General features: G+C 42.4%; 2 protein-coding genes across 2 annotated transcripts; both read right to left on the bottom strand.

The window, feature by feature from the left end:
* Positions 1 to 53,857: 53,857 nt before the first annotated feature.
* On the bottom strand, positions 53,858 to 118,707 carry LOC132898657 (choline O-acetyltransferase-like). Its single transcript, XM_060940373.1, has 15 exons — positions 118,642 to 118,707; positions 109,799 to 109,876; positions 96,806 to 96,997; positions 85,911 to 86,029; positions 82,545 to 82,598; positions 82,164 to 82,353; positions 73,287 to 73,464; positions 70,478 to 70,647; positions 69,922 to 70,022; positions 61,503 to 61,631; positions 61,240 to 61,362; positions 60,902 to 61,043; positions 58,700 to 58,762; positions 58,400 to 58,537; positions 53,858 to 54,230 (listed from the first exon to the last, which is right to left on the bottom strand). Exons 1-15 carry the CDS (start codon positions 118,705 to 118,707, stop codon positions 53,979 to 53,981), a joined length of 1,995 nt encoding a protein of 664 aa, XP_060796356.1. The 3' UTR covers positions 53,858 to 53,978.
* Positions 118,708 to 119,250: 543 nt separating this feature from the next.
* LOC132897444 (probable vesicular acetylcholine transporter-B) lies at positions 119,251 to 120,791 on the bottom strand. Its single transcript, XM_060938716.1, has one exon. It carries the CDS (start codon positions 120,789 to 120,791, stop codon positions 119,253 to 119,255), a length of 1,539 nt encoding a protein of 512 aa, XP_060794699.1. The 3' UTR covers positions 119,251 to 119,252.
* Positions 120,792 to 144,179: the final 23,388 nt, after the last annotated feature.

Here is a 144,179-nt window from a genome sequence, read left to right as displayed (position 1 = left end):
CATCAGATTTTCACACAAGTCCTAAAAGTAGATAAAGAGAACCCAGTTAAACAAATGAGAAGAAAATATTATACTTGGTCATTTATTTATTGAGGAAAATCATCCAATATTACATATCTGTGAGTGGCAAAAGTATGTGAACCTTTGCTTTCAGTATCTGGTGTGACCCCCTTGTGCAGCAATAACTGCAACTAAACGTTTGCAGTAACTGTTGATCAGTCCTGCACACCGGCTTGGAGGAATTTTAGCCCGTTCCTCCATACAGAACAGCTTCAACTCTGGGATGTTGGTGGGTTTCCTCACATGAACGGCTCGCTTCAGGTCCTTCCACAACATTTCCATTCTTTGTTGGTTGCCCACTCCTGGGGAGGGTAACAATGGTCTTGAATTTCCTCCATTTGTACACAATCTGTCTGACTGTGGATTGGTGGAGTCCAAACTCTTTAGAGATGGTTTTGTAACCTTTTCTAGCCTGATGAGCATCAACAACGCTTTTTCTGAGGTCCTTAGAAATCTCCTTTGTTCGTGCCATGATACACTTCCACAAACATGTGTTGTGAAGATCAGACTTTGATAGATCCCTGTTCTTTAAATAAAACAGGGTGCCCACTCACACCTGATTGTCATCCCACTGATTGAAAACACCTGACTCAAATTTCACCTTCAAATTAACTGCTAATCCTAGAGGTTCACATACTTTTGCCACTCACAGATATGTAATATTGGATCATTTTCCTCAATAAATAAATGACCAAGTATAATATTTTTGTCTCATTTGTTTAACTGGGTTCTCTTTATCTACTTTTAGGACTTGTGTGAAAATCTGATGATATTTTCGGTCATATTTATGCAGCAATATAGAAAATTCTAAAGGGTTCACAAACTTTCAAGCACCACTGTATTTCAAACTTTAAAATCTTCATGTAAATGCAATAACTTTGCAGCACAGACTTGTCACTTATCTACTCCGAGTCACATTAAATCCTTGGACGAGCGGGGTAGTCTGCCACGTCTACCCGTTTCAAGCCTAAACAAATTCCAATCTTATCTTCGGCTCTCTCAGCCAGCACTGCCTTGGTCAAGGTCATTGCTGGAGCAACAATCTTCCCCTGAAGATCACTGCAGTTAGACTCTTTCTCTGTATTCCCTATTATTCCCGACTATTACCATTCCTTTGTTTTGTTTGTTTTGTGTATACGCTTTTATGTGTGTTGTACTACCGTATGAAAGCTAAGTGGTATCGGAGTCAAATACCTGGCAATAAAAGTGTTCTGATTCTGATTGTTTTGAAATCGATAAAATAATAAATCTCAACTCCACCTTACCTTTGAATAATTTTAGACCAAACTTCGGAGCATCTTTAGTGCTTTTATTTAGGAACAGCGTTTTCTTTCATCATTTGTAATTCTTCCTCACTTACAGTGACGATGTGATTGGCCGCCATTTTGCCGAGTCACTTGAGGTGATTATCGAGAAATAGTCTGAATCTCTCAACCAATCAGTCTTTGTGATTTCCTATAATCACCTGCGTATTTATATTGATAATAACTCATACTTTTTGATGGTAATATAAACACTATCAATGGAAATGGCGCTCTAAAAACTCTTCTCATGCTTGGTGCTCCTCATGGCTGGTGGAAATGGAAATAATACCTCATTAGCATCACCTTTATTGGTTTCTGTGTTGCTTAGGATGGGCGGTTTTGTGGTTCTAGTGATGCTCATGCACTACACTGGGTGTGTGAGGATAAAAGTGTGTGAAGCACGCTGGGTTATGATCGAATGGGCACCTGGCGTTAGCTGCAGGATCTTAGCATGCTCTTTGTAGCTGGCAGGTTTCAAACGAGCTTCGGTTCATCGAGTTTGCCTCTGTTCCGTCGCCTCCCCAGAACGAGCATGACCTTTTAGGGACCATCTGCCTGGAAATGTCCATATTCAGCAACGCTGAATGCAAAAGAAAGAGCAGCAGTCAATTCAGAGTTCATGTGAAAGACACATTATACAGTCACCGTCTGAAAATATTGAAATGACATTTGCGTTGGAGATCTGAACATGAATATGAGACGATAGATCAGAATTTCTACTTTCATTTCCTGATATTTACATCTAGATTTGTAAAAGAACTTAAAACACGACCCCTTTCCTTTAAGTCCATCTGTTCCAATACTTTTGATCATCTAAAGATTGGGTGGTCAGCCATCCAAGGTGTCATGTTCTAAGTTGTTTTGCACATCTAGAATTAAATATCAGGAAATGAAACCCACCCAGTAATCAAAAGTATCGGCATGTATGACTACCAGGTATTTCTTGTTACCCAGATGTGTTCCTGTTTTATCTGTGAAGTGTGGTTTTATCTGTGGGTTTTATCTGTGAAGACTGCATTTGTATTTAAAAAGGATAAACCAACATGAAGACCAGAGAGCTGTCTATGAAAGAAAAGCGAGCTGTTTTGAAGCTGAGAAAAGGCGGAAAATCAATCAAAGCCATTGCACTTCAATCAAACCTTGGGCAAAGACAAGACAATTTGGACTCTCTTGAAAAAGAAAGAACCAGACATGGAATTAGATTGGCCAAGGAACACAGCAGCAGCTGATGACAAAAACATTACGAGAGCTGTGAAAAAAACAAAACCAAAGTCAGTGACATCACCAACAATCTCCACAGGGCAGGGCTGAAGGTGCCACAATCTAGGAGACTTTGAGAGCAGAAACATAGAGGCAGGGATGAGTCACAAAAGTTCTGGAATCAAGATGAAGCTCTACCAAAGGCCAAAGTGAGAAGAAAGTAAAGATCTGATCATGATCCAGAACATATGAACTCATGGATGAAGCGTGGTGGAGGGAGTGCCATGGCTTGGGCTTCATGGCTGCTTCTGGAACGCACTCACTAATCTTTATTGATGATGAACTCATGATGGTATCAGCAGAATGAATTCAGAAGTTGAGAGAAACATTCTCTCTGCTAATTTACTGAGAAATGCATCCAATCTAATGGGGAAGAACTTAATCATGCAGCAAGACCATGACCTGAACACACTGCAACACAACACAGGATTTCATCACAGGGAGACAGTGGAAGGCTTTAGATTGGATGAGTCGATCAGCAGACCTGAACCCAATTGAGCAGCATTTCACCTCCTGAAGAGGAGACTGAAGACAGAAAGCCCTCAAATGAACAACAACTGAAAGAAAAGGCATCACAAAAGAAGAATATAACAGTGTGGTGATGTCAGTGGGGTCACCAGCTTGATGCAGTAAATATTCAAACAAACATTAACTGTTATTTACTTCATTTTCCTTTAAGTCTGCCTGTTCCAATACTTTTGCTTACCTAAAGATTGAGTGGTCAGCCATCAAAAGTGTCATGTTCTAAGTTTTTTTTCACATATCTAGAATTACATATCTGGAAATTTAAGCTGAAGTTCTGATCTATTGTCTCATATTCAGCTTTTGATGTCAAACCCAAATATCTTCAGTATATAGAGAAAACGCTAGGAGTGGGCGGCACAGTGGTGCAGTGGTTAGCACTGTCGCCTCACAGCAAGAAGGTTCTGGGTTCTAACCTCACGAGTTTGCATGTTGTCTGTGTGGGTTTCCTCTGGGTTCTATGGTTTCCATGTGGTTAGGTTACCTAGATACTCTAAATTGCCCAGTGGTGTGGTTGGGTGGGAGCTGCTCTACGTCCTCAATGTCCACTCTGGGAAGCTCTCCTGAGCTAGCTAATAAATCTGCAGTCAGCAGTGAACTACGGCTGACATATGAGAAGAACAATAGAATTGGTGTTCCGATACTTTTGGAAGGGACTGTGACTCAGTGCAGGGAGACTTTTTTACAGTTAACTATGTCGGATTTACAGTTCATGCTTACGCTTGCTCCGGCAGCCAGCTATCACTAAACACTCTGGCACATTTATTTGTTACATGACAACGATCCTAACTTCAGAACGCACAGAATGTGATGGGAGTCATGTTTAGGATTTAGAACATAGCCCATATCAGCTCCAGCTAATTCCAGCTGTTTACACACATGCTACAATATCTGATTTGCGTTTGAAGTCAGCGAGAAAATTGGAATTTCTTGACCATTTTTCAAAATGTTTTGGACAGATGCTACAAGCAAAAGTACATCAGTGAGAGAACAGATACACATGTGCTGTTAGAAAAACAAGACAGGAACCTCTTCAACAAACTGAACCTGATGAACAATCACCCAGTGTACCCCCTGCTTCCACGAATTAAGAAGACGGCATACAGTGTAAGAAAGGACCACTCACAACGCCCTATGGTAAAGTTAATACAGATAGATTTAAGAAGTCGTTTTTAAAAAACAGAATCATATTTAAATATGAATTAGTGGTTTAATCGCCAGTGTATAGAATTTGCTAAGCATTTCTTTGATTCTTGGCGTCTATGAATCTTTAGTGTTTATTTATGGGATATTTTTTTGTCTTCCATTTTGCCATGTAAAAGAAGATATGTATATTTATCTTATTTATTTAAAGACCATTGATTGATTGGCAACCTAAAGCAGCCTTATATCCTGAGGTTTTCTTTCACCAAACACTTTTGACTTTTACTCACCATGTTTCAAAAGAAATATATATACAGTGTCTTGCAAAAGTATTCACCCCCCTTGGTGTTTGTCCTGTTTTGTTGCATTTCAAGCTGGAATTAAAATGGATTTTTTTGGGGGGGGGTTAGCACCATTTTATTTACACAACATGCAGAACCACTTTAAAGATCAAAATTGTTGACACAAACAGTAATTAAGATAAAAAAAGAAATCTGGAGTGTGCATAGGTATTCACCCCCCAAAGTCAATACTTTGTAGAGCCACCTTTTGCTGCAAGTCTCTTGAGGTTTGTCTCTATTAGCTTAGCACATCTAGCCACTGGGATTTTTGCCCATTCCTCAAGGTAAAACTGCTCCAACTCCTTCAAGTTAGATGGGCTGCGTTGGCGTACAGCAATCTTCAAGTTATGCCACAGATTCTCAATTGGATTGAGTTCTGGGCTTTGACGAGGCCATTCCAAGACATTTAAATGTTTCCCTTTAAACCACTCTAGTGTAGCTTTAGCAGTATGTTTAGGGTCATTGTCCTGCTGGAACGTGAACCTTCATCCCAGTTTCAAACCTCTGGCTGACTCAAACAGGTTTTCCTCCAGAATTGCCCTGTATTTAGTGCCATCCATCTTTCCTTCAGTCCTGACCAGCTTTCCTGTCCCTGCAGATGAAAAACATCCCCACAGCATGATGCTGCCACCACCATGCTTCACTGTAGGAATGGTGTTCTCAGGGTGTTGGGTTTGCACCATACATGGCATTTCCCATGATGGCCAAAAAGATCAATTTTAGTCTCATTTGACCAGAGAATCTTCTTCCATGTGTTTGGGGAGTCTGCCACATGCTGTTGGGCAAACTCCAAATGTGGTTTCTTAAGCAATTACTTTTTTCTGGCCAATCTTCCATAAAGCCCCGCCCACTCTGTGGAGTGTATGGCTTAAAGTGGTCCTGTGGACAGATACTCCCAGCTCCACCGTGGATCTTTGCAGCTCCTTCAGTGTTATCTTTGATGTCTTTGTTGCATCTCTGATTAATGCCCTCCTTGCCCGGTCTGTGAGTTTTGGTGGGCGGGGCCTTCTCTTGTCAGGTTTGTTGTGGTGTAATATTCTTTCCATTTTGCTATAATGGATTTAATGGAGCTCTGTGGGATATTCAAAGTTTGGGATATTTTTTATAACCCAACCCTGATCTATACTTCTCCACAACTTTGTTTCTGACCTGTTTGGAGGCTCCTTGGTTTTCATGTTGCTTGCTTAGTAGTGTAGCAGAGTCAGGGTCCTTCCAGAACAGGTTGATTTATACAGACATCATGTGACAGATCATGTGAGACTTTGATTGCACACAGGTGGATCTTAATCAACTGGTTCTGTGACTTATGAAGTGAATTGGTAGGACTAGCTCTTATTTAGGGGTTTCATATGAAAGGGGTGAATACTTATGCACACTCCAGATTTCTGGGGGGGGGGGTCATTTTAATTATTGTTTGTGTCACAATAAAACAACAATTTTCACCTTTAAAGTGGCCGGCATGTTGTGTAAATCAAATGGTGCTAACCCTCCAAAAATCCATTTTAATTCCAGCTTGTAATGCAGCAAAACAGGACAAATACTAAGGGGGATGAATACTTTTGCAAAACACTGTACGGTATATACACACACTTTGGTTAAATACTGTATCTATTTATGTGACTCAATAAGTCTTGTTTTGTTTTTACTCCAGTAATGTACCACCACGGTTTATAGCTTCGTTAATGAATCTTTTTCTCAGTTGAATTTGGTACAAAGTGAAAGTGTTTCAAAGCTTTGCTTCTGTTTAAGCACCTCATTAATGAATCATTGTGTCTCTGTCTCTCTGTCTAAAAGCATCAGGTGGTGTATCAGATGTCCCACGCTGAGATCGATGTTGGGTTGGTGTGTAAATTATTCAACAGCTTGGCCTCGACTTGCTAACAGACCCTCCAGAACCACACCCGAACATGTGCCACTTCATTTCGCTGTGTGTGTGTGTGTGTGTGAGAGAGAGAGAGATATGTGAATATGAAGGATACTGTAAGTATTCATAGTTAAAAATACACTACTAACGAGGTGAATATTTACTTGTAAGGTTACTAAGAAATATAACAATAATGAATCACATGAATTGGAAATAGGAAGTATCCACCAGTTTGAGCTGGTATCCCTGGACTGCTATGAGTCTTTCCTAATTTGTCATTCTGATAGAGATACAAGTGCTTTGTGCAGTCTGTAAGGTCACTTTTTCAGTTTAAATTCGTTTTGTTTTTTTTTCCATTTCATTTGGGCACCACCCAAACTCATCATCACATCATCAGCTTTTCTTTGGCTAATCAGACACAAGGTACGCCACCACGCTTGCTGGAGCAGTTGCGGGTTCAGTGCCTTGCTCAAGGGCACTTCAACCAGTCCTGCTGGTCCAGGGCATCAAACCAGCAACCTTTTGGTCCCAAAGCTGCTTCTCTAACCATTAGGCCATGGCTTTCAGTTTAAATATCTCAGTAAATAATCTGCTAACTTGGTGTAAAAACATGAACTTTTAGAACATCTTAGACGAAATGCAAATAAAATATGCTGGCTGAAAAAAAAGCTTGCATGGTAAAGGATGAATGATGAATGAATGAATGAATGGTAATCTGCTCACAAAAGGATAAAACCACAAGCTAGCCTTCCAGAAAACTAATTAATACACAGATGAATGTTACAGGTCACAGGCTATTATTACAGGAAATAGAATAAAACTGGGCTTTATGGAATAGTGTCGAGAAGAAGGAAATGAAAAAAAAAAAGCCACAAGGAATTAGTTTTTGTGGACTCTATAAACATGTAGGAAAAGAGTTCAGTGGTCTAATGGGACCAGTCTCAGCATTTAAGTCTCGGCTGAAAACATATCTGTTTAGTCAAGCCTTTTCTTAATGGTGTTTATGAGGTAAAGGTGTAGATCTAGAGGATCCTCAGACAGAGTGTTTTGGTAAACTGGGATGTATGGATGCTGTCAGTCCCCACTCGCTTGCTCACTCGAGTTTGTTGACGGTGTAGTGGCTGCTGCTTTATGTCCTGGGGCTCCCTCATGCCTGTGTTACCTTCTGGCTCTCCCCTTTTAGTTATGCTGTCATAGTTAGTTGCCGGAGTCCCTGCTTGTACTCGGTGCAATATGTATACTGTTCCTACTTATTCAGGTGACATTGGGCATACCTAACAACCTGTGTTTTCTTCCCCCCCCACCCCAAATGTGTCCCTCTGAGTTACATGGAGTCAACAGGAAATCTTTTGGTGGAGAGGGTGGAGACCTCGACTGGCTATCGTAGCCTGCAGGGAATCGGCCGTCAGACATTCTGTCGCATGTCCCAGACCCGGTGAAATGTAACTGAATTGTCTTGGCCAGCCCTAAGGGTCCCATCTGCATCTCATCATTGCTGAGGAATGTGCTCCTATCACCCAATCAAGCATCCAGCCAGAGCAGGTCATGATATATTTTTTACCATATTAACATGCCATTGTTGTGTGTTATGCCTGATGTAAAGACTTTCGTCTCTGCGAGCCTACCACACAGATTTAATACTTGTTATTTTTAGGGCATACCTAACAACATGTGTTTTCTTTCTCTCTCTCTTTCCCCCCCCCAATCTGTCCCTCTGAGTTACATGTTGGTCCTGGGATTGAGATGCTGGCCTCTTCTGCCTCTCGGACCTGCTTGATCCATCCTGGTGCCCTGTGTCTGGTCGGAGTTTTATCGCACCGCTCCTGTGAAGGACGGCCCCATGAGGACAGTTGAGGGTTATACCTGGAGGATGCTCTGGACTCTTACAGTAATGCTTTTATGGCTGAGGACTACAGTTGTCTTGCTAACTTTAGGACTGCAGTTATCATGAACAGTTTTGCACTCAAGTTTCCATCAATGAAGAGTTATAACATCAATGAAACTGACTTCATGTTAAAACTGTTAATATTATAGTCAGGCTGTCTGTTGTTGCCCAAATGAGGATGGGTTCCTTTTTGAGTCTGGTTCCTCTCGAGGTTTCTTCCTCATGTCGTCTGAGGGAGTTTTTCCTTGCCACCGTCGCCACAGGCTTGCTCATTGGGGATAGATTAGGGATAAAATTAGCTCATGTTTTAAGTCGTTCAAATTCTGTAAAGCTGCTTTGCGACAATGTTTATTGTTAAAAGCGCTATACAAATAAACTTGACTTGACTTGACCTTGATGAACTTTTTTGGCCTTGGTACAAGGTGCTATGTTTGGTGGAAACTCAACACTATGAGCATCATCCCTACTGTGAAGCATGGTGGTGGTAGCATCATGTTTTGGGACTGCTTTTCAGCAGCAGGGGCTGGGAACCTGATTAAGACAGGGTTCAAGGTGAGATGGATGGAAGCCAAATACAGGACAATCCGAGAAGAAACCCTGTTCCAGGCTGTGAGAGGGTTGAGTCTGGGGCATAAGTTCTGGATGGAGCACGACAAAATGTGCTCAAGAGGGCGAAGACTTCAGTACTCCAGCTATTAATCAATGTTACATCTGTTTGGTGTTTTATCAGTGATTTGTCAGTGATTCTGCTCACGCTGTGGCCATGTGCTTGGGTTATTTAATTTTTGTCGTTATTCACTCTAATTATCGGTGGTGTTGGTGTGTTGGACGGCCGGTGCTGTTCCCTCTCCGCTGTGTAATTCAACACACTCCAGTCTCACTCAGGCTTTCCCACCATCTGCCTCGAGTCTGCCACAACATGACGCCATATTCCTGAAAAAAGGAGAGAAACAGATTATTATTTTCTCTGGCGTTGAGTTCAAAGCGCTGTGGGCAGCTGTTCCCGATCCTGCAGTCTCTCAGAGCTCGAGTTCTGCAGGGCCTTGATCATGATCATGTTGGGTTTGATTACATCTGTACACATCTGCTGAGGAACAACGCTCATGACGCAATCGGTGGGGGAGGATTTGGGAAGAGAGAGAGAGAGAAAGGAAGGTTATGTATGTCCTAAGTGTTAATTGTCCTTTCATAGCATAGGCTCAATAATCTGTGGCTTCTGCATTGTTTAATTTGCATTTAAGTTGTTAGTTTTATACACACTCACTGGCCGCTTTATTAGGAACACCCCTACATCCACCTGCTGTTCTGTTTGCTGCAGGTCTCTAATCAGCCAATCGCTTGATGCATAAAATCATTCAGATACAAATCAAGAGCTTCAGTTAATGTTCACAATGTTCAAACATCAGAACGGGAAAAATTGTGATCTCAGTTTTTGTGTGACTTTCTTTCTTTCACTGTGGTATGGGTGTTGGTTTGAGCCAGAGGTTTGAATATTTCAGAACCTGCTGATCTCCTCCTGGAGTTTTCACACACAACGGTCTCTAGAGTTTACACAGAATGGTGTGGAAAACAAAAAACACAGAGTGAATGAGTGAGCAACAGTTCTGTGGGTGGAAAGAAAATAAATGCCTTGTTGATAAAATCGGGTCAGAGGAAAATGGGCAGATTGATTCAAGATTTTTATTTATTTATTTATTTTTGCCAGGAAGGATATAGTAACTTATATAATCACTCTTTACAACCGTGGTGAGCAGAAAAGCATCTCAGCATGCAACAGCAGAAGAACACATTGGGTTCCACTCCTGTGAAGAACAGGGATCTTAGAATCAAGAAGTTCCTATTAAAGTGGCCGGTGAGTGTATAGCTACTGATATTTCTTATCGGAACTAAATAAAACCCCCAAAGACAAACTCCAAGTGAATAAAGCAACTTGTGACATGTGAATTTAACTGTAGGGTAAAGAAGCAAACTGAGGTTTCATGCTTGGTTCGACTGGACGTCCAGGAGCTGATGAATTCAGGGATAAATCATGAGCTCCTGAAAGTCAGTGATGTTTACGCAGTTGAAAGAATGTCAGTATTGTGGTGTGTGTGATGGTGTGTGTTACACCCTAAAGCAGCAGCATGACCCTATTTAGCGCTTGTCGATTCAGGGCCAGATTTATCGACAGCTGTGTCGTGCCCTGTAGCACAGCGTGGCAGGAGAAGGGTGTGATGAAGCCATGGTGGCTTTTGGGGCTAAAGGCAATTCGAACGGGTTGTTAAAGAGGTGTCAGGTTTGTCAGGCGCTGGAGTGGTGCTGCAAGGCGTCAAGGCCACTAATTTTCCCAATGGTGAACCGTTTCAGACTTCCCTTCCACGCGATGCCTTTATTTATTTTATTTTATTGTTTTGCATAGTAGTGATGGGGCCAGTGGGCCTCACCACGCAGCTCTGTAACCAGGCCCTCTGTTTGTCATCCTCAGATTTATTTTCATTTGTTTTTCTTTTATTCATTCTCTGGGCTGTCATTGTCTCAGAGATGTCAGACTAAACCTGCGGGCTTCACAGCACAAATCAGCAAGCAAACCCTCTTGTGAGATTCCTTTTTTTTTGCTTTACAGCTATTTAGTTCTTTTTCCTCCTCTTGTGGGACTGTCATTGTAGGAAAGAAGACAGTAGAACAGGTCTGAGCCTCACTGCACAGCTGTCTGAGCGAGAAGATTGAGTTTATGACTTTTAAGCACGATGTAATCGTTTTTATGAAGATTCTTCTTCCTCTTGTTTTTCTTCTTCTTTTGAGCCCTATCAAACTGGTGGTGGCACTATAGAGGATTTCGGCTTACGTCATTGTTTCAATAGCACCAATATTTATGCCGCCATTTTAACGGTCACAAATATGGCGACTACCGGTAACGATACACTGTTGATCATGACGAAGTCTCATTGTCGAGTATTTTATCCGGCCTAGATGACGCGAGTAAGAAGCGATATCACCAGAAAATCAATGATGCTGGTGTACGTGATCCGTACACGTTACCAGGCTATCTTTTTCTGGCTTTGCAGCGCTGCAGCGCGGGTGATCTTCCTGACCTGCAGTCAGGCGTGTGGGAAATACCAGGGAAAAAACATTAAAGAAAAAGGAGCGAGATGCAGAAAACACCTTCACTATCCAGCGACGTAGGGCATTTACAGGGCGAGCAGAGGGAGAGGGATTTGCAAAAATTGAGGTTAGCAGGCTTAGAGAACGACGTTTACCTGCTTCCACCAGGATTGTTCACTGACGTACGGAAGTACACGAAGCCCTCATCTTTACCTGACTTCGGCCCACATGATCTGTATACCTATGTCGTTAAAAACCAGGCTGGGTAACATGCCTACATCAGCGGGTCGTCCCTGGAGCCGGTGGTCGCCATCTTATTACAGCTAAGGTTTGTTCACATTTTCATTTACTTTCGGTCCTCAGGATAAACAAAATGTTATTAAATGTCATTGAAATAACTTCTTAGTCTGTTGAGACATGGCCCGTTATAAATTTGCTGTTACCAGGCAATGACCAAGAACTGTATTATTAGGGTCGGTGTAGTTGTAGCAGTGCACTAGCAGCTAGCTGTTAGCACTAGCTAATGTCAACAGCAGTAGCTGGTATGTTACTGTAGCAATGTTTACGTTCAGTCATTTGGATGACTGTTAAAACCTTTCAGCCTCAAGTTTTTCCTTTACTGGATTTACTAGTTTACTGAGCTAGCGTGCTCGGGCAAACTGGGAGCTAGCGCGCGCTAGCCTGCCGGCGGCCGGCGCGCGCTAGCTCAGTAAACTAGTAAATCCAGTAAAGGAAAAACTTGAGGCTGAAAGGTTTTAACAGTCATCCAAATGACTGAACGTAAACATTGCTACAGTAACATACCAGCTACTGTTGTTGACATTAGCTAGCTTGACCTTCAAAATGGCGGACACCGGGGCGTCACGTGACCTGTGACATCACGTCGAAATCCTCTATAGAGCAGCATTATGCATTTGGGCCTATATCTCATGAATTCTAACACATTTATCTTCTTAGCAGTCCAAGAAGAAAGTCAACTATATTGTTATGACTTTTAGGGAGCCAAGCACTTTTGTTTTCATTTGAATTTTCTGTTTTTCTTCTTCGTCTGTTCTATTTCTCTTTCTTCTTTGGCTCAAATCAAACAAAAAGCCCTCAAGAACCACTAAGGGCCGATGTGGGCCATTATCAGAAAATGTGACATTCAGTTTTAAACATGAAGTTTGTTTGTTTTTTTTTCCTCTAAAACCATTAATACTGGCCCTCTATTATACATTTATTTTAAGAAAGAATTTAACAGAGCAGTAAAAAAAAATATTGAAACAACTTGTCTGCATTTGCAAAAATTTTATTTAGCCTAAATATACCAAAATGTCATTACCGCCATGTGTCTAAATGAGGATTAGTGAAATTTGAATGAAAATAATTCCTTTGTTTTTTAAATTTTATTTTCACTTTTCTTTCTGAAATATGACCTCTATACCTTCACTTTTTATTGTGGAAAATATCACGATCTTTGCTTCAACGGTTTTTGGTGTACAGCCGAAAATATATGTGCAAGAATGTGTACTTTCTTGATGTCTTTACCGTTACCCAAATGGTAAAATCATGCTGTAACTCAGGGCTTTGACAATAGAGGGCAGTGCAGCTACATGAGGAAGGACCAGGATGTTGAGCATCTATTTTGAAAAAAAAAAAAATCACTGGTGCATGAATGTTGGAATCCAGGATACTGATCAGGTAAATACGAAATTTCGAGATGTAGGGGGAATTAACTGTCTTTGCCGTCACCCCTGAATGATAAAGATAATGATGATGTGTGTTGAAAAATTTCGTTAGCCAAGTAGCAAGTGAGGATGGGATAATAAATGCATAATTTGTTTATCTTTTTTTCTGCACTCAGTGACTCAAAAATGCCATGAGATGTCTTTACTGTTACTTTATAGGGTAATGGTAAAGATGTTATAGGTGATGATGAAAATAAAGACAACAACTGGGCATTATTTTTTTCATAATAATGATATCTCTTGCTTTGTGAATTCATGAAATATGCTTTTCTGTCTATTAAATATATTTACATGGATTGTAACTAAAATTAGTGTATACAAAATGTTTTTAAAATGTCTTTACCGTTACTCGTCACATTTTCTGAGAATGGCCCATGTAGATATATTGGTGCTTAGACCCTGCAGCTATATTTTTATTGTTTGTTTCTACATCATTAATAAATTGTCCAGCACTCAGCCATGCTCCATTTTTCAACTCCTTATCCATTATTTCCATCAGTTCAATCTGTTACTGGGCCCCATGATGCAGCTGCGTGACAAGGCTCACTCAGTCTAACCTTTTAATCCTTTAAAGACCTCACGAACATTTTCTTTAATCTTATCATAGTCCAGATATGGGATCACTCCCTTATCTTTTCCACCCTAATGGACCCAGATGGATGGGCAAATGGGATTTAATTTTTCTACTTTTATTTCTTGAAGATGTTTTGATATGCGCTGGAGGAAAGCAGTGGAAAGGGACAACACAGATCTAAAAGCACCGAGACTCCATTAGCTTAATTGCATTTGTTTCACGTGCATATGTTTAACTTTCCTCTGAACCATTTCAGCGCTCTTGGGATTAATCCAGTTTAAGTTGGTAAGTTTTGGTACAGGCAATATGAACTCAGGATTTTACTGTAACAGCAACACAGATGATGTTTTGTTTCTTATTTAAAGAATCCAGAACACACTGAGTAAATTACACCTATGGCCTTAAACCTATTACATCACTGGTTCTCAGTTCCAGACCCACAGTGTGTTGGTACTGGAACTGAAGTGCATGTTAGTAAAGAATGATATTTGAGGAAGAATAATATTCGCTTTTTATAGCGGACTTTTCTGAGCCTACTTTACAATGACAACAAGGTGTCTTACTCTGTGAATAATGTATTTGATAACAGGATCAATGATCTTCTGCCAGATTTCAGCCTTTAATCACATTCTCCTTCTGAGAGGCCTCAGGACGTGTTCTTCTTTAATCAAAAACATGACTTGGAAGCTCCTGACGCTTGGACGAGACTGTTGGGAATCAGCGCCTCGGATAGCGCTGAATAACACATCGACAGAACTCCTAGAATTCCACTGCATTATTCTGTATTAAAGATCTGCCTGGATAATTCATCCTCATGGCTGTTTGAAGAGCAAAAATTTCAGCACGCAATCAGTCTTGAAATGAAGTGTACGTCAGGTCGAAGGTTATTGTTATTCTTGTGTAGTATATGAAAAGCTCGTGCTAGGATTTTTTTTTTGCGATACCAAATATATAGTTTTATAATATAAATAAAGTTGCAAGGTGTAAATAGTTACAAATATGGGCATGGTGTCAAATATCCTCCCATTTTACAGGATTCAATAAGCAATCTATTTCATTCTGTTTTATTCAGACAGGGTTAGTTGTTTGGATGTGTCTTACTAAGTGTCTGACTAAAAATCCCAAAGACCAGGATAATAATTCCATTTCCTACCTCCACTTGTAAAACTAATCTCATCTGGAGAGAGCTTTACTCTTTAAAATAGCATTAAAGCTCCTGAGTGGTGCAACACAAAAGCATTCAGTCTATCGTCCAGGGATCAGGAGTTCACGAGATCATGAATCACAATGATACCACAACCAGGAATCCAAATTGGCTGTGTTGGATCGGTGGGAGGGGCATTCTCTCACTGGCATGTCAGTCACAGTGACACTCGCCAATCGTAGGCATCTGTGAAGTCATGTATGTGGAAGAGGGTAGATAGCACTTGACTTCGAGTGTGCTAATCTACCCTGTGATACTGCGTGAGCAGCAGTCTTGAAGGAAACACACGTTACCATTTACTAGTGTTGTAGTTACTCGAGGATCACGAGCTGGCCTAGTGGTTAGTGTGTCCACCTCTCAGCAAGGAGATTGTGAGTTCTACTCGTGGTCAGGTCATACCAAAGGCCATCATAAAAAGGTACCTACTACCATCTGGCAAGGCACGCTGCAATACAGATGTGAGTAGGGAAGTCAAGCTCTCATGGTTACCAGAGGACCCACCCCCCACTGTAACCCTAGCTGTATAGGCGAGAGGCCGAGGGCTATGGAAATGGAGATCGGTGCTGCACCCATACGCCTCAAAGAGCTGGTTAGTACTGGGACAGGAGACTTCCTGGGAAGACCAGATCCTGGGGGGACTTTGACTTGACTTTGTAGTTACTTGAGAACAGTCTTCATCTCAAGAACACTTTTGAAGGTCTCGGTCTCGTCTTGGAATCGACTGCATTTTTACCCGGTCTTGTCTCGATCTCAGGCATGGAAGACTCGGGATTTTGTTTCAAGACCACAGCTGGTGAGATTTCACTAAATTACCTGTGTATTGTCTGATTTATTTCTTAAAATTGTTACTGTGATTGGATGTAAAATTTCCTGCTTTGAATGCAACCAATAATGTGACTCATTGCAAATTTGAAATCTTTCTTCCTGTTTACAGCTGTCACCCCTCCACACACACTGGTCTGGTCCTGGTCTTGACTCGGTCCGAGCTGGATATCAAAAGTCAAAGTCTTTTGACTTTGAATCTGGTCTTCCCAGGCAGTCTTCTGTCCAGTACTAACCAGCTCTTTGAGGAGTATGGGTGTGGCGCTGATCTCCATAGCCCTCGGCCTCTCGCCTATACAGGTAGGGTTACACTGGGGGGTGGGTAACTGCGACAGTTTGACTCCCTACTCACATCTGTATTGCAGCATGCCTTGCCAAATGGTAGTAGGTACCTTTTTTATGATGGTCTTTGGTTTGATCCGACTGCGAGTAGAACTCACAATCTCCTGGTTGAGAGGTGGATGTGCTAACCACTAGGCCAACTTGTGGTGCCCAAGCTGGATGTGGCAGACATGAAAATAATCAGATGGATTGGATATTGGGGCTGATGAGAAAGGACATGGTAAGAAATGAGGAAGTGTACAGAAGGCTGGGGACAGAGGAGCCATGTGGGAGATGGAGACAGGCAAGATTGAGATGGTATGGGCATGTGAAGAGGAGAGCCGAGAACAATACGTGTAGAGAAACAATGGAAATGGCAGTGCCTGGAAAGAGGAAGAGGGGAAGACTGAAGAGGAGATGGAAAGATTGTCTAAAGGAGGACATGAAGGCTGCAGGTGCGACCCAGGAGGACACCTTTAACAGGAGTGTATGGAAGAGCAAGGTCCACATGGCAGTGACCTCACACACATAAGTGGGACAAGCTGGAAGAAGAAGAATTTGATCGTAATCGGCACAAAAATTAACCGCATCTTCATGTAAAACGCTTCAACTTTCGACTGTCTGTCCTTGATGACGGTTGCCAAAGAAAGTGAAACCAGTCTGTAAAAAAAAAAAATCGCTGGTGAATTTTTTTTCTCTTTCTAAAAGTCTCTTTTATTTCTGCAACCATCTTTCATCAGAAGAAGGTTTTTTGTGTCTTCGTTTCCATCAGGATTGTTCATCTTGATGTTTTATAGATCATGTTTGAGATAAAGATGAGACACGCTGGACATTATAAAAAATTTTATTGCTATAAAACCTAAAATGACGCTGTGGCTCAATGGGATTGAACAGAACCGGGGAATAAAATGAGCTCAGGAATTTAGAAGAATTATAAGCAAGGAAATATCTTTACCTTACGGCTCATTTGCCCTTGAGGCTATAAAACCCCTGCTATTTTACCTCAGGGAGACGTGAGTGAGTCACGGCCAGCCGTTAGCTAGAGATTTACCATCCATCCCATCACCTTTATGGAGTTTTATAAACAGAAACTCCAGCGCTGTGCTTAGTCAGAGCTCACCTGCTGGCTTTAATGTCAACTGTAAAGTGGGGAGATTTTCTCTCCGTCTCTGAAGTGTGGATAAAAACAGCTCGCTCATAAACACCGCTGATCCCGCTGGAGCACTCAGCGAACACGCTCCATCGACTCGCTAAACACCGCCACTGTCTCGGCTAATGAGTCGCCGTGTCTTTACTCAGTGCTCACCTTAATGATGTCATGCATGAAGAAGTTCCTCATCGCTCTCTTCCTGAAACTCCACGCTGCTCGCTGATGTTACTCCTGAGACCCGCCGTGTCTCTCCACACAACCTCCAGCACTCAGTGTTTTTCTGACAAAAATAAGGAACAGTCTCAGGACTGTAAGACGAGGATCTGATCTCGACACAGAGCCGAAAAGATCTGATCAATTCACTGAAGTCTAGTTTCCATAACCGAGTATGACGATAATCAGTTCATCACAATTTCAGAGTTTTAAAACCAATCTGATTTCTGAGTAGAAACAATAGAAAGCTCTGGAAATGATGATGATGCGTGAAGTTTGGGGAATACAATTTTCACGATTGTTTTTTCTTTCTTTCTGTCTTTCTTTCCATCCTTGGATGAGGAGGATGAGTAGCACAGGAGACAGATGTTTTCCCAAATTTCTTGTCGAAATGATTTATAAAGAAATCCACTCACATCTAGTTTGATAAAGGAAGCCCACTGTTTCTTTAGCTTAAATATTTTCATTCTCTCATCCTTTCCTTTCAACCTTTATTTTTAATTTCCCTCCTTCTTTCTTTTCCTTTGTTCTTTCTTTTCTCTCCGCTTCTTACATTCCTTCCTTCTTTTCTTTTTTCTCTTTCGTGTTATTATTTAATTTATTTCCTCTTTCTTTCTTTCTTTCTTTCTTTCTTTCTTTCTTTCTTTCTTTCTTTCTTTCTTTCTTTCTTATTGTATTTTCTCTTGTTCTTTCTTCTCTCTCTTTTCCTTCATTTTGTATTTCTCCTGTTCTTTCCTCTCTCTCTCTCCCTCTCTCTCCCTCTTCCTTTTCCTTCATTTTGTATTCTTTCTCTCTTTCTTTTCCTTCATTTTGTATTTCTCCTGTTCTTTTCCCTCTCTCTCCCTCTCTCTCTCTCCCTCTCCCTTTTCCTTCATCTTGTATTCTCTCTCTCTTTTCCTTCATTTTGTATTCTCTCTCTCTTTTCCTTCATTTTGTATTTTCTCCTGTTCTCCCCCTTTTCCTTTTCCTTCATTTTGTATTCTTTCTTTCTTTCTTTCTTTCTTTCTTTCTTTCTTTCTTTCTTTCTTTCTTTCTTTCTTTTCCTTCATTTTGTATTTTCTCCTGTTCTTTCTTCTCTCTCTTTTTCTTTTCCTTTATTTTGCATTTTATCCTGTTCTTTCTTTCTTTCTTTCTTTCTTTCTTTCTTTCTTTGAAAATTATCCGTGCATCAGGCCATGCCCACGTGTCCTGGGTTTTCCACTCTGGGGCAGGAGTGTGGTTCTTCTCCTGTGGACGGGGCCGATGATGTAATCGGGGGGTTTAAGTGCTGCTCCTCCGGCGATTACACACTCCAGACTCGTCTAAAACTGATGAACAGAGCACTTAGACCTGCCATGGAGGGGAGGGGGGGGGGGGGGGGGGATGGTGAATTGTGCTGTGGGGGAAACTGTTCATTTCACATCATACTTTTCATCAGATCTAAAAAAAAAAAAAATAGAACGCAAAATGTCTGAACTCAAGCTCCTGATATTTCATTCCTTTATTCTTTCTTTCCTTTACATCCTTTGTTCCCTCTCTCATCCATTCCTTCCTACTTTTCTTTCTTCTATCTGTCCTTCCTTTAGCTTAAGCTCATTCGTTACTCCATGTTTTTTTTGGTTTGTGTTCTTTCTTTCTTTCTTTCTTTCTTTCTTTCTTTCTTTCTTTCTTTCTTTCTTTCTTTCTTTCTTTCTTTTATTTGACTGTTTTTACGTTCCTTCCTTCTTTTATTCCATCATTTCATCCTGCTTTTTGTTCTCTGTTGTTTCTCAGTGGTAAATACACACCGGTCAAATCACAGCAGATCCACGTTTCCTCACTCATGCCTTTAGCCTCCGTCTCTTGTTCCTCATCCATCCCTCCATCACTCTGATATACAGCTCTGCGTCCTCCGTGTAACCTCCATCCACAAAATTGCTTATTGATCTGACGATCACTAAACGTATCACACTCCTCCTCTTCCTCCTCTTCCTCCTCCACTGTGTAAAACACACACACACACACACACACTGCTCTTCTTACTCTCATGTAAATGTTTATTTCTGTGCTCAGCTCCTGAAACCAGCAAATACACATCCAGAGTGAAGATTCAGGGGGGTAAATACTTTTGCTAAACACTGGCGTACACTGTAGAGTAGATGCACAGTCCACGGGTCGAGAACTAACACCTCGTTTATTACTTTAGTAGTTATTAAATATTCACTGCTGTCAAATGATGGAATTTTTCAACAGAAATTCAGTAAGAAATAATAATAATAATAATAATAATAATAATAATAATAATAATAAATATTTCTTTCCTTCTGTCTTTCCCCCCACAGTTCTTTATTCTTAAATTTTTTATTTTGTTATATTCCTTTTACTTTTGTTCCTTTCATTCTTTCATTTTCACTTCTTTTTTTTCCTTTTTTTTCCTTTCATCTGTCTTTCTCTTTGTCTGATTTTCTTCTTTTTAATTTCTTTTCTTTGTCTTTTGTCCATTGCTTCATGCTTTTTATTCCTTTTTTTTCTTTTTCCTTCTCACCCTGACCTCAGCCCATAAACTAATCTAACCCCACCCCAACCTCTCTAAACCCACCTCTAACCACTCTAACCCCACCCTTAAGCATTCTAAACCCACCTCCCTGCCCTTAAGCAGTCTAACCCCACCCCAACCACTCTAAACCCACCTCTAACCACTCTAACCCCGCCCTCAAGCATTCTAACCCCACCTCCCTGCCCTTAAGCAGTCTAACCCCACCCCAACCACTCTAAACCCACCTCTAACCACTCTAACCCCGCCCTCAAGCATTCTAACCCCACCTCCCTGCCCTTAAGCAGTCTAACCCCACCCCAACCACTCTAAACCCACCTCTAACCACTCTAACCCCGCCCTCAAGCATTCTAACCCCACCTCCCTGCCCTTAAGCAGTCTAACCCCACCCCAACCACTCTAAACCCACCTCTAACCACTCTAACCCCGCCCTCAAGCATTCTAACCCCACCTCGCTGCCCTTAAGCAGTCTAACCCCACCCCAACCACTCTAAACCCACCTCTAACCACTCTAACCCTGCCCTTAAGCATTCTAACCCCACTCCTCACCACTTTTTCTTCTTTTTCTTCTTTTTTTCTTCTTCAGTCAATATTTGCATCATTGTAATATTATACAGTATATTTTATATGTAATGACTTGTCTGTAATAAAATGAATTTTTTTTTTATTTCAAATTGGGCCAGTTGAGCCTCGAGCATATCCAGTGTTACTATAGTTTGGGATTCACTTAAATTGAACCTAGTATTTATTTGTTTGTTTGTTTGTTTGTTTGTTTGTTTGTTTATAGAAATGACTCTGATTAAATTGGGAATTTTTATTATTATGTAGCTACATGTACGACTACAATGGTATTAAATTTGTGGGAAATTTGAGTTACCCAGGAGAGGATTTATTTATTTATATTTTGTAGAAGAAAGGCTGTGATGAAATGGTGAATCTTTATCATACAATTTTTAAAAATTATATAAACTCTACAGACATTTCCCTGACTGTATGTTCTCGTTTTAAGGTGTTTGTGGCGATGCTCATTTCACTCTTTCAGGTGTGTTACGATGAAAAGCTCCATGTCCGAGTCTTCTCGCAAGAGGAAAAACCATCACACAGCTCAATCATATTAAGCGTGATTAAAGAGCAGAGATGGCATCCGAGCGTCTGTTGGAAAACATGCTGACCTTTCGCTCCCCGACCTCGAGTGGAGACGAGCAGCGCATTGATCCGCAGGAGCAGATGTTTAGTGTGATAAATGTCATGCGTAATCGTATAAATCACTGATGCTCTTTCATCTCACAGTGTTTATTTGATCAAGTGGACCAGAGGGAAAGGTTTTCTAAATCTGACCACAGCATACATGACCATTAATCTCACACTGACTTCACTCGCTGATCCAGACAGATGTGCCGACAGAAACCAGTGCTAGTGTTTTACCACAGTGAGCCTGATTCCACGGTTTGATACTGGCCCATGTTAGTAGGACACATCCTTCTAATATATCCTTATTTTTTTATTTCTTCTGTTGAGACTCATTTATGTTAGCTAGCTACCTATTTGTGCTCGTTAGCAAACTGTTAGCCTGCAGTTCTGTTAGCTACGGACTGTCCACTACCCCGGAACTAGCACCGTCAATTCCAGAGACTTTATATCAGATCACATTTTAAAAAGGTTGTAGTCACTAGTGGGCGGAGCTTACTGTCCATGGTTTCACTAATAGAAACTGAATTATCTGTTGTTTTCACAAATCAGATGTTTTCCCTCTAAAGAATGAAATGCCTCATCCATTTGGACACAAATTATCCATTTTCCAGAGCACAGTCGAATTCTTGCATCTGATTGGCCAGAAAGTGTGCCTTATATTGCTTGTGTAGAAATTAAATTGCATTAAATTATGTTCGGATTAAGGCGCATGTCCGATTTCCAAAGTCACTTGACTGTCAAACAACTTCACATCAAATTGTGAAAAGTCACACTTAGCTAGCGAGCTTGTAGATGTCTTTATGCAAGCTGAATTATATAACGTGATCTGTGCAGACTGATGCGTCAAGGCGTGGTTAGAAAGTAGCCTAAATAATCACACACACCCATTTTTTCCCTAAATTTGGTCACCTACTATCCAGTTTCATACACTAGCTCCCAACCTGGTGTGGGCGGAGTCTAACAGGAAAGTGTAACACACTCAGAGGAAAGCACTATCAACCCTCTTCCACATACATGAACTCACAGATACACACAATTGGCTAGTGTTGCTGTGATTGACAAGGCAGAGAGAAACAGAGGAAGATAGGATGCCCCGCCCACCTAGACAGCATGGACAATCTTTTTCTCTCACTGATGGCTGTGACGATATATACTTCCCAAGTCTACCAATTCACACAGTAGCCTACTGAGTCTGACAGGTGAATCCCGCCTACCGCTTTTAGTTCTAAAAACTACTGAATTACAAAATAATCCATGAACTCTGTTGGATTTGCTCTTCTGATCTCGCTTCAGCTGTTTTTAGTACACGGAATACAAGTATATAGCGTCAGATAGTCATATTAAGTGAAGCCGCGAGAGCCAATGGAGCAGCACGATAATAATGATGTTGAATCTAAATTGTATCGCTCTATGCTATTGCGCCATTCCATTGGCTCTCAGCAATGAGGTCACATGTTACAACAAATTGTGCCAGTATTTGTAAAACCCAAACACACTCTGGTGATTGCAAACAATGAAAACTCTGAAGAAAAAAAAGATTCTCTGTGACAACAAGTTCAAGGTGACTTGGTCATCGGATCATTCAGCATCAAAGCATTGAAGTGAGGGAGTATGTTGGTCCGAGCGGTCTGAGCGTGAAATGGACAGGTGGATTGGGGCAGCATCAGCAGTAATGTGAGCGTTGTACTGGACTGTCGTGGTGAAGAGGGAGCTGAGCCAGAAGGCAAAGCTCTCGATTTACCAGGCAATCTATGTTCCAACCCTCACCTATGGTCATGAGCTTTGGGTAGTGACCGAAAGGATGAGATTGCAGATACAAGTGGCTGAAATGAGCTTCCTCTGTAGGCTGGCTGGGCTCACCCTTAAAGATAGGGTGAGGAGCTCAGGCAACCGGGGGGATCTCGGAGTCGAGCCACTACTCCTTCATGTCGAAAGGAGTCAACTGAGGTGGTTTGGGCATCTGATTAGGATGCCTCCTGGGCAACTTCCTTTGGAGGTTTTTTGGGCATGTCCAATTGGGAGGAGAACTTGGGGTAGACCCAGAATATGCTGGAGAGATTATATATCTCAACTGGCCTGGGAGCGCCTTGGGCTCCCCCAGGAGGAACTGGAAAGTGTTGCTGGGGAGAGGGACATCTGGAATACCCTGCTTAGCCTGCTGCTACTCTGACCCAACTTTAGATAAGCGGAAGAAAATGGATGAATGGATGGATGGATGGACATCAGTCTGATTTCTCGATCAATTTTCTTCAAATATGGCACTCAGAATACAGGAGAATGCACCCCCAGATCCCCCTATACATGCAGTCTGATCTACTGCTTTTTGTTCTCTGGGAGTTGGCAAGTATGACAATGTCAGGATTCAAATCCACAAAATCCTGATGATAAAGCAAATACTTTTCTGTTTCTGTTCTGGAGCCATGTTTATATGATCGTATAGTAGAGATGTCATCAGGACATTATTTTCCCTGAAATTTTCACCTGAATTTTCTCAAATAAATAACAATGTCCGTAAGAACAGTGTTGTGAAATAGAGTTGGCTTTAATTATGGAAGAAACTGAATTACATTACAAATTTTACATTATCTTACAAAGCCCCACAGCCTTCCAAGTGGTGTTCAGGACTCAAACACAGTCTCAGGGTTTAAGTCTCGGCTGAAAACACATCTGTTTAGTCAAGCCTTTTGTTAATAGTGTTTATGAGGTAAAGGAGTAGATTTGGAGGATCCTCAGGTATAGAGTGTTCTGGTAAACTGGGATGTATGGATGCTGTCAGTCCCCCCACTCTCACTCATTCACTTGGGTTTGTTGATGGTGTAGTGGCTGCTGCTTTATGCCCCAGGGGTCCGTCATGACTGTGTTACCTTCTGGCTCTCCCTTTTAGTTATGCTGTCATAGTTAGTCTAATCGGAGTCTCTCTGAGACACCAGTGATTTTGACCTCTTCTGCTCTTCAGTCCTGCCTGATCCATCCTGATGCCTTACTTCTGGCTGGAGTCTCATCGCTCCTGTGGAGGACGGCCCCCATATGGACAGCTGAAAGACACACTTAGAAGACACTCTGGACCCTTACAGCTTTGCGCCAATGGTTTAGGACTCCAATCCCCATGATAACTTTAGGACTGCAGTTGTCATGAACAGTTTCGCACTCAAATCTCCATCAGTGAACAGTTTATAACTTCAACAACACAGACTTACTGTTAAACTATAATGAATTTCCTGGTGACACAGTTGTACTTTGTGACTCTATAGGACACAGTTATAGAAGTGAGTTATTTATAATCACGCTATCTGTTATCACCCAGATGAGGATGGGTTCCATTTTGAGTCTGGTTCCTCTCAAGGTTTCTTCCTCATGATGTCTGAGGGAGTTTTTCCTCACCACTGTCACCTCAGGCTTCATCATCAGGGATAAAATTAGCTCATGTTTAAGGCCTTTAATGTTTTTTTAAAGCTGCTTTGTGGCAATGTCTGTTGTTAAAAGCGCAATACAAATAAACTTGATGTTACAGACATTTAGCAGAAGCCCTTATCCAGAGTGATGTACAACATACCCAGAGCAGCCTGGGGAGCAGGCACCTTGCTCAAGGGCACTTCAGCTGGTCAAGGGAATCAAACTGGTGACCTTCTGGTCACAAAGCTGCTTCTCTAACCTTTTGGCCGTGGCTTCCCCTCATATTACTATTAGATTTACTGGTTTAATAGTAATAATTACACCACAGTTTCCCGTATAGTGCAGAAGATACAAAACAACAACAGTAACATTGAAATTAAAAGACCAGATGACAAAACAGACAAAAAAGATAAGGCAATAAATAAAAAAAAGGAACCAATATAAAGGTCTGGATCAGCTCAGCTCAGCCTGTTTAAACCCGACTGCTCCAGGACTGTCCTTTACGGCTTGCAGAATAAAAACAGGCAGCTTTAGGAAGTTTTAAACGAGTTTAGTGACTCATGATGTCTGTGGAGAGAAGAGCGTATCAGGAAGTGGTGATTGGTTCCTTTAAATGAGCCGTGCTGGAAGGAGCACTTGTAGCTTTCAGCATGTTCTCACAGCTATTAGCTAACAGTGAGCCAGAGCGGCCAATTAGAGCCGAGTGTGAGACGGCTGGACACTCTGTCCTCCAAAACATCTCTCTCTCTCTCTCTCTCTCTCTCTCAAATGTCACGCTGGTCATTACCACACACATACACACACACACACCACTTTCAAACATTTACACAAAATTCAAATGAGCTGCCTCATCCTCTTCTCTTCTTCCCTATTGCCTTTCTTAATTCCATCCTTTTTATTTCTTCTTCTCTTCTTTCATTCTTTTTTCTTGTCCATTCCTATCTTTCCTGGATCTCTCACTCTCTTTTCCTTCTGATTTCTTCCTTTTTCATCTCTCAGTTCTTTCTTTCTTTTTCTTTCTTTCTTTCTTTCTTTCTTTCTTTCTTTCTTTCTTTCTTTCTTTCTTTCTTGTTTGTTTCTTCCTTACCCATCCTTCCCTCTTGTCTTTTTAAAAATATTTTCCTGTTTCTATATTTGTTCTTTTCTTATCTTGTATTCTGTCATTCTTCCTACATTCCTTTATCATTTTATTGTTCTTTCTTTCTTTCTTTCTTTCTTTCTTTCTTTCTTTCTTTCTTTCTTTCTTTCTTTCTTTCTTTCTTACCCATTTTCCCATCTTCCCTCCTGCATCTTTTTTTTATATTTTCCTGTTTCTTTATTTGTTCTTTTCTTATCTTGTATTTTGCCATTCTTCATTCCTTCCTTTTTCATTTTCTTTCTTTCTTTCTTTCTTTCTTTCTTTCTTTCTTTCTTTCTTTCTTTCTTTCTTTCTTTCTTTCTTTCTTTCTTTCTTTCCCTTCTTCCTTACTGCATCTTTTTATATTTTCCAGTTTCTTGATTTGTTCTTTCTTATCTTGTATTTTGCCATTCTTTCTTTCTTTCTTTCTTTCTTTCTTTCTTTCTTTCTTTCTTTCTTTCTTTCTTTTTGTATTTTTTCCTTTCTTGTCTCTTTTTCTCTTTGTTTTTTTCTATATCTTTCTTTTTTCTTTCCTTTATTTTTCTTCATTTGCAATTCACATTTTTTAACTTTTGCCCTCTTATTTTCTTGTTTTTCTTCCTTGTTCTGTCACTTTTTCTTTTTGTTACTTTATTTCTAAATGCTTTTTAAAAAAATTCTTTCTTTCTTTCTTTCCGTTTTATTTAAATGTCTGCAGCTTTAACCACGTGGCGCTGGGACGAGGAGGACGGTATATTTTTTGGGAGGGACCTGTCAGTGTGTCCAGTGCTGCACTATTCATTAGAAGAATATTTTTGCATTATAAGCAGTAATTAGTGTGGGAAATGTGGAGGCAGTAAAAATAACCCATCTCTGTGCTGGGAGGGGTTTGGGTCAGTTGTCTGGTGATACCGTAATTGGCCATTATGAGGATGTCAGTTTATTCTTAGTTCCCTCAGCACACATTAAGGCTGAAGAGCTTGAAGTAGAAATCTGTTGGACCTTTCCTTCAGGCCAGATGTAAAATTCTCTTCACAGATCTTCATCATCTCCTCCGAGTGCTGGGGAAATCACTCGCAGTCAGCCAATCAGGACAGAAGAGCTCGGCCCCGGAGGACAAACCAGTGATTAGCTTCAAAAATGGCAGTGATTCTTTAAGCGCACTTAATGAAGTGTTCCTTCAGTGTCCAGCCAGGTCAAGAACCTGATGCCCTTGAGTTCAGCTGGTTGGAGATGTGGATGATTGAATGATTACAGAATCATGATGATGCCATTTACTGCTGAGGGTTTCCAGCGACATTTTAATAAATTCAGAGTCAAGGTAAAGACAAGATGTGACAAAGAGGAGTTACTGTCACCACCCCAAAGTTGATTATTTTCCTGTAAAAGCATGACTCCAAGTGTTTTATTCCTCTTATACCACAGTAATTTACCAACACTAACAACTCCATGCATATGAACATAAGATGGCTGCTGCACATTAGTGTTGTAGAACTCAAGTCCAGTCTCAAGACCACTTTTTGAAGGTCTCGCAGGGTTCTCCAGAAAACCTGAAGTAGCCGGCTTAAAAAAAACCCCAAAAACTAGTAGGTGGCTCTGGAATTTGTGGCGGCGAATGCCAAAGGCATGCTAAAGCTAGGGGGGTCTGGGGGCATGCCACCCCACCACCACACACACACACACACACACACCAAGAAAATTTTGAAATTTCCATGCCTTCTTGTGGCTTCTGATGCATTCTCAGCTAATAAATTACTAACCATTTCCCTGTAAAATACTTGCAAAATCTGTATGAAATTTCCCTCCAGATGTGTGTGTGCTTGGCTTTCTCAGTTCCCCTCTATAGTGCACTGCCTGGCTCTATAACATAACTACATGGTGAGCTTATTTGGTGTGTGTGTAATGATTTGGTGATGTGCTTTTGGTGTGGTATTATGTATTGTATAGTTTTAATTTCAGCATAAATATTTGCACACAATTAGTTATTTGCACTTTATAAGTATGAAGCCGGGTGGCACGGTGGTGTAGTGGTTAGCACTGTCACCTCACAGCCAGAAGGTCTGGGTTTGAGCCCCTTGGCCAGCGAGGGCCTTTCTGTGTGGAGTTTGCATGTTCTTCCCGTGTCTGTGTGGGTTTCCGCTGGGTGCTCCGGTTTCCCCCACAGTCCAAAGACATGCAGGTTAGGATAACTGGTGGCTCTAAATTGACCGTAGGTGTGAATGAGAGTGTGAATGGTTGTTTGTCTCTGTGTCAGCCTGGCAATGATCTGCCAACTTGTCCAGGGTGTGCCCCGCCTCTCACCCATAGTCAGCTGGGATAGGCTCCAGCTTGCCTGCGACCCTGCACAGGATAAGGGGCTACCGTATAGATAATGGATGAATGGAAGTATGAAGCCTTAGCTAACGGACCAGACATCTCTATGGGAACTTCAGCACTCCAGGTAGCTTCTGGATATGAAAATAACAATCCTTAGATATGAAAATATTAATTACGATTTATATGTACAAACCTGCAGAAAATAGACTTTATATTTAATTGGCCCACAGAAGGTTTTGGTTTCTTCTTCAGTGGCACTTTGTGAAAACCGAGTGAAATCATCTGCAGCAACCACCAACTGCATTGTGGCAGCAAGGGCGTGGTCCACCCACCCACTCAAAGTCTTACATGCGTCTTTACCATCTGCTGCGGCATTGTCACATGGTACAGTTGACTCGCTAACTTTAGGACTGCAGTTGTCATGAACAGTTTTGCACTTAAGTTTCCATCAATGAAGAGTTTATAACATCAACGAAACTGACTTCATGTTAAAACTGTTAATGTTATAATCATGTTGTCTGTTGTTGTCCAGGTGAGGATGGGTCTGGTTCCTCTCGAGGTTTCTTCCTCATGTCGTCTGGGGGAGTTTTTCCTTGCCACCATCACCACGGGCTTGCTGATTGTGGATAGATTAGGGATGAAATTGGCTCATGTCTTGGGTCATTCAGATTCTGCAAAGCTGCTTTGGGACAATGTCTATTGTTAAAAGCACTATACAAACAAACTTGACTTGACATGGTCCGGCTCAGCCAATCAGAGCATGAGACTCATCTCATCTCATTATCTCTAGCCGCTTTTATCCTTCTACAGGGTCGCAGGCAAGCTGGAGCCTATCCCAGCTGACTACGGGCGAAAGGCGGGGTACACCCTGGACAAGTCGCCAGGTCATCACAGGGCTGACGCATAGACACAGACAACCATTCACACTCACATTCACACCTACGGTCAATTTAGAGTCACCAGTTAACCTAACCTGCATGTCTTTGGACTGTGGGGGAAACCGGAGCACCCAGAGGAAACCCACGTGGACACGGGGAGAACATGCAAACTCCACACAGAAAGGCCCTCGCCGGCCCCGGGGCTCGAACCCAGGACCTTCTTGCTGTGAGGCGACAGCGCTAACCACTACACCACCGTGCCACCGAGCATGAGACTCAATCAACAAATATGGTATTGCTTCCAGTAATACTAGAACTGAATTGAAGACAGTTTCAATGTGGAATAATTGGATTTGCATCAAATTATGGGCAGCAGAGACAATATAAATCACTTGAACATTAAAAGGCAAGGGTTTTTTTTCCTGGGATTGAGTAGCCAACGCAGACCATTTGTGTAGGCGGAGAAAACTGCCGGTTGCCAGTGCTTGTGAACATCTCTGGTGTCGGTCTCATCTTGGAATCGGCCACATTTTTACTCGGGCTTGTCTCAGTCTTGGACACAGAGACTCTGGATTTTATTTCAAGACCGGTCAAGACCACAACTGTAGGGGGGATTTCACTAAATTGCCTGTGTGTTGTCTGATTTATTTGTTAACATTGTTACTGTGATTGGATGTAAAAGTTCCTGCTTCAAATGTGACCAATAACATGACTCATTGCTAATTTGAAATTTTTCTTCCTGTTAATGGCTGTCACCCCTCCCCCATTCTGCCCTGCCCCCTTCACACACACTAGTCTGGTCCTGGTCTTGACTTGATCTCAACCCCTCAAAATCTTGGTCTTGATTTGATTTCAACCCCCTCAAAGTCTTGGTCTTGTATCAGTCTTGATTCACTCTGGTCTTGGTAATGACTTAGTCTCAGTTTAGGTGGTCTTTTTTTTTTAAATTCATTGTTTTTATTTATAAAAACCAAGATCACATGATGAAATACAACAACATATCAGTGACCCCTCCTGCTCACCCCAACCCAACCTCAGATACCATTCACATGACTCAGTGACTCAAGATATAAATGAAACAAAAGAAACAAAAACAAATAAAACCTACAATATTCAAAGCGTGTTACTTAGCTTAAGTTACAATGACTCCAAGTACAAAGGAAAACAGACAAAAAAAGGGACAAAACATGTTAGACAATTCTTTGCACATGCCTTGCAAGCAAGTCTGTAACCACCCCTGCACTCCTTTCCCACATTTGTATTGTTGAAAACCTTGCACCATGGATCCTTGCAGTAGATAGTTCCATCATTATAACATCTTGAAAGTATAACAACCATTTCTTAATAGGAAGTTTATGTGGGGGTAGCCATCTCTGTACAATAAGTTTCTTCGCTGCTGTTAGGCCTGCAAGCCACACTTTTCATTGTTTCTCAGTACATTCAATCTGTGAGTCATCATTAAGCAACAATAAGCTTGGTTGTAAAGGAATGTCTAGTTCTAATAATCCACACAAAATGAAAGTTACCTCCCTCCAGAAGGACTGAACTTCCTCACAGTCCCAAACCATACTGTATGTTTAACCATTTATTGCATAAATTACAATCCAAGCTAGTTGTTTGCTTGGCATGTAACCTATCAATGGGTGTCCAGTATGCCCTATGACAGAACTTGAATTGAATCAATTGGTGATTTGGGTTTTTTGATGCACTGAAGACATTATCCCATATCCTCTCCCAGTCTAAAGAGTCTTCTGCTAAATCTCACTCCCATTTAGTCTCTATATGAATGCTAGAGTAGTTTGCCTCTGAAAGCCATTGATATGAAAAGGTGACAAATCCTCTATAGGGAGAGATCAGTAGCTTTTTAATAACTGGGTGGATTTGCACATTTGATTCCCATGGTACTCCATAGGCACCTAACGCTGACCGCAATTGAAGATAGAGAAAAAATGGGAATTTGGGAATATCAGAAAGTTGACAGAGTTCTTGAAAACTCATAAGTCCATTTACGCCATATCTCCCAGTGCATGAATACCACTAGAGGCCCATGACTGAGATTGAAAAGGCCTTTTTCCAGAAGTCAGACCATGATTATTCCAGAGAGGTGTGTGTGCTTTCATGTCACATTTAGCCTGTTTTTCTACTATTCTGAAAATTTCCATTGTATAATTTATTATAGGACCAAATTCAACAATATACTTCTTTTTAGACACAGTGAAGAATAACACATCTTGAAGCCTTAAGGGATGAATGAGAACTTCTTCAATCTCTCTCCAAGAGGTTAATGATGAGGAATTTAGTCATGTTTTCAGAGGCCTTAATTGAAAAGCTTGATGGTACAGTTTGAAATTCGGAAGTGAGAGTCCCCCATGAGATTTAGAGTGTTGTAAAGTGGAGAAACGTATTTTAGGGTGCTTCCCATCCCATATAAACTTTCGGAGAAGCCTATCTACCCTCTTCCAATAGTCAGTTGGAGGTGGCAGTGGGAGCATCATGCTAATAAAATTAATTCGAGGCAGGATATTCATCTTTATTACAGAGATTCTAGTTTGTAATGAACCTGACATTTTACTCCAGTTGGCCAAGTCCCGCTGTACATTTTTGAATATTTTTTTCATAATAACACTTTGTCATTTCAGGAAGTGATGTCTTAACATTTACACCTAAATAAGTTAAATCTGATTTTACAGGAATCACTGAGGATATCGCAATCTTTCTGGCCTTGCTATTAAGTGGCGATAATGCAGACTTGCTCCAATTAATTTTATAGCCAGATATAGTTTCAAATGTATCAAACACCGTCAATAAACCACTGAGTGATTTCTGTATATCTGACATCTCATCTCATTATCTCTAGCTGTTTTATCCTTCTACAGGGTCACAGGCAAGCTGGAGCCTATCCCAGCTGACTACGGGCGAAAGGTGGGGTACACCCTGGACAAGTCGCCAGGTCATCACAGGGCTGACACATAGACACAGACAACCATTCACACTCACATTCACACCTACGGTCAATTTAGAGTCACCAGTTAACCTAACCTGCATGTCTTTGGACTGTGGGGGAAACCGGAGCACCCGGAGGAAACCCACGCGGACACGGGGAGAACATGCAAACTCCGCACAGAAAGGCCCTCGCCGGCCCGGGGCTCGAACCCAGACCTTCTTGCTGTGAGGCGACAGCGCTAACCACTACACCACCGTGCCGCCCTATATCTGACATGTATAAGATAATGTCATCGGCAAACAAAGATATCACATGCCTCAATTCCTTGATTTTGACAGGTGTAATGATCTGATGTTGTCTGACATACTGTGCTAATGGTTCAGTGGATAGAAGAAATAAGGCAGGAGACAGAGGAGAACCCTGACGAGTTTCCCTAAAAACAGAAAATGACTCAGAGTGCAGGCCATTTGTGCATACCACTGCAGAAGGATTCCTATACAAAACTTTAATCATGTCAATAAATTTCCGCCCCAGGCCAAATTTATCCATAACCACCCACAAATATTCCCATTCAATCCTATTGAATGTTTTTCATCTAGTGATAGAGCTGCAGAAGAATAGTCTGCCTCATGAGATTGATGTATTATATAAAGCAAATGGCGTACATTGTCCGCAGCTAATCATCCCTTCATAAACCCTGCCTGATCTAAATGTATTAACTTTCCCATATAGTTATCCAGTCTTCAAGCCAGTACTTTGGAGTATAACTTAAGGTCAGAATTAATTAAAGAAATTGGCCTATAATTAGCACATTCAGTATGATCTTTATCTTATTTTGGTAGTAAAGATATCAGTGCCATATTCATATGGTCATGAAAGTAACCCTGGTCCACTGCCGCATGCATAGCCTCCAACAACACTGGACCAAGACTATCCCAAAACTGTAGCAAAAACTCTGGAGGAATGCCGTCAGGTCCAGGTGTTTTGCCTCTGGTCAGACTTTTCAGAGCTACAGTGGTGCTTGAAAGTTTGTGAACCCCTTAGAATTTTCTATATTTCTGCATAAATATGACCGAAAACATCATCAGATTTTCACACAAGTCTTAAAAGTAGATAAAGAGAACCCAGTTAAACAAATGAGACAAAAATATTATTCTTGGTCATTTATTTATTGAGGAAAATGATCCAATGTTACGTATGTGAGTGGCAAAAGTATGTGAAACTCTAGGATTAGCCGTTAATTTGAAGGTGAAATTAGAGTCAGGTGTTTTCAATCAATGGGATGACACTCAGGTGTGAGTGGGCACCCTGTTTTATTTAAAGAACAGGGATCTATCAAAGTCTGATCTTCACAACACATGTTTGTGGAAGTGTATCATGGCACGAACAAAGGAGATTTCTGAAGACCTCAGAAAAAGCGTTGTTGATGCTTATCAGGCTGGAAAAGGTTACAAAACCATCTTGAAAGAGTTCGGACTCCACCAATCCACAGTCAGACAGATTGTGTACAAATGGGAGGAAATTCGAGACCATTGTTACCCTCCCCAGGGGTGGTTGACCAACAAAGATCACTCCAAGAGCAAGACGTGTAATAGTCAGCGAGGTCACAAAGGACCCCAGGGTAACTTCTAAGCAACTGAAGGCCTCTCTCACATTGGCTAATGTTAATGTTCATGAGTCCACCACCAGGAGAACACTGAACAACAATGGTGTGCATGGCAGGGTTGCAAGGAGAAAGCCACTGCTCTCCAAAAAGAACATTGCTGCTCATCTGCAGTTTGCTAAAGATCACATGGACAAGCCAGAAGGCTATTGGAAAAATGTTTTGTGGACGGATGAGACCAGAATAGAACTTTTTTGTTTAAATGAGAAGCGTTACATTTGGAGAAAGGAAAACACTGCATTCCAGCATAAGAACCTTATCCCATCTGTGAAACATGGTGGTGGTAGTATCATGGTTTGGGCCTGTTTTGCTGCATCTGGGCCAGGATGGCTTGCCATCATTGATGGAACAATGAATTCTGAATTATACCAGCGAATTCTAAAGGAAAATGTCAGGACATCTGTCCATGAACTGAATCTCAAGAGAAGGTGGTTCATGCAGCAAGACAAGGACCCTAAGCACGCAAGTCGTCCTAACAAAGAATGGTTAAAGAAGAATAAAGTTAATGTTTTGGAATGGCCAAGTCAAAGTCCTGACCTTAATCCAATCGAAATGTTGTGGAAGGACCTGAAGTGAGCACTTCATGTGAGGAAACCCACCAACATCCCAGAGTTGAAGCTGTTCTGTACGGAGGAACGGGCTAAAATTCCTCCAAGCTGGTGTGCAGGACTGATCAACAGTTACCGGAAACATTTAGTTGCAGTTATTGCTGCACAAGGGGGTCACACCAGATACTGAAAGCAAAGGTTCACATACTTTTGCCACTGACAGATATGTGATATTGGATCATTTTCCTCAATAAATAAATGACCAAGTATAATATTTTTGTCTCATTTCTTTAACTGGGTTCTCTTTACCTACTTTTAGAACTTGTGTGAAAATCTGATAATGTTTTAGGTCATATTTATGCAGAAATATAGAAAATTCTAAAGGGTTCACAAACTTTCAAGCACCACTGTATATGGAGCTCTTCTAGAGAAATGGGTTTGCCTAATTCCTCAGATTCTGTTGGTTCTAAACAAGGAACGTCTAGATCATCCAAAAACTGACTGCATCCTTCCATTTCCAAAGTTCCAGCAGAAGAATACAGGTCCTGATGAAAAGATTTAAATAAATTATTTATTTCTTTTGGATCAAAAACTAGCCCCTTATCAGGTGACCTAATAGAATTTATGGAGGAGTATTTTTCAGACTGTTTCAACTTAAGTGCAAGGAGTTTGCTAGGTCTACTACCATGAAAATAGTATTTCTGTCTAACTCTATGCATGATGAATTCTGCCTTTCTTCTTAATAAATCATTCAGCTCCAGTTTAGCTGCCATTAGACTGTGCTCTACCGACTGACTGTAGTTATTTTTGAGTTGCCGTTCAAGCGACTGGCACTGCTGCTCTAACATGCTTATTTTCTGAGTTCTGACTTTATTCAAGTGGGATGAGAAGGAGAGAGAAAAATTCCTTATGAAGCCTTTTGTTGCCATCCAGACTAATACAGGATCATCAACAGAGCCTTTATTTATGGCTAAAAAGTCATTTAGCCCTGCTTTAAATTCAGTGAGAAATGTTTCGTTTCATAAAAGAGTTGTGTTAAATCTCCACCTTGGTGACTTTCTAATTTTCATTCCCACATCAATTCCCACTTGAACTGGATTATGATCAGATATTGTCATCGGTAGAATGGAACAAGAGTCCACTGCTGTGTTAAGAGAATGTGACAGGAAAATAATGGTCAATTCTGGAAAAAGTTTTGTGGCTTGAGGAGAAGAAAGTGTAATCCCTGACATCTGGGTGGCGTGATCACCAGGCATCAAAAATATTTAAATTGGTCAAAAAAGCCTTAAGGTCATTAGAAGCCTGTTGTTGAGCAACAGATGCCATATGTGAGGACCTATCTAATTTAACATCAAGCACAGCATTCATGTCGCCTGCAACAACCAGCTCACACTCTGAAAAAGCTAATAGTTTAGCTGATAGCCAAGGAAAAAAAGAGGCATCATACACTGAGGGTGCATATACAGACACAAAGGCTATTTTCTTCCCTTGAATTGACGTACAGATTAAGGATAATCGACCTAGGCCTAAGTCATTTTGGCACGTCAATGTTTCCTCAATGACTAGGTCTAAATTCCGTCTAACCATAACCATTGAACCCTTCGTTTTAGACCAATCACTCGAGGAAGCGGTGACTTTGTAAGTCTTATCTTGCATACGAGAAACATCTATCTTTAGGTGGGACTCCGTGATGCACACAATGTCAACATTGTGTCGTCGCATTGTGTCCAGACATTTCACGCGCTTTGTTTTTGTATTTAAACCCTTAACGTTCCAACACAGAATTTAACCATTATCGTCCGATATTAATCTTGAGTCTGTTGCAAGTATGATAGTATTTGAGTCATTTGAAAAAAACATGAACGATCCCGAATCTGAGGTTACATCCCCCCATACCCTGAACCCTCCCCCACCCCTCTCTAACTGTTTAACACAGACGCGTGTAAACCACATACGCAGTCAAAATTCTTCAACTCATCCTCCCCATAAACAGAAACATTAATCAGGTTGGGCCCCCTAACAAAACCACAATACATGTACAGTACTATTAAAGAGAAAAAAGTGACCAAACTTGTCAAAGTGAAACAAAATGCAAAGAGGTGACAGGAAAAAAAAATAAAAAATACTCATTTAGGGCGATATGTTCTCAGCTAATTTGCTAACAATAACTGCAATTAGTCCACTGCTAGGTAACGCTAGTTTATAAACTGTGCTAATATGCTGCTACCTGACATGGTGAACGTGTGACAACACCACTCATCCATGCATGTAGATATGCTTATGAATCCTTGTAGAAATGTCCATGTAGAATCACTTCCCGTGAGAACAAAAGTAACAATGTCCAAGTCCAAGTTCTTGATTCAGATGTCGTCGCTGCTTTGGTTTGTGCCAGCTGGGGCACCTTTATCCATGCTAGCACTCGCCTCCATGCTTTCTTCCTCCAGCGCAGCAAATGGTAGCCTCCTTCATGGCGATTCGGTGACAAAGTCCGCACGGTCGTCCCTTAGTTGATTCCTGAACTTCTCTGCCTCTTGTACGGTCTTGAATGACAGCTGTTGGCCTTGATAGGAAACCCGTAGGGTAGCAGGGTAGATCAGGAAAGTAGATATTCCTTTTGCCCACGGATCTTTCCGCACGGCTTTGAATGCTCTCCTATTCTCACTGGTGTGCATGCTGTAGTCGGCAAAAAACAGTAATTCCCTGCCTTCATCCTTGATAGGAGTGTTGTTCTTCCTAGCAGCCCTAGCCCCTTGCAGGATGGCTTGTTGATCTTGATAATTTAGGACTTTGAATATAAGGGTTTGAGGACAGTTGGACTTACTAGATATGGAGTGGTAGAGTCGGTGTGCTCTTTCAATCTGTATTAACTCTGTTCCTTGTGAGGGGATCCATTTACAGTAGGCAGCATTCTCTGGAGGAACTTGATAGCATCTCCTCCCTCTCTGTTTGCTGCTAAGTTCACTAGCCTAATGTTGTTCCTTCTGCCACGATCATCCAACTCTATCAATTTTTCTTGAAGCTTGTCCACGTCCGATTTTACGGCAACAAAATTTCATTTCAGCCCCCTTGTTTCTGATTAATTACGGTCCACTTTATCACCAAGGCCTTTCATTGCTGCCATATGTTCCACCAAGTATTTTTGCAGGGCACTGACTGAATCTTTCATACTACACAGTGCGGCATTTAGCACCCTCTGCACCATAGCCTCAAGTTTACCTTGCTGTTGTTCAAGTGCTTGCAAGATAACATCGTTAGCATCTGTAGCAGGTTTCAGATGTTTTCCATTGGGAGAAGCAGTCAGAGACGTAAACTGATTCTTGTTCTTTGACATCTTTTGTACTTCTACCATCGGTAAATGTTAAATTTAGAATCTAAAGAGCCCATAAAAATAACAAAATTTGGGGATTTGTGAAGAGTTTAGAATTTTCTGACCATCACGCTCGCTGGTCCCACGTGACTAGTTTAGGTGGTCTTGACTATGGCACATATCGTGTGATTGGGAGGGTCGCTAGGGCACATCCTCCGAAATTAACTTCTGCAATACCAATGTAAACAGTGGCAGTGCTGTAGTATGATGTAATGTCACATTGGCACCAGAACAAGAGAAACATATTCTCAGCTTGTTTTCATGATGAAATTGATTCTTATTAATAAATTAATGTTCTAACATATGATCCATGTTGGTGAATCTGCAGTGGCTTCTGCCATCTTTACAAGATAAACAATAGAGGTACTTTCATGATGTTCATTGTTGATGTGCAAAATCAGAAGAACTTGTCAACAAACTTGTTCCACTGGCAGCCGTGGGTGTTCTAGCCCTCTTGTGAATGTATTGTGAAAGACTGTAAAGGCTGTAGAGACAAAGGAAACCTGTAACTTTGTGTTTCAGATCATCAGTGTGTGTTTGTGAGACTGTGGGAGTGTGTGTGCAAGTTCGATCTGAGGCGGCAGGTGTGTGTCGCCCCCTCTGTGTGCTTACGTGTTGAATTCAGATCAGCAGAAATGTTCCAGGCTTCAGGTGGGCTTCAGCACTATTGACTTAAAGAGCCTCCTCATGCTGCTCTGTATGGAGACCATTTGGGGGGAAAAAGGGACAAGATCTTCTGAAAACAACACGGAACCTGTCACTTTTCACCAGTGGTTTTGGGATCAGTATTTTGTTATTGTAATGGAGCTTTATGAAGAATAAAGCATTGTTTTATGTGAACAATCATAAAAATTTATTAACAGGCATGAAAGAAAATGTTTTATTGTTTGGGATTTTTTTTGGAACATTTGGAGGTGGGGGACTGTGATCTGATTATAGTGTTAATTATGGTAGGGGGTTGGGGGCTTTGACTGGTTGCAGTAGTATTGGGGTGAAGGGACTGATATGTGGTGGGTTTCCCAAAAGCCTCAACGCTAAGAGCATCTTAACTAGGAGAGAGAGTATTCATTGTGCTGCTCATGTGACCATTTAATGATGTTTGTGCGACAATGCTTTTGAGAAACTTGGCACTGATTGGTTGCAGTGCAATTAAAATTTAATTTTATTATGAATTTATAAATGAGCAAGCCAGAGGTGATGGTGGCAAGGAAAAACTCCCTGAAAGTACATGAGGAAATGAAGGTTGGGAACATTTAGGTGGGGGTTTGAGGGCTCTGATTGGTTGCAGAGGTATTGGGTTTGGGGGACTGTGATCTGAATGGTTGCTGTGGTATTGGGGTTTGGGGGACTGTGATCTGATTGGTTGCTGTGGTATTGGGGTTTGGGGACTGTGATCTGATTGCAGAGGTATTGGGATTGGGGGGACTGTGATTTAATTGATTGCTGTGGTATTGGGGTTTGGGGACTGTGATCTGATTGGTTGTAGAGGTATTGGGGTTTGGGGGACTGTGATCTGATTGCAGAGGTATTGGGATTGGGGGGACTGTGATTTAATTGATTGCTGTGGTATTGGGGTTTTGGGGACTGTGATCTGATTGGTTGTAGAGGTATTGGGGTTTGGGGGACTGTGATCTGATTGGTTGCTGTGGTATTGGGGTTAGGGGACTGTGATCTGATTGGTTGCTGTGTTATTGGGGTTTGGGGGACTGTGATCTGATTGCAGAGGTATTGGGATTGGGGAGACTGTGATTTAATTGATTGCTGTGGTATTGGGGTTTTGGGGACTGTGATCTGATTGGTTGTAGAGGTATTGGGGTTTGGGGGACTGTGATCTGATTGGTTGCTGTGGTATTGGGGTTTGGGGGACTGTGATCTGATTGTGTGCTGTGGTATTGGGGTTTGGGGGACTGTGATCTGATTGCAGAGGTATTGGGATTGGGGGGACTGTGATTTAATTGATTGCTGTGGTATTGGGGTTTTGGGGACTGTGATCTGATTGGTTGTAGAGGTATTGGGGTTTGGGGGACTGTGATCTGATTGGTTGCTGTGGTATTGGGGTTTGGGGGACTGTGATCTGATTGGTTGCTGTGGTATTGGGGTTTGGGGGACTGTGATCTGACTGGTTGCTGTGGTATTGGGGTTTGGGGGACTGTGATCTGATTGGTTGCAGAGGTATTGGGGTTTGGGAACTGTGATCTGATTGGTTGCTGTGGTATTGGGGCTTAGGGGACTGTGATTTGATTGGTTGCTGTGGTATTGGGGTTTGGGGGACTGTGATCTGATTGGTTGCTGTGGTATTGGGGTTTGGGGGACTGTGATCTGATTGGTTGCTGTGGTATTGGGGTTTGGGGGACTGTGATCTGACTGGTTGCTGTGGTATTGGGGTTTGGGGACTGTGATCTGATTGGTTGCAGAAGTATTGAGGTTTGGGGGACTGTGATCTGATTGGTTGCAGAAGTATTGAGGTTTGGGGGACTGTGATCTGATTGGTTGCAGAGGTATTGGGGTTTGGGGACTGTGATCTGATTGGTTGCTGTGGTATTGGGGCTGAGGGGACTGTGATTTGATTGGTTGCTGTGGTATTGGGGTTTGTGGGACTGTGATCTGATTGGTTGCTGTGGTATTGGGGTTTGGGGACTGTGATCTGATTGGTTGCTGTGGTATTGGGGTTTGGGGGACTGTGATCTGACTGGTTGCTGTGGTATTGGGGTTTGGGGGACTGTGATCTGATTGGTTGCAGAAGTAATGGGGTTTGGGGGACTGTGATCTGATTGGTTGCAGAGGTATTGGGGTTTGGGGACTGTGATCTGATTGGTTGCTGTGGTATTGGGGCTTAGGGGACTGTGATTTGATTGGTTGCTGTGGTATTGGGGTTTGGGGGACTGTGCTCTGATTGGTTGCTATGGTATTGGGGTTTGGGGGACTGTGATCTGATTGGTTGCAGAGGTATTGGGGTTTGGGGGACTGTGATCTGATTGGTTGCAGAGATATTGGGGTTTGGGGGACTGTGATCTGTTTGGTTGCTGTGGTATTGGGGTTTGGGGGACTGTGATCTGATTGGTTGCTGTGGTATTGGGGTTTGGGGGACTGTGATCTGACTGGTTGCTGTGGTATTGGGGTTTGGGGGACTGTGATCTGATTGGTTGCTGTGGTTTTGGGGTTTGGGGGACTGTGATCTGATTGCAGAGGTATTGGGATTGGGGGGACTGTGATTTAATTGATTGCTGTGGTATTGGGGTTTTGGGGACTGTGATCTGATTGGTTGTAGAGGTATTGGGGTTTGGGGGACTGTGATCTGATTGGTTGCTGTGGTATTGGGGTTTTGGGGACTGTGATCTGACTGGTTGCTGTGGTATTGGGGTTTGGGGGACTGTGATCTGATTGGTTGCAGAAGTAATGGGGTTTGGGGGACTGTGATCTGATTGGTTGCAGAGGTATTGGGGTTTGGGGACTGTGATCTGATTGGTTGCTGTGGTATTGGGTCTTAGCGGACTGTGATTTGATTGGTTGCTGTGGTATTGGGGTTTGGGGGACTGTGATCTGATTGGTTGCTGTGGTATTGGGGTTTAGGGGACTGTGATCTGATTGGTTGTTGTGGTATTGGGGTTTGGGGGACTGTGATCTGATTTGTTGCAGAGTTATTGGGGTTTGGGGGACTGTGATCTGATTGGCTGCTGTGGTATTGGGGTTTGGGGGACTGTGATCTGATTGGCTGCTGTGGTATTGGGGTTTGGGGACTGTGATCTGATTGGTTGCTATGGTATTGGGGTTTGGGGGACTGTGATCTGATTTGTTGCAGAGTTATTGGGGTTTGGGGGACTGTGATCTGATTGGCTGCTGTGGTATTGGGGTTTGGGGGACTGTGATCTGATTGGCTGCTGTGGTATTGGGGTTTGGGGACTGTGATCTGATTGGTTGCTATGGTATTGGGGTTTGGGGGACTGTGATCTGATTGGCTGCTGTGGTATTGGGGTTTGGGGGACTGTGATTTGATTGGCTGCTGTGGTATTGGGGTTTGGGGACTGTGATCTGATTGGTTGCTGTGGTATTGGGGTTTGGGGGACTGTGATCTGATTGGTTGCTGTGGTATTGGGGTTTGGGGGACTGTGATCTGATTGGTTGCTGTGGTATTGGGGTTTGGGGGACTGTGATCTGATTTGTTGCCGAGTTATTGGGGTTTGGGGGACTGTGATCTGATTGGCTGCTGTGGTATTGGGGTTTGGGGGACTGTGATCTGATTGGTTGCTGTGGTATTGGGGTTTGGGGAGACAATGGTCTTATTGGTGTGAACATCAGAGTAAAATAATTAAATAAAGCCTCAGTTTGTCGTCTCTCATAAATATCTTTATTTTTCAATATTACATAGACACACCTTTTTTAAACACAGAATCTACAATAAACTCTTTTTATCATGTTTCAGCAATTAAATAGAATCTGTACTCTGTTAAAAAAATACATGACAGAATTATGGAGGTGCAAAAATAAAGAGACTTTTTTAGTATTTGCATAAATATAAACTCTGACAACACAATGAAGACATTGACACTAATACGGCAAACATCAGACAGACGTGAGTGACATTTTAACACAATTACCTGGACAGTTTATACACATTGCATTTAATATAATACGATATTTAAAAATAAATAGGATCAGCTGATACTGTATGATAATTTATTATGTCGTGTAGACATTCGGGCGTAAAATAAACAAACCTCAGTGAGTGTATATATTTATTTGAAATATTTTAAACCAAATATCGTCAATTAATTTTTCAAAATGCAAAAACAAGCACATAAATTAATAGGCAAAAATCTTCAGGGTCCAAGCAATCCTTGATAACAGTCACGTCTAGTCTTTAAATCAAGCAATCGTGAGTTACAGCTGTTCAAATAATTTTGATTCTGCCTTATTAGACATGTCTAAATTGACATGTTTACAAATGTCAACATTTTTTTTTTTTTGATATTTGAGGTTCATTGAGGAGAGTGATGCCAAAATTGTGAACATCACCCAAAAATTGTTCACAAATGTAGGCGTGGTATATTATTCAAATTCGCATATTATGCCATTAATTCACCTTAAGTCAAGGAATAATAGGAAAAAGATTGTTGAGTGTGTGACTACATGCTTGGACCCCTAATATCCCTGAAAAAAACAATCACGTTCCAAAATCTTCGGTGGTTGGACCCCAAACAAAAAAGAGCGAGAAACAAACATGAGACTTTAACAATAATTTAATAAATACATGAGTATAAATATCTAATAAATAAATTATCCATTTATGTTTACAAAAACATATGTTTAGATAATTTATAATGTGTTCATCATCAATGGATATCAACAAAAAAATAAATGCTACCACAAGTCTTTGTTCACACCCGTCTTAAATACACAAAATAGACACACTGAACATTTAATTCATTTATAATTTCATTTATAGATATTTCTGATAAACATTTACCATGAAAAGGAAAATGTAGCAACACAAATGATAAAGCTCTGTTGTAGGTTATGAGAGCTTATTACCTGAAAAGGTTATTAAAATATATTTAACATTCTGTATACTTTAGTACAAGGCATTAGGTTACTATAGACCTTTTTATAAACTCTCTTTGATTTTATTTTAATTTTACTTTATTAGTTTAGTTCTTTTTTGCTTTTTAAATAAAAAACAATGTGTTATTCTAGAGTGGCGGCTACAATTATCAGTAGTCCATAATTATCGACACCTAGCGGCTAGAGATAATGAGATGAGATGAGAGTTTCAGTTACAACAGTTATTATTATTGGTTAATCAATCAACCGAAAGACCCCCCTCCCCCACCCTTTGATCTTGCCGTCTGATGACACCTCGTTACCTGAGATGGAATTTTTTTCAGCACGATCAGCAATTTTTCAGAAAACCCGGACGTTATCATCGCAGGTAAGCATGGTGGAAAGATCATGGACATGTTTTTATTGATCAAATTCACCGATATTTCATGACCTCCTCGTCGAAACCTACTTTGTTTCTTACTCTTTCATTTGACAGCTGCCATTTTGTACCTAAACACGCGTTTGAGAAGTTATGTGAGGCATCGATAATAGTGATCACTTTCACCGGTGTCCACCATTATCGACACCCTCTGGAATTAAGCGACATTTACAACTGTTATGGATCGATCTTTGTGTAACATTGTTGAAGTAGATGAAGTATTTAAAAAAAATAAAAGTGCTGTGATTTTATAATAATTTTTTTTCTGATTCATAACAGAATGGAATGTTTATAGAGTATTTGGAATTTGATTGCAGTAAATAGAATTAGAGCAGAATTAAATTCCTAGCATATAAAAAATTACATGCTTAAAAATATTCAGATTTTTCTATTACATTCAGAATTTTTTTTTTTCAGTTTGTTGTAAATATCTTCCACATATTACGATATCAGTAGACATTTAATATTTTGGTTCGAGGAACGACATGCGACCTTTAACCTGGATGTTCATGTGGTTACAATGCCAATTGCCTGTTGACATTTATTGGTAAACTACAAAACTAGAAATTAATACAATTAATTAATTATAATTAATTAATTAATTAATTAATTAATTAATTAATTAATACTTAGAAAGTGGGTAGAAAGTGAAACAAAAAGATTTTCTGACACAGGTTCAACATTATCAATTCATTTGTTCATTTACATAAGCACCAACATCCAAATATTTATATAAAATATATTTTGTACTAAATATAAGTCTATGTCAAACAAATTTTAAATCAAAACTGTTTTGTTAAATTAATACCACATACCAGTTATTTTTTTAAATAAATAATCATCTGGATGTCGATAATTGTGAACAAAGGTGTCGATAATTGTTGAACGGTGTTGATAACTGTGGACAAAGGTGTTGATAACTGTGGAACGGTGTCAATAACTGTGGACAAAGGAGTCAATAACTGTAGCCACCACTCTATATATGGCTATATTAGAAGAGTTTGGTTCCAAAACACGATAAATGCCCAATTTGAAAAATTGAAACTCCCGCCACCAAACCATCAGCAATTATCATATCTTACTCGTACCATGTTCAGTTTTTGCCAAAACACGATATCTACCATTGATTTACACACTGCATTACAGCCTTTCAGTCCAAAACGCAACAAGTGCCATCACTGATTTTTCTCAAAACCAAGCATATCCATTTGGCCAATCAGAGGCCGCCATTGGCATGACGTCTTGTAAGATGAAGTAGGAAATCGCTTCAGCACTTCTCGCATTTATTGGACAATTTCACACTGAATTATGAATAATTTCGATAAAATAATCTATAAAATAAAATAATCTGTCATGAAAAAACAAGGTAAAATGCATTTTAAATAGACAGGGATATGTAGCATTTTGGGGGAAAATGCCGTGGCATGGATATGTAGCGACTTGACAAAAAAAATAATTACATGGTTCAGTTAAAAGCTGTTAATTACCTCCGCCAAGGAGCAACATTATGGAAAAAGTTATGAACGGATTGCTCTGAAATTTTTTCCAGAGGTGTGACTGGGCACAAGTAACAATCCATTAAATTCTGGCGGTGATCCAGATCACCTTCTGGATCCCGGATTTTTTTTAAAGGATTCTTGGCAGAGGTCTGCGCTCTCCGAGTGCTTTTCTAGTTAGTTCTGGATTTCATTTTTGAAGCTTATTATCATGAAGGAGTTGGTCAATAAATTTTAAAACAGGATACAGTGGTTTTCCTTTTATGACTTCCCGTAATCAGAAAAAGTGATTTTTCTCAAAACAATGGAATTGGATATATAATGTTTATGGAACCAAACGCTTCATTTTCTAGCAAATATAACAAGGTAACAAGATATCATGAACTATGTCAATATATATATAAAATCTGTGATATATAGTATGTTAATACGTCTATGGACTTATACAGAAGTTTACCACATTTCACTGGAACACACACACACACATACATATGGCATTATAACTACATTTTCCTCTAAACTTATTGCTGTATATTTGTTTTGCTTTGTTTTTATTTCACACGCAACAAAAATAGATTTATAACTGCACATAACACTAATAAACTGCTGGATGTCGTTTGAATGCACATTACGTACAGACTTTACAATATAGTATTCTTTTCTAACATGAAGTGCAAATCGTTTGATTTTAACTTTTGCGATCATTTTCGTTCAAGTACTTGATAATATTTTTGTTTTCGTAGCTGTTTTGATCATTTGATTATTCAGCAAAAACATGTCCGACTTTCTATTCACGATGAAATGTCGAGAAATAAAATAGATATCTTTTCAAATGTAACCACAAGTTCATATTTTGTTGCTGGATTGTGGCTGGCAATCAGTGACTTTTTACACATTTGGCAATGTTGTGTTTAGAAAATGTATTACCGGTAACTGTAAGAGCTCCACACTGCCTTATGCAGGATATGTACAAAACTTCCAACAAAGTCGTTCTTCAAAACACCTGGAAGTGGAAACTACGACTGATTTCATAAACACAATACCTGACATTATTTACTGAACACGTGATAGTCAAAAATGTGATAACCTACTGTTTTACTACAGCAAAAGATTTTCCCCTGAGCCATTTTTAACTACCCCTCAGTCACCTGATCCTACACTAGGCACCTCATCTGTAAGAGAAAATGGGGACCTGAGAGCATTCCATCAAGAACGCTGGAAACTTCAGTCCCTGGAAATACATGAGCCTGGAATCCTCAGTCCCTGGGAACACAGTATATACAGTGGTGCTTGAAAGTTTGTGAACCCTTTAGAATTTTCTATATTTCTGCATAAATATGACCTAAAACATCATCAGATTTTCACACAAGTCCTAAAAGTAGATAAAGAGAACCCAGTTAAACAAATGAGACAAAAATATTATACTTGGTCATTTATTTATTGAGGAAAATGATCCAATATTACATATCTGTGAGTGGCAAAAGTATGTGAACCTTTGCTTTCAGTATCTGGTGTGACCTCCTTGTGCAGCAATAACTGCAAGTAAACGTTTGCGGTAACTGTTGATCAGTCCTGCACACCGGCTTGGAGGAATTTTAGCCCATTCCTCCGTACAGAACAGCTTCAACTCTGGGATGTTGGTGGGTTTCTTCACATGAACTGCTCGCTTCAGGTCCTTCCACAACATTTCCATTGGATTAAGGTCAGGACTTTGACTTGGCCATTCCAAAACATTAACTTTATTCTTCTTTAACCATTCTTTGGTAGAACGACTTGTGTGCTTAGGGTCGTTGTCTTGCTGCATGACCCACCTCCTCTTGAGATTCAGTTCATGAACAGATGTCCTGATATTTTCCTTTAGAATTCACTGGTATAATTCAGAATTCATTGTTTGATCAATGATGGCAAGCCGTCCTAGCCCAGATGCAGCAAAACAGGCCAAAACTATGATACTACCACCACCATGTTTCACAGATGGGATAAGGTTCTTATGCTGGAATGCAGTGTTTTCCTTTCTCCAAACATAATGCTTCTCATTTAAACCAAAAAGTTCTATTTTGGTCTCATCTGTCCACAAAACATTTTTCAAGTAGCTTTCTGGCTTGTCCACGTGATCTTTAGCAAAACTGCAGACAAGCAGCAATGTTCTTTTTGGAGAGCAGTGGCTTTCTCCTTGCAACCTTGCCATGCACACCATTGTTGTTCAGTGTTCTCCTGATGGTGGACTCATGAACATTAACATTAGCCAATGTGAGAGAGACCTTCAGTTGCTTAGAAGTTACCCTGGGGTCCTTTGTGACCTCGCTGATTATTACACGGCTTGGTCTTGGAGTGATCTCTGTTGGCCGACCACTCCTGGGGAGGGTAACAATGGTCTTGAATTTCCTCCATTTGTACACAATCTGTCTGACTGTGGATTGGTGGAGTCCAAACTCTTTAGAGATGGTTTTGTAACCTTTTCCAGCCTGATGAGCATCATCAATGCTTTTTCTGAGATCCTCAGAAATCTCTTTTGTTTGTGCCATGATACACTTCCACAAACATGTGTTGTGAAGATCAGACTTTGATAGATCCCTGTTCTTTAAATAAAACAGGGTGCCCACTCACACCTGATTGTCATCCCATTGATTGAAAACACCTGACTCTAATTTCACCTTCAAATTAACTGCTAATCCTAGAGGTTCACATACTTTTGCCACTCACAGATATGTAATATTGGATCATTTTCCTCAATAAATAAATGACCAAGTATAATATTTTTTTCTCATTTGTTTAACTGGGTTCTCTTTATCTACTTTTAGGACTTGTGTGAAAATCTGATGAGGTTTTAGGTCATATTTATGCAGAAATATAGAAAATTCTAAAGGGTTCACAAACTTTCAAGCACCACTGTATTCTCGCAATATAGAACCATAGCAACCTAATTTACTAGGAAATTCAGATTCTGAATGCATAAGACCCTGAGACCATCAGTCTCCAGAAATACAGGACCATGGCAATGTCGGTCCCTGGAAACACCGGTCTCTCAGAACAAAGGATTTTGAGAAACAGAAAGTCTTATACTTTTGGAAGTTCTGTACATATCCCACTCTACAGACGCCCTGAACTACTCGCTTTTATTACTGGGTTGCATATGACATCACGTCCGGTTTCCTCCGTCACGGAGTCCTGCACATGGAGGGCAGACAGTTGATTACACAACAAGACACTCAGAGAGGCGTCACTGCAATTCGCAAACTAAATGCTACTTTGCTGCTGTGTGTTTGGCTGCTCGAAGCGCTCAAACAGAGAAATAGGGAAAAGTTTCTTCAGGGTACCTAAAGAAGTGAGTCATGAAGGCGCGAAAGTGAGAGAACTTACGAAATCCCGCCGAGAGAAATGGCTCTTGAACCTCTTTCTTCGAGTGGAGCTCAATCGGATCACGCTCACGTTTGATCACTTCGTTAAAGGTTTGTATGAACTTCAAGCCCCTTTTAGAGGTGTCTTTAAACAGATGTGGATCAGATTTTCCTCGTGTGCTTTGATTTTCTTGAACACTTTTGGCATAAACTTCGACAAGGACTCGACAGTGTTTCGTTTACGTTTGTTGTGTTGAGTTGCTAGGTTGCGATCTCTTCCCCTTATCCACTTGAAATATTATGAAAATTCACCCAGGATGTATTAGATGCAAGACAGATTTTCATAGTAATGTAGTATATTTTCAGAAACTTCAGTTTTTGGAGCTTTTTGAAAAGTTTTAAGCGTGTTTTCACCGTCGATGCATGTGCTCACTTTCAAACATAAAAAAAAAAAACAGGACGCCAAACAAACATCGTTTACACATGACTTCAGGAACAAGCACGATGAGTTGCGCTGAACAAGGCTTTACAACAGCGCTGGGAAATATCAGTCGTAGATTTCCTTCTAACACTTTTACATCCAGATCGTGAACTCGGTTTACAGTCATTTAGCACAAAGTCTTTTCGCGCAAGCCGTTTAGCGCAAATCAAGTCTTTTTGCATAAGCTCGAAGCCCATTTATTCCACTGTTCTCACAACAACAGTTTGGAATTGCTCAGTGAAGGTAAAATTTAACATGATTGATGTAACCGTGACAGATCATTAAAACTTTTAGGGTATAGACCCTTCCCACTGACGTCACCGGAAACCGGAAGTAAACAGACCCTGCGCCATATTGGAAGACCAACAAACTCGTGATCAGGAGGAAATAACGGCAGCGCGCGGAATTTAAACCCACGAGGCATTTGATTCATCATAAACCTACAATGGTAAACTTTTGTGCTGTGTTAGGGTGTTCCAACAAAGCTGATGGGAAAGGTGAAAAGAAGTCGTTCTTCAGAATACCAGCTGTGATTGAGACACAAGGGGAGCAAACTAAGGAGCTTTCTGCCAGGAGACAGAGAATAAGTGCATTACTGAGTGTCTGTGAGCAAAGGAGAGCCTGAACGTTGCAACCTCCCTATTGGCTGTTTATTGGCTGTTTGTAAAAATGTATCAATTGTTGCCCTTCATCGCGGACTCGAGAGACGAGACCTGACGAGTTAGTTCGTTGGTAGCAGAACAAAATGTCTGGACACAAATCGGGTTTTCAGAAAAAGAAAGAAAATAAACGCAGGGTCGAAAATACAAAAAAGGAGGCAGAAAATGCAAAACGAGTTTTAAGGTAGGACAAATGGTTACTTTTGTGAGGCAGCCCGCCGTGGCTGCAGGCTTTCAGTTGTGTCATTGAATGGTTACTTTTCTGAGGCAGCCCGCCGTGGCTGCCTGCAGGCTTATTTATTATAGCCCATTTAGTTAAAATAGTTGATCTAAAATGTTTATAGTTATAGTTATGTGATGGTTGTCCTCAGTGTTCGAACTATGCCGATATTTTCGGGGGGTCCCTTTTTTTCCCTGGGGGGTGCTTGCGCTTGTCTCGGAGCATGGATCTCCAAACATGAGAAGCCTATCTTACGCACATATCACGCGGACTCCACACCTCCACACACGCATCGCGTCTGAAGTCATAACTCATCAGGGGAAATCGTGTCCGCATTGGAATGTTCAAAAAACAACCTCGCGTCAACAATGATACCACATGCAAGAAAAAAAACAGTCAGGCTACTCAACAACCAACCTGGCAGCAGCAGTCGTTGTCATATCGGTTTATTTTATCTTTGATGTAAACACAACACTTCGGATATGCAAATGCTTCCCGTTACACACGATTGCTACCGTATGTCAATAAACATCATTTTGCCAATATTTTAGAGACCCCCAACATTTCCCAAATCATGTTTTCAAGGGATCTCATGTCTGTTTCAGGGGATCTCGGATCCCCCGAGTACCCCCGTAGTTCGAACACTGGTTGTCCTGATTTAGACTGGTGTGTTTTGTTTTTGTTTTTTTTTGGGGGGGGGGGGGGGTTGCGCGATGTTGCACCCGGGTCCAGATTAGGGCAGAACCGGCCCTGGCTACATTTCAGGTGTAGTTTGTTTTATGTATGTATGTACTTGCATAGATGTGTACTTGGTCTTCCAATATGGCGACTACTGAAATCTCGCGGCGCGATGACGTCACGCGGGAAGGGTCTATAGTCACACTAGAGGCAGAATGAGCCGGAATGCCGTCAGAATGAAAATTCTTCGTATATTCCGGGATATTCGAAGTGCATTCTAAAAATTCTGACTGCATTCTGAGTGCGTTCCAAACATTGGGGTCCATTCTTGTGGCCGGCCCGAATGTTTTGCTCATGCTCAAAACATTCGAGGTGCATTCCAAGAGGAGAAATATCGAACGGCATTCGAAGTGTATTCTAACTGCATTTTGACTGCATTCTAAATATTCTTATGGCATTCCAACAGCATTCAAAACATTCTGATCACGTTTGAGGGAAAAATCGAAATGGCAAGCCACTTCAAATCCTGCCAGAATGTCCCGAATGTGCCTTGAATGAGCCGGAATGCCGTCAGAATGAAAATCCTTCGTATATATTCCGGGATATTCGAAGTACATTCTAAGTATTCAAGCTGCATTCTCTTTGAATTCTTAGACATTCGAAACATATTCGGCGGCTATTCCGGGAGCGTTCTGACTGCATTTGAGGTGAATTCGTACAGCATTCGAGGCACCTTCCAACCAGACTTCAGGTGGTATTTAGGCAGCAATCGAACCGCACTCGTACGGCATTCGAAGCGCATTCTTAATATTCTTACTGCATTCTAACAGCATTCTAGGTATTCCTACTGTGTTCCAACTACATTTGAACTGTATTCGAAAGCTAATACACCCAGAATGTGCAAGAATCATTCGAGGTGGGTTCAAAGCACATTCTAAGTTTTCGAACGGCATTCTTACAAAGCTGTAAGAACGTTGGTCAGTTTAAAATTCCTGCCCGAACGTGGCACGAATTTTGAAAAATTTTTCATTCCGGCTGGTTCTGCTTGATTCCTGCTAATTCCGAATAAGTGTGATGGGGCCTTTGACATCGCAGCAACACTTGTTTCTTGTACGTGCTCAATTAAAAGGAACAATAAGATTGAAAAAGTGAAAATCTTTGCCATCTATCCCATTGTTTTAGATAGGACTTTAGATTTGTGCGAAATGACTTTAGATTTGTGCAAAAAGACTTTTGTACTAAATGACTGGATACCCGTGGACCCAGCCACTGGTGAAAAGTCTTGAGCCTCCATGCTCTTGTAGTTCTTGAACTGCTTGCGTGTGCAGAACGACGCCTGGTGACCTAGTAGTTTGAAACATCTACATCTGTTACGGCCGGTAAAGCTTTAAAATCGTAGGGAAATTTTTTCTTCTTGAGTGTTTAGGGATTTATATTTTCACATTTCGATATTTTTTGCTGATATCTCGCTTGAATATTGGGTTCTAAGGTCTTGTAATAATCTGACAACTCGCATCCGTGTTTTGCCTCCACGGCCGCCATATCAGAATATTTGCCCTCCAGGTGACAACTGGAAGTGAGACCGCAAGCCAAAACGTCATGTGATTGCAACCCAGCAATTACACGTTGTTCAACAGGGATAAACGTGGGGTGTGATAACGCACAACTGGGTATCACAGTATCACAGTGTTCAGTCCATCACAGTATCTCCACACAGTTTCCTGTTAAACAGGGCGACTTTTTATAACATTTTTTATAGTATGGAATCAAAGTGATATGAGAACTATCCATAGTTTATAGCACTGTCTCACACTGGAAATCAGAGTCAGTATCTGTTTTTTTTTTTTTTAAATTTCACTATAATAGTGAGCATGGCTTTTGTTTCTAAAATAACACACACACACACACACAAATCTATGTCTTGCTGTATAAAACTAAACAAATACGTTAGGGCTCTCTCTGGATTACATGAACCCACACATGCGGTGATATTATTTTAATAATGTTCACACATTGCTCTGACGATTGCGTGATGTTCTTATCAAGGTTTACGAGCTCCCTTTAGTTTGACCATGAATAAACTGTGAAAGTGATTCAGCCCGGTCATGCGTGCTCATTTCTCTCTCGCATGCATTTCATGCTCCGTTTAATTACTAATGAGCTTGCTATCTTTTTTTTTTACTTAAAGCTAGACGGCCTTTCGAGTTCATAAAATCGGTGAAATTTAGTTCCGTCTGAAATGTGGCGATTGTGATATCTGTTTATTTCTGTAATATCTCACAAAATATCAGACCATTCTGTTCTGTGGCTGGGAAGTTATTTAATTTGAGGGAATTAAAGCAAATAATGTGCATGAAATCCTTCGCTTGGCACAGTCGAGCAGACAGAGGAAGTCCGTGTGCGCATGTGCAGGTTTACCTTCTTCTTCTTCTTCTTTTGGGTTTTACAGCAGCTGGCATCCACAGTGTTGCATTACTGCCATCTACAGGTTTCCCTTTGAGCGTGCACTGACAGTTCCATCATTCTGTCGCTAAACGAACAGCTGATCACACCAAGGTGCTCGCTGAGCGCCCATATTTATTAGTTTGGTCCTGCGTTTCCTTTCCTTCATATATAACATAACGTCTTTTCTTCTTGCTTTCTTTCCGTTACTGTAGTCGCACTTTCACGTTTCATTTTCATGTCCTCCATTTTTCTCTCCTGTTTCAAATTTGTATCCCACAATTCCTTGCGTAAACGGGGAAAGCCCACCACGTGATTTTGATACATGACGTTGTATCTTGTATTGGGTCATGGTGAAGCAGGAAAAAATAGCGGAGAATTTAGAGCCACGTGGAGATAAATTCATTAATTGTTCTATTTTTAAAAAAAGAATAAAATTGAAAGACTGTGATTCGAATTCGGTAGCTTTAGTTCCACTAAACAAAAATAATTGGGTGTCGGGGAAAATTCTTTTTATGACCTACACTTGAAAAATCTGAAAGGCAGTCTAGCTTTAACCTGTTTTAACACTGAATGTCTTTGTAGATTATTTCTGTCAGATTATGTCCGATTACATGATGAAGCTCCTGTAACAATAAACAAAACTACTATGTTCTGCTGATGTCATCAAGCAGTATGATGCGGAAGTGAAGTCAGGCTCGGGGAAACACAAACATCCCTTAAAGTGAGTTGAAGGTAATACAGGGAGGTTTTTTGTCCATTAGCTGTTTTGTTTACATTTTGCCATGACCATATTTGTCAGTGTCCCATGAGTTCCTGTGCTGTCCTCCTATTGGTGGGTTTTAGATCAGCATCGAAACAGCGCTCACACTGACACAACTTTGTCACTGGCTGTCTTTGTTTGCAGTGACACAAACTCAGCCATCGCAGTATGTGTGCTAAAAACACCCATCTCAACTCATGACTGAATAAATATTTTGTGGTGTGGAAATATCGTCTACAACAGCAACATTGGCCTGAGAATCTGACAGAATAAAACCAGCCTTCGATGGTGCAACATCAGCAGCGAGATGTTCAAGTGTCTGTGATTATAATTTGGCGTGATTTATCGTATACAACCAATTATTGGCAGATAAAACCAGAATGACTCGGACTATAATGTGTTATAATCATCAGTTGTCCATGACTGAGAATTGATCACAAGCTATCCAGCAGAAAATGGGCGATACATCATATTTTGACCTTTTAAATTAAACCATACCAAAGACATTAGTGATATCTGAAGATAGCCTGTCAGCTTATCATGACTTACTTCTTTGGCGTGGCTGGCTTAGCCCCACCCTCTTTCTGACTGTCAGTTGAACACCTATTGCACAGCTCCCTCATGTCAATAAGGGTTTGATCTAGAGCCTTCACCAGCAGCAGAGATGACGTGGACACACACTCACGGAAACTGGACACGCAGAACAGGATGTGTTCAGCCTGAGGGTTATAACATGCCCCGTAACCATTAGCAACCACCGGGCCATAACAGCAGAACATGTCTACTGTTGTAGGAACCTACAGAGAAGAGGAGAAAGTTTGTTGTTACTCACCATCATTTAGACGGAGAACGGAAGCTCTGAAGGGGAAATCTTTATTTCTATAGAGATCTTGCAGTCACGTGACCGGAAAGTACACAGCCACCATCTTGTCGGTCAACAGCACAGCTGAATACTGCTGCACTCGTGTACAGAATGGATCAATTTCAACCGACGGACTACACGGCTCATTTTTTTAATGAACAGATAACTAGATATATGTCTAAAATAAACGATCTACAGATTATTGACCCTTATGGCTTTCCAGACAGAGTTTTCACGACCGTGTCAGTGGATATGGAACTGCCAGAGGTGGAATACCTGGACGTGTATAATTACCTCATCAACTTTCCCTCGCTGTTCAGTGGTGAAGCACTGCGTGCTTATAAATCTCTGGACAGTTATCTTTACAGAAATTCAGGATTTGTCAGCGACTCAGATGTGGCATCTTGTAAACAAGAAAATAACAATCCTCATTGGATGGGTAAGTCACTTAAGTATTGAGTATAGCACTGACCAGCCGATTATAGAATAGAATAAGGTAATTCCAGCTGTAATTTCAAATCGTCCGTCTTGTTTACCTGGCGTTGGAGAGGTAGAGGCTTAGCAGTGGAGGTTTGAGTGGCTGTTTTCTGAGCTTAGTCAACAGGCCGGCTCTGCCTGCAGCCTCGCTTTTGCTCCCGGCGCCGCCTCCTTAGCTTTGCTTCCAATAACAATCCACAGAGACCCCGCTGGTCTCGCTATCTCGTCCGGAATGTTTTTTTTTTTTCTCGTCCGGAATGTTGTGCATGCGATGGAAATCGCTACAAACTGTCATTTTCTGCTGGAAACCAATGTCCAGTAAGTCCATACAGTTGTAGTGGATATTGAAGTCCGGTACAGACGAACAACACGCAAAAATACACACAAAAAACATAAAAAACGTGCACAGGTAGGGAGAGCTTGTAGCCGCAGCCGTTGTAGTAGAATTGTATATAGTAGGGTTTTCCAGAAGAAAAGGTAGAAGAAACAGCAGAAGTAGAACCAGAAGTAGAAGTAGAAGGCGGAATATGGCGTTTGACCGACACGATGGCGTCTGTCACAATCTGGATCGGCTGTGACGTCACATGCAAGTGCTCCATAAAATAAAGAGCTGATTTTTTCTTTTTTTACATTTGAGTGTTTTTTTTTTTAAATCCTTTGCCCCTTTTTACTGTTGCGATGGAAGGGTAAAGTATGAAAAAAATGTGAAATTGAATGTTTTATTATCTTTGACCACTAGGGGATTCTTATTTTTTTGGAGACAGGTGAAAAACCTGCGATGTAATAACCCCCACCCCCACCCCTACCCCCTACTCCAAGGAGGCGATGGTTTTAGTGCTGTTTGTTTGTCTATCTGTTTGTTGGTCTGGCTGTAAACAGAATTGAACAAAGCCTACCGAAGCGATTTTCATGAAAGTAGGTGGAAGGGCTGAAGAAGAACCCATTAAAATTTTAGAGCAGATCTGACTCTTGGGGCAGGTCAATAAATTTAGTTTCACTTTCACTAACATTGCGAGATACGACATTTATGACTTCCTTCGTGGAAGTCTGCGCTCAACAATGCCATACATGTTAAAATCCAGTTGATGGCAGTAAAGTTCAATAGTGAAAAAACATAGCCAATGTAGAAACACGATGGCCTCCTTATCACAATCCACATTCATGGGTATCAGTAATCCTCTAGGATACAGAATTCCTGTTGTAGGCATATAATTCTAATACTTCTGGAAATATATCCACATATACTGTACAGTGGTTGCAGTTGCAGATTTGCATATCATAAAAGAGTCGACTGTTGTCCTTGGTGGAAGTCTGCGCTCTCCGAGTGCTCCTCTAATTAATAATTATTAATGACTAGGCAATGAGCGTAGTTCTCCATACAACCTTTTTTTCACACTTTGTGGTCTGAATTGGTATAAATGCTAATTGTATGAATGCAATTTTTCCCACCAGTCTCCAAAGGGTAACAGAAAAAAGAAGAAACAGCTGCCCTAGAAGTCAAAGTTGGTGTTACACCAGGCTTGTAGTATTTGAGTCTGACTAGTGCCCTAATTTTAAACATTTGTTACTTGACTTGGACTTGGGTGGCACGGTGGTGTAGTGGTTAGCGCTGTCGCCTCACAGCAAGAAGGTCCGGGTTCGAGCCCCGTAGCCGGCGAGGGCCTTCTGTGTGGAGTTTGCATGTTCTCCCCGTGTCCGCGTGGGTTTCCTCCGGGTGCTCCGGTTTCCCCCACAGTCCAAAGACATGCAGGTTAGGTTAACTGGTGACTCTAAATTGAGCGTAGGTGTGAATGTGAGTGTGAATGGTTGTCTGTGTCTATGTGTCAGCCCTGTGATGACCTGGCGACTTGTCCAGGGTGTACCCCACCTTTCGCCCGTAGTCAGCTGGGATAGGATCCAGCTTGCCTGCGACCCTGTAGAACAGGATAAAGCAGCTACAGATAATAAGATGAGAGGAGACTTGGACTTGAGCACTGATGACTTGGACTCAGACTTGTAAACTGGAGACGAGGACTCTGATTTTTTTCTTTATTTTTTGTAACATGCCATAATAATTTGGCGTAAGATATTTATACATTAATTTTTATACTAATTTCGTGCAAGAGAATGCACATTCACCTGTTCATATGTCATGTTCAGGAACAAACTAACGTTAATGGTGCTAAAACACCTGGAGAGAATGCCACTAGGATTGTCTGCTTTGCTTATGTAGACTTCTCGTGCAGTGGGAAAAAAATGCCTCGAACTTCAATCATCATTTGGTAAGACTCCACCCAGAGAAGGAAGTGACATGCTATGTTCATTGCTTTGTTGATAGTGGGCAGGGCTTGCTGAGCGATGAAGAAGCTTTTTATCTGTAGCCTGTTAACTAAAATGGGGCAGTGGAGCAGTAACGTTAGTCCAACACAGTAGCAGAGATGCTTTCACATAAAGGCAGCAACAGACACCGTCACATGGTGTGGATGGAGTTTTGTTCTCAGACTTGACTTGGATCAATAATGGACTCAACTTGAAATTTTCTTTAATGACTTGGACTTGAACACTGAGGACTCAAGACTGGACTCAAACTTGAAGTTTACTGATTCAAGTTCAACACTGTATTACACATCTCATCTCATCTCATTATCTCTAGCCGCTTTATCCTGTTCTACAGGGTCGCAGGCAAGCTGGAGCCTATCCCAGCTGACTACGGGCGAAAGGCGGGGTACACCCTGGACAAGTCGCCAGGTCATCACAGGGCTGACACATAGACACAGACAACCGTTCACACTCACATTCACACCTACGGTCAATTTAGAGTCACCAGTTAACCTAACCTGCATGTCTCTGGACTGTGGGGGAAACCGGAGCACCCGGAGGAAACCCACACGGACACAGGGAGAACATGCAAACTCCACACAGAAAGGCCTTCACCGGCCATGGGGCTCGAACCTGGACCTTCTTGCTGTGAGGCGACAGCGCTAACCACTACACCACCGTGCCGCCCTGTATTACACATAAAAACTGATTAAACAGCTATCTACAGGCGAGAGGTGGGATACACCCTGGACAAGTCACCAGGTCATCACAGGGCTGACACGTAGACACAGACAACCATTCACACCTACGGTCAATTTAGAGTCACCAGTTAATCTAACCTGCATGTCTTTGGACTGTGGGGGAAACCGGAGCACCCGGAGGAAACCCACGCGGACACGGGGAGAACATGCAAACTCCACACAGAAAGGCCCTCGCTGGCCACGGGGCTCGAACCCGGACCTTCTTGCTGTGAGGCGACAGCGCTAACCACTACACCACCGTGCCGCCCACTATCAGAAGTGAATTGGCTAATAAGTAGTATGTTGTACAAACTTTGACCACTAGGGGCAACTGATATTTTTGTTCTACACTTTAGAGACTGGTGAGCTAAACACTAACAGTTAGCGTACCAAATGAATGACCAGCTGTCACTTTGTCGCTTGCTAGTTTGAATGCGGCATTAATCACCAATAAGTGTTTGAAACAAAACTCTTAAATAACCAGTTTTCAACCTTCATGATCCTGAAGCTTGTGGCCAGAAAAGTGTGCAAAACATCAGACAGCCTGTATCTCACTGGTGGAGCCTCTGAGGCTGAACCACGCCCGTACCTGACTAGTAGAGAGGATAAACTGGTTGCTGAGGAGGTACGTCTCATCTGTGAAAATGTCTGGAGTTTCCATCTTCACCTCCTTGGCAATCTCCTGAAGCCCGAGCAGGTGATTATCTATTCCCAATCCTGTAATGGCCTTAACGGGATCAGAGAGAAGAGTGAGTGTACGAGTACGCTACTGAAACTTAAAGTGCTGTTTAATATAACGCTAGTTTAAAGATTAGCCTGTTTATGCTACATGGAGATGAACAGAAAATAATAATGATGTGCTCCGTTGTACAGGAACATCACTGCATACCATCTTTGTGTATTGGGTCTGAATGTCTACAGCCTTCCTCAACCTCTCCATCTTCTCAGAGTCCTGAAAGAAAAAAACATCAATACACATCTTGAGGGTTTTTAAAAAAATTATTTAATTTGTGGTTTTTAAACCGCATGTCCTGTAATACGATAGGATTCATGCTTCCATTGAGGAAACGTAAACATCAACCATTTACAGAAATGAATCAAATATAACTGATCAGTTACAGCAGGAATTTATGAGAGGACTGGATTCAGTTATATAAATACGGCTTCATATCAGCGCTGATGATTGTGATTAATCAGAAATTGTTGATTACAGTGATTTTCCCATCCGGGACATGGAGAACCAAAACCATGACATAAATCTCTATCTGTCACTCATGAGGAAATCGATGAGTGAGTTGTTTTGATAAATTTGGGGACTTTTTGTTTGTGAATGTGTCAATATAATAAAAAGAAAATCACGCGTTGGCTCGGAGATATGAAGTTTATCTTCTCGTGTTGAAAAACTTGCAAATTTCATATGAAATACATCGCGGATCTGAGTGACATATTTAAATAATATTGGCTGGTGTTGAGTGGTCTATCAGATATATTCCATTCAGCGAGCATGATACTGAACGAGTTGAAGACGAGTAGCTGAATGGAATATATCTAAAAGACCATGAAAAAAGCAAGCTATTATTATTATTATTATTATTATTATACATACATACTCTGTTCATATCAGCATATTCGAAGGCCAACGCTAGCTTACCCGCAACTTGACACTGTTAGCGCAGCAGTCCAGTTACCTTCCAGCTGGTGTAGCGTTCATCAGTAGTGTTAGCAAATGCCAATGCTATGAAGAGCAAGTAGCACAGGCTAACAACCAAGAAACTAAGATTTCTGTCTCCACAGCATTTTTCACTCAGACTTAAGTATTCATTTCCCTGTGTAATTTACTTAGTTACTTTTAAAATCAACATCGACAGCTACACACAACGGAGCGAACTGGCAGCCAAAATTCTCTCAAAATCTTCCACTTTTAATGACGCAAACCTGGCAGCCATGTTCGTTTACAAATTGTCACAGTCGCTCACTCACTAGCGTGGAAGTTTAACATCTCCGAAGTGTGACGTCATGTTGTCTTGACAACCGTGCAATATCATAAACCATATTCAACGCTCATTCTCCATTGGGTAGAACGACATAATACACGTACAGTAGGATAAGCGATATGCTAACAATATTGCATGCTATCAAACCAAATGAATGAAACCCGCTAGAAGGGAAAAGAACACATTTTTATTCCATCAAAAAAGTGTCCTGTATGGATAATAATTCCTGATATTTCACTCCGATGATGTCACTCCCAGTGTTTTCCTGCTGACTGGACACACGTTGGCAAAATGGCAAACCGGTTCAAAATGAAATTTTTTTTGATTAACTTGTTTTTTTTTTTTTTCTGGATGTGTCCATATAATATAAAGAAGATTACATGGTGGCATGAAGACGTGAAGTTTATCTTCTTGTGTTGAAAATATTTTCACTTGTTCACTCACTCACTCGTGATATATACATTCACCACTCGAAGATAAACTTCAGATCTTCATGCAACCGCATAATATCCTTTGTAATAATCAGAGGTAAAGGTGTAACTTTGAATTTTCTGACGTTTTCAGGACAGAGGAGTTTACGATTCTGCGTGAGAGAATGAGAAAAGGGTCCGGTGAGGGAACGACTGTTTATAGCTGCTATAACAAGTGAGAACAGGAACTTGGAAGTTCTACAACATTAAATGCAACTACAAACAGATTAAAAAAAATTGTAATTGTTGGTGAGTTGTTGTGGTTATAGGTTCTGGTAAAGTATAAAGTTTAAAAGACTGACGTTTGTTCGAGAGAGTATGTGTGTAGAGACAGAGCGCTGAAGTGGGACTGGAGCAGGGACAGTGCTTCTGTTTAGCGTCACGCTGCAGGATTATGGGTTTAAATCCCAGATCACTGCATGATGCCTCGTCGCCATCGATAGACAGTGAAAGGCCATTATGTGCAGTGTGTGTTACATGGTGTGCCGCTCTGATCTCTAACGTGATTAGTGGCTGGTCTTAGCGGAGGAGACAGAGGCCGGTGGGACTCGTTTAACTGCGCACCGTGATGGACGGAATTAGAAGCGAGGAGCAGTAATGGGGGGATAAGGAAGAAAAATGAGGCACCTGCACACACACTCCCTCATCTGTCATGGCTTTGGAGAAGTGCAGTGCCTCGGCAGTGGATGAGCGGATGTTGTCGACGCGGCCTTCACGGAAACGGCGGGTGGAGGCGCTCTCGTAGGTGGAGACCGACCTCTTGGTGCATCTGAGGAAAGAAAACACGCACAATGTCTTTATTGGCTTTTTAAAGATTACAATCACAGTTCAAGACCATTAATACCATATAAACTCAGATTATCCTTTAACTTAAAGAAGATAAGCATGAAGAACACCCCAGATCCATAAAAGGTTTCAGAGGGAAAAGAGGGAGGAGTTTAGAGTTTATTGTTTGGATATTTTACCTGTAGAAGGCCAGCTGTAGTGCCACCTGGATGTAAGCGTCAGGACTCATCTTCTGCTTCTTGATGAACTCTTTGCCGTAACCTCTGAATGTGAAAACCTCCACATCCAAGTTTCTCACAAGCCTACACGGAGAAGATCAGGAGACTGTACGAGGTCAAACATAGCTCTGACTCTGGTTCAGCCAAAATTGGACTTTTTAACAACCTGGTGGTTTTCTTCAGAGTTAGCAAGTGTGAGACAGTGTGTATGGTCCTGATCTCACCTCTGAAGATTGATCGCGGAGGACGACAGCATGCTCAGGATCTGAGAAGAACAATTCCAGGAAAGTCTTTGTGGAGCCGAGAGATCGCTCACACTCGACCTCTTCATCAGTTTACTGGGGCTTCTGGTTCTGATGGACAAAAGGAAACAACTCTAAACCTGTGAGGTTTGGTTTATTATTTCAATTCACTCACAGCCACATCACCAGTGTCGTTCCTCACACTAATGCACAAGCAGGAAGCCTGGTTTGGTGTGTTTTACCTGTTTGGAAAGATCTGTTTTCTCCTCCGTACACACATCCATTTATTTTGTTGGTCAAGTTTTACTAAACTGTCAGGTTTAACTATGTTTTGGCTGTAAGTACACTATGGAATACACTATGGAGTACTATTCTGAAAGATAAAATGATGAAAGAAGTTAAAGTTTCTCTGTAAGCGTTACACACAAACACATATTACAATTTCACGACCTCGAGTTCGTCTCTAGGGGCTTCATTAAGTTGTGTTCATGAGTAAACACTGGAGCAAAATATAAAAAAACAAAACAATACAATAGGATGCGCTGGATCAAGTGCTATTCTATTGGTGGATGAACAATGAGTGTGGAAGCCATTTTGTTTTGTGATGATTACAATGAGGACTTTTCATGTAGCAATACTATATAGTGGAAATATACTGAATGAATGAATGAATGAATGAATGAATTTATTTATTTCGAACATATATAAAAAAATTTATATAACTATTTGTACATACAAAAGAAAGAAAACGAGAAATAAAAAAATAAAATAACATAAAGAGCTAAGACATTACAAAACACCGCACATTGTTCGAAAAAGGAGTCGGAAGAAGTACAATACTTTAATTTCCCACCCCTTTTTAACTACCCCGAAATCCAAACTACATTATACAACTATAAAAATATATACCATATATACACTTTATGAATATCTATATAAATATATAATTACAAAAATAAATATATACTACATACCTATCCCTGTAAATATAAATATATAAACTATCCCCATAAATAAATATATACCATATACTAAGTTAGTTCTAATATAACAATCAGCCCTATTCTATTTATAGATTTATCCCTCATCATCCTCCGTTAACATACTTCCTCTTCTATATACTTGTTTAAAAATATTTTTTGTACCTTTTTTTAAACAGATTTATATTTGCACTTTGTTTTATTTCTGTCTCCAGTCTGTTCCATAAAGTCACCCCACAGCTCAGTACGCACATGCTTTTCATATTTGTTCGAACCTTTGTTTTTTTAAAATTTAGGTCTCCCCTTAGATTATATCCCCCCTCTCTCTCACTAAACATTCCTTGTATATTTTTTGGCAATAGATTATTTCTCGCTTTGTACATTATTTGTGCTGTTCTGAATTTGACCAGATCCATAAATTTCAACATGTGTGATTTTATGAATAGTGGGTTTGTGTGATCTCTGTATCCTGTTTTGTTTATTGTCCTTATTGCTCTTTTCTGTATTGTACATATCGGCTGCAGAGTGGTTTTGTAGGTGTTTCCCCAGACTTCGACACAGTAAGTCAGATATGGCAAAAATAACGAGTAATATAGAGTACGCAAAGATTTGCAACCAAGAATATGTTTTGTTTTCCACAGAATTGCCGAGCACTTTGCCAGTTTTGCTCGTACATATCCTACATGAGGTTTCCAGCAGACTTTATGATCCAAAATCACACCAAGAAATTTAATTTCCTGTACCATTTCTATCGTAGTATTGTATATTATCAATTCTACATTACAATCTATTTTGTGTCTCCCAGACAACATGATCTTTATGTTGCTTAGATTTAATGATAATTTATTTTTGTCAAACCATAGCTTTAGTTTATTTATTTCAGTCGTGATTGTCTCCAAAGTGTGCTGCAAATTCTCACCGGAACAAAAAATATTGGTGCCGTCTGCAAACAAAACAAATTTCAGTACTTGCGAAACTCTACATATGTCATTGATATATAATATGAATAATTTCGGACCTAATATTGACCCCTGTGGTACCCTGCATGTAATGTTCATGAAATCAGATTTATGGTCACCTATCTGCACAAACTGTTGCCTGTTTCTTAGATAGCTCGACAGCCAACTCCACCCAACTCCCCTAACACCATACTTTTCTAGTTTACTTAATAATATACTGTGATCAATGGTATCGAATGCTTTTTTTTAGGTCCACAAATACTCCAATTGCTATTTTTTATTGTCTATACAGTTTGTGATTTCTTCTATTAGTTCCATTAGTGCCATTGATGTTGATCTGTCCGTTCTGAATCCATATTGACTGTCTGTAAGAAGGTTGTGTTTTTCAATGAATTTGTCCAGTCTATCTGAAAAAAGTTTTTTGAGTATTTTGGAGAATTGGGGGAGTAAAGAAACAGGCCTGTAGTTTGTGAAATGGTGTCTATCTCCGGTTTTAAACAATGGTATCACTTTTGCAATTTTCATTTTGTCTGGAAATGTACCTGGTTGAAAAGATAAACTGCAGATGTGGGTGAGTGGTTTCACAATTCCCTCAATAACTGTCTTTACTGTTAACATGTCTATATCATTCCAGTCTGGAGAGGTTTTGTTTTTACATTTTCTTACAATTTGCATAATTTCTTCATCATCATTTGCAGTTAGAAAAATTGTACTTGGATTTCTGTCCCCCATATCTTCTATGTCCCCACACTGTGTTGTCTCGGGTTCCTTTATTTTTGCCGCTAAATCTGGTCCCACATTTACAAAGAATTGGTTAAAACCATTCACCACATCCTCCATATTATTTATGGTCTCGTCATTTTCAGTGTAGTACTCCGGGTAATTTGTAGTTTTTGGATCCATTTCTCACAATACCATTTAGTACAGTCCATATACCTTTAATATTGTTTTTATTTTTCTCCACTAATTTATTATAATAGTCTTTCTTACATATCCTCATAATATTAGTTAATTTATTTTTATATTTTTTATATTTGTCCTCTGCCTCTATAGTTCAATGCTTTAAGAATTGTCTGTATAATATATTTTTCTTTTTGCAGGCATTTTGTAGCCCCTTGGTGACCCACGGACTATTTGTATATTTATGTATATTACTGTATTTCTTTATAGGACAATTTTTATTATGTAGTTGATTGAATATTATTAAAAATTCCTCATATGCTTTATCAACATCTTTTTCTTTATAAACTACATTCCAGTCCTGTATCATTAAGTCATTTTTTAGTGCAATCATGGTTTCTTCAGTTGAGTAGAAATACTCAACTACAATTAGACACGTACTCAAGAAAAAAAATCTGGCAACCTTGGAGGCGTGGCCTATTCGCAGTTGATTTTAAATCATTTCAATGTGGAGCTTAAAACTCCTCTTGCCCCAGTGAACCCGAGGCGATTTTCAGGGTGATTTCACTGCCTTTACTTTTAATATCTTATCTTGGTCATTATAAAGGCTACATGCTATATCTTTTTTTTTTTTCAGAACAGTCTAGTCTATCCAAAACTTCCATCATTTACTCTGATAATACTTGCACATTTTTTAAATATTCACCTTTATATCAAGAGAAAAAAAATCTTCTCATGAAATTGTTATGTTTTTACATGTACCTCACAATAAAATTCTGGCAGGAGTGAAATCTTTTCATAACTGCGCACTGGAGATTGTCGGGAATCTGGAAATATCAGAACCATGATGATGGGAATATGAAAGTCTATGCAGATATACATGCTTAGTGTCTAATGGAAAAAAGTCAATGCTTTGTCACAAAGAGAAACAATTGAAGAGTTTGGTTCCAAAACGCGATAAATGCCAAATTTGAAAAATTGAAAATCCCGCCACCAAACCATCAGCAATTATCATATCTTACTCATACCATATTCAGTTTTCATCAAAACACGATATCTGCCATTGATTTACACACTTCATTACGGCCTTTCAGTCCAAAACGCAGCAAGCGTCATCACCGATTTTTCTCAAAACCAGACATTTGGCCAAACAGAGGCCACCATTGGCGTGAAGTCTTCTAAGATGGCTGCGCCCATGAAGCAGGAAATCACGTCATCACTTCTCACATTTATTGGACAGTTTCACGCTGAATTATGAATAATATCGATAAAATAATCTTTAAAAAATAATCTATAAAATAAAATAATCTGTCATGAAAGAACACGGTTAAATGCACTTTAAATAGACAGGGATATGTAGCATTTTGGGGGAAAATGCCGTGGCGTGGATATGTAGCGACTTGACAAAAAAATAATTACTTGGTTCAGTTGAAAGCTGTTAATTAGTTCTGGATTTAATTTTTGAAGTTTATTATCATGAAGGAGTTAGTCAATAAATTTTAAAACAGGATATGGTGGGGCGGCACGGTGGTGTAGTGGTTAGCGCTGTCGCCTCACAGCAAGAAGGTCCGGGTTTGAACCCCGTGGTCGGCGAGGGCCTTTCTGTGCGGAGTTTGCATGTTCTCCCCGTGTCCGCGTGGGTTTCCTCCGGGTGCTCCGGTTTCCTCCACAGTCCAAAGACATGCAGGTTAGGTTAACTGGTGACTCTAAATTGAGCGTAGGTGTGAATGTGAGTGTGAATGGTTGTCTGTGTCTATGTGTCAGCCCTGTGATGACCTGGCGACTTGTCCAGGGTGAACCCCGCCTTTCGCCCGTAGTCAGCTGGGATAGGCTCCAGCTTGCCTGCGACCCTGTAGAACAGGATAAAGCGGCTACAGATAATGAGATGAGATATATTGTGAAACGATTGTGACTTTGTGATTAATTCAATCAGGAAATGGGTGAAGAAATTAGTAAATTTATTAGTTTGCAGATGATCTGTCTTCATCACGTGATCACTTCAGTTTATACAAATGTGACTTGCATCATTACAAAGCTCCATTTCTGCTCTTTCTCGTGTTGTGATGTGTGTTTTGTATACGGGTCCGTCTCAGAAACTGCTCTCTCATTTGGGACATTATGGTCAAAAGATAAATTTCTAATTGTACTATTTTTTTTGCATTTACCTTATACTCAATGTTTCTTTTGTCATGTTTAATAAGAATAAAGATAGTATCTTGCTTTATCTGGCTTCCACTGTGGAAAATTTTTTTGATTCCCGTTCAAATGCTTTCGTAAAATTGATTTTCATATAAAATAACTCCATCATGAAGAATTAAAGCCGCTCCTTCACAGAGGAGTGAAAATATTGAATAAATTTCCTCTTTTTGATTGCTTGGGTTAAAAACGCCAAGTTATGGTGACTGAATTGATTATTCACTTAAATATGAATAGTATGATACAGTTTGGGGATTTGATACGGCGAAATAGGACACAATGGAAAAATCAAGAACACACAGGAAAGATGAGAATAACGGTGGTGGTAAAAGAACAGCGACTGTACCGGCTGAAGGTCGCGCGGGTCTCTGCTGCGGCGCGCGAGCAACGGGACATCACTACTGCGAGCGTGGGGCAAAATGACTGGCCGTAGATTCTATCAAAAGTTCGATCTAAATTGACCATGGTTGCAAAATATTGGCCAAAAATACGCAAACACTACGAAATATGAAAGTAAGATGACAAAGAAACATTCTATGGCCTTATACTGCAAGACTAAAACAAAATAAAACTGTCAAAACTCACCTTTTCAGTGATAATGTTCGAACAGATCACCCGCGTAACAGAAAGACCACAAATGGAAGCACGATCAACTTCTAACTGTTGGAGTGGAAAATTCCATTCTACATATGTAAATTGTTAATGTGTGTCCTTCCCCGCACACAAATAACACGCTACGGTAAAAAATAGACCACGACTCATTTTATAGCTCAGAAATTCATACAAGACCAGCTACCATCGTAACATATTCTGTAAGAAACATATTCTATACCTAACTTTCAGCTTTCGTTTTAAAAAACAAAATCGCAGATTTATAACTACATTTTTATACAGCGTAGTGATTTTAAGTTCCTACTTTTGGTGAGGTCGTGACCTCGACCCTGAGGCTTTCCGTTTAGATCAAAACACACGATCGTATTGGTTTTGGGTTTGTGGAAAATGGAGTTACAACGGTGATCAAATATTTTGCATGATGTTTTATTACGGTTATGATTATTCTGTGAGCGCACCGATCCTTAGGTGTATAAAGTTACAACTTAAAATACAATTAGTGATAACTGTAGACTTTTCAGTGGACTACAACCTTTTGAAGGGAACACGAGGTAGTCAACCATTTATCATGTCCCAGATCAAGCCGCCATTTTTCCACAAATTTACAGAATTTTTGCCAAATTCTGAATATTCACATCAAAGATTTAGTTTTATCTGTGTTATTTCTTTCATCATTTTATTTCAAATTAAAACCAACATCCCCATTCAAAACCAGATAGTTTATTGACTGTGAGTATATTTAGTGGGGAACCCCCACAGTACCCAGTTTCTGAGACAGACCCATCTACGTAACGATGAGTTCATGAGTAATTTAAACAGGAGTAGAGTGTGTGTGTGTGTGTGTGTGTGTGTGTGTGTGTGTGTGTGTGTGTGTGTGTGTGTGTGTGTGTAGATGGACGATTGTCGATTGTAACTCTGATTAAATCGGAAGTAAATTGAAAATGATTTTTCTTGCTAACACTTCATCGCATAGACAAGGATGAAGTATTATTGGAAAGGTCGAGTTGTGCAGTTTCATGTGCGATGTGATCCACCTCACTGCGATAACCAGTTCGTAAGCAATTTAACTGAGAATACAGGCTGCATTCATCGGATTCTACATAGGGCAACTTTTTGAGCAATGTTGCCGGCAACGGGCAACCAGGTGAGACACAGGGCAACTAATTCAGGCAACAGATAATTGGCAACAACCAATCAGATATGAGCAAATCTGTTTCCAGGGCGACAGACACCGCAAAGATGGACACTGAAACATTTGCAGCGTCACTTTTGTCTCAGCTTCAGCCTTTATTTCACTCAAGTATCAATCAGTTCTAGAACAAAACTGAATAGATCCTCTGGTCAAAAGATAATCTGCCATTATTTTAACATTTCTAAGTCACATTATTCTGTGAATAATAATAGCTTTTTAAATCTCTTTAAAAATGCGACTAGCCTCAATCACATATGCTAAAATTAATAACTGACACATACGTCACAAAAACATCATTGTTTCATTCTCATTTCAGCAAAAAAGACAGAAGGACATGGACCATGAGATGCTGCTGAGGAGGAAAAGGGCGTGGCAGAGCTCTTGAAAGGCTTTCTTTCTTTTTTACATCCTGAAATGTGTACTGTTTCACCCTTGGGTTCCACAAGTACAGGTAGTCGTGCTCTGGATGTGAATTAGATCAGACGATAAGTTCCACAATCTCTATTACAATTCATAAAAAAATCATGAGCCTCCCATCACTTTTAACTTGACGCAAGAGAGCTAACATTATCCCTACATAGCTAGTGATAACTTTCAGCTAACTACGTTAGCAAAAACTACCACTAGTTAGTTAAATCCCATTCGATCTCTGTGGAGCGGTGGTTACAGCACTAACGGCAGTTTACACTTAGCTGAAATAAATAAAATAAATCGATGTCTTAATTCCAACCAGAGCATAAAAAATAGATGTCTGTTGGTTTTGTAAGCGTTTGATGAGGTAAATTCAGCACTTTGGGTTTACGCAGAACATAACAACTTACCGCCATAAAAACATATACGTTGTCTCTTTTTTCTTTGATCCAGATGCTGGAGATCTCATCTCATGTCATTATCTCAAGCCGCTTTATCCTGTTCTACAGGGTCGCAGGCGAGCTGGAGCCTATCCCAGCTGACTATGGGCGAAAGGCGGGGTACACCCTGGACAAGTCGCCAGGTCATCACAGGGCTGACACATAGACACAGACAACCATTCACACTCACATTCACACCTACGCTCAATTTAGAGTCACCAGTTAACCTAACCTGCATGTCTTTGGACTGTGGGGGAAACCGGAGCACCCGGAGGAAACCCACGCGGACACGGGGAGAACATGCAAACTCCGCACAGAAAGGCCCTCGCCGGCCACGGGGCTCGAACCCGGACCTTCTTGCTGTGAGGCGACAGCGCTAACCACTACACCACCGTGCCGCCCCGATGCTGGCGATCTTTGTTGAAAATTTCATGTGGGTCATGTGATTCACTGCTATGAGCTTAAAAAGTTGTCCAAAATGATCAAGATTGTTCAGATATAAATTGCGTTGCCCAGTCTCAATGGGAAAGTTGCCCTGTGTATCATCACCTGAAGGCTCAATCAGCTGCGTAACTTGACTTTAACCACCCAAAGATTTGGATTTAAATTGCTGACTCTGAGAAGAACCCAAAGAGTAACGATATTAAATAAATCTGGTACGTCGGGACGCAGTGGACATGCTCCTCAAACTGTGTGATTTGTTTTGCTTACATGTACTGCAGCAGGTATTCAGTACACTGGACCATGACGATCCCCTCGAATGGTGAGTGTTCACACACCACTCCACACACACCATCAGCACCAACCACAAACTGCAAAGACACAGACAACACACTGCTGTTTAATAAAAGCCGACACCCAAAATACCTATAAAAGGCTCGTGTTATACATGAGTTCTGGAATTCCCAGAGCGATGACGAATGCTTTTTGTTTTAAAGAATATTTCAGATTATTATTCAGTATTAGGAAATAAAACCCAGTTCTGAACACCACATGAGTCACTGTTACCATCCTAAACGTTGATTGTTTGCCTGTAACAGCACATCTTGACATTCCAGCTAATTAATCCTCTTAAATCCTAAACCGCAGCAATTCACAAATGGTTAAATTTTTATCAATTTATAGTTGCATACAGTATAATGTTATGGACCAGCCATGAAACAGATAAGCTTTAGCATAATGAGCCCTGTGTCAAAGAAACATTTGACGCATTTTATTTACGTCATTCAGCACATTCACGGTTTGTCGACGGCTTTGTAGACCGTACCTGCATGGACTTGTCGTACCAGCGGTTGGCACCGTTCTTGTCATGGCCGCCGCCGTGCAGCATGAGCAGCGCTCTGTTGGAGTCAGTGGGATGAACTCCAGTGGGTTCATCCAGACACAGCACACACACACACCGCTCCATCAGCTCCAGAGACTCCCGGTTCACTGGGTCTGTTAATCACACACTCACATGTAAGTGTTTGTGTGTGTATTAAGGTCATTAAACACTCGTCCTCCATTTTATTTCATTTATCGTAGAAATGATAATACAAATGATAAAGAATATCTGTAAATGTCATGGTAGAAATCAAAATGATGGTCTCTTTTTTTCCGAAGAAAGAAATGAATCGGAGGAGATGCTGCTAATTAATACATCTTTTTTTTTTCTTTAATGAAGTTCATAGTTGTGTTAAATCTCTATTTTCTCCTTCGGATCAGTTAAATGTAATATCTTCTCTTACCTCATCTTATCTTATAGCAAAGATCCATATTTAAGAGACTGTAGTAAAGCATCAATCTGATTTTTGATGGTTCTTGTGACTGTACGACGGCTGTAAGAATGACATCAGTATGTAGGTATGTATGTACGAACGACGTCCGTGTGCCACCACAGGTGAGAACCCCATGGTATTATTTTCTAACACATTTTACACTCATTGGGAGCTCAGCTTTTACGCAGTGCCTATACACACTCCCCGGACACTTTAATAGGAACTTCTTGTTGATTCTAAGATCCCTGTTCTTGGCTGCAGGAGTGGAACCCACTGTGTTCTTCTGCTGTTGCATGCTGAGATGCTTTTCTGCTCACCACGGTTGTAAAGAGTGATTATATGAGTTACTATATCCTTACTGGCAAAAAAAAAAATTATAATTTCAAACCAGTCTGGTCATTTTCTGATCTCTGACCCTCTCTAATCAACAAGGCGTTTGTTTGTTTCCACCCACAGAACTGTCGCTCACTCACTCAGTGTTTTTTGTTTTCTGCACCATTCTGTGTAAACTCTAGAGACTGTTGTGTGTGAAAACCCCAGGAGGAGATCAGCAGTTTCTGAAATACTCAAACCTCACACTCATCTGGCTCGAACCAACACCCATACCACAGTGAAAGAAAGAAAGAAAGAAAGAAAGAAAGAAAGAAAGAAAGAAAGAAAGAAAGAAAGAAAGAAAGAAAGAAAGTCACACTTCTTTGAGATCACAATTTTCCCCATTCGGATGTTTGAACATTGTGAACATTAACTGAAGCTCTTGAATTGCTGTCGAGCGATCGGCTGATTAGAGAGCTGCAGAAAACAGCAGGCGGGTGGATGGGTGTTCCTAATAAAGTGGCCGGTGAGTGTATATATTCTTATAACAAGTCTACAGCTAGCTATAGCTATTTATTAGGAATGCACTGAAATTTCAGCTGAAAACAGTCAACATTGGAGCTTTGTTTTTTATTTTGAGTATAAAAACAAAAAAAAATTTGAGTGAAAAAAGATCAGTAGGTCTTCAATCGAGTGTCAGCTCACACACTTTACAAATAATGTAAATAGCAATGATAAAGAGATTTAAAATAATGTTTATTGTTTGCTCTAATGAGCCAGTCAGCACAGGCACATTAAAATACAAACAAACAAACAAACAAACAAACAAACAAACAAACAAACAAACAAACACAATGTCTGGCTAATATTTGTTTAATTGAACCATTATGTTCTTTCCAAAATTACAGAAAAAGGCCCGGAACAGGACTGACCGCAATCTTCCAGTCTTTGCCTTTTCATGGCTTTACGAGTTTCTGTATTTTAACATCGGAATACGCAGCATCACTCAAAACAGTCGTCTTTTATCCCACAATAAAAAGAGCCGATGTGCCGGTCGACATAACATACATGTCAACCTATACGGAATGTCCGTATTTTATATGGATTTGATTCAATAAACGTAGTATACAGGCGTACAAATAAAGTTATACGGATTTTTTAAAAAAACTTCAATATTTATTTAGAGCTATAATCAATTCCCACAATGATAAAAGAGCGCATAACATTTACAAACGTACTGTACACCACAGACAGCCAGTAAAGAGTCTTATGAAATCGCGTGTTATCTTGTGGTAGCGAGACTTCGTTCCACCTTTGATCATGTGCACACCACATTGTGAGAATCCCGCCAACCGGGAAGTAACATTTTGTTTGAAGCGCGTATTTCCACCTGAGCGACTTTCACTAGCGACTGAAAAGATTCTGAATGGGCACCCCGGCAAGATCAGCACAGACACTTGCTGTGACATGCAGCCTCGTAAGTATTGGTGCAGAGCGCTAAAAAAGCTGTCATGGAGTACAATTCAGAACATTAGAGTGACACTTTGTGTTTTTGTCAAACATTGGAGCTTTGTATTCATTCTGAAGGTTTATTGTTATTAATATCGAATAAAAAGTAACTGAGATATATCATTGTTAATTATCATTCAAATTTTAGGTAAATTATTTTAATTTGCATCTTATAAGGATTTTATAAGGGAAATACGGATTTTGGAGATTGGTTATACAGGTTTGATTGACCAAAGGTTGACATGTATGACATAAGAAAGTAGAATGACTGACAGTTACGCAAGTGTTTTGAATTCTCCCACATTAACTGACCTGCTGAAAGCCCCGCCCACTTCCCCTCAATCTCATATCAGTGATGCTGTCATCTCAAATCGATTTTAAATGCTTCAGTTAAAGTTTTTGACTTGACTGAAACAAGACTGACTTTTGAGAAGCTGTTTTGAGCAACATCTTATTTTAGCACTAAACCCTTTATTACTGTGACTTTATTACTCTGACCTTTGAGCAGTACGTCTCTAGCTTTAGCCCACTCGGTCCGGCCGTCGGAGGTGAAGAGGCCGATGGGGGGACGTTTCTCCTCCACCTTCTGTGCCATCTCACTGATCCTGACTAGCTGGGTTAGGACATCGCTCTCGTTCAGCCTCTGGGATTTCTCCATCAGATTTAACACAAAGAACTGAGGAGAGAAACAGAGTCCTGTAATATCACTAACGTCAGTCATGTCAATAACAATAATTGTGAAAAAGAAGGTGTTTTTTTTTGTATATACTGCAGCACCTTTTATACATTTGATCAAATGTCTAAAAAGTATATATATTCCTAACAGTTATAAAAATACAAAACAATGTTACCGCCCAAAGTTGATTATTTTCCAATAACAGCATCTTCCCAAGTGTTTTATTCCTATTTTATTCCACGGCTTTGTTGAATACTCAATTCTGATTGGTCAATGAAGGCACCTTACAGTCTGTTGTTTCTGTGTTATTAATAGACTGTTGCTATGGACCACGTCATTATTGACCACATAAGCAATAAAATCATTTTTAAATCACAATTTGTGTCAAATTATTGATTTCTTTTGTAAATAGCCATGTAATAAGTGAGATAACGGACCGGTTCACTGGATATTTAACAGTAATTCCATGAAATTGAGTCGTACATGAGCTGATAGGCAACGAGGCGCGTAGCACCGAGTTGTCTATAATCCATGTACAACAAGATTGAGTGGAATTACTGTTTTATTCTCTCCACATTCACTGGATTTTGAGAAACACAGCATTTTATTTTGATTTTTTTGCAAATTCAATAAATTAAAACTTTATACAAAACGTACGACAAAATAATTTCCGCTTAGAATGTAAACAAACCAGTGAAATGACAGGAGCAATTTGTGAAAAATGTGATAATAACTCTTGAAAAATAAAAAAAAGATACGTTCTTACCATCAAATACTTTCATTCCATATTTTATTGTGCTTTTTTTGGTATTTTGGGGGATTTTTGTTTTCGAGTAGAGTTTTTATTTCATCCTCGGTTAGTTCAGCAACACGCTCCACCATTTAGTTTTTCTCTACTCATGGTACCGTATATGAGCTGATATTCTAGTAGTAGAGTAGCCAATCAGAGTGCACGATTGCTCATATCCAGTGAATGTGGATAGAATAATACCCTTTACACACCACACATTTATTAATGAATGACATGTCATACTTTTTATCCATTTATAGTTACATTTAATGTTGTGAAACAAGTTAGTTCCTGTTCTCACTTATGTTCTAGCAGCTATAAACAGTCATTCCCCTGTCAGCCTCTTGAAGTTAATAAGACGAACCGCAAAGACGTGTAAACTCCTCTGTCCTGAAGACGTCCTAAAATGTATAGTTACAGCGTCACCTCTGTACAGAAAATGATTACAAGTTTTTAGTCCATTTATGTGGCATGTGTGAAGGTCACCCCCCTGTGAGTGAGCTGTTACTATAGAAACAATAGCATATTAGAACGAGTGCATTCGTTATAAATAACCCTGTGATTTACAGTTGCACTACTGTCAGAGCTGCTGTTATAGAAAATTAAATCAACACCTTCTGACCAATCAGAGTCCAGAACTCAACAGCGCTGTGGGATATTACGAGGCTTCAAAAGTATCAAAAGCATAAATAAAAACACTGCATCACACTTCCCTATTTGCAATGTTTTACCCCTTGCACTTGATGATCTTAAAACTGTATTAGGAGCACAACTGGTCAGTAAGAAATATCCACATGACTCCAGAGTGTCTTTGTCAATTTCTCTAAAATAAAAAGTCCATAAGAAGTGACCGGAGCCTTGTTTGACAGAATCATGCTGAAGTCCATTTTAGTAAACAGATAAAATAAAGATGTTATGATTATGAGATTTCCATTGTGTCAGAAACCGTTCATAATAACGCTTCTTTGTCAAGTTATCTTGTCTCTCTCTCTCTCTCTTACTACTAAAGGAAATTAATCTGTTTGGAAACACATAATTATTCTGAAATTTCCTGTGTGGGATTAAGAGCAAGTTGCCATGGATGTGTTGGGTAAAGTCCACTGGTTCGAGGGGGTTCAAATCTTGCCAGCGCTGATAGTTCTAGCCAGACAAAGTGGCAGATCCAATCAGAACTAATCGAGTTAGCCAGCTGCAGCTCCACGGCCAAGTGCTCATTAGCAGCATAACAACTGTTCCTCAGTTATTTCCAGGTACAGGATTTTCTCTGTAACCCCTTAAGTACCGTTGGTACTCCAAATTACTGAGCAAAAACATCAGCAGAACTCACACAAACTCACAACATTAACCTAAACTACCAATGAATCAAAAGAACAGTTCTGATTTGATGGTGATGGTGTTTATGTGGTCTTTAGAGAATAAGGTGTGGTTTAGGACACACCCATGGTGGTGTGATAGTGTTTCTGTGGTCTCTAGTGAATAACGTGGTTTGGTACACACTCACAGTGCTGTAATGGTGTTTCTGTGGTCTCCAGTGAATAAGGTGTGGTTTGGGACACACCCACAGTGCTGTAATGGTGTTTCTGTGGTCTCCAGTGAATAAGGTGTGGTTTGGGACATGCCCACAGTGATGTGATGGTGCTTCTGTAGCTTATCATGAAGAAGGTGTCATTTGGGACACACCCATAGTGGTGTGATGGTGTTTCTGTGGTTTCCAGTGAGTAAAGTGTGGTTTGGGACACGCCCATGGTCATGTGATGGTGTTTCTGTGGTCTTTAGTGAATAAGGTGTAGTTTGGGGGGCGGCACGGTGGTGTAGTGGATAGCGCTGTCGCCTCACAGCAAGAAGGTCCGGGTTTGAGCCCCGTGGCCAGCGAGGGCCTTTCTGTGTGGAGTTTGCATGTTCTCCCCATGTCCATGTGGGTTTCCTCCGGGTGCTCCAGTTTCCCCCACAGTCCAAAGACATGCAGGTTAGGTTAACTGGCGACTCTAAATTGACCGTAGGTGTGAATGTGAGTGTGAATGGTTGTCTGTGTCTATGTGTCAGCCCTGTGCGACTTGTCCAGGGTATGCCCCGCCTTTTGCCCGTAGTCAGCTGGGATAGGCTCCAGCTCACCTGCGACCCTGTAGAACAGGATAAAGCGGCTAGAGATAATGAGATGAGATGAGGTGTGGTTTGGGACACGCCTACAGTCATGTGATGGTGTTTCTGTGGTCTATGGTGACAAAGGTGTGGTTTGGGACACACCCACAGTGGTGTGATGGTATTTCTGTGGTCTGTGGTGACAAAGGTGTGGTTGGGACACACCCACAGTGATGTGATGGTGCTTCTGTAGCTTATAGTGAAGAAGGTGTCATTTGGGACAAGCCCATAGTGATCTGATGGTGTTTCTGTGGTCTGTGGTGACAAAAGTGTGGTTTGGGACATGCCTACAGTGATGTGAAAGTGCTTCTGTAGCTTATAGTGAATAAGGTGTGGTTTGGGACACGCCCACAGTAATGTAATGGTGCTTTTGTGATCTCTAGTCAATAAGGTGTAGTTTGGGACATGCCCATAGTCATGTGATGGTGTTTCTGTGGTCTTGAGTGAATAAGGTGTAGTTTGGGACACGCCCATAGTCATGTGATGGCGTTTCTATGGTCTCGAGTGAATAAGGTGTGGTTTGGGACATGCCCACAGTGGTGTTTCTGTGATGATAATAATAATAATAATAATAATTAAAGCCGCAAGCGGCCTCGACGGGCCCTCGCGCCAGTGGCCAAGGGGGGCGGGGGCATGCGTCCCCGCGAAATACCTTCCACAGCTTCTTTGGCAAGAGACATTACTCCCACAATGGTGACAAAGCACAGAATTGGACACAGAGTACACGGTGCGCTGAGATGTTGTCATGGACAGAACATTTTATGCCATGGCTTCCCAACCAAATTAATGTATTTACCTCATCAGTCACCAAGCTATAGCTACATAGGATTGTCTTCTGTTAGACATCTATTAGTCTGTATGTAACGCTACAACACTTGCTCCCGACTGCCAACCCATTCCCCACAAGTCATGTGTGTTTAAGGCAACCAAAACAACATACTCCTGGTGCCTCATGATTGTAAACACCTCTCCTGCAACTGCTACAGTGCAATGAGCGCCCCCAGTGGTCCACAAGTCATGTGTGTTTAAGGCAACCAAAACAACATACTCCTGGTGCCTCATGATTGTAAACACCTCTCATGCAACTGCTACAGCGCAATGAGCGCCCCCAGTGGTGAAAGTTCACCAAATTTGGTATACATGTCAAGGGACCTATGAAGAGTTGTTTTGTAAAGTTTGATCAAGTTTGACCAATCAGAAGCCGAGATATAAATTGTTGCCTGAAAACAGCGCCCCCAGTGGCAAAAGTTCACAAAATTTGGCACATATGTCAGGTGACCTGTTAAAAGTGTGCGTATCAAGTTTGATCAAGATTGAGAAAATAGAAGATGAGATATTGATTTTTGAAGAATAAATTTTTTGGTTTCTCCCATGTCAGTAGGTGGCGCTATGCTACAACACTTGCTCCCGACTGCCTACCCATTCCCCACAAGTCATGTGTGTTTAAGGCAACCAAAACAACATACTCCTGGTGCCTCATGATTGTAAACACCTCTCCTGCAAATGCTACAGCGCAATGAGCGCCCCCAGTGGTGAAAGTTCACCAAATTTGGTATACATGTCAAGGGACCTATGAAGAGTTGTTTTGTAAAGGTTGATCAAGTTTGACCAATCAGAAGCCGAGATATAAATTGTTGCCTGAAAACAGTGCCCCCAGTGGCAAAAGTTCACAAAATTTGGCACATATGTCAGGTGACCTGTTAAGAGTCTGCGTATCAAGTTTGATCAAGATTGAGAAAATATAAGATGAGATATTGATTTTTGAAGAATAAATTTTTTGGTTTCTCCCATGTCAGTAGGTGGCGCTATGCTGCACATGAGCGATTATGAGTTGGAAAAATAAGTGTCTACAACAGCAACGTACTATCACAAGGTAGTGGTGTGAAGGAGAAGCATTATGGAATTATTTACCAAAAACCTGTTTTGGAGCAATTGCGTTGGCCAAAAACAGCGCCCCCCATGGACGAAAATTCCCAAAATGAGGTGTACATGACATGGGAGGTAGTAAGAGGGTGGCCGTGAAGTTTGACCAAATTTGAGGAAAGATTGGATTTTTTGCCCAAAAATAGCGCCCCCAGTGGCGAAATATCACAGAAATTGGGTAACATGTCAGATGCCCAATGAGTGATTTGCGTGTGAAGTATGAGCAGTTTTGAGCAATTTGAAGATATGTTATGAATTTTTAAGCATGTAAAATTTTGCATTGAAAATTGATTGACGTATAACTTCTGAACGGTTTATTCTACGTGAAACGTATTTAGGAACTTTTGTCAGCCATGTCTGTAGATGATGGCTATCAATTTTGGTGACATTCCTATGAACGGTCTAGGAGGAGTTGCGCCGTTTTCGTGGCCATGCATTTCGCACAAAAGTGAAATTACCTTACTTCCTGTTGGGCGTGGCTAATGCATTGGCATTACATTTTTGTCCGGCTTAGTGAGATACATATGCTTACCAAATGGCATGCCACTACTACAAACTACATGGCAACCAGGCACCTTAATGCGGGAGGCCAAAATCACAATGAGTTAGGGGGCGCTATAGAGGCCCTGAGGCCCGCCTGGATCTGGGCTCCTGGTTCTCAGTAGCGGTGGGAGTCTAAGAAAAAGGAGCCAAATTCCGTGCGATGTCGACCATGGCAAGCGCCCCAAAAAGGGTCTTGTAAAGAGTTTGCTTGCCAATTTTGACAAATCAGAAGCTGCAATATCATTTCTGCCATAACCCGCACCCCCAGGGGCGAAAGTGCACAAAATTTGGCGTACATGTCAGGTGAGCTATGAAGAGCTTGCGTATGAAGTTTGATGACAATTGAGTAAACAGAAGATGAGATATAGATTTTTGAAGAATAAATTTTTTGGTTTTTCCCATGTCAGTAGGTGGCGCTATGCTGTACATGAGTGATTATGAGATGGAAAAATAAGTGTCCACAACAGCAACGCACTATCACAAGGTAGTGGTGTAAAGGAAAAGCATTATGGAATAATTTACCAAAAACCCGTTTTGGAGAAATTGCGTCGGCCAAAAACAGCGCCCCCCATGGACGAAAATTCCCAAAATGTGGTATACATGACATGGGAGGTAGTAAGAGGGTGGCCGTGAAGTTTGACCAAATTTGAGGAAAGATTGGATTTTTTGCCCAAAAATAGCGCCCCCAGTGGCGAAATATCACAGAAATTGGGTAACATGTCAGAAGCCCAATGACTGATTAGCGTGTGAAGTATGAGCAGTGTTGAGCAAGTAGAAGATTTGTTATGAATTTTTTAGCATGTAAAATTTTGAAGTGAAAATTGATTGACGTATAACTTCTGAACGGTTTATCCTACGTGAAACGTATTTAGTAACTTTTGTCAGCCATGTCTGTAGATGATGTGTATCAATTTTGGTGACATTCCTATGAACGGTCTAGGAGGAGTTGCGCCGTCTTTGTGGCCATGCATTTCACACAAAAGTGAAATTACCTCACTTCCTGTTGGGCGTGGCTAATGCATTGGCATTACATTTTTGTCCGGCTTAGTGAGATACATAGGCATACCAAATGGCATGCCACTACTACAAACTATATGGCAACCAGGCACCTTAATGCGGGAGGCCAAAATCACAACGACTTAGGGGGCGCTATAGAGGCCCTGAGCCCCGGCCAAGTGTGGGCTTTTGGTTCTGAGTAGCGGTGGCAATTCTCGGAAGTGGCGCCAAATTTCGCGCGTTTTCGCCCATGGCAAGCGCCCCGAAAATGGCCCAACAGCGGAGAAAAATAAAGAAGAAGAATAATTAAAGCCGCAAGCGGCCTCGACGGGCCCTCGCGCCAGCGGCCAAGGGGGGCGGGGGCATGCGTCCCCGAGAAAGACCTTCCACAGCTTCTTCGGCAAGAGACATTACTCCCACAATGGCGACAAAGCACAGAAATGGACACATGGCAACAATAGGGTCTCGCACTGTACGGTGCTCGGGGGGCGCTATAGAGGCCCTGAGGCCCGCCTGGATCTGGGCTTCTGGTTCTCAGTAGCGGTGGCAGTCTAAGAAAAAGGAGCCAAATTTCGTGCGTTGTCGACCATGGCAAGCGCCCCAATAAGGGTCTTGTAAAGAGTTTGCTTGCCAAGTTTGACAAATCAGAAGCTGCAATATCATTTCTGCCATAACCAGCACCCCCAGGGGCGAAAGTGCACAAAATTTGGCGTAAATGTCAGGTGAGCTATGAAGAGTTTGCGTATGAAGTTTGATGACAATTGAGTAAATAGAAGATGAGATATAGATTTTTGAAGAATAAATTTTTTGGTTTTTCCCATGTCAGCAGGTGGCGCTATGCTGTACATGAGCGATTATGAGTTGGAAAAATAAGTGTCTACAACAGCAACGTACGATCACAAGGTAGTGGTGTGAAGGAAAAGCATAATGGAATTATTTACCAAAAACCCGTTTTGGAGCAATTGCGTCGGCCAAAAACAGCGCCCCCCATGGACGAAAATTCCCAAAATGTGGTATACATGACATGGGAGGTAGTAAGAGGGTGGCCGTGAAGTTTGACCAAATTTGAGGAAAGATTGGACTTTTTGCCCAAAAATAGCGCCCCCAGTGGCGAAAGTGCACAAAATCTGGTGTATATGTCAGGTGAGCTATGAAGAGTATGCGTATGAAGTTTGATGACAATTGAGTAAATAGAAGATGAGATATAGATTTTTGAAGAATAAATTTTTTGGTTTTTCCCATGTCAGCAGGTGGCGCTATGCTGTACATGAGCGATTATGAGTTGGAAAAAAAAGTGTCTACAACAGCAACGTACTATCACAAGGTAGTGGTGTGAAGGAAAAGCATCATGGAATTATTTACCAAAATCCCATTTTGGAACAAATGCGTCGGCCAAAAACAGCGCCCCCCATGGACGAAAATTTCCAAAATGTGGTATACATGACATGGGAGGTAGTAAGAGGGTGGCCGTGAAGTTTGACCAAATTTGAGGAAAGATTGGAATTTTTGCCCAAAAATAGCGCCCCCAGTGGCGAAATATCACAGAAATTGGGTAACATGTCAGAAGCCCAATGAGTGATTTGCGTGTGAAGTATGAGCAGTTTTCAGCAATCAGAAGATTTGTTATGAATTTTTAAGCATGTAAAATTTTGCATCGAAAATTGATTGACGTATAACTTCTGAACGGTTTATCCTACGTGAAACGTATTTAGTAACTTTTGTCAGCCATGTCTGTAGATGATGTGTATCAATTTTGGTGACATTCCTATGAACGGTCTAGGAGGAGTTGCGCCGTCTTCGTGGCCATGCATTTCGCACAAAAGTGAAATTACCTCACTTCCTGTTGGGCGTGGCTAATGCATGGGCATTACATTTTTGTCCGGCTCAGTGAGATACATATGCGTACCAAATGGCATGCCAGTACTACAAACTACATGGCACCCAGGCACCTTAATGCGGGAGGCCAAAATCACAACGACTTAGGGGGCGCTATAGAGGCCCTGAGCCCCGGCCAAGTTTGGGCTTCTGGTTCTGAGTAGCGGTGGCAATTCTCGGAACTGGTGCCAAATTTCGTGCGTTTTCGCCCATGGCAAGCGCCCCGAAAATGGCCCAACAGCGGAGAAAAATAAAGAAGAAGAAGAAGACGGAAGAAGAAGAAGAAGAAGACGGAAGAATAATAATAGTGAACTCTTACAAGAACAATAGGGCCTTCGCCCATAGGGCTCGGGCCCTAATAATAGTGAACTCTTACAAGAACAATAGGGCCTTCGCCCTATAGGGCTCGGGCCCTAATAATAATAATAATGACCTGGTTGTTGCAGGCCACGATAACGTGTCCAGGTTCAGGGCTCTTCTCGGCTCCTGTGCTGCTGTGTGTGATCAGCGAGTCTTTTCTCAGCCCAGGTCGTCTGTACGATGTGAAGAGATGGTAATACTGCTCCATGCACAGCTCATTACCAGCCTGCTGACCTCCAGCGTAATCCGTGGGTAAAGTCCTCCTGATCACACACACCAAAATGTAAAAATATTAAAATTACATACACTCCTTATCGAAAACTGAACATCATGCAGGCTCTCTGTAAATGTTTTAATCAGCTTTGAGGCTTTCCTTTACAAACACCAGGCATTTAACGTTGATGTTATTGCTCAGGTCAGTAGATTTGATTTATACAGGTAAGTAATGGCGTACCTGTCCAGCATGGCTTTATACTCCATCACGCCTGAAATGAGATGAGCAGCAAACCTGTAGGGAGAAGAAAAGATTACGTTGACCGCGCCTCCTTCATGATAATATAAACAAAAGCCATGCCTCCTTCATTGAGCCTGCACAGTGACCACACCTCCTTTAATGTAATAGACATAGAGGCCACACCTATTTCACTGTAACAGATACAGAGGCCATATCTTCTTCACTGTAACAGACACAGGAGCCACACCTTCATTGTAATAGACACAGAGGCCACACCTTCTTCACTGTAATAGACACAGAGGCCACACCTTCTTCACTGTAATAGACACAGAGGCCACACCTCCTTCCTTGTGACCGACAGACACAGAAGCCACACCTCTTTCACTGTTACTGACATAGTGGCCACACCTTCTTCAGTGTTATTTACACCAAGGCCACACCTCCTTCACTGTAATTGACACAGAGGCCATGCCTCCTCATTTTAATAAAAAAGTAAGGAATTGTATTTAAAATGATCACGAAATGTGTTGGAATAAGCAATTGAGGTATTTCACCCACGTGACCAAGTCACGTGACGCAGCCATTTTGGACGGCACGCTTAAGTCCTTCAGTGCAAGGCGGTATGAGATGGTGGAGACCTTTGCACATTTTAACAAGAAAGTAAGCTGTGATTCGTGTTAAATTTGATCTGTCTTTTATCACAAACACTGTACCCAGCCTTGGTATGGAGCCCTGTTTATTTATTTCTGTCTCCCGTTTCTTTCTAGCCTCTGTTATTGCGTTTTATGTCTGATGTCTGCTACATGCAACCCTAGACAAATTAACACTGCCTTGTTTCACTGCTCAGATGGGTTAACAAACACTGACCCATTTACTTTTTGCTATATATTTTATCAAAATTGCATTAACTGATAAACTAACCTGAAATGAAATGATCACTGCAAAGTCTGGAGTACTCTGTTGGCTCCCAATCCTGTCTCTTCACAGCTGCAATCCATTTGGCCCTCTTGTCTGGGTCAGTAGGAAACCGGTAGTGATGTGTCGGTCGCAAACGATCCGGTTCAAAGAGCCGGCTCTTTGAAGTGAACGACGGGAGCCGGCTCTTCGGTGGGAGCCGAGTTGGGGAGCCGAATTAGTTTTTTGTCCTCAGGTGCCTCGGAGAGAGAGACTTTCACAAAAAAAGTTGCTGTCCGATTGCGTCTTTGCGTTGTCTATTACCATTCAAAGGAAAAAAAGTAGCATGGTGTACGCCTACTTTTTTTGGTTGGGGGGGTTGATGTCATTCACAGCTGCGAAAATACGAAAATTGGTGTAATGCTTAAAGCTGTAGAGTGCAGGGGAGAGGAGTCTGTGAGGCACCTGAGGAGGGGAAAATCAGCTGTGTATTTTATATTGGTAATATAACACAGGGCGGCACGGTGGTGTAGTGGTTAGCGCTGTCGCCTCACAGCAAGAAGGTCCGGGTTCGAGCCCCATGGCCGGCGAGGGCCTTTCTGTGCGGAGTTTGCATGTTCTCCCCGTGTCCGCGTGGGTTTCCTCCGGGTGCTCCGGTTTCCCCCACAGTCCAAAGACATGCAGGTTAGGTTAACTGGTGACTCTAAATTGAGCGTAGGTGTGAATGTGAGTGTGAATGGTTGTCTGTGTCTATGTGTCAGCCCTGTGATGACCTGGCGACTTGTCCAGGGTGTACCCCGCCTTTCGCCCGTAGTCAGCTGGGATAGGCTCCTGCTTGCCTGAGACCCTGTAGAAGGATAAAGCGGCTAGAGATAATGAGATGAGATGAATATAACACAGTTTTGCATTATGTTTGTGAGAAAATAATTTATTAATTGGTAAGTTTTATTTCTATAGCTAGAACATTGTTACACTGCTATACTTTACAAAGCTTTACAATGGCTACAAAAACTAAAAAATAAAATGGAAAACCCTATTGATAAAATATAATTAATAATGTAATTAATTAACTAGTTAATTGCAGCAATTAAATCAAAAATAAAATCTCAGGAGCCGTTTGGGAGCCGAAAGAGCCGGCTCCTTATAGTAAGAAGAGCCAAAAGAGCCGGCTCCTGAAAAAGAGCCGAAATTCCCATCCCTAGAAACCGGTAAAAGGAGCATCCTGCACGCTGTCCCTGTCTGTTGTGGCAGCCCACAGCACAACAAGCAAACACCATGGTTATTTATAGAGTGCTTACTGACAAATTAATCTATTCTATGTGTCTGTAACACGTTTTTTTTTCAAGCCGGTTCTCCCTCTCTGTCTGCAGCGTTAGTATGTAGCTTGACGTTCAAAATGGCGGACACCGGGGCGTCACGTGACCCTGTGACTTCAGGTGAAATACCTCAATAGAGTGGTGTGTGTGTGTGTGTGAGAGAGAGAGAGAGAGAGAGAGAGAGAGAGAGAGAAATGTGGCTCAGAAATGAGAGTAATATGATTACACACTGAAGATGTATAGATTGGGGAGAAAAGATGTTGTGTTCCTCACTGCTGCTTTCTGAGGAACAGTACACACACACACAGTTGATACAGATCTCTCTCATCTTTCTACCCCTTATATTCCTCTCTCTCTCTCTCTCTCTCCCCTGAAGGCAGTGTGTGAGTGTGTTGAGAGGTTGAGAGCACTGCATTCTTCTGCCTCAATGAAATAAAATAAAGGCTGTGAGTTTTATTGTTCATCGGCAGAAACCAAAAACAGGAAACAGTTTTATATCAGAAACACTGCTCAACAAATTTCAGTCATAAAATCATCAACGGGGTGGCACGGTGGTGTAGTGGTTAGCGCTGTCGCCTCACAGCAAGAAGGTCCAGGTTCGAGCAGCCTTTCTGTGCAGAGTTTGCATGTTCTCCCCGTGTCCACGTGGGTTTCCTCCGGGTGCTCCGGTTTCCCCCACAGTCCAAAGACATGCAGGTTAGGTTAACTGGTGACTCTAAATTGACCGTAGGTGTGAATGTGAGTGTGAATGGTTGTCTGTGTCTATGTGTCAGCCCTGTGATGACCTGGCGACTTGTCCAGGGTGTACCCCGCCTTTTGCCCGTAGTCAGCTGGGATAGGCTCCAGCTTGCCTGCGACCCTGTAGAAGGATAAAGCGGCTAGAAGTAATGAGATGAGATGAGAAAATCATCAACTCAGTCAGGAACCCCTTCTGGATCCAGTGTTGGACTCTGATTGGTCAGAAAGTGTTGATTAGTTCTCTATAACTGTAGCTCTGAAAGTAATGCAGCTGCACATCACCGGTTTATATAATAAAGAGATTTAAAAAGTGTGAAATCAATGCTACCATAACATCACAGCATGCCATGATTATTCCTTATACCATCCCATAATCACAAAATGATCCTAAGTGCAGAATAATCTGCTAGCAGTGTACCTGAGGGAGTCATCTCGGTCTCTGAAATCCTGTTTGGGAAACACCAGGATGGGACTGGAGTTGACAGGAAGTGCGAGTCTGTTCTTCAGGTACATGTCATCCAGCCAGTAATCATAAACCTGAATCATATACATGGTTACACACAGTCACACACATACATTAACATGCTTATAGAGCAATGTATTCTGGTGAAGTTCTAATGAGTTCTTCAGTGATGTTGATGTCATCTCTCAGAGCTCTAACTGCTCAGAAAGTACCAGACTGACCCTTACATGCATATAGAGGCAAAGAAAAATAAAACTTGGAAGGAAGCAGCAGATATCACTGGCACCTCTGGAGAGTGTACGTACACTATATGGCCAAAAGTCTGTGTGCACCTGACCATCACCCATGACCCATACGGTATGTGCTTGTTGAACATCTCATTCCAGATGTATTCCTCTTTTTGCAACTCCTCTGGGAAGGTTTTCCACTAGATTTTGGGGTGTGGCTGTGGGGAGTTGTGTTCATTCAGGTCAGCTCCAAGAGCATTAGGGAGATCAGACCCTGATGTTGGGATGTTGAGGTTCCAGTTCCAGTTCATCCTAAAGGTGCTCAGTGGGGTTGAGTTCAGTCAGGGCTCTGTGCAGGACACTCAAGTTCTTCACTCCATCCTTCACCTAGGTGTTAAAGAAGGCAACTGGACTTGCTTGAAATACTTAAAGACGTTTGTGGCAGCGGGGGCGTGGTCAAGCATCGGTCTGTGACCGGAGGGCAGAGTCAGGGAAGGTAAGTGGCAGAATCACTGCACCTGACATCAATTAACGTGTTTGTGTGTCTTACCCAGTGACCGCGCCCTGTATAAGGAGGGAGAGAGAGGAGGAAGGGAGCTCTCTCCCGAACCAGATGACTAATGTGTGTGTGCGTGTGTCTGGGTGACTGGGAGTTTGTGTGTGACTGAAAAGTAACACAATAAAGAGTTTTGACAACTCAGTTCTGGCCTGCCATACTTCTGTGCTCCACCCACCCGCTCAAACTCTTACAGTGGTGCTGAAATCCGGGATGGAGCACAGAGGAGAACAGCCCCATGTAGTCCTCCCCCTTTGCAGACCTGGTCCACGCCCTTGCCACGGCCCAACAGAGCCAGCACCAGGCGTTGGTCACCCTCCGAAAGGAGCTAGAGCAAAGGTTCAAGGCCCTGGTGCTGGCGCAACAGGAAGATCGTCAGGCATTCTGGCACCTCCTCGCGTCGGCGGGGTCCACCACCTCCACTGCCGCGGGCCCTCCCCACCTCACCCTAATGAAGATGGGCCCGCATGACGACCCCGAGGCCTTCCTCACACTATTCAAACAAGCAGCAGAGGCCTCGGGCTGGCCGGTGGAACAGCACGCAGCGCGCCTCCTGCCCCTGCTAACGGGCGAGGCGCAGCTGGCCGCGCTACAGCTCCCCGCCGACAGCCAGCTGGTCTATGTGGACCTGCGCTGGGCTGTCCTCCAGCATCTGGGGCACACCCCCGAACAACATCGACAGCGCTTCAGTGCTCTGAACCAAGAGGAGGTCGGCTGCCCATTCGCGTTTGGCCAGCAACTCCGGGATGCCTGCCGGCGGTGGCTGAGGGCTGACAACCGCGATGCCGAGGGAGTCATTGATCTGGTGGCACTGGAGCAGTTCATTGCACAACTTCCCAAAGGGACCACGGAGTGGGTCCAGTGCCATCGCCCGGCGTCGCTGGATCAGGCCATCGAGTTGGTGGAGGATCATTTGGCGGCTGTTCCCACGGCAGGATCACAGATCCCCTCTTCGCTTCTCTCCTCTTTCTCTCTCTCCCCCCCTTCTGTGTCTCGTCCTCACCCCATTCCCCCACCGCGGAGGCAGGGGCTGGCTCCCTCACAGCCGGCCTGCCACACCCGCGGCACCCTCCTGTTTCCTGCTTCTGTGTCTGTCTCTTCCCCCCTCAGGTGAGTGAGCCCCATAGCGCCGGTGCAGAGAGAGAGCCCGGGCCAGTTTGCTGGTGCTGCGGGGAGCCGGGGCACCTCCGGCATCAGTGCTCAGCAAAGGAGGTGGGCGCAGTGGTCCGGATGCCCGACGCGCCAGGAACCGCCCTTGATCGGGCTGGAGCGTATCACATACCGGTGAGTGTCCAAGGGGATAAGTATCAGGCTTTGGTGGACTCTAGCTGTAATCAGACCTCAATCCACCAAAGCCTGGTGCAAGATGAGGCATTGGGGGGAGCACAATTGGTGACGGTGTTGTGTGTGCACGGGGATGTTCACAACTACCCTTTAGTGTCGGTCCACATTCTATTTCGAGGGGAGAAATTTAGTGTAAAGGCGGCGGTTAATCCTTGCCTTACCCACTCAATAATTTTGGGGACTGATTGGCCGGGATTTGGGGAGTTAATGACTCATTTAGTGAAGAGTGGGTCCTGCCATAGTTCAGCAGGGGGAGGTCCCGGTGTGGCATTGGCGGGAGCAGCTGTCACAGAGCCGTCTACGTCATCTCCACATCAGAGTGAGGAGCAGCAGGCTCCTCCTCCCTCTCTCAGGGAATCCCTCTCAGATTTCCTGTTAGAGCAGTCGCGAGATGAGACTCTGTGGCATGCATTTGACCAAGTAAGAGTAATCGATGGTCAAACACTCGAGCCAAACACCACACCGTTCTTCCCCTATTTCTCTGTTATTGAAGATAGATTATACCGAGTGACGCAGGACACTCAGACTAAAGAGCAGATCACGAAACTTTTGATCCCAAAGAGCCGCCGGGAATTGGTATTTCAGGCAGCTCACTTTAATCCCATGGCTGGACACTTGGGGCAGGATAAGACACTAGCCCGAATAATGGCCCGGTTCTATTGGCCAGGTATTCATGGCGATGTCCGTAGGTGGTGTACGGCATGCCGCGAATGCCAGTTAGTAAATCCAGCAGCCATTCCAAAAGTGCCTTTGCGCCCTCTACCATTAATCAAGACCACATTCGAAAGAATTGGGATGGATCTCGTCAGGCCATTACATCGGTCAACACGAGGGTATCGCTTTATTTTAGTCCTGGTGGACTATGCAAAGCGATACTCGGAAGCAGTGCCTCTTCGCAATATCTCAGCATGCAGTATTGCGGAAGCACTCTTCCACATCATCTCCTGAGTCGGAATCCCCAAGGAGATTCTGACTGATCAAGGCACTTCGTTTATGTCACGCACACTGAGCGAACTGTATGGGTTATTGGGAATTAAGCCGATCTGCACCAGCGTTTATCACCCACAAACGGATGGTTTAATTGAAAGGTTCAACCGCACACTCAAGAATATAATTAAAAAATTCATAAGCGAGGATGCACGCAATTGGGATAAATGGCTCGAACCCCTGTTATTCGCAGTGCGAGAGGTCCCACAAGCCTCCACGGGGTTCTTCCCATTCGAATTATTATATGGACGTAAGCCGCGCAGCATCCAAGATGTACTGCGGGAAAATTGGGAGGAGGGACCTTCACCGAGCAAAAATGAAATCCAATATGTTATTGACCTGCGCGCAAAAATCCACACACTCACACACCTAACCCAGGAGAATTTGCGGCAGGCCCAAAAACGGCAAATCCGCCTGTACGACAGGGGTACACGCCTTAGGGAGTTCGCACCAGGAGATAAAGTACTCGTACTGTTGCCCACGTCAACCTCGAAATTGATCGCCAAGTGGCAAGGACCCTTTGAGGTCACATGGTGAGTCGGGGACGTTGACTATGAGGTGAGGCGAACGGACAGGGGTGGGGCGCTTCAGATTTACCACCTCAACCTACTTAAACTCTAGAATGAGGAGGTCCCCGTGGCGTTGGTGTCGTTGGTTCTGGAGAAGGCAGAGCTGGGGCCAGAGGTTCAAAAGGGAACATTGGCATCGCGTACCTCTCCGGTCCCCTGTGGAGACCACCTCTCCTCGACCCAACTCACGGACGTTGCCCAGTTGCAGACCGAATTTTTGGATGTGTTCTCGCCCCTGCCCTGCCGCACCCACATCATAGAACACCACATTGAGACGCCCCCAGGGGTGGTAGTGTGCAGCCACCCTTACAGGCTACCCGAACACAAAAAAAAGGTGGTTCGGGAAGAACTCGAGGCCATGCTCAAAATGGGCATCGTCAAGGAGTCCCACAGTGACTGGAGCAGCCCAGTGGTCTTGGTTCCCAAGGCCGACTGGTCGGTCCAGTTCTGTGTGGACTATAGAAAAGTCAATGCGGTGTCTAAATTCAATGTATACCCAATGCCTCATATTGACGAGTTGCTGGATCGACTAGGCATGGCTCGCTTTTATTCGACACTGGATTTGACAAAGGGTTATTGGCAGATCCCCTTGACTCCACTATCCCAAGAAAAAATGGCCTTTTCCACACCGTTTGGCTTACACCAATTCGTCACACTTCCGTTTGGGCTGTTTGGGGCACCCGCTACGTTTCAGCGGCTTATGGACAGGGTCCTCCGCCCCCATGCCACCTATGCGGCCGCATACTTGGATGATATTATAATCTATAGTAATGACTGGCCGCGGCATCTACAACACCTGAGGGCCGTCCTTGGGTCGCTGAGGCGAGCAGGTCTCACGGCCAACCCAAAGAAGTGTGCGATTGGGCGGGTGGAAGTACGGTATCTGGGCTTCCACTTGGGCAATGGGCAGGTGCGTCCCCAAATTAATAAGATGGCAGTGATTGCGGCCTGCCTGAGGCCCAAGACCAAAAAGGGGGTGAGACAATTCCTGGGGCTGGCTGGCTATTAGGTTTATACCTACCGTATTTTTCGGACTATAAGTCGCACTTTTTTTCATGGTTCGGCTTGCCATGCGACTTATACTCCGGTGCGACGTATATATGTTTTTTTTTTTTTATCACCGCGGAATAACTGGAGCTGATGCTGAGTCTGACGACAGCCACGCAGAAGAAGAGGAAACGGCGCTTCATCTGCCGCTGGAGGCAGAGTTGTTCAGAAGCGACACCGAGGATGAGGAATTCAATGGATTTGCTGATTTGGAGTGAAATCATCAGCTTGATAAACTTGATTGACCTGTGTTTTATTATTAATGATAGGCCTATAGTTATTTAAATAAGTTAGGTAGTGATTTTAGGCAGTGCTTAATTTGTGAAGTGGGAGGTCCCGGAACGCAGGAGGTGGGTGGGTCCGGCGACTCAAAAAAAAAAAAAAGGTGGGGGATGGTTTACTATAACTTTACGCACACGCGCTTATTGTGTGTGTAAAACAATAATAATAATAATAATAATAATAATAATATCAGACATTATGATCTTAGAAAACGCTTTAGTGACAAACAGTTACAGACAGTAATATGTCGTGATATTATATTATAAAATATTAATTTTTATTAGTCTATATATTAAATTATATATTACATTTATCTTCTAAAATAACAGACTGTACTCATCACACCCGGTTTATTTCACCATTGGAGATCAGATCACACAAGACATGAGTTAAATGACTCATTTTAAGGATTTAAGTAGGGGATTTAAAAGCGGTTGTTGTTGTTTTTTTTTTTCACTAGACGGTTGTTTTTACTACCGTACCTGTCTTTGGAGATGATATACCTATAGCCTACTTCACCTCTGATTTGATGAAATAAAATTCGACAAAAATGAAGAATGACACTCCTCGATGATGACTACAGCTTTAATAACACAGATGAAAGAGCCATAGGGCGATAATAAGCCCTACCGGTAAAAATATTCTAAAAGCAAACTGATTAATGCATCAGTAATAGGCTACTAATATTAGTTATAATAATAATATAGGCTATTAGTAATAACGATAGTGATAGTATTAAAGATAGTAGTAGATATTTAAAATAATCAGACTAGGCTACTTACAGGGCAAAGGGCGTGTTATCACTGCTCAGCTGTTCGTTTATTAAATAAGCAATGCAGTCGCGCAGTAACCACGCGCCGCTTATCAGATACAATCACAGATTCTATGGATAGAATAACCCTTCAAAAAAGTGCGACTTATAGTCCGGTGCGATGTATATATGTTTTTTTCATCTTCATAATGCATTTTTTGGCTGATGCGACTTAAACTCCGGAGCGACGTATAGTCCGGAAAATACGGTAATTATTCGGATGCTACCAGCCTGCTGACTGATCTCACTAAAAAGGGGGCACCAGATCCGATCCAGTGGATGGAGCAATGCCAGCAGACTTTCTCTGAGGTGAAGGCTGCACTGTGTGGGGGGCCACTGTTACACTCCCCTGACTTTTCTCTCCCCTTTATGTTGCAGACGGATACATTGGACAGAGGGCTGGGGGCTGTTTTGTCCCAGGAGATGGAGGGGGAGGATCGCCCCATGCTGTACATCAGCAGGAAGCTGTCAGTGTGTGAGGGGCGCTACAGCACAATCGAGAAGGAGTGCCTCACCATCAAGTGGGCGGTCCTCGCCCTCCGCTACTATCTGCTGGGATGCCCTTTCACCCTCTGTTTGGACCACACGCCCCTCCAGTGGCTCCACCGCATGAAGGATGCCAACGCGCAGATCACCCGTTGGTATCTGGCACTCCAGCCCTTTAACTTCAAGGTGATCCACAGGCCGGGGGCGCAGATGGTTGTGGCGGACTTCCTCTCCCGTCAAGGGGGGAGGGGTCAGCTGCAGGCCGGATGGCTGCCCGGCCTGAGTCGGGCGGTGGGAGTATGTGGCAGTGGGGGCGTGGTCAAGCATTGGTCTGTGACCGGAGGGCGGAGTCAGGGAAGGTAAGTGGCAGAATCACTGCACCTGACGTCAATTAACATGTTTGTGTGTCTTCCCCAGTGACCTTGCCCTATATAAGGAGGGAGAGAGAGGAGGAAGGGAGCTCTCTCCCAAACCAGATGACTAATGTGTGTGTGCGTGTGTCTGGGTGGCTGGGAGTTTGTGTGTGACTGAAAAGTAACACAATAAAGAGTTTTGATAACTCAGTTCTGGCCTGCTGTACTTCTGTGTTCTACCCACCCGCTCAAACTCTTACAACGTTTCACCTCTCATCCAAAAGGCTTTTTCAGTTCTGTCTGACCAGTGGGGAGTTCAGGATTCAAGATTCAAGATTAACTTTATTGTCTCACATAAGTTATAAGTTCCAGGTATTTATTCTCTAGTGGACCAAAAGCTAACTCTAACCCGAAGTAGAGTCATTGAGGTCACATGGGTCGTTGATCCTCTCAGTCATCCTGTAGGTGTTAGGGTCACTGGAGGCCGGGTGTGAGTGGTGTTAAGGCCAATTTATGCTGACAACGCAGTCCTCGCAGATGGCGTTGCAGAAGGCATCTGCGTAGCCCCCCCCTTCGCAGATGCTCTGCTCGCACCTCCCAAAAATTGTGACCACCGCAGAAGCCTCGCAGACAGCGTCGCAGACAAGAGGGCTCTGATTGGTCCACTCTACATCCACTGTACACGCACTTCCGCTTCCCTACTTTCCCGGTTTGGTTTGTTTTCACTACCACCATTTTTAAAAACACGAGCGAAGATGGAGCAGCACGAAGAGCGGTTGATCGAGGAAGTGAGGAAGTACATACATCTATACGACTCCAGTTCTAGTCATTATAAGTAACCGGAGGATAAACACTCCACTAACCACACCCACCAACTACTCCTAGCGATTTCGCGACTTCGCGCCCCCTTGCATTGTGGCGGTGAATAATATCGTGCATGCCTATTAACTCCCCGCTCAACGATAAATTACAACTGTCTGCGAAAAGCTATCTGCGAAAGCCTTGTCGCAAGAGCATGCAGAGGCCCTTAGCAGCCTATAGAGGGTCGTTAAGGTGATCTGTGGGTTGTTGGCTGTCTCTGCCATCCTGTGAGTCACTCACTACGTTTACATGCACATAGAGAGAATCGAATTTCTGCCGTTGCTCGACTGAAATCGAAGTTCAAAATGCCATGTATACACCTTAATTCGGCTGAAATTGAACCGAACTTGATTTCTCGGAATCGAGCTACACGACCTAGTTTATGCGATTTCTGCCGAGCTACTTTGTGCATGTATACCCTATCGAGCTAGTTGTCGAGCTACTTCCGGAAGTGACGAGTGACGAGACCACAAGCGGGAAACACAACAGCCTCGGTCAGCATGACAACAGTAGTAGCGAGCAGCAGAAGAGGTCAGGAGGAACAAACGAAGAAGAGAAAATGGCGATGTAGAGCTCTCTGAAGTGTGGGTGGAGCACAGAGGACGGCAGGACAAAGCTTCTGGTACTAATGGGCTTTTTATTGTCAGACTTTTCAGTTTAACAGCCTACTTTTATTCTTGAGAGAAAAACACACGCGCGCGCTGTGTTCTAGTCCCGGGATGAGCTGTCCCCTCTGCTCTCCCTCTGCCTCCTTAAATAGGGCGCGGTTACTGGGAAGACACACAAACACAGGTTAATTACCGTCAGGTGAAGTGATTCTGCCACTCACCTTCCCTGGCTCCGCCCTCCTGTCACAGACCGGTGCTTGAGCACGCCCCCACTGCCACAGGCAAGCAGAAATGTGCACTTCTGGAGCAATGAGGAGACAGAGTTCATGCTCATTCAGCTTAAGGAGTTGAATATATTAAAATTCATGGATGGGAGAAAAACGCGCAATGGAGAACACGGAACTGATAACTTTGTTTACACTCTTGAATAGCTCTTCTTCATGACGACAACCGGAAGTGTACCAACACGATGGGGCGTGTTGCGCCACCTGTGGCTCGGGTGCACAATGCACCTCACACAATAGCCCGATTTCATTGTGTGCATGTAGGATTGGATTTCTCTGGCACCCTGCTGGGACCTTCAGCTCGATTACCGACAGCAGCTCGATTTGGATGTGCATGTAAACGTAGTCACTGAAGTCAGCTAAGTCTTGGTGTGGATGTGTATTCAGTTTTCTGGGAAGTGTGCCAAGGACTGTATTGTAGGTGGATGATAAGTGGTGTCTCAGACCACCTCATTTGTTCAGTGATGGTTGTTCTAGGTTGATGAAGTTGGCTTCTTTTTACTCCTCTTTCAAACCACCAGTATTCTCTGGCTAAAATGCGTACATTGCAATCCTGAAACAAGTGTCCTTTGCTATTGAGATGGAGATAGACTGCAGAGTCCTGGCCTGAGGAACTGGCTCTCCTGTGTTGAGCCATGCACCTGTGAAGAATTACCTCCACCAATTTTGTTGGACAAGGTTATATTTTCACCTCTGTTTGTTTCCAATGTAACTAAAAAAGTAGTGAACGGATTTGGATGACATTTTGAGGAAAGGTGACCCACTGGCCAATTGATTAGCTTTTGATGCAAATCCAGTGTAACTCAAAAAGTAGTGAATGGATTTGGATGAAGTTTGGTGTACCGCTTTAGTATTATTCTTGGTTCAAGCTATTTGATTTTGATGTTGATAAGATGTGGTTTGGCAGAGGTATGTACTCTACAGAGTGCCCTTCTAGTTATGAATGTGTTGTTCTGCACAGGTTATATGTGTGTGTAGCAGGGGCGATTTCTCAGAGACAACAAGGGAAGCCGAGCTTCCCCTAAAATTCTCTCCCCAAACTGCGGCGTCTACGACGTTGAATTCTCATTAAAACAATAACTTGCATAGCATAATATATGCCCAAGATTGTATTTATGTTCATAACTATCCTGTAACTTATTTGAGTGATGTCTGACGAACTTGCAGTTCGCTACGAGAATCACCTTTGCTGCCAGGCTGTAACCTTTCTTATTTCAATGGGCTCTATGGACTGGCAGCAGTGTTGCCAGATTGGGCGGTTTTAAGTGCATTTTGGCGGGTTTTGAACATATTTTGGGATGGAAAACGTCAGCAGTATCTGGCAACACTGACTGGCAGCCGGGTATCCGTTGCAGTTTACGAGACGGCTCTGAACAGCCAATTTCGGCTAGTTGTTATTGGTTAAAATCAACAAAATCATCACTTCCAGGGAAGCCGGGCTTCTCTGGGACTAAACAAGACAGTGGGAGGGACAAGAAGCCGGGCTGATAAAGGATTATTGGAGGTAGTGTTTGAAAGACATGAGGAGGGCGGTACTTCGGCGAGGAACACGGAAGTATGATCAGTCAGTACCTAGCAGATGTCGAGAAAGTGTAGTCGTGTGCTAAAGTGCTGTCCAAATTTCTTTTCATATAAACGGTTCTTCTCATTGATGTCTCTGTACATTACTCTGTAAATAAATGTAAATATTACTCATTGTGCTCCGTTAACTTTCATCCATTCTATCAGTTTGATCATTCGTGAATTCACTCATTTATTTCATTTGTAGTTCAATCTGGTTGTAGGCTAGCTTGAGCCTTATTGGGATCTGCAGTGCTAGCTGCTAACAGAAATTGGTAAAGTCTCTGGAAAGCACAACCAGCTGGTATGACAGGGTCACAGACCATTTTCTGGAAAAGGAGCGGAGGGCAGAATTTGTGTATAAATAGTGTTCATGTTCATGAATCTGAAGTGTGTATATTGTTCAGTAATGTTAAGAGAATGGTGGGCTCTGTGTTATAGGTTATACCTGGGTATAATATTCAAGGTTCTGTGTGTTGCATAGCCTACCTGGTTATGAATTTCCAGACTGTGTTGCAGAAGATGTTCAAGGATGTGTTGCACAGCTGGGTGTTGTGTTAAAGACTCTGTGTTGCATATCAGGGTATGATGTTCAAGGCTCTTCGTTGAATAGCCAGTGATTTTTGGATGTTTGATATTTTTGATTAAGGATATGAGGCACTAGCCTGGCAAGCCAGACTATAACATGAAATGTACAAGCAAAAATACTTTCTGCCACTAGGTAGGGTTGTCTAGTTCACTATGCTAATGGGGCACACCTTTCTATGCTTTGATATCCGGCCTACAGGTTTTACGATGAATGCGTAAAATGGGCTTCCCCTGTTTTAAAAACCAGTAGCCGCCACTGGTGTGTAGTAATATTTTGTGTTTTATACCCAGTTCTCAGTCTTCTCTCTCCTCTCCAGCAGTTTTTTCTGGAGCATCTCTCCTGTTCCTCCTGGTTTGCTGAACTTCTCCACCATGGCTTTGGTCTTCTGGAACTGGGCCTCAGGGACGAGGTGTTTCACAGACTTGAGGTACGCAGACAGGGTTTGCTGCAGGTCCGGTACTGGTATTTTAGGTAGAACCTAAAGGAAGGGATGGGATTATTTTTATCTCATGAAATATGAGATAAATGTTGACCCTGCATTTTGTGTTTATGACAAATAAAACTGAACTGAACTATGAATATCTGATATGAAAATTGAGAGCAGTTTGATTATTTATCATGCAAGAAATGTTACACATTACACAAGAAATGTGGTGTACATGAATATCCAGTTAATTTGGAAAAAAATTGAAATAATTATAAAGATACTCATTACTGTGAACCTCAATTGATATGAGATTTGGACAGGATCAGTCATGCGTTCGTGCCCTCTGGCCTGGTGTAAATTAATCAGATGATGTAACTGTTGAGAATTTCTCTGAAATTTCATCTTTTTTTTCCTCTCATCCCTCAACAGATCATGCCAATATCACAGAGACATAAGGTGAAATCCTTTCTGAGACAAAAAAATAGCTCAAATCCCTTTTGGCATGCAGATTTTTTTAAATAACATTTGAGAATATCACATGCATCCATCAGTCCGAATTCATTTTCTCAACAAGTGTCAAAGGAAAACAGGCTACGAAAAAAAATCCTTCAGTCTTTTTCAGTCTTCTCAGGACATGAGCATGGATGGATTGGACCACACAATGTGGAGAAGGACGCTTGTTGTGTTTCCTCTTTCACTGTAATGATAAGTAGTGGATGTGGTGTAAACATGCACTATAGCCAAGGCTGCTCACTCGACACGAGCAAACGTCTCACTAAGACCCAAACGACTCAAGAACAGAAAAATGTGTAACCTTTTCTTCTGTGTCCTGACAATAGGAGTGAAATACAGTGTGAATGTCACCACTCGGTTGTGAACGTTGTATCTCAGATGGAAGACGTGTTCAGGGAGGAACTGCAGTGGAAACTAAAGCGCAGTATAAAGCGTTGAGAAAAAAAAATTAATAAACATAGAACATTTTGGACAGAACAGGTCAAGGACTTTTGACTGGATGGAAAGAAACAACATGTCGGTCTATAAATAATGTCAATGTGAATTTATCAACAGTTTTAACTTGATAGAGACTGTTACTAAAGTCACAATAATTTGTGCTAGCTCTTACAAACCGGGATGTCTGGTCATTGTATCCTATAGATCCGGAATGGTAGGAGATAGAGGATAATGCTAAGTGAGAAAAAAAGCCCAATCATTCCGGTTCAGTGATCCAGATCAGCACCAAAAGTCATAGCAACTTAATTCAGCCCAGAGGTATTCTTTGTGTGAAAAAACATAATAATAATAATAATAAAGTAGAAAGATCCTGAGTAAGAGTAACAATTTGTTCTACTGCTGCTAGCACAAATGAATAAAAAACAGTTTGGGTAGGGGAATGTTCAGAAATAAAAAGCTCTTATAAAGAACAAATTATAATAAATAATTATATAAATTAATAATAAGCCTAATATGTGAATTATTTGTAATTTTGTACTGAAGATAAATCTGTGCTGAGTCAGAGATTTTTTTTATTTTATTATTATTTATTAACGATCCTTCAAAATGTTTGAGAACCTGGCTCCAGATAAAATTTTCTGTCAAAAGAATTTATTTATTTATTTATTTATTTATTGTGTTCTGTTTACATATATAGCGCCTTTCTAAAACCCAAGGTCATTTTACACACATAACACAAAGTACCATTTAAAAAATAAGCTAAAAGACTTCAAGGAGTAAAAGAGGAAAAAGAAGAATAAATATAGAACTAAAAACGTGTATATTTACGAGATAATTTGTCCTGAATTGTCCTGGTATCACACTGCCACACCCACTACTCAGCGTTTAGTCTCAGGTATCGGTCCTGTCATGCGCCGTGTCCCCATTAACTTGCTTAATGTGCAGTTTAAACTGTGAATTAAAGAGTGATGGAAACACCTGAATAAAAAAAAAACTCTTAAAAATCACAAAGTTTTTACACTCATGTGAGGTGGTTTTTCAGACAATTAGAAAAACAATATTTCGCAAAATGAAAATGAAAACTTTTTTTTGCATTGAAGTGACATGACACGAAGAGCAAATAAAAACGCTACCTTTCTGAAAAAGATAGCGCTCTGTAAGAGCCATCATGAGAGGAGGAAACCAGCTTTAATCACATAATATCACTTAATAGAAACACAGAGCATACAGTATGGTTTTGTTGAGGTTTTTTTTTTAAATATCGCTTCTATTTTGTGAAAAACTCCAAAGGAAACCTGGTTACTGTTACAGTGGTGCTTGAAAGTTTGTGAACCATTTAGAATTTTCTATATTTCTGCATAAATATGCCGTAAAACATAATCAGATTTTCACACAAAGTCCTAAAAGTAGATAAAGAGAACCCAGTTAAACAAATGACACAAAAATATTATACTTGGTCATTTATTTATTGAGGAAAATGATCCAATATTACATATTCGTGAGTGGTAAAAATATGTGAACCTCTAGGATTAGCCGTTAATTTGAAGGTGAAATTAGAATCAGGTGTTTTCAATCAATGGGATGACAATCAGGTGTGAGTGGGCACCCTGTTTTATTTAAAGAACAGGGATCTATCAAAGTCTGATCTTCACAGCACATGTTTGTGGAAGTGTATCATGGCATGAACAAGGAGATTTCTGAGGACCTCAGAAAAAGTAGTGTTGATGCTCATCAGGCTGGAAAAGGTTACAAAACCATCTCTAAAGAGTTTGGACTCCACCAATCCACAGTCAGACAGATTGTGTACAAATGGAGGAAATTCAAGACCATTGTTACCCTCCCTAGGAGTGGTCAACCAACAAAGATCACTCCAAGAGCAAGGCGTGTAATAGTCGGTGAGGTCACAAAGGACCCCAGGGTAACTTCTAAGCAACTGAAGGCCTCTCTCACATTGGCTAATGTTAATGTTCATGAGTCCACCATCAGGATAACACTGAACAACAATGGTGTGCATGGCAGGGTTGCAAAGAGAAAGCCACTGCTCTCCAAAAAGAACATTGCTGCTCATCTGCAGTTTGCTAAAGATCATATGGACAAGCCAGAAGGCTATTGGAAAAATGTTTTGTGGATGGATGAGACCAAAATAGAACTTTTTGGTTTAAACGAGAAGCGTTATGTTTGGAGAAAGGAAAACACTGCATTCCAGCATAAGAACCTTATCCCATCTGTGAAACATGGTGGTGGTAGTATCATGGTTTGGGCCTGTTTTGCTGCATCTGGGCCAGGATGGCTTGCCATCATTGATGGAACAATGAATTCTGAATTATACCAGTGAATTCTAAAGGAAAATGCCAGGACATCTATCCATGAACTGAATCTCAAGAGAAGGCGGGTCATGCAGCAAGACAATGACCCTAAGCACAAAAGTTGTTCTACCAAAGAATGGTTAAAGAAGAATAAAATTAATGTTTGGGAATGGCCAAGTCAAAGTCCTGACCTTAATCCAATGGAAATGTTGTGGAAGGACCTGAAGTGAGCAGTTCATGTGAGGAAACCCACCAACATCCCAGAGTTGAAGCTGTTCTGTATGGAGGAACGGGCTAAAATTCCTCCAAGCCGGTGTGCAGGACTGATCAGCAGTTACCACAAACGTTTAGTTGCAGTTATTGCTGCACAAGGGGGTCACACCAGATACTGAAAGCAAAGGTTCACATACTTTTGCCCCTCACAAATATGTAATATTGGATCATTTTCCTTAATAAATAAATGACCAAGTATAATATTTTTGTCTCATTTTTTAAAACTGGGTTCTCTTCATCTACTTTTAGGACTTGTGTGAAAACCTGATGATGTTTTAGGTCATATTTATGCAGCAATATAGAAAATTCTAAAGGGTTCACAAACTTTCATGCACCACTGTATATGATTGCTGCTCTGGGGTACATCTCTGACAGCAATAACTCGAGTTTTATTTTCAGTATAAATTCATTTGTCTTCATTGTCTTGTTATAGTTGAAGTATGATTGGAGGGAGAGTCAAATGAAAGCCGAATTTTAAATTTTTTTTGGTTATTGCACAAAGAGCAAAGGGGGGCATTAGGCCCTGTGGGGTATTGGGGGAGGGTTATGCCCTGTTGGATATTGGGGGGGGGGTTATGTCCTGTGGGGAATTGGGGAGGTTATAATCTGTGGGGTATTTGGGTGGGGGGTTATGAACTGTGGGGTATTGGGGGGGTTATGCTCTGTGGGGTATTTGGGGGGATTATGCGTTGTAGGGTATTGGGGAGGTTATACTCTGTGAGGTATTTGGGGGGGGGGGAGATTATGCCCTGTGGGGTATTGGGGAGGTTATACTCTGTGTGGGGTATTGGAGGGGACTTATTGGGGGGGAGGTATTGGGGGTTATGGTTTGTGGGGTATTGGGGGTTATGCCTTGTGGGGTATTTTGGGGGGTTATACTCTGTGGGGTATTTTTTGGGGGGGTTATGCCTTGTGGGGTATTGGGTGGTTATACCCAGTGGGGTATTTGGGGGGTTATGCCCTCTGGGGTACTTGGGGGGTTATACTCTGTGGGGTATTGGGGAGGTTATACTCTGTGGGGTATTGGGGAGGTTATACTCTAGGGTATTGGGGGGGGGGTTATGCCCTGTGGGGTATTGGGGAGGTTATATTCTGTGGGGTATTTGGGGGAGTTATGCTCTGTGGGGTATTGGGGGGGTTATACCCTGTGGGGTATGGTGGGGTTATGCCCTGTGGGGTATGGGGGGTTATGCCCTGTAGGGTATTGGGGGGGGTTATGCCCTGTAGGGTATTGAGGGGGTTATGCCCTGTGGAATATGGGGGGGTTATGCCCTGTGGAATATGGGGGGGTTATGCCCTGTGGGGTATTGGGGGGGTTATGCCCTGTGGGGTATTGGGGGGGTTATGCCCTGTGGGGTATTGAGGGGGGTTATGCCCTGTGGGGTATTGAGGGGGGTTATGCCCTGTGGGGTATTGAGGGGGGTTATGCCCTGTGGGGTATTGGGGGGGTTATGCCCTGTGGGGTATTGGGGGGGTTATGCCCTGTGGGGTATTGGGGGGGTTATGCCCTGTGGGGTATTGGGGGGGGTTATGCCCTGTGGGGTATTGGGGGGGTTATGCCCTGTGGGGTTTTGGGGGTGGTTATGCCTGTGGGGTATTGGGGGGGTTATGCCCTGTGCCCTGTGGGGTATTGGGGGGGTTATGCCCTGTGGCATATTGGAGGGGGGTTATGCCCTGTGGGGTACTGGGGGGGTTATACCCTGTGGGGTATGGGTATGGTGGGGTTATGCCCTGTGGGGTATGGGAGTGTGGCAGCCGGGGAGTGGTCAAGCGCCGGTCTGTGACAAGAGGGCAGAGTCAGGGAAGGTAAGTGGCAGAATCACTACACCTGAGAGCAATTAACCTGTGTTTGTGTGTCTTCCCAGTGACCGCACCCTATATAAAGAGGGAGAATGAGAGCAGAAAGGATCCCTGAACAAGACGCCAGTCGGGTGTGTGTCTGTTCGAGTTCAGAATTGCGAAACTGAAAAGTGTAGCAATAAACGCTATTTTAAATCTGATCTCTGGCCTGCCGTCCTCTGTGCTCCACCCACCAATACTGAACCGCTACAGTGGTGCCAAAACCCGGGAGAAGAATTGTGGAGCACAGCAGCCAATCAGCCCCATGGAGTCCTCCCCGTTCGCCGACCTGGTCCACGCCCTCGCCACAGCCCAGCAAAGCCAGCACCAAGTGCTAGTCACCTTCCGAAAGGAACAAGAACGGCACTTCGAGGCCCTTGTGCTGGCCCAGCAAGAAGATCGGGAGGCGTTCCGGCACCTCGCATTGGCGGGGTCCACCAGCGCTCCCACCGCGGGCCCGTCCCCCCTCACTGTAACCAAGATGGGTCCGCAGGACGACCCCGAGGCTTTTATCACGCTCTTCGAGCAAGTCGCAGAGGCCTCTGGGTGGCCGATGGAGCAGCGCGCGGTGCGCCTCCTTCCCCTGCTAACGGGAGAGGTGCAGCTGGCCGCGCTACAGCTCCCCGCCGACCGCCGGCTCGCCTACGCGGACCTCCGCTGGGCCATCCTCCAGCGCGTGGGGCGCACCCCGGAACAGCAGCGCCAGCGCTTCTGCGCCTTGTGCTTGGAGGAAGTCGGCCGGCCGTTCGCGTTTGGCCAGCAACTCCGGGACGCCTGCTGGCGGTGGCTGGGGGCCAACAACCGTGATGCCGAGGAAATCGTTGATCAGGTGGTGCTGGAGCAGTTTGTCACACACTTGCCAGCAGGAACCGCAGAGTGGGTCCAGTGCCACCGCCCAGCGTCGCTGGATCAGGCCATTGAGCTGGCGGAGGACCATTTGGCGGCTGTTCCGGCGGCAGGACAGCAGACCGCCTCTTCTCTTCTCTTCTCTCCTCTTTCTCTCTCTCTCCCTCCTCCTGTGTCCCGTCCTCGCCCCATTCCTCCACTGCGGAGGCGGGGGCCAGCACCACCCCAGCTGGCCTGCCGCACCCGCGGTGCCCTCCTGTTTCTCCCTTCTGTGTCTGTCTCTCCCCCCCCTCACGTGAGTGAGCCCCAGAACACCGGTGCAGAGAGGAAGCCCGGGCCGGTTTGCTGGTGCTGCGGGGAACCGGGCCACCTCCAACAGCAGTGCACGGCAATGGAGGTGGGCGCAGTGGTTCGGATCCCCAACACGCCAGAAGCCGCCCTCAATCGGGCTGGAGTGTTTCGCATACCGGTGAGTATCCAAGGGGATACATATAAGGCGTTGGTGGATTCCGGTTGTAATCAGACCTCAATTCACCAAAGCCTGGTGCAAAATGAGGCATTGGGGGGAGCACAGGGGGTGAAGGTGTTGTGTGTGCACGGGGACGTTCACAGCTACCCTTTGGTGTCGGTCCACATTTTTTTCCGAGGGGAAAAATTTATAGTGAAGGCGGCGGTTAATCCTCGCCTTACCCACTCTTTAATTTTGGGGACCAATTGGCCGGGATTCCAGGATTTAATGACATGCATAGTAGAGAGTGGGTCCTGCCATTTAGCAGGGGGAGGTCCCGGTGTCACTTTGGTGGGAGCAGCTGTCACAGGGCCGTCTATGTCATCTCCGCGTCAGAGTGAGGAGCCGCCGGCCCCTCCTCTCTCTATTGGGGAAGCCCTCGCAGATTTCCCATTAGAGCAGTCACGAGATGAGACTCTGCGACATGCGTTTGACCAAGTGAGAGTAATCGATGGTCAAACGCTCCAGCCGAACGCCACCCCGTCCTTCCCCTATTTCGCGATTATGAAGGATAGGTTATACCGAGTGACGCAGGACACTCAAACTAAAGAGCGAGTCACGCAAATTTTAATTGCATGGCTGGACACTTAGGGCAGGATAAGACACTAGCCCAAATAATGGCCTGATTCTATTGGCCGGGGATTTGCGGCGATGTTCGTAGGTGGTGTACGGCGTGCCGCAAATGCCAGTTAGTAAATCCAGCAGCCATTCCAAAAGCGCCTTTGCGCCCTCTACCTTTAATCGAGACCCCGTTTGAAAGAGTTGGGATGGATCTCGTCAGGCCATTAGATTGGTCAGCACGAGGGTACCGCTTTATATTAGTTCTGGTGGACTATGCAACGCGATACCCGGAATCAGTGCCTCTGCACAATATCTCAGCACGCAGTATTGCGGAGGTGCTCTTCCGCGTTATCTCCCGAGTTGGAATCCCGAAAGAGATTCTGACTGATCAAGGCACCACGTTTATGTCACGGACACTGCGCGAACTGTATGGGTTATTGGGGATTAAGCCGATCTGCACCAGTGTGTATCACCCACAAATGGACGGCTTAATTGAACGGTTCAAGCGCACCCTCAAAAATATAATTAAAAAATTCATACGTGAGGACACACGTAATTGGGATAAGTGGCTCGAGCCCTTGCTGTTTTCAGTGCGAGAGGTCCCCCAAGCCTCCACGGGGTTCTCCCCGTTCGAATTATTATGTGGGTGTAAGCCGCGCGGCATTCTAGATGTGCTGCGGGAAAATTGGGAGGAGGGACCTTCACAAATCAAAAACGGAATTCAATAAGTTATGGACCTGCGCGCAAAACTCCACACCCTCACCAACTTAACCCAGGAGAATTTGCGGCAGGCCCAAGAACGGCAAACCCGCCTGTACAACAAGGGTACGTGCCTTAGAGAGTTCGCACCGGGAGATAAAGTACTCGTACTGTTGCCCACATCGAGCTCCAAATTGGTCGCCAAGTGGCAAGGACCCTTTGAGGTCACACGGCGAGTCGGGGACGTCGACTATGGGGTGAGGCGAACGGACAGGGGTGGGGTGCTACAGATTTACCACCTCAATCTGCTTAAACTCTGGAATGAGGAGGTCCCCGTGGCATTGGTGTCGGTGGTTCCGGAGAAGGCGGAGCTGGGGCCGGAGGTTCAAAAAGGGGCATTGGCGTTGAGCATCCCTCCTGTCCCCTGTGGAGACCACCTCTCCCCGACCCAACTCGCAGAGGTCGCCCAGTTGCAGACCGAGTTTTCGGATGTGTTCTTGCCCCTGCCCGGTTGCACTAACCTCATAGAGCACCACATAGAGACACCCCCGGGGGTGGTAGTACGTAGCCGCCCTTACAGGCTACCTGAACACACAAAAAAGGTGGTTAGGGAAGAACTCGAGGCCATGCTCAAAATGGGCATTGTCAAGGAGTCCCACAGTGACTGGAGCAGCCCGGTGGTCTTGGTACCCAAGGCCAACGGGTCGGTCCGGTCCTGTGTGGACTATAGAAAAGTCAACGCGGTGTCTAAATTTGATGCGTACCCAATGCCTCGGATTGATGAGTTGCTCGATCGACTAGGCACGGCTCGCTTTTATTTGACACTGGATCTGACAAAGGGATACTGGCAGATCCCCTTGACTCCTCTATCCCGAGAAAAAATGGCCTTTTCCACGCCGTTTGGATTACACCAATTCGTCACACTTCCTTTTGGGCTGTTTGGGGTGCCCGCTACATTTCAGTGGCTGATGGACAGGGTCCTCTGCCCCCACGCCACGTATGCGGCCGCTTACCGACTGGCCGAGGGACCTCGAACATCTAAGGGCCATCCTTAGGTCACTGAGGTGAGCGGGGCTCACAGCCAACCCAAAGAAGTGTGCAATTGGGCAGGTGGAAGTACGGTATCTGGGCTTCCACTTGGGCAACGGGCAGGTGCGTCCCCAAATTAATAAGACGGCAGCAATTGCGGCCTGCCCGAGGCCCAAGACCAAAAAGGGGGTGAGACAGTACATGGGGCTGGCTGGCTATTACCGTAGGTTTATACCTAATTATTCGGACATCACCAGCCCGCTGACTGATCTCACTAAAAAGGGGGCACCAGATCTGGTCCAGTGGACGGAGCAATGCCAGCGGGCTTTTTCTGAGGTAAAGGCTGCACTGTGTGGGGGCCACTTTTACACTCCCCTGACTTTTCTCTCCCCTTTATGTTGCAGACCGATGCATCGGACAGAGGGCTGGGGGCGGTTTTGTCCCAGGAGGTGGAGGGGGAGGACAGCCCCATCCTGTATATCAGCAGGAAGCTGTCAGTGCATGAGGGGCGCTTCAGCACCATAGAGAAAGAGTGTCTGGCCATCAAGTGGGTGGTCCTCGCCCTCCGGTACTACCTGCTGGGGCACCCTTTCACCCTCTGTTCGGACCACACGCCCCTCCAGTGGCTCCACCGCATGAAGGATGCCAACGCGTGGATCACCCATTGGTATCTGGCACTCCAACCCTTTAATTTCAAGGTGGTCCACAGGCCGGGGGCACAGATGGGCGTGGTGGACTTCCTCTCACATCAAGGGGGGGAGTCGGCTGCAGGCCGGATGGCCGCCCAGCCTGAGTCGGGTGGTGGGGGTATGTGGCAGCGGGGGCGTGGTCAAGCTCCAGTCTGTGACAGGAGGGCAGAGTCAGGGAAGGTAAGTGGCAGAATCACTACACCTGAGAGCAATTAACCTGTGTTTGTGTGTCTTCCCAGTGACCACACCCTATACAAAGAGGGAGAACAAGAGCAGAAAGGATCCCTGAACAAGATGCCAATACCCCTGTGGGGTATTGGGGGGGTTATGGTTTGTGTGGTTTTGAGGGTGGTTATGCCCTGTGGGGTACTGGGGGGTTATACTCTGTAGGGTATTTTGGGGGGGGTTATGCCTTGTGGGATATTGGGGAGGTTATATTCTGTGGGGTATTTGGGGGGAGTTATGCTCTGTGGGGTATTGGGGGGGTTATACCCTGTGGGGTATGGGTATGGTGGGGTTATGCCCTGTGGGGTATGGGGGGTTATGCCCTGTAGGGTATTGTGGGGGTTATGCCCTGTGGGGTATTAGGGGGGTTATGCCCTGTGGGGTATTGGGGGGTTATGGTTTGTGGGGTTTTGGGGGCGGTTATGCCCTGTGGGATATGGGGGGGGGTTATGCCCTGTGGGGTATTGGGGGGGTTATGCCCTGTGGGGTATTGGGGGGTTATGGTTTGTGGGGTTTTGGGGGCGGTTATACCCTGTGGGTTATTGGGGGGGTTATGCCCTGTGGGGTATTGGGGGGGTTATGCCCTGTGGGGTATGGGGGGTTATGCCCTGTAGGGTATTGTGGGGGTTATGCCCTGTAGGGTATTGTGGGGGTTATGCCCTGTGGGATATGGGGGGGTTATGCCCTGTGGGCTATTGGGGGGGTTATGCCCTGTGGGGTATTGGGGGGTGGCTATGCCCTGTGGGGTATTGGGGGTGGCTATGCCCTGTGGGGTATTAGGGGTGGCTATGCCCTGTGAGGTATTGGGGGGTTATGCCCTGTGAGGTATTGGGGGGGTTATGCCCTGTGAGGTATTGGAGGGGGTTATGCCCTGTGGGGTTTTGGGGGGGTTATGCCCTGTGGGGTTTTGGGGGGGTTATGCCCTGTGGGGTATTGGGGGGTGGTTATGCCCTGTGGGGTATTGGGGGGTGGTTATGCCCTGTGGGGTATTGGGGGGGTTATGCCCTGTGGGGTATTGGGGGGTGGTTATGCCCTGTGAGGTATTGGGGGGTTATGCCCTGTGAGGTATTGGGGGGGTTATGCCCTGTGGGGTTTTGGGGGGGTTATGCCCTGTGGGGTTTTGGGGGGGTTATGCCCTGTGGGGTATTGGGGGGTGGTTATGCCCTGTGGGGTATTGGGGGGTGGTTATGCCCTGTGGGGTATTGGGGGGTGGTTATGCCCTGTGGGGTATTGGGGGGTGGTTATGCCCTGTGGGGTATTGGGGGGGTTATGCCCTGTGGGGTATTGGGGGGTGGTTATGCCCTGTGGGGTATTGGGGGGTGGTTATGCCCTGTGGGTATTGGGGGGTATTGGGGGGGTTATGCCCTGTGGGGTATTGGGGGGTTATGCCCTGTGGGGTATTGGGGTGGTGGTGGTTATGCCCTATGGGGTATTCAGCCCTACTACATTGAAAATACTTGGATTTAATCCCCAGTATGTTGGACATTATTACAGATTTCTCAGGAGATGATAGGAATGTGTGAAAACTGAACCCAGTAAAATGAAATAGAAACTGACAGTTAGACTGGGGGTTCGTTGCCCTACACCGGTGGGGAATTGGCTCTACTGTAAAAACACTGTTGTGTTGGAAAGCTGTTGCGCTTTTATCATTGGCTTTGATGCCAGTTAATTTCTAATGATGTGTTTGTTCTATTACGCTGTTAATAAAGTTACATTATTTATACCATATAATTTTTTTTTTTTAAAGTGTGGGGCCTTAATGCCCCCCTTTCCCAACTGTAGGTGTTACTAAAGCATGTCGTGTTTCTACATGATCTTTATTTCCTTCACTGCCACTGTTCCAGCACTAACACCCACATACTTCTCTTGTCCTGATGTGGTTTTCTCACTTCTTCTGCACTATTAGCAGGAACCGTGTTGATTGAGAACATCTGGAATGTGTATCATTGTACAGGTTCTTTCCCAGATGAATAATACAAAGTAACATAAAGCAGTGGATCTATTCATTAGTTGGATCTGATCAAATAAAAAGCCCACTGAGTGCTTTTCACTGGGTTTTACGTATTGATTTTTTAAATGCCAAACACTGTTTTACACACACCACATCTGTAATGCTAACAACCCCCCCACACACTGCTTCAGCTACTGTTTATAACACATATTCATTAACCTCAAATCAATGATTTCATGTTCTTTAATTTGTTTATTACGAGTCACACTTTCGCTGTACGAGTCCCTGTGAATGAGCTGTTACTATAGAAACGATAACACATTGTAATGAGCGCATTACTGTAAACCTGCACTGCTGTCAGAGCTGCTGTTTTAGAGCATTAATCAACGGCTTCTGGCCAGAGTCCAGAATTCAGCAGCGCTGGTTTTGAATGACTGAATATTATAAAATTTGATTTGTTTCATTGAAACTGGGCGCTTGAAGGGATCGAGTGTGCACATCACTGACGATGTTGATTTTAGCTTGTTTAATAAAATCCACTCCTTGCTGTTCCTCCTTCTCTTGCATGACACGACGGTTACACACTTCCGAGTTGTCAGGTGACATCACTGAGGGGCATCTCTGGAGTGTGTATCATTGTACAGGTTCTTTCCCAGATGAATAATACAAAGTAAAGTAAAGCAGTGGATCGATTCATTAGTTGGATCTGATCAAATAAAAAGCCCACTGAGTGCTTTTCACTAGGTTTTACGTATTTATTTTTTTTTCTGAGGGTTTATTTTTTATTTTATTTTTTTTATTATGTAGCTTCCAGAGTAGATCCAGTCAAAACTGTAAAGTTCTAAATCAATCCATGTCATATTGTAACTATAACAGGACAAAAAATAAGATGAGAAAAAATGCAAAATAATGAATATGCTATACACTATAGTGAAATGAAGCTGTCTGAGATGATGATGATGATATTATGCTTACATTGCTGTCTTTGGATGTTTTTTTCTCCAGCACAGGCATCTTCACACGATGATCCAGACGCTGGTACGGTAAGTCAGTCTTCACACACACACACACACATACATACATACATACATACATACATACATACATATATTATATATATCAGGAGTGTTTATACATTCGTCATACTTTTAATCTCATTCAGAAAAGCAATTTGGTTATTTGAACTGCTCATTAAGGCTTAATTAGTCCATAACTTCATTAATAATTGTAATGAAGCAAATCTGTGTAGAAGTTACATGCACCCTAGGTTCCCCTACTTTCATACCAGAAAGAATCAAAATTGGTGAAGAATTGAGGGAGAAGAAGCGATTTGTGTGGAAACTGCTCATTAGGGATTGATTAATTACTCCATATCTTCATTATTAATTGCAATTATGCAAATCTGGGTAGAAGCTATATGCACCCCAGGAAGACCTACCTACCTGCTAAAAAGAATCAAAATTGGTGAAGAATTGAGGGAGAAGAAGCGATTTTCGTGAAATGTGGATGATGACGGATGGACAACAGATGACAAATGATGGCATAAACTCATCACCTGTCGGCTGGATGCACTAATAATCCTAAAATCATTAAAAGTAAGCTAAATATGTACAAAAACAGGTCTGTGGAAATAAATATTAGTAACAAATGTACAGTAGATAAACAGATGGATAAGAAGTATGGTACACGCATGTTCAGGAAAATGTTTACACTGTAAAATTTGATAAGTTCATCTGTTCAAATCTCACGATTCTAGGAAAAGAGTCGAGGAAGCTGGTTACCTTGAAACAGTTAAGTAAATACAACCATTACCTTCAAGTTAGGTCTCTTTATGACTACTGTTTAAGTTTATTTTAAATTGCATGTACACGTAAATTGTCATTTCTAAGTATTGCCATCTTGTATGGCCCAAGTTAATGAGAGTTACAAAAAAGTCACATTGCATATGTAACCGAATTCAGGAAACTTATGCCTTAGAAAAATGAAGTAAGTACAACAAAGCATTATTCATCAGAAGTACTTTCTTATTAAAAAAAATTAAAAATTTCACAGTCTACCTGAAGAGTTTTTCACTTTTTAGCATTATAACTGGCGTCCTGGCTCTGTGACAGTTAGGTTTCATAAAAAGTACACTTTCCATTAAAAAAAACACACAACAAAAAGATCCACCAATGTTCTACTTTCATATAGACATGAAATACAGTACTGTGCAAAAGTCTTAGCCCCCTATTGTTTGTTTGTTTGTTTGTTTGTTTGTTTGTTTTTATACAAACTTTCTTATAGATTTCTATTTTATGACTTCTATATTCTCGAGTCAAAACATTACAGAAACATTTTAGAGTCCGAATGTTCAATTTTTTTCCAGCACAATATTAAATGTTACAGGGGGAAAAAAAAGTTTGTAATGTGTCTGAGCAGCATATTCCATAATAGAGCACTTTTCAGATTAAAAAAGAAAACATAATGAAGGCTACTTTTTTTGGTGTAAAATGAAGAAGTGAGTGTGACAGTCAAAGTGTCCAGAAGAACTGTGGCTGGTTCTGTAAGATGCTCAGTAAAACCTACAGATCATTTCCGCATAAAACTGCACTCACTGGACCTGAGACGGATATATTTTTTTTAAAGCAAAGGAAATTTCATCTCACACCAAATATTGACTGTGTCATTTATTATGGCTTAATGATTACTGTTTATAGTATTTTTGTATGTTGAAACATTTCATTTAATTATTTTTTACGTTGTTTTTGGTCGACAGCATTTCTTTCTATGTGCCTAAGACTTTTGCACAGTGAAAGAAAAGTTAATCTACAGTATTTCCAGAGGAAAAGACAGTTCCCCACCAAAACCAAATGTTTAGACACGTCAATTATCTGGTTTATTTGCTGTATTATGTTACATCTTGTAATGCATGCTGAGGTATGTTAAGTGTTGTCTGCATTCTAAGCAGAAAGTCTGCCAAGTTATACTCAGGTGAGCACTGCAGGTCTTTAGTACTGTTAGAATGAAAATCCATGTCTTGAAGATCAGTGCCTTCTGCGTCTCCTTCATTTTCAGTTTGAACAACTTCCACCACATTCAGTATGTGTCAAAATTCCTGGTTTAAACTGGAACTTTCTGTGCAGCTTTCAGCCCTCACGGCTCCTGCTTTTGTTGGCATTAAATGTGATATCAAAATGATTAGTTTCAAAATGACAATCCTGCTCGGGGCACTGGACATTTTGGCCCATCTGAACGTGTATACGGAAATGTGAAGAAAAAAAATGATTTTTCAGTGCATGACTCTTCAAATTCACAAAGTTAGCAATCGAAAACATGCCCTGTGTCTGAAATCACTCCCTACTCACTATATAGTGGACTATAGAAATAAATCAAAAGAAATCAAATCAAAAGCCTCAAATGTGATTTAACAAAAGCCAGCGGCAAAGAAGAAAAAGTATTCAGCCTTGATTTAAAAGAACTGAAAGCTGCAGGTACTTTGTATTTATTAATGTGGGAAATGCGCTCAGTATAATATGGTTTTATCACAAAAACACACGTATGTATTTATTATTTTGAAAACCCACCAGCCGACTGATCTGGCACGTTTTAATTGTGCAACAGTAATGACGTAAATAATGGTGTGGAGGAGTAGTGTCCCAAAGTGTTTTTTTCATGTTACCAATGAGCTCGCTATATAGTCCTCTATATAGTAATTCCCTATATGGTGAGTAGGGAGTAGTGAATGAGTGAGTGATTTCAGACACAGGGATGGTCTGTGGCATCACTAAGATTGTCACTGATCTGGGAACGCACTGTAGATGGACGTACCTTCAGTGTATTGAAGGATTTAAATGTGCAGAGGCGCTCTATGAAGACATGGTGTTGCGATGTTCTTGTGTAATCCCCATGTTTCAGTCTATAATGCTTATATCTCTATTTTCACATGCAAAGTTGCAAAACGTACATGTCCACTGCATTAATGTTAGTTGTCTTCAGCTCATCTTCACATTGCAATAAAAGATCTCAAATATGAATTCAAAACCATGTATTTTTTAAAACAATGTAAAAACAACTACAGTCCTGTCACGGGCGATTGCTCTAAGACAATGAGGGAGGCTCAGCCTCCTCTAAAAATGACGAACATCGTGTAGGATGAATTGCGCTAGGCTTATGTTATAGCCGACCTTATAACATTGCTATTTCAGATCCAGAATCATAGAAATATATGTGCTCAACCCACTACAGTGCGAAATCATTCCTTTATAACTTTAATGTGTGCGTGAGTTTCTCCCCCTTGTGACAGCACGATGCAGCCCAGCCTCAGTGCACTTCAATGGCATTTGGGAGCTATGCGCTTTTCAATCTCAAAATGCAAGATGATTATTGGACAAATACTGTGAAAACGCCCGCCCACGGACTCCGAGCCTCACAGTGGGAGGGACATGGCAGTTTCCGCGAGGAGACTGGTGATTGGTGAAAGCGGCCGGATATTTTCTTTGATTGACAGCTCGTTTCAAATATAGACAGGCAGCGGTGAATCTCAGTTCAGTCCCATGCGGATTCGCAAGTGCTGTGGTGTATTGTAAGAGATCAGCTTACATTTCGATTTCATTCATTACATACGGTTTCTACCAGCTTTTTTAGTTTGTATATATTTTCATTGTAAATAAAGTGTAAATATAGTGTTGTCAAGTTTGCTATCTTAGTTCCAGAAATTTTGTTTATTTGAGTGACTGAACTTGAACTTGAGGGGGCTAGTCAGCTAGCAAGAAAGCTGCGCACGGATGCCAAGCATTGCTGATTTAATTTTGGCGAAGCCATTTGCCAGTCTTCCTTTCGAGGAAAAAATTAAAATTAAAGAGCAGGGTAGACCAACGCCTCAAATTGACTTGGTGAAAAAGGTAGGGAATAATACTTGTTCCTTTCAGCTCTCCTGGTATGAGAAAGTGAATTGGCTAACAGCACGTGACCCACATCAACAACAGTAAATAGGCTACTTTAGTAATATGTCATGGATGGACCAAAAATATAGAATCTATTTAAAATGTTTATGCTGAGTATATTATATTGGAATATATATTTTTCTGGATATGAATTAAACACAGCTACAATTTGGAAAACATTTTTAAACAGAAACACAGCCGAGAACATTTCACACTACAGACCTGGATTAAAAGTGAAGGGTTATCAAAATTGTCAATAAAACATTTCTCAGTCAAAATCAGTAAAATATAGGGAAAGTGTCATTGAATGAAATGTGTGGCACCCAGCTCTATGTTTGGCTCCCCAAGGTCAGTGCTTGTGCCTATTCCAGAACACTCTGCTGTTACTGCTGAGGTTCCTCACAAAGAGCTGCTTTCAATAATGATCAATTTTTAAACAACATGCCACAATTTTAAAATATAAAATGTTAAAATATACCCCCCCCCAAACACCACCATCATGTATATTGGACAGTAGTCTAATGGGCCAAAAGAACCTGTTATTTCACAGTTTGTGACCCTGCCAACAATCAGCCAGATCAGAGGCAAGAGTATGGGAAAAATTGATGTTTTTTCTTTTAAAATCTGGAAATATCGTAACCGACCAGCCTCCCCTGTTTGAAAGACTACCAGCCGCCACTGAGTCCTGTACAAAAGTCTGAGGCACATGTAAAGAAATGCTGTCGATGAAAAATGGCTTAAAATAATGAAATTAAATGGTTTAACATTAAAAAAATACTATAAACAGTAATCACTGAGCCATAATAAATGAAACAAAGTCGATATTTGGTGTGAGATGACCCTTTGCTTTAGTCTGAGGTCCAGTGAGTGCAGTTTTATGTGGAAATGATCTATAGGTTTTACTGAGCATCTTACAGAACCAGCCACAGTTCTTCTGGGCACTTTGACTGTCACACTCACTTCTTCATTTTGCACCAAAAATTTTCCAGTAGCCTTCATTATATTTTCTTTTTTCATCTGAAAAGTGCTCTCTTATGGATGAAATATGCTGCTTTAATGTTATTTTGAAAAGAAAAAAAAACCCTCGAACATTTGGAAAATGTTTCTGTAACATTTTGACTCGATAATGTACAGTATGTAGAAGTCATAAAATAAAAATTGATAAACTTTGCATGGAAAAAAAAACAGGGTGCCTAAGACTTTTGCACAGTACTGTACTTTCAGTGCTCACATAAGGTAATGTTGGTTTTCTTCAAAAACGTCAAGAAACATTCCTTTCTTAATGGTTTTCTTCAACAATTCAGCTGAAATAATGTTTGAGAGCCCATACAATGAGTCCATATCAATTAACTCATGAAAATTGACTAATACCTACAACTAAAACTTCTTAACACCTCGAGGTACTGATCAGCCCTCAGCCACAAGAGAAGAAAATTCTGGCACCATACCTGTAGCAGCGGCCTGAATAACACATACACGCCAACACAAATGGCGTGTTACACAATCAATGACCACTTCAAATTAGTTTAATAAAAATGCACGTTATCAAATTTTGCTGTCGGTTAAACCGTGGATGTGTGTGCTTTTATTCTGTGTGTTGTGGTATCAGCTAATTTAACTTGCATTAGTTAATATTTGCATAGCCAGACATGACTTTTAACTTAACTGCACAGACATGATTATTTAACTTAACTGCACAGACATGATTATTTAACTTAACTGCACAGACATGATTATTTAACTTAACTGCACAGACATGATTATTTAACTTAACTGCACAGACATGATTATTTAACTTAACTGCACAGACATGATTATTTAACTTAACTGCACAGACATGATTATTTAACTTAACTGCACAGACATGATTATTTAATTTAATTATCACTATGAGGCGGCACGGTGGTGTAGTGGTTAGCGCTGTCGCCTCACAGCAAGAAGGTCCTGGGTTCGAGCCCCGGGGCCGGCGAGGGCCTTTCTGTGTGGAGTTTGCATGTTCTCCCCGTGTCCGCGTGGGTTTCCTCCGGGTGCTCCGGTTTCCCCCACAGTCCAAAGACATGCAGGTTAGGTTAACTGGTGACTCTAAATTGAGCGTAGGTGTGAATGTGAGTGTGAATGGTTGTCTGTGTCTATGTGTCAGCCCTGTGATGACCTGGCGACTTGTCCAGGGTGAACCCCGCCTTTCGCCCGTAGTCAGCTGGGATAGGCTCCAGCTTGCCTGCGACCCTGTAGAAGGATAAAGCGGCTAGAGATAATGAGATGAGATGAGATTATCACTATGAATAGAAAATAAGGCCTGGGAATATTGAAAATAGCTGACAAATGTGAATAAGCATTTCAGCTGGTTCACTTACCAAAAGATTCAGAACTCGTGCTTCAGGTCCTTTGTCTGGAAGCACAGGAAAAATATGAGTGTTGACCACATTCATGACATATTAAGGATGATCATTCATTTATTTTCCATACTGCTTATCCATGAGGGTTGTGAGGGAAGCTGGAGCCAAACCCAGCTAACTTCGGGCAAGAAGCGAGACACACAGGTGAATGATTATCATGAAAAGCTAAAGTGACTAACTGTTCAAGCCCTTAGAGCTTTTGTGGCCACAGAAACAAGACATTTTTTGAAATATGCATACCAAATTACCCTGCATTACACCTCTGTACATGCACACTGCAGACATCTGCAAATTTCCATACGTCTAAACTGTGTGGCTTACTCAGGTGTATGAAGTATCGGATCTCTTTCATGCAAAATGAGTACATTTACTTAAAGTATATGAGTTAAAACAATACATAAAGTGTACTTATTGAAGAAAGTAGTGATGATACCTTTTACAGTGCATGAGTAACTCTATATATACACAAAACAGTTTGTAAGTGTAAAAGTGATAAACACATGGTGCATTTCAGGCAGTGAGGCATGAGGGGTGTGCAAACTTTTGCACACAGCTGTATAACTCAGTGTATACTGCAAATATTTCACGGATAATGATGCACTGTTCTTGCTTTTTACTCAAGAGCTTTTTTTTCTCAATTGTCTAATCATTCATATCCGGGTTTTATGTTGTTTAATTTTTTTTCCCCTGGCGGTTTGTGTTCTGTTTTAAAGATAATTCACTGCATGGTGCAAAGTGAAACATGAGATATGATGTGCATTAGGGAGGATGCATGAGTGCACAAAATGAGGGGATGTGCAAACAAACACAACTAGGTTAAGTGCCATGAGAAGGGCTTTCAAATCAGAATATACATTTTATTTATAATAAACATAACATTTCCAGACCTGTGCATCTAATAAGGCAGGTGTGTTCTTTATAAAAAAAAAAGAATAAAGAATTATGATTTAAAAAAACAACAACAACAACAACATGCAAACTAATCTATAATGTTTTTTATTAGGGGAATATATATATATATATATAATGTTTTATTCTTTACACTGCATCATTTTTCGCCCTAATTTTCTATAATATTTTTTACACACGTTCTTTAGTACGTTAGTGTGATATTTACAAGATAAGCATTTATTTTAATTAATTTATCAATCATTTTTTTTAATTATTATTATTATTATTATTATTATGAATTACCTGTGGCGTGGATCAGAAGTTCCTGCGCGCGCGCTCCTCACAGCCCATCTTCCTCGCGCTCCTCTCTCCGCGCGCACCGTTACTTTTTTTTTTTCTGTTCTCCACCTCAGGCTTTCGTCCGAAACCACGCCCCTTGGATAACGGACGCGCTCTCATTGGTCAGTGGATTCCGTAAAGGCGCTCTGACGTGCTCTGATAGGCCAGTGTCCAGCGCACGCGACAGCGTTCTGACAGATTTTTTTTTTTTTTTCCCTAATGACTCCTGAGGTAATGAGTGCGTTAGCGCCGCTGTGAGAAACGGCTAACCGGCTCTGACTAAAAATACCATTTTAATGAAAAATTCGTGCTCATTAAAACATTAAATGTTAACTATTTGATAGAAAATACAATACAGCGTCATTAGTTTTATCGTTTGCTTTTAAGTTTTTAAGAATAATTTACATATTAACTGAACTTCATGTTGAGTTTCAGTTAGCCTCACAGGATTTAGCTAGCTAATCTGAGTAAAAATAACCTGAATAATGAAATTAGTGTATATATTTTTTTCAACTTTAGTTGAATGAATATGTAGTATATTTTAAAATGTATTCATGTATGCAAATAATTCACACTCTCTCAGATTTCAAATATATTATTATTGTTATTATTAATAATAAATGGGGGAGGGTCAATCAATGAGATTAGCCAATACATCTCATTTTTTAATCTGTTTTTTTTTTTAATTTATGCTACCAATATATAAATTAGCATTAATTACATTATAATTTTATTTAAAAATCTATGTATTAGCTGTTTGTGTTTTCTTTGTTAAAGCAGACACAACAGTCCATACAGTGACACCTGTTTCAAGATGTTTATTATCAAAATTATCATCATGAATGGGATTACTCCATTTTGTTCTGACTTTAACAGTTTATAATCTTACCTTTTCACATTTTTTAAACATTTCATAATCATATCGACATATTCACACACCACCAATTTACACCGATTTACAAATATGTACATGAGTCATATTATATCGTATTATAGTTCAATATTTAAAAGATATTCTTTAGATTCTAGTAAACTAATTCAGCGGACATTTTGTTAAAGCTCAAGTCCATTTTATACAACAAATAAAATCACTCAGATTTTTTTTTACATCAAAATAAGCTACTATTTTTTGTTCGTATGGAAATATATGTGAAATATGTCATGTTGATTTCTGTACATATAATTTTTATACATTTAAAACAAAGCAGTTCAGTGATGATTGAATTAATGCTTTAATACGGTTCACTTTTTCATGAAAACTTCACAGTACAGGCAGCAGGATGGGAATAAACTCTAACATGATGCTAAAATGAGTAAAATTCCCCATGAACGCCATGTTAATGACATACTGTGGTGAATGACCTGTTGGCATTAGGAGAACTTTTCATTTTAATGGTGCCACAAATGCCTTAAAAGGTTTTGGTTCCCAGAAAACCATCACTGGCTTGTTAGTACGTATATTTTCTTGGTACTATAATGAACTGCTATAAATGTGTCATGTTAAAGCGTTCTTCACTTTGTCCCTCTGGTAATGTTCCTGTGTGGAACCATCTCTGAAACTAGCATCCTTTAAGTCATCTAAGAACTATAGAGAACGCCTGGAGAACCTGTTTTCACTGAGCTTCTTTGTGGCACCAAAAGCACATGGAAAAAGAAATAAAAATGTTATTTAGAGAAAACTGGCTCTTCTCCACTCTAAAACTAAACTTTCCTGAAAAATCCTTCAGGATTGTATCATATGTGACAGCTTTAAATACCTCCAGGAACCAAGGAACCTATGAGAAACAAATATAAATTTGTTTTAGGAACTTACATCAATTACTGTGTTTTAGAGTGTGGCAAGGAACCTTCTCTAGCACCTTTATATTTAAGAGTGTTATGTTAAGTGTACTCTGGTCCTGATGACTCCTCCTCAGAGAATGATCTCAAACCAAATCCATCCTCAATAGGCAGAGCACTGGTTGTAGTGTTGACATTGGTGTTTGGGGTAGTGCTGAGTCCTTTCCTCTTCAGATGGCGTTCCTCCATCTTGATGGTGTCATAGAGTCCTGTGGGACCCTCTTCCAGCAGCACGTTTCTCTCAGAGTAGGATGGCTTCATCTGACAGACATGTCGCAATGCAAGCAGAGCGGGAGCATACAGCATGTTGACAAGACCCATGCCCAAATTGAGCTGGACAAACCCCAGGTTATGGACAATCTGTCCAGCCACAATGGGCCCCATGGCATAGGCCACAGAGTATGAGGTGTCTGCGATGGCGTACACGCTGCCATACACAGACACGTGACGGACGTCGACAAGGAAGGCCAGCGTGGGCAACAGCGCCGTGTCGACAAGCGCAATCCCGAAGCAGATACCGCACAGCGGTACCATGAGCTGTCCGAAGTTCTTGCAGGCTGGTACGGTGCATGAGCTAGCACCGATGATCACCATTCCAAGAGCACCGTAGAACCACTGCAGGTGTGGGTACTTGGCTGCCAGTTTGACTGTCATGTACACGCCAAGAACATGCGGGAAGAACGAGGGCAGCCATGTCAGCCCTATCTCCCACTGGGTGGCGTGCATCGTGGTCTCCATCCAGTTGGCCACTGTGGGCTCAAGGAAGGCCAAAGGCACGTTGCACACCGTCAGTGCCCCCGCCACCACTGCGATATATGGGTCCACCATTAGCCGGTGGATGGGAGTGCCAATAGGCATGTTCTCACGTGACCGGTCTGAGAAGGGCTTGATCACAGTGAGCAGCAGGAAGCCGTCAGCCAGGCACACGCATGCCAACACAATGAACGGTACACGCTTACCGGCGAACTCATACAGCACTCCGCCAAACGGTGGTGCCACGAGGCTGCCAAATGATATGAATGCCAGGGCAATGCCAAGTGCACGACTGCGCTCTGCCTCCTCCGTGAACTTGTCTGCAATCATGGCAAGGCCTGATGTGTCTGCAAACGCCGAACCAAGACCCTGTAGGCTGCGCGCCACAAACAACATGGCATAGTTCTCAGCAAATGCAAACACGCAGGTGGACAAGCACATGATCATCAGCCCAATCATGAGTGGGATGTCGTAGCCCACCCGGTCAATAAACGTCCCAGATAACGGGTTCACAAGAAGCTGGACCATGGCCTTGGAGGCGAACAGAACTCCTATCTTTACATCCAGGTTCTCCTTGGTGCTGTCGGTGGTGTTACTGTGTGTCTTCGCCTTATTTTCGCTCTCGAGGTCAGCCACGTAGTCTGGGATGATTGGCACGATCACCATGTACAGCATGTTGTCTAAGAGCAGCGCAACGCACACGATCACTAAGATAATCCTCCGCTGGCGCTCGGGATCGTGCACCGCCCCGCCGAGCTGCTTCGTCCTCTCCGAAAGTTTCAGAGCAGCTGACCTGGCCAGATTGAAAGAGCCTCCGGACTCCTCCATGCTTCAGAGTGAAGGAAAATCTCTCTTCCTGCTTTAGCTGCTTTCTCTCTCTCTTTTCTTACTTTCTTTCTTTTTCTTTCCTCCCGAAGCGCGAACGTCGCCCCGGTCTCTGTCTCTCCGCGCAGCGCTCAGCGCACCCGGCTCAGCCGATTCTCATCCTGTCTCAGTCTCATCCGGACCAGTTGCGTCTTTCGGCCGATGTCTTTCTTTCTCAGTCTCTTTTCTTGTTTCTGTTTTCCCCCTGCAGTTCCCCCTTTTCACTTTCTGTCTCTCTTCCTGCTCTGCTGCGCCTCAGATTCTGCGCCCCAACGCATCCACAAAGCGCCGCGCTGCCATTAGTGGGAATGAGCTCACAGCCCTGCCTTCACACGGGTTTCCTATCTGTCCTATTCTCTCTCTCAGTCTTTTTCCTCTCTCTCTCTCTCTCTCTCTCTCTCTTTCTCTCACCCCACTCTCTCTGTCTTTTTCCTCTTTCTCTCTTTCTCTCCCCCACACACTCTCTGTCTTTTTCCTCTCTCTCCGTCTTTTTCCTCTCTCTCCCCCTCCCGTCTCCCCCACACTCTCTCCGTCTTTTTCCTCTCTCTCCCCCTCCCCTGTCTCCCCCACTCTCTCCTCTCTCTCTCTCTCTGATCTATAAATTGACTCGCATTAACCAATCAGAAGTGGAAAGCAAAGTACCTTAACGAGCTCTCGAGAATCACCTTCACAATGTGTGTGTGTGTGTGTGTGTGTGTGTGTGTGTGTGTGTGTGTGTGTGTGTGTGTGTGTGAACGATGGAGAGAAGGAGACTTAAGAAGAAGACGAAGAAGAACTTTATTTATCACACGTACACTTTTAATCACAGTGAAATTCCTCTCTGCATTTAACCCATCTGAAGTAGTGAAAACACACACACACACACACACACACACACACACACACACACACACACACACCAGAAGTATAAAAACAGGATAAAAAAAAACAAAAACTTTTGCTACCTTCTTAATTAAGACATTATTATTATTATTATTATTATTATTATTATTATTATTATTATTATTATTATTCAAGATTGGTGACCTGCCCAGGGTGAACCCCGCCTGGATAGATGGATAGATTTAATTCAAGTAAGTAAGCAAATAGATGGCTGAGCACATGTATGAACAAATAACTGAACAAATTAATTCATGCAGCTATCAAATAAATGCAGCTGTTGTTGAATAGAAAGGAAATATTACAAATAAAATGTAAGATTGAGAAAGGAGTTAGAGCAGTTCAGATAGATAGATAGATAGATAGATAGATAGATAGATAGATGTGTAGTGAGCTCTTCAACATCACAGTAGTGGACACCTCCCAATGCTGGGGGTTAAAAAATGTTAATTTTATGTAAGTAAGTCAAAATACAGTTCCGACATTATTACTCAAATGAATAAATCAGACTCTGTTATCTGTAAATTAACATGAACGTTATATAATACATAATAGCAACGAAAATAATACAATATTCTCTAACTGAATTGGATAATTGTTTAATTAATTGTTTATCAAACATTTAATATAAAGCTGTAAAAGTGGTAGTCACGTGCATTAAAAAAAACAGAAGGAAAATAGCAATAAAAACATCTAAACTAATAAACTATTTTGAAAGATAACGACACGATGGTGCACAATGCAGAGACACTGCCACCTAGTGTTCACATTATTACTGTGCACAACATCAACGCCATCAGTCTCAGAAAGCAAACAAAAAGATAACATCTGGATTCTGGAATCTTACTGGAGCTGTTCCTTATTGTCTAAAAGATAAACTATATAATGAAAATAAATAGATTTTTTTTTCAAAATAGGATACTTACTTATCCTCTTCGTCCCTAGTGAGACATAAGGCCATGACTTTTTCTTTCCATCTGGGTCTATCCTGCGCCATAGTCTGTGCTGATTGCCAGGAGAGCCCCATGGATGCCAGGTCGTCTGACACTGTTCTCCTCCACGTGGTTTTAGGTCTTCCTCTTTTTCTTTTCCCATCTGGTCTCCAGTTTAGGCATTCTGTCGTCCGTCATTCTTAGTACATGGCCAAGCCATTTCGACCTTCTGCTAGTAATTTCAGTGGATAGTCTTCTACATCCAGTTTTGCTATGTAGTTCCTCATTTGAGATCTTGTTTGGCCAGAAGATGTTGCATATTTTGCGGAGACAGTTGTTGTTGAATGCATCGATCTTCCTCATGTCAGTCTTTGTAACTCTCCAACTCTCTGAGCCATATAGAAGAACTGACTTAACATTACTGTTGTAGAGTCTGAGTTTAGTCCTAAAACTATACTGTTTAGATTTCCAAATAGTTTTCAGTCAGCTAAAAGAACCCCTAGCTTTGTCGAGGTGAAATTTGATGTCCTTTTGATCACCATCAGTTGTACTCATAACACTTCCCAGGTATGTGAAGACTCCTAAACCCTCCAGGGCCTCTCCATCTATGCTGATGGGGGGGGGATCTGTTGGTGTGTTAATGTACATAACTTGTGTCTTCTTCTTGTTGATGTACAAACCAGTTTGTTTACCTCGTTCACTTAAGCGATCAGTCTTTTCCTGGAGTAGGGTACGGATAGATGCAAGAACAGCCAAGTCATTGGCAAAGTCGAGGTCCTCAAGGTACGTGGTAGGAGTCTATCTGATGCCGCGAGGACAGTCTGATGTAGTTTCACACATTACCCAGTCGATAGTGATTAGGAACAGAATTGGGGAGAGAATGCATCCCTGTCTAACACCAGACCTAACACAAAATGGTTTAGTTAAACTATTCTCTGTGATAACACTGCATTCAAAGTGTTCATAGCATGTTCCTATAATGGTAACTATTTTGTGTGGAATACCATACGCCCTTAGGATTTTCCACAGGCTTTCCCTATGAACACTATCAAAGGCTTTCTGGAAGTCTGTGAAGTTTATGAGCAATGGAGAGTTCCATTCAATGCACTGTTCAATGATGTCCCTCAGGGCAAAGATCTGGTCTGAACACCTGCTTGTTCTTCCCTTAACTTGGAGTCTATTGCACTGTCAATCCTTTTGAGAAGGATTCTGCAGAATACCTTACTGGGGATAGATAGTAATGTTATTCCCCACCAGTTATCACAGTTGCTAAGAACCCCCTTCTTAGGGATCTTAAATATGAGACCTTTGCTCCAGTCCTGAGGAATGACTTCATGTTCCCAGATTTTGGCAAACAGGTCTGTGAGTAGAAGTGTAGCTGTTGCACAGTCTGCTTTCAAAAGTTCTGCCTGTAGGGAGTCAATACCTGGTGCTTTGCCATTTTTCATTGCCTTTATTGGTGTTTCTACTTCAGCTTGAGAGGGCGGGTTGGTATTGATGGAAATATCATCGGAAGGTACTGGGTCAGCCGGCTCATCCGGCTCCGGTCTGTTTAATACTTCTTTGAAGTGTTGAGCCCATCTTTCTGCTTGTTCCCTTTCAGTTGTAAGCAGTTTTCCCTGTTTGTCTTTGACTGGTACAGAGCAGACACTGTTCTGGCTACTGAGCCTTTTGGTAATTCTGTATACTGTGTTAAGTTCTCCTCTAGTGGCAGCCCTTTCTGCTTCATTCGCTAACTCCTCTATTACCCCTTTTCCACCAAATCAGTTCCAGGGCTGGTTCGGAGTCAGTGCTGGTGCTGGTTCACAACTCGTTCAACTTGCGAGCCAGCTGAGAACCACCTTGCTTTTCCATCGCTCGCGGTGCTAAGAGAAGACATGTCATTATGTCGCTGTATACATCAGTTACGTCGTTGTATACGTCATTATGTCGCTGTATACGTCAGTTACGTCGCTACGTTTGCATAAACCTTGGCGCGAATATCGAAGCAAAAACAACGCGGAAGAAGCAGCAGCAACAACAACAACAATAATAATGGATGACTTCGCGTTTGGCTGCTGCTTCTCGTCACTTAAAAATGGCGATCTTTCGCGGTCTTGTCATTCTTGTCGGTCTTAACAACTCCGCCCCCTGCTGACGTAAGCGGTTCTTTCCTCTGGCCCAGCAGAGAGTTGGTGCTAGCCTGGAACCGGTTTTTCTGGCCCCAGAGCCAGTTCTTTGTCAGTGGAAACAGAAAACCCGGTTCCAAACTAAGCACTGGCCCCGAACCAGCCCTGGAACTGCTTTGGTGGAAAAGGGGCATATGAAGGCTCTCTTATCACGTCGAGCACTCTGTTTAACCTCTCTGTCTTTGCTCCTGTATGTATCCTTTGCCCATTGTGACTTTGTATTCAGCAACTTCCTTTTGGCTACTTTCCTTTCTTCAATTTTCTTCCAAGTCTCATGTGTTAACCACTCCTTGTCTTTATTCTTTCTATAGCCTAGGACTTTCTCAGCTGTTTCTCTGTACACCTTTGTTATGGTATTCCATGTTGTTTCCACAATGTTTTGTTCTTCTTCATCTGCTAGGTTCTCTAGGGCTTTGAAACGATTTCTTAGCTCAAGGGCAAATTCATGTCTAGTTTCTGGAGTGCGTAGTTTGTAAGTGTCCAATACCTTGCGCCGCCGCTTGGTGGGAGGTGTTGCTCTTAACTTCAGTCTAACCTTGGTCACTATCAGATGATGGTCACTGCCGACATCTGCTCCACAGTAGACTCTGACATCTAGTAGAGACCTCTGCCACTTCTTGTTTACTATTACATGGTCAATTTGATTAATGGTATGTCCATCTGAGGAAGTCCAGGTCAGTTTGTGAATGGTTTTGTGTGAGAAGATAGTTCCACCTGTCACTAGCCTGTTGCTTAGACAAAAGTCAATAAGCCTCTCTCCATTGTCATTGATGTTTCCACATCCATGCTGACCCATAGCATCTTCCCTCCCACTGTTGTCACTGCCAACCTTGGCATTCAAATCTCCCATTACCAGTATCATATCATGTTGTGGGGTTTTACTGATTTCTCATTGTAGTTGCTCGTACCACTCATCTTTAATGTCATCCTCTGCCTCGTTTGTAGGAGCATAACATTGTAGGACAGTTAGTTTGCAGAACTTGGAGTCAAATCTGGCTCTGATTAGCCTATCGCTGATGGGTTCCCATTCAAGAAGTGATTTAGTTACCTGTTTGTTCAGTATGATGGCTACACAATTAGCATGTTGGTTGTCTTTACCAGAGTATACAATGGTTAGGACTTCTGAGGTTACTTTACATCCTGCGCCAATCCATCTACATTTGCTCACACCAAGAACATCTAGGTTATATTTCAGCATTTCCCTGCTTACCTAAGCTGTCTTTGAAATTTCGAACATTGTTCAAACATTCCATGTACCAATCCAGATGGTACTTTTAGGGCCTAGGAGACTCCAATTCGAGCTTCTGACTTCCTGGGGTAGGCTTTCATCAGGAGCTGTCATGGTGCCTGTTGCTAGGCCGGAGCTTCCTGTCAGGCCCTGGGGTCTCATAGGTAGAAAAGTCATAGTTTCAGTAACAGGATTGAGTTTTTGCAGGGTGAGGTTGTTGACCCATTGCCCAACCCCCAACCTGGAGGGCTAGGTGCTGCCTTTTGTCTGACCTCTCGCCTGTAACCTGCCCAGCATGGTTGAACCTGCCGAGGACCTAAGTCTAGGCCCCCACCGGTATAGCTCGCAGGTTCCTTGAGGCACTCAAGCCTCCCCACCGCATCAAGGTAGCAGCACAGGGGAAGTCAAAATAGGATGAAAGTAGTATATTTCATGAACGTTGGATGAGGTACTGTGTTTTATATACCATTCTTTTTTTTTCCCCCGAAAATGTATTATTATTAAAGGGAACTAAAATTATTACTAAAGGGAACCCATCCTCATCTGGGTGATAACAGATAGCATGCTTATAAATAACTCACTTCTATAACTGTGTCCTATAGATTCACAAAGTACAACTGTGTAACCAGGAAATTCATTATAGTTTAACAGGAAATCTGTTTTGTTAAAGTTATAAACTGTTCATTGATGGAAACTTGAGTGCAAAACTGTTCATGACAACTGCAATCCTAAAGTCATCATGGTGATTGGAGTCCTAAACCATCGTAGTAAAACTGTAAGTGTCCAGAGCCTTCTTGTAAGTGTATGTTTCGACTGTCCATATGCAGGCCATCCTCCACGGGAGTGATGTGATGAGAATCCAGCCAGAAGTAGGGCATCAGGATGAATCAGGCAGGTCTGAAGAGCAGGAGAGGCCAGCATCATAACTAAAAGGGAGAGCCAGAAGGTAACACAGACATGAGGGAGCCCTGGGGCATAAAGCAGCAACCATTCCACCATCAACAAACCTGAGTGAACGAGTGAGAGTGGGGGACTGACAGCATCCATACATTCCAGTTTACCAAAACACTCTGTCTGAGGATCCTCCAGATCTACTCCTTTACCTCATAAACACCATTAACACAAGGCTTGACTAAACAGATCTGTTTTCAGCCGAGACTTAAACGCTGAGACTGTGTCTGATTCCCAAACATTACTTGGAAGGCTGTTCCATAACTGTGGGGCTTTGTAAGAAAAGGCTCCGCCTCCTGATGTAGCCTTCACTATACGAGGTACCAGCAGATAGCCTGCACCTTTTGATCTAAGTAGGCGTGGCGGGTCATAGAGGAGCAGAAGTTCACTCAGGTACTGTGGTGCGAGACCATTCAGTGCTTTAAAGGTCAATAGTAGTATTTTATAATCAATACGAAACTTGATTGGGAGCCAATGCAGTGTGGACAAGACAGGGGTGATGGGGTCATATTTTCTAGTTCTAGTAAGGACTCTTGCTGCTGCAATTTTTTATTATTATTATATTGAGATATAAATCTTATTTTAGGATAAATGTAGGACAGAAACATGACAATATTTCAACAGTAAATCTGATTCAAGACTTAATTTGTCCTCAGTATAAAAAGAAACCGAGAAAAACGTTTCATATGTGATTTGTGCCATAAAATTATTGTCTGTTTGTTATTTACAATATTATAGCATTAAATATAAATATAAAATCAGTCACCAAGAGTAACACCACACCAAACTGAACATGCAATATTAATTAATTATGCCCAAAACAAATATTTTCACCAAAATTCTGACATTAAAAAAGTTTATAATTAAAATGAAATGTATTAATTATTTTTGTTTTTATTTATTAAATGTATTATCATTAGATTAATTCTAAATTATTCTTTGTTTATTTATTAATAAAAAATCTATAACAAATATGTAATTAATTATTAATAATAAGTTTTCTGTCGGCGGCATGGTGGTGTAGTGGTTAGCGCTGTCGCCTCACAGCAAGAAGGTCCGGGTTCGAGCCCCGTGGCCGGCGAGGGCCTTTCTGTGCGGAGTTTGCATGTTCTCCCCGTGTCCGCGTGGGTTTCCTCCGGGTGCTCCGGTTTCCCCCACAGTCCAAAGACATGCAGGTTAGGTTAACTGGTGACTCTAAATTGAGCGTAGGTGTGAATGTGAGTGTGAATGGTTGTCTATGTCTATGTGTCAGCCTTGTGATGACCTGGCAACTTGTCCAGGTCCAGGGTGTACCCTGCCTTTTGCCCGTAGTCAGCTGGGACAGGCTCCAGCTTGCCTGCGACCCTGTAGAACAGGATAAAGCGGCTACAGATAATGAGATGAGATGAAGTTTTCTGTTCAGATGTGGTGTAGGTTTATGAAGGTAACTGAAACAATAGTCGATTAAAATCAATATCGGATAAAATGTACAGAATTTCTTAGATCCTTCATCTGAGCTTTATCTTGACCTTAAATCAATGTTTATTGGGGTTTTTAAATTATTTAAATTGCAATCCTGGATATATCTTATTGATAAAGTGTATCAGTAAAACATTAATATTGTCTAAGTAAATAGATAAACCTGCTAATTATTCAGTCATGTTGTGCTGGTACTCTTTACTGCCTCTAGAGGGAACCAAAGAACTAAAAACAGTCAATGATCCAGAGTTCTTTGGATGTTTAACACTTCTCGGTTTCTTAAAGTGCATGGGGAGCGAAGGCAAGTCCGTCTGGTCCGATCTCACAGAAGAGCTGCTGGAGCATGAAGTGCTGAAAAAGTGAATGCTGGATATGATGTAACGGAGTCAGAACACACAGTCATCACAGCTCGCTGTGTCTGGAGCTGTGGAGCTGTAGATCAGTCAGAGAGCCCATGCTGACCCCCTGTACACCACTGAAAGACCTACAACGGGTACATGAGCATCATAACTGGACCATGGAGCAGTGGAAGAAGGTGGCCTGGTCTAACGAGTCATGTGGATGGCTGTGTGTGTGTGTGTATGTCACTTACCGAGATGGTACCAGGATGCACTATGGGAAGAAGGCGAGCCAGCGGAGGCAGTATGATGCTCTGGACAATGTTCTACTGGGGAACCTTGGGCCTGGTGTCCATGTAGATGTTACTCTTCACGTACCACCTACCTAAACACTGTTACAGACCAAGTTCACCCCTTCATGGTGACAGTATTCCCTCATATCAGTGAAATCTTTCAGCAGGATGATGCTCCCTGACACACTGCAGAAACTGTCCAGGAACATGACAAAGAGCTCAAGGTGTTGACTTGACCTCCAGATTCCTCAGATCTCAATCTGTTCAGCATCTCTGAGATGTTCTGAACAAACTAGTCCAGTCCATGGAAGCCCCGCCCACAACTTATAGGACCTAAAGGATCTGCTGCTGATGTCTTGGTCCCAGATCCGAAAGCACACCTTCAGGGGTCTGGTAGAGTCCAGGCCTCGAGGGTCACAGCTGATTCAGTGGCATCACAGGGGACCCACGTACACTCTATTAGGCAGATGGTTTTGTAATGCTATGGCTGATGGTTATTAGTTCAATTTCTGTGTGAGACATTAAATTATTCAAAATACCTGTGTGGACTTCATGGCTCCAAGGTTGCCAGGATTTCTGGACAGGTGTATCTCATCTCATCTCATTATCTATAGCCGCTTTACCCTGTTCTATAGGGTCGCAGGCAAGCTGGAGCCTATCCCAGCTGACTACGGGCGAAAGGCGGGGTACACCCTGGACAAGTCGCCAGGTCATCACAGGGCTGACACATAGACACAGACAACCATTCACACTCACATTCACACCTACGCTCAATTTAGAGTCACCAGTTAACCTAACCTGCATGTCTTTGGACTGTGGGGGAAACCGGAGCACCCGGAGGAAACCCACGCGGACACGGGGAGAACATGCAAACTCCACACAGAAAGGCCCTCGCCGGCCACGGGGCTCGAACCCAGACCTTCTTGCTGTGAGGCGACAGCGCTAACCACTACACCACCCACCACCGTGCCGCCTGGACAGGTGTATAAGTGATGAAATAGCAAACATGTTTTATGTCTGTATAAAGTGTTTATATACCTTCAGCTGCTGTCTAGTGATCAATACATGGATGTTATTACAGCCAGAAGGATCAACTCCTGCTTTCTACACCTATATTTGAAACTGTTTGTTATAATAATGCATTATTTATTTGTGTTTTACATACACTGTATATCCACAATTAAGAGTTTGACTTCTTATTTATTCATTCATTTATTCATTTGAACTTTCTAATGCTTAGAGAAGACAATAAAACAAACAGCTGGTTCATGTTCCTTCAATCTGAGAGTATTGTGAAAAATTGAGAGAAAGCAGCAGATGGATGAGAAATGACAAACACAAAATATGAAACCTAGATGACCTTTCGATTTCATAAAATGGGTGAAATTTAGTTCCGTCTGAAATGTGGTGATTGTGATATCTGTTTATTTCTGTAATATCTCACAAAATATCAGGCCATTCTGCTCGCTCGCTTGGCGCGGTCACGCAGACAGAGGAAGTCCGTGTGCGCATGCGCAGGTTTACCTTCTTCTTCTTCTTTTGGGTTTTACGGCAGCTGGCATCCACAGTGTTGCATTACTGCCATCTACAGGTTTCCCTTTGAGCGTGCACTGACAGTTCCATCATTCTGTCGCTAAACGAACAGCTGATCACACCGAGGTGCTCGCTGAGCGCCCATATTTATTAGTTTGGTCCTGCGTTTCCTTTCCTTCGTATATAACATAACGTCTTTTCTTCTTGCTTTCTTTCCGTTACTGTAGTCGGTCTTTCACGTTTCATTCGTACACTCACGTCCTTCATTTTTCTCTCCTGTTTCAAATTTGTATCCCACAATGCCTTGCGTGAATGGGGAAAGCCCACCACGTGATGCATGATGTAGTATCTTGTATTGGGTCATGGTGAAGCAGGAAAAAATAGCGGAGAATTTAGGGCCACGTGGAGATAAATTCATTAATTGTTCTATTTTTAAAAAACCTAATAAAATTGGAAGCCTGTGATTTGGATTCAGTAGCTTTCGTTTCACTAAAAAAAAAAAAATCTTTTTGTGACTTACACTTGAAAAATCTGAAAGGCAGTACAGCTTTAATCTTGGTGAATAAAAGTGCATTTATCATCCTGTGTCTGTGATCCTCACGCTCCACCCTGTAAGTGAAGATCAGATGCTCTGGTTACAAATCAGAGAAATCAAAAAAGGTGAATTCAGTATCTAAATTCTGAAATTCAGAAACAATCTGACTTGATCATAGTTGAGAATCTTTATCTCAGCTGTCCATACTGTCGATGAGCTGTTGCCATGGCGTGGCGTCTGTCACCCACAATTCCGTTAAATCGTATCTCCTCTGTCAGTTCTCCACAGATTTCTGTTTTGATTGTTTCACAAAACTTGGTCGTTTGCTAACGAGTTACTAATTCGGCCAAATTAATGAATTTTCCAGGCCTCTCACTAGAATTCTATCTCCTCTCTCATTTCTTACCCGAATTCAGTTCTGATCGATGTTTTGGGTCGATCTTCCTTTGAGGAACAAAACTTGGCTGTTTCATCTCATCTCTCATCTCATTATCTCTAGCCGCTTTATCCTGTTCTACAGGGTCGCAGGCGAGCTGGATCCTATCCCAGCTGACTACGGGCGAAAGGCGGGGTACACCCTGGACAAGTCGCCAGGTCATCACAGGGCTGACACATAGACACAGACAACCATTCACACTCACATTCACACCTACGCTCAATTTAGAGTCACCAGTTAACCTAACCTGCATGTCTTTGGACTGTGGGGGAAACCGGAGCACCCGGAGGAAACCCACGCGGACACGGGGAGAACATGCAAACTCCACACAGAAAGGCCCTCGCCGGCCATGGGGCTCGAACCCAGGACCTTCTTGCTGTGAGGCAACAGCGCTAACCACTACACCACCGTGCCGCCAACTTGGCTGTTTGTTTGTTGATTTTCCTGTTGTAAACAATTTGTTTATTTTCAGTTAAATCGTATCTCCTCCCTCACTTCTCAATAGATTTCAGTTCTGATTGTTTTATTTGAAATAACTCGACCTTCTGCACAAAACTCGGTCATTCTATTGTATCTCCTCTCTCATTTATCATGCGATTTCAGTTCTGTTGATGTTTTGGTCGTCAGGGTTGTTTTGATGGCAGGACAGATGAGCTCCTACATCCTTGACATTCTGGTCATAGTTCTGACCCGTGCTTGAAAACAAACCGTCAAAAAACTGTTGAGCTGTTACGTCAGATAATCTTTTTTTATTTTCCGTTTAAGTGTTGTTCTGACATTAGGGGTGTGTGTGTGTGTGTGTGAGAGAGAGAGATTCTGGCTCAGTCCTCAGTTTAAAAACCATAATGAATTAGAGCAGTGACAGAACTATTACGTAAAATATGAACTAATCCAGATTACACTTCCTCTGTAATCCTTTAAGATCATTTCTGTATAAAACCTATTGTGGAAATGTGCAGCTTTATAACACTGTGTGTGTGTGTGTGTGTGTGTGTGTGTGTGTGTGTGTGTGTGTGTAATACAATGATTGATGGCTGACTCTGAGCTTTTGTCTTGGAATAATCTGCATAATGTACAACACACACACACACACACACACACACACACTACATGCGGCTGAGGGTGTAAATTCACATAAACTGATGACTATCAGCGATTCTGTTCTAATGTTTCAAATATTTATCAGATTGTCCGACTTTCCATTTCGACACCAACATTTGTTTGATCAGAGAATTAAAACTCTTGGGGATGTGCACTTACAGGAAAATAATTAATCATCATTCAACAGTTTTCATCATCTACAAACGTGGAAGTGTTTAAAAGCACACGATAATTCATTTTTTTTATTCAATCTGTTCTCGGATTAAAGTGGATTATAATTAATCTGATTAATCTGCTGCAGTCTGACCTCGGCTCATCCTTTTCAAAACCTTCTGTTCTTCAGATTAAAAAAATCTATAAAACAGTTTGACAGTATATTTCAGAATGAGGCTGGTCCTGGAGACAAAAACCACATCCATGACACCGAGTTCCCTGTAATTTACACACCAGGTTAACACTTGTGAGCAAAATCAGAGCACACTTAATAATTCTTTCACATTTTATAACACAATACTGAAAGAGTTGCTTCGTATTGTCGGGACGAGTCTAATGACCAGACTCACTATATAAAAAATGTGAAATTTCTGTGACAAAGAAACGAAAACTCGTACACTGAGCACGTGCAGACGAAACAAACCGTCTGGAGCAGAAGTTAAATGAACTTACCTGTTTTAGAGGAGCTGCAGCTGGATCACATGACCATCAGGAGCCAATCACAGGAGGACAGACACTCGAGTTTATAAACATCCACATGACAAAAAACAAACGCAAGAAGCTAACTTGAAAATTACGCTCAGAATTGAAATTAAAAGCACAAACAAACAAATAAATAAAATTTCTCAATTAATTAAATAAATAGCTGGTCGTCATTAGTCATGGACAGATGTAAATGATTTGGTGTCGTCGCCTGTCCATCGCTAGCAATGATGACTGCTTCATTAGGATGCGCAGAAACGCAGATGGGCCGCGAGACCCGCGCCAGAGTGACAGAGTCATCTGCAGCGGTGGCACGAATGGCCTGGTTGAGCTGCTATGGAATGTCTGGCCCTGTGAGCCCTCGTATTCTCCCTCTGACGCTTGTCTTCAATTGCGGACACTGAGCTTTCAACTATGCTTCGCCATGTTGCTCTATCCGAGGCGTCCCTTTCCCATGTCTGATCGATAATTCTGGCATTCTTTATGTTTCTTTTCAAGATGTCTTTGTACCTCAGTTTCTGTCCTCCTTGTCTCCTCTTTCCTCGGCTCAGTTCTCCATAGAAAATGGCTTTGGGTTGTCCTGTGTGAGGCATGCACCAGATGTGTCCAGCTCAACGAAGTTGGGAGGCTGTGATCAGGGCTTCCACGCTTACTGTACTGGCTCACCTGAGGACTTCTACATCAGGGACCTTGTTTCTGACGTCGTATTCTGAGGATTTGACACGGGTGTCAGAGTTGTAGCCTGGTCAGTTTCTTGAAATGTTTACAGTAGAGTGTCATGCATTCAGTGCATGGGCGTCGCCACCATTGAATGTGGCGGGGGCGTGTCCCCCTCACATTTCATAATTCTTCGTTTGGACCCCCCCACATTTAACATAAAATATGAGTTCACCCAGCGCCGTTTCTATTGCTTCGTGAACGAATCCATTCCACTTGATCGATAAGAGAAAACACAGAGCACTGAAAATCCACTCCGGGTTTTCCGGGCGTTACCTACAACAACTCACAGCGCGCGAGTGAAGTGACTCTCAGCGCGAGCAGAGAAATGTTAGTGCAGCTGCTGGAAAGTGGAAGAGGTGACGTCAGTCCCATTGCCACCTCACAATGTCTAGCTTTTGCTAAAACCTTATTCTTTTGTTATCTGCCCTCGAAATTAACCCTTGGCCATGTTAAATTAATGTTCAACTAAACAATGAAATAAGCTTCGCCTAATGGGGTATTCTTGGTTGATGGTGAATTGTTTGCAGTATTTGCTCCTCCCCAGACACAATGGACATAAGGACATTCTTTACAAAGAAGCGGAAAGTCAGTCAGAATTTCCCCACAGGACAGGGTTTCTTGTCCCAATGGAAATGTTAGTGCAGTTAGCTGGCTAGTCAATGTTAGGAGATGTATCAGCTAGCTTAACGTTAGCTATCATTTAATTCAAACCCAGTAGGCCTGCCTTACTGTAATGCCAAGAATGAGGTCAAGTCTGCTCTGATGATATTTATTGATTCCCTTTTGTGATGTGAAGAACTTGTTTTGTCTGGTCTTTGCCAGTTTTCTGGAAAGTAAGATGGGAAATCAGTGTGTGGGGAAGGAATAGTAGAAAAGAAAGTGATGGAGAGAGATGGATGTTATTCCAGGTGGATTGTGAAGGAAAGGGGGATAAAAGTTATGAAGTGGTAGAAATTGTGGTGGCACCAGTGTAAGAAGGCGTTACACTACTGTTCAAAAGTTTGGGGTCACTTTGAAATGTCCTTATTTTTGAAAGAAAAGCACTGTTCTTTTCAATGAAGATCACTTTAAACTAATCAGAAATCCACTCTATACATTGCTAATGTGGTAAATGACTATTCTAGCTGCAAATGTCTGGTTTTTGGTGCAATATCTCCATAGGTGTATAGAGGCCCATTTCCAGCAACTCTCACTCCAGTGTTCTAATGGTACAATGTGTTTGCTCATTGCCTCAGAAGGCTAATGGATGATTAGAAAACCCTTGTACAATCATGTTAGCACAGCTGAAAACAGTTTAGCTCTTTAAAGAAGCTATAAAACTGACCTTCCTTTGAGCAGATTGAGGCTACATCCACACGACAACGGCAACGAGATGTTATTTAAAAATATATCGCGTCCAAATGGGCAACAATCAGTAAAATATCAGGTCCATATGGCAACGCAACGCTTGCTGAAAACGATGCAATACACATGCCACACCTCTAGGGGTGCTGTAAGACGGTCCCTTCGGAGACACCAGAACAATAGAAGAAGTAAGGACGCATGCACATAAACTATTATGCGCGAGACTTCATATTAGCCACAAAGTCAGAAAAATCTGTTTGTAAAATTACATTATAATGACCAAATACAATGAAAAGTATTTTTCCAGTCTCACCTGTGAAAGGTAATCCCATGTGATCTCGTTTGGACGGCAAACCTGTTGGTACAGTTAAACGCAGCTAATCTTTATTCTCCGCTTTGACCTATCCAAAATGGCGGCGAGGATGACGTATGATTCTACGCAGAAGGCGGCGTCTTTAATGGTCTGGAATAAATTGAATGCTACACGTTGATGGATTAATTTGTTGTTTCTCACCTGTGAAAGGTAATCCCATATGATCTCGTTTGGACGGTAAACCTGTTGGTACAGTTAAACGCAGCACATGAATCTTTATTCTCCGCTTTGACCTATCCAATATGGCGACGAGGATGACGTATGATTCTACGCGGAAGGCGGCGTCTTTAATGGTCCAGAATAAATTGAATGATACACGTTGATGGATTAATTTGCTCTTCTACACCCTTTTTGAGGAATGTATTGTAGGACTTAAACCCACATCTGAAGAGGTGAGATCGCTCCTTTTTTTCCCTATTTTTGCTGGCGGGATTGACTCTGCCCTAAGGGCAGAGTCTCTCTCTCTCTCTCTCTCTCTCTCTCTCTCTCACTTTGCACCATTACACAATAAATATTCACAGTGAAAATATTTTCTAAGCGTGTTTCATGAACCAAGTTATAGGATTTGTTGACAACTCGCATCGAGTTCGTTACACTTCTACCCGGCGTGAAGCACTCACAGTCATGTGGTTGTGACATCATCGTAAACAAATCTGTTCTACTCATCCAGACGACTTCACAACGGCAACGTTGCCAGATCTTTCCACTCTGGAACCCGTTCTCAAAAAGATTGCGTTTTGGGGCACCCAAAACGCTGGTGCCTTGTGGACGCCAGGCCTAAACGATAAGCAATTGTATCGGAGTCACCTGAATCCGTTGCCATGTGGACAGGGCCTGAGTTTCTGGAGCATCACATTTGTGGGCTCGATTAAATGCTCAAAATGGCCAGAAAAATGTCTTGACTATATTTTCTATTCATTTTACAACTTATGGTGGGAAATAAAAGTGTGACTTTTCATGGAAAACACAAAATTGTCTGGGTGACCCCAAACTTTTGAATGGTAGTGTATATCTATAAATCTATTTGTTATACTAATCTGTAAATGCTACTGTAGTACCACCATTGCATGTAGGTTGACAAAACTGCACTTGTTCATTGTGTGAAGTTCTCTTTTATGTGTCGTTGCTTGACCCAGTGTAATTTTGTGTTATGAAGACTGCATGATGCCATGCCATTTTTGTTATGAGTATCGCTAAATCAGAAAAAAGTAAAATGCACCCACTAAAGTCACTGTTGGTGGTGAACAAAATTGCACCTGTTCATTGTGTGAAGTTGTTTTTTATGTGTCACCGTTGCTTGACACAGTGTGATTTTGTGTTATGAAGTTTGCATGATGCCATGTCATGCCTGTTCATTGTGTGAAATTATGAATTTTCTTATTTTTAAACATACAGTTGAGTGTCACTATTGCTTGGCACAGTGGCATGTTGTGTTACATCTAAAACAAAAAAGGAAACACAAAATAAAAAGTAAAATGCACCCATAAAGTCATTCTCTAGCTGCTTTATCCTATTCTACAGGGTCGCAGGCAAGTCACTGTTGATGATAAATTGTGTCACGTTCATCTCATTATCTTCGGCAGAGCAGTGGGTTTAAAAACAGGCTGATGGATATATGGACTAGTTGAATGAGGACTTATTGTTGAGTCTCGAAAATAGTCATTGAATTAAGTGACTTTTGAAGGTAAAATTAGGTGTTTAACAACCTGTTAAAAATACACCAGAATGCAGGAAATGGCATCTAATTAATTAAAAATTTTCTAGGGGACGACCCCCAGCCAGTGTGTCCCCCCCCGCCAGATTAAAAATGCTTCTGACGCCCCTGATTCAGTGGCGTAAAGCAGAGATGGTAAGACTGTGGCGTTGTATCCTTTCAACTTGGTGGTTCTCTTGATCTCATGACAAGACAATAGTTGCTTACCGAAAGCTTTGGTAGCAGCTTGAATCTGGCGGTCTACCTCCAAGTCTGATGAGTTTGTGTTGGTAACTGCACTGTCTAAGTAGACGAAACTCAGAACTCCTAAGAGGCGTTCCATTGACCAAAACAACGTTGTTTGACCTTGCCTGTGGCTCAGGTAAGGGTTGGTACAGGAGTTCTGTTTTCATGGTATTGAATTTCAATCCGAAGAGGGTTGCAGCTGTGGCAAAGCGATCAGCGATTTCCTGCATGTCATTCAAATCTGTTGCTACAAATGCAGAGTCGTCTGCATACAGCAGTTCTCGCACGCAAATGATTTGGTGTACAGTGTGTTAAAGATGACGTGGGCTGAAACATCGCAATAGCAAGCGAGTCTGAGACAAAATGACCTCTGGGGGGGCTGTGGTTTTTTAAAATCATTTTTCTACATTGAATCAAAGAAAATATGAATCTCACCAAGTTACCAAAGCACCATCTCATTCAACAATCTCATTATGAACCAGTTTCATTCACTGCATTTTCCTCTTAATTCAGTAACAGCAGCTAAACCTCGGGTTCTTTAGCATAGAATTAGCAAACACACAAAATGTGGTCGTCTGTGCTGATTTACTGATTTATGAAAATATGTTTGTTTTTATGAATCATTTACTTTTGATCTATATTTTGGTGAACAGGGTTTGTATTTTCAGTCTGAGCCCAGCAGTTAATATCACAAAATTATATAAAGAAAATAAAGAAACAACTCAAAGAGAACTTACTTTTCTTCTTACTGGAAATCTGATCTGCAGGAAATGTGGATGATGATGATGATGAACTTCCTGTGCCATGTGGAATTTTCCAATATTTCCTTCTCCCGGCACTTAAAAGATGTTTATGGACTGAAGACTCCAAGTGATGAAGTGTCTCAGGTGTTATTTTTGTCCCGTTCTTCCTGTAAACAGGTCTTAAGGTGTGGAACAGTTCGGGGTCGTCACTGTCATATTTTTCATTTCTAAATTCTCCACATATTCTCTATTGGGGACAGAGGGGACACGCCCTCTTCTTCCACAGCCACGCCTTTGTAATGTGAGCAGAATGTGGTTTTCCGTTGCCTTGTTGAAATCTCCCTGGAAAAGATGTCGTCTTGAAGGCAGCAGATGTTGCTCCAAAATCTCAGTGTACTTCTATGCATTAATGCTCCATCACAGAAGTGTAAGTTACCTTCGCCAAGGGCACTGACCCAACCCCATACCATGACACACCCTGGCTTTTGGACTTGTTGCTTTTTCTTCCAAAAAAGACCTGGAATATTGATTCATCTGACCACAATACCTGTTCCCACTGTGTGGTTTTCCAAAGTAATCCCGAGCCCATGTGGTTCTATCAGCTGTAGATGAATGATGGTTCTTGATGCATTGAGGGATCATGGGGGTTCAGATTAGGCTTGAGCCCTTTACACAGTGAAATTCCTCCAGATTCCATGAATGGTTTAATGATATTATGCACCGTATAGTGTGAAATTTCTTTGAGGAACATTGTTTTAAACATTTCAATCATTTTCTCACACATTTGTTGATAAATTGGAGATCCTCAGCTCATCTTTACTCCTCAAACACTCGGCCTTTCCTGGAGACTAATTTTGTACCAAGTCATGATTACAGTCACCTGTTTCACATCACATCATTAATTGTTTTATCTCATTACTCGCCCTAAATTGCTCCTGTCCCCAACTTTGTTGGAATGTGTTGCAGGACTGAAACGCAGGAATGGATGTAGATTAACAAATGAAATGAAGTTGACCAACAAAACATGAAATATCTCTGGTTCATTCTGGCTGTAGTGAAATACAAGTCAAAGTACATTTACAAATCACTGCTTTCTTCATTTTTTTTAAATTTGCATTTTCCATACTATCTTAACATTTTCTGATTTGGGGTTGTATTTTACTGTTTACTATTTTAAGGTAAAGTGTAGTTATATTTGATTTGGATGGGCAAAAATGTGTTATTTTTACCCGTTGTGGATTTTTAGGTTTTATTCATGTTTTTATCAGTTATTTATCGGAAACATGAACATAGTTTAAGGTCTTTTGACAGTTACTTCACATGCAGTAATATAAATGGCACCAAAATCATGGAATCAGCCTAAAAAACAAGTAAATAAATTAGCAATATTAATTAGCAGCTAGGTGGCACGGTGGTGTAGTGGTTAGCGCTGTCGCCTCACAGCAAGAAGGTCCGGGTTCGAGCCCCGGGGCCGGCGAGGGCCTTTCTGTGCGGAGTTTGCATGTTCTCCCCGTGTCCGCGTGGGTTTCCTCCGGGTGCTCCGGTTTCCCCCACAGTCCAAAGACATGCAGGTTAGGTTAACTGGTGACTCTAAATTGACCGTAGGTGTGAATGTGAGTGTGAATGGTTGTCTGTGTCTATGTGTCAGCCCTGTGATGACCTGGCGACTTGTCCAGGGTGTACCCCACCTTTCCCCCGTAGTCAGCTGGGATAGGCTCCAGCTTGTCTGCGACCCTGTAGAACAGGATAAAGCGGCTAGAGATAATGAGACGAGATGAGAATTAGCAGCTACGTTGACATTTTCACATGCTATTTCATTTTCATTTATTCTCATAATGTTTCTTGTTGCTAGTTTGCTAATCGTGGCTGTTCATTGAACCACTGTTTTCTCATCTGATTTTGATCCACCTGAGTAAATAAAATTACTTTAATTACGTAAGTAAATATCAGTTAAACTGTCTAATCTGGCAAGTGGCTGTATCTAGCATAGAAAACTAGCTACTGAATGTATATCACAGTCTATAGGCTAAATATGACACTAACTTTCACAGAGTCATTTCCAAAGTTCTCATTGTACACAATCTGTTCAGTGTGGGACAGAAAACCATGTTAGGGAAGTGTGTGTGATCCAAACTAATCCACACACAGTGGAATGTTGTTTACTTGCTAATAATCTCACAGGGCTAAAAATGCTAAGCAGAGAGCTTGAACACGGGGATTAAACTATTCAGAGAAGCGCTGTGGTATGAGTCACTTTAAAATGATAATGTGTAGTCTCTGTGCAGTCTCTGTGCAGTCTCACTGCAGTCTCTGTGCAGTCTCACTGTAGTCTCACTGTAGTCTCTGTGCAGTCTCACTGTAGTCTCACTGTAGTCTCTGTGCAGTCTCACTGCAGTCTCTGTGCAGTCTCTGCGCAGTCTGACTGCAGTCTCTGTGCAGTCTCGCTGCAGTTTCTGTGCAGTCTCGCTGCAGTCTCTGTGCAGTCTCGCTGCAGTCTCTGTGCAGTCTGACTGCAGTCTCTATGCAGTCTCACTGCAGTTTCTGTGCAGTCTCGCTGCAGTCTCTGTGCAGTCTCGCTGCAGTCTCTGTGCAGTCTGACTGCAGTCACTGTGCAGTCTCACTGCAGTCTCTGTGCAGTCTCGCTGCAGTCTCTGTGCAGTCTGACTGCAGTCTCTGTGCAGTCTGACTGCAGTCTCTGTGCAGTCTCGCTGCAGTCTCTGTGCAGTCTCGCTGCAGTCTCTGTGCAGTCTGACTGCAGTCACTGTGCAGTCTCACTGCAGTCTCTGTGCAGTCTCGCTGCAGTCTCTGTGCAGTCTGACTGCAGTCTCTGTGCAGTCTGACTGCAGTCTCTGTGCAGTCTCGCTGCAGTCTCTGTGCAGTCTCGCTGCAGTCTCTGTGCAGTCTGACTGCAGTCACTGTGCAGTCTCACTGCAGTTTCTGTGCAGTCTCGCTGCAGTCTCTGTGCAGTCTGACTGCAGTCTCTGTGCAGTCTCTGTGCAGTCTGACTGCAGTCTCTGTGCAGTCTCACTGCAGTCTCACTGCAGTCTCTGTGCAGTCTCACTGCAGTTTCTGTGCAGTCTCGCTGCAGTCTCTGTGCAGTCTCGCTGCAGTCTCTGTGCAGTCTCACTGCAGGTTCTGTGCAGTCTCGCTGCAGTCTCTGTGCAGTCTGACTGCAGTCTCTGTGCAGTCTCACTGCAGTCTCTCTGCAGTCTCTCTGCAGTCTCACTGCAGTCTCTGTGCAGTCTCTGTGCAGTCTCACTGCAGTCTCTGTGCAGTCTGAGTGCAGTCTCACTGCAGTCTCTGTGCAGTCTGACTGCAGTCTCTGTGCAGTCTCGCTGCAGTTTCTGTGCAGTCTCGATGCAGTCTCTGTGCAGTCTGACTGCAGTCTCTGTGCAGTCTCACTGCAGTTTCTGTGCAGTCTCACTGCAGTCTCTGTGCAGTCTCACTGCAGTCTCACTGCAGTGTCTGTGCAGTCTTGCTGCAGTTTCTGTGCAGTCTCGCTGCAGTCTCTGTGCAGTCTCTGTGCAGTCTCTGTGCAGTCTCGCTGCAGTCTCTGTGCAGTCTCTCTGCAGTCTCTGTGCAGTCTCACTGCAGTCTCTGTGCAGTCTCTGTGCAGTCTCTGTGCAGTCTCGCTGCAGTCTCTGTGCAGTCTCGCTGCAGTCTCTGTGCAGTCTGACTGCAGTCTCTGTGCAGTCTGACTGCAGTCTCTGTGCAGTCTGACTGCAGTTTCTGTGCAGTCTGACTGCAGTTACTGTGCAGTCTCGCTGCAGTTTCTGTGCAGTCTGGCTGCAGTCTCTGTGCAGTCTGGCTGCAGTCTCTGTGCAGTCTGGCTGCAGTCTCTGTGCAGTCTCACTGCAGTTTCTGTGCAGTCTCACTGCAGTCTGACTGCAGTCTCACTGCAGTCTGACTGCAGTCTGACTGCAGTCTCGCTGCAGTCTCTGTGCAGTCTCGCTGCAGTCTCTGTGCAGTCTCGCTGCAGTCTCTGTGCAGTCTGACTGCAGTCTCTGTGCAGTCTCTCTGCAGTCTCTGTGCAGTCTCACTGCAGTCTCTGTGCAGTCTCACTGCAGTCTCTGTGCAGTCTCACTGCAGTCTCTGTGCAGTCTCACTGCAGTCTCTGTGCAGTCTCACTGCAGTCTCTGTGCAGTCTCGCTGCAGTCTCTCTGCAGTCTCTGTGCAGTCTCGCTGCAGTCTCTGTGCAGTCTCTGTGCAGTCTGACTGCAGTCTCTGTGCAGTCTGACTGCAGTCTCTGTGCAGTTTCTGTGCAGTCTGACTGCAGTCTCTGTGCAGTCTGACTGCAGTCTATTATAGAAGTTATCAAAGTGATATTTTATTAGCAATGCAAGCAGCACTTGCTGTGCGAGAAGCGCCTATCCGTTTACATCGTAAATTGAAAATTTTTGATTGCCATGTACCAACATAAAAATATATTCAGCTTCACAAGAGTTGGGTATTTTACAGGAAAAAAACCCCTGAATTTTCAGAATATACACTCAGATTTGCACAATACTGATTACTTTTGACATGGCGATCTTCTGAATGTTGATTGTGAAACTGCTGGCCATGGCCATGTTAGATTTTGGTCGAAAGCTGATGACATACTACCCCTGTAACATTAGACTCTAGCTAGCTTTCTATTGGTCGACACTGGCCGAAATCGATACCAAAGGTGGGGAACAATCATGACCCCTGGTGGGCCTTTTCGCAGTACTTTTGGTCAAACCGGAAGCCGGCCAGAGACAGCGGAAGTTCAAGTCATGGTCAATAGATGTGCATTCTTCTATGGAAAACAATAAAAATATTGGATTCTGGAGGACAGAGAAAAAAGAGAAGGTTCAGCGATGTTAATCATATTGTTCTGAAGAAGTCACATTTGATTAGAAACATGTAATACATAGCGCTTTTGAGCGCCGCCCTCTGAGAAGTAACATGTGGAACTGTGCTGTCACCTTTTGCCTTGTTGTGCCATCACATGCAATAAGAAGCGTTTGTATGGCAATTAGACAAGTTGTAGAGAAGAGAATACAGTAAGAGAGGACAGATTTAATACTTTAATACTTTAAAAGGAATTTATGTAGATTGTTATTATCCTTAATGATCTTTAGTTGGGTTTGAATGATCCGGTACGATGGCCAGCAAAGTACCTACAATCATCAGTTCTGCTCATGCCACTGCTCAGTTGTTGAAATTGATTTGAGTAGTTTACGCCGTCTCACTATACAAATAATGCAATTCAATTTCAAAATAAATAAAAAATACTGCAGCAAAAGGTTATTTTTAAACTCTGAGCAATTGAGAGGTGTTTTGGGCACAATACTTGCTCCTGAAGGTGCTTTACTTTACTTTCTCAAGATGGAAGTATAATGCTGGAAGCAGCTGAATAAGGCTGACAGGGAAAAAAAAAATTAATTTCAAAAAAGTGAAAATTTCAAACAGCTCTAACTTCTGTTCTATTTAACCGAGGGGAAAAATAAAACCAGTTTTGAATTCAGAACTTCATACTCTCTCTTTTGATATGCCACACTCCTTGATCACAACTAGATTTAAAAATGGCCTGGCATTGCTAATTTTAAGAAAAGTTATTTAGTTACTGTGAGCTACTGTACACATTTGAAGTTTCTCTGTAAATTTCTCCCTGAAAAAAAGCAATATTTCGTTACAGCGCTTCCTAATGGTCTGTTTGTATGA

The sequence above is a fragment of the Neoarius graeffei genome, chromosome 14 (genome assembly GCF_027579695.1).
Source record: "Neoarius graeffei isolate fNeoGra1 chromosome 14, fNeoGra1.pri, whole genome shotgun sequence".
Classification (NCBI taxonomy): Eukaryota; Metazoa; Chordata; class Actinopteri; order Siluriformes; family Ariidae; genus Neoarius; species Neoarius graeffei.
This window is presented reverse-complemented; position numbering and strand designations above follow the sequence as displayed.

Coding starts and splice junctions, on each gene's coding strand:
- LOC132898657 (XM_060940373.1), bottom strand. CDS start 118,707: ATGGCGTTCATGGGGAATTTTACTCATTTTAGCATCATGTTAGAGTTT. Junction 58,763..60,901: donor ATGAGGGAGTGTGTGTGCAG/GTGCCTCATTTT, acceptor TTTTTCTTTCAG/GACTCTGAGAAGATGGAGAG. Junction 54,231..58,399: donor TTATCCTCTCTACTAGTCAG/GTACGGGCGTGG, acceptor TCTTCTCTGTAG/GTTCCTACAACAGTAGACAT.
- LOC132897444 (XM_060938716.1), bottom strand. CDS start 120,791: ATGGAGGAGTCCGGAGGCTCTTTCAATCTGGCCAGGTCAGCTGCTCTG.